General features: G+C 33.5%; 2 protein-coding genes across 4 annotated transcripts; one reads left to right on the plus strand and one right to left on the minus strand.

The window, feature by feature from the left end:
* Nucleotides 1-294: 294 nt before the first annotated feature.
* On the minus strand, nucleotides 295-3,121 carry LOC128201117 (uncharacterized). The gene is made up of 2 exons (XM_052896876.1): nucleotides 2,952-3,121; nucleotides 295-2,427 (listed from the first exon to the last, which is right to left on the minus strand). Exon 2 carries the CDS (start codon nucleotides 2,420-2,422, stop codon nucleotides 659-661), a length of 1,764 nt encoding a protein of 587 aa, XP_052752836.1. The 5' UTR covers nucleotides 2,423-2,427; nucleotides 2,952-3,121; the 3' UTR covers nucleotides 295-658.
* Nucleotides 3,122-6,461: 3,340 nt separating this feature from the next.
* On the plus strand, nucleotides 6,462-120,067 carry LOC113522160 (growth hormone secretagogue receptor type 1-like). Of its 3 annotated transcripts, none has more exons than XM_052896881.1 (4): nucleotides 6,462-6,631; nucleotides 61,807-62,345; nucleotides 78,641-78,821; nucleotides 113,753-120,067. In XM_052896881.1, the coding sequence occupies exons 2-4, from the start codon at nucleotides 61,901-61,903 to the stop codon at nucleotides 114,792-114,794; spliced, it is 1,668 nt and encodes a 555-aa protein (XP_052752841.1). In that variant the 5' UTR covers nucleotides 6,462-6,631; nucleotides 61,807-61,900; the 3' UTR covers nucleotides 114,795-120,067. The 3 variants fall into 3 exon arrangements, with proteins under 3 accessions (XP_052752841.1, XP_052752839.1, XP_052752840.1); XM_052896879.1 differs by lacking the exon at nucleotides 113,753-120,067 and adding an exon at nucleotides 104,926-106,193; XM_052896880.1 differs by lacking the exons at nucleotides 6,462-6,631; nucleotides 113,753-120,067 and adding exons at nucleotides 17,870-18,406; nucleotides 104,926-106,193.
* Nucleotides 120,068-144,179: the final 24,112 nt, after the last annotated feature.

Below are 144,179 nucleotides of genomic sequence, written 5' to 3' on the forward strand. Positions count from 1 at the left end.
ATAAATACAATGCTTGCAACCGTTTTGTCGGTCTCTTCTGAGACTCACTGATTATCGACTCACTATTGCGAATATACGTGTGGTCGCGGTCAGTGTTTACACCGGACGCCGAAGTTCGGGAGATGAGTAACTGGACGAGTTGGGTGTTTGATGGATTCATTTGACCTTTACCATTATATGTATTGTTTACCGTGGTCAGTGGTGTATAATTCTCTTCCAAGGAACAGGGGGGAGAATTTTAAACAGATATATCTTATAAAAGATACTGTTTCGATGTTGGTGACTTAGGAGTAGAGATGGGCAATCCACCTGGGTGGGTTTAAAGTCTGGTGGGTAAAAACCGGGTGTTTTGGGTTTATTGGGTTTAAACCCCATAAACACCCAAATTTTTGGGTGTTTATGATTTTGTACTTCATCATCGTCATCTCAGCCGCAAGACGTCCACTATACTGGACATAGACAATATTATTATGCAGCCTACAGAATAAAAAACTTTTAATTTGATTTTGAGTTTATTAAGAAAGAGATGAAAGTAAAATGTAAAACTACAGTCAATCACTGTCAGATTCAGAGTTATTACAAGCGATGAATTGTATAGGTTCGATAGGCTCTATTTCGTCTAAACTGTTATGTTCATTTACTTGCTCAATGAAAGCTTCTAAGGTATTTTCTTCATTAAACTGAATGTCCTCGCATTCAGCTTTATGTTTAAGATTCCAGTTATAACAAATGAATGAAATTTTTCAGTTCTTTCAGTTGTAAGTCGATTTCTTTTGTTATTATGTATGTAGCCTTGGATACTAAAGGAACGCTCAGTGGCTGCCGAAGTACAGGGAGCTGATAGAATACGAATCGCTACTTTGCTTAACTCAGTGGAACCACAAATACCTTTCCACCATATTAGGGGCTCAATGCTATCTAATGAGCTCCATACAAATCCTCTGGCCCAAAAGTTTTCTTTAGCTTTATAACACGCCAAATCTGCCATTACATTTGACAAACTTAAGCGTTGGCTTAAATTGTAGATAAACTCCATACCCTTAAGTTCTTCCTCTTGAGTAAGTTCGACTCCTAGAGTCCTGGGGTCTAGAATATATGCTGCAAAATGTATTGGCCTCATTGCCATATTGCATCTTGAAGATACTGATGTTAGAATCTGCTGTTTGCTTTCTTCGCTCAATGTCGAAATCTCATTTAATGCAAAACGTATCTTAGCTTGTACATCTCTAAATGTAATGTATGTGCGATGCAAACGATTCTGGTCGCTCTCTAAGTAAAATATGCTTTCAGTGACTGGTTCCAAAATACTTATACATTCCCCTGTCTTCGTCCAGAAATCATCACTTAGAATTAAATCTTTAATATCTCTTGAAATTACCACATCTTCTCTAACTGTTAATATTTGCAAAGCTATCTTATTTGCTTTCAAACTTTTTAACGAAGTAACATGACTTCCCCATCTTGTAGCACAAGGCAATTTTAGTGTTTGTGTAGAATCTTCACCCTGCCTTGATTTTATCAACAAGGAACTTAATCGTTGACTCCTTTTAACAGTTTTTATTATATTTATGGCTTGCATAATAAACACAGTTACTTCTTGTATCTTTACAATATCTTGGCACAACAAGTTAAGGATATGTGCACAGCAACCGAGAGGAACAACATGTGGATATTTGAGTTTTGTTAATTCGAATGCCTTTTGTATATTTCTAGCGTTATCGCCAATAAGTACAAGAAACTTATTTGCTCCATACACTTTCATTACTTTTTCAACTTCTTGGCTAAGGTATTCACTAGTGTGAGGATTACTTTCTGTATTCAAACTTTTAACGTATGCAGGTTGAGGTTTTGATATAAGAAAGTTTATTATTCCTTCATTTCTTAAATTAGACCAGCCATCGCACTGAAGGTGTAAGTAACTACAAGCATTTAGTTCCTCATTTAACTCAAAACGCATTTCTCTATATATTTTATCTAAGTATTTTGTCGCTAAAGCTTTACGTGAAGGTATTTTAAATTTTGGTTGCAATTTTTCGAAAAATTGTATCCATAAAGGATGTTGCACCATCGATAATGGCGTCCCTGTTACAAATATAGCTCTCGCTAATTCTGTTTTTATATGATCATCGGTGTCTTGAAACTCAGCATTTATTGTAGTGTTAGCAGACGACGAGGGGCTTATAAAAGAATCATTTGTCTCTATCTCTGACAGTCCAGACATTTTGGTTTTGGACGAGCTATCTTTTATAAGTTTCATAGAGTCTTTTAATGTTTCTGGAGATTTTGGACAAGTGATAAGATGTTGAAGCATTTTGGCAGCATTACTGAATTTGTAGACCTTATTACAAAGCTTGCAAGAAACAGACTTGTTTGGTAAAGTACGGTAGTGCTCCCATATGCGTAAATCTTTAGGTCTCCCCATTGAACCTAAAAAAATGAACGATGATTAGTTGGTCTGACGAAAATTCAACAATAGAGTGCCTATTTTTTTACAATGATTATTTCTTGTTATTTACAATAAATTTATTAAAAAAATAATAAAATAAATACAAAAAACCTTTGTAAAATTACATCTCCTCGGAGGATTAAACGCAGACGCTAGTTTATTATCGTATTGTTCTGTATTTTTCTCAGCAACTTCTTTAATTCGATTAGGTACTTACGCATATTATGTTAAAAATAAATATCTAGTACACATCTTAGGCTATCCACCATTATTATCCAATGACGACTCTCAGCTAACTATGCACTATCATCCAAAATAAACGTGTATGGAAAATTTTATCCCAGTCGGTTGAGGATTGAGGATAATTGCATCAACATACGAACATACCTACATACTTTTATTTACATAACGCAAGCTAAATAAAAGCTTGTAATAATACATCTAATTTTAAGTTAAAATTGTTAAGTGATCATGATATAATTGTATCATTCAAAAATCCACTTACCTTTAATTATTTCTTGTTAAGTATAAATATTATTTCAAATCTGCTCCCTTAATATGCACTTTTTTACTGCTTTTCCTACCTAACACGTTACCAGGAAGTCACGTTACCAGAGTCAGAGTAATAGTGAACACGTTTGACAGTGATTGTCGTCGCCTTATATTCAGCGTCGACGAATAGGGGAATCCCCAGTCATAATGTATTGCATGCGTGGCGGTCTTACTTCAAATCCATAAACAAAGAGATAATTACAGAACTCGATACTAGATGGCGCTGTTTTTGTTTGAAGAAAGTTTGCGGGCTAAAATACATAGAATTTCATCAATGACTTCCACAAAGAACAACATTTCTGTTTTTTCTAAGTCCGTATCTCTTCCGTATATTTCATAAGATATAAGCTTGGGCTACATTGTTATGCAACGTGATTTTGTCGCTGTCTTGCTAGCAGGGTTGACAGATATACGATTTAAATCGTACTCATACTATTATTTGTCTATTTTTTAATGTACGATCGTAAAGATTATGATCGTAATTCGCACAAAAACATACGACTTTTTGGTTACCTGGCAACATTTTTATTATGAAACGAACATGCTCACATCATCAGTCACATGCAACAATTTATTGGGGATTTCCCCTTCACATCTGGCAGTCCTGCTTGCTAGAATATAGGTAAGTCAGCCACAGTTACTGACGATCGATATTTAAAGGGTATTGTTTTTGTGCTAAATATTTCATAAAAACGTTATTTAATACTTTGTGGATTATTAATTTAGTTGATAATCACTGGAAGTAAAATGGATGCTAATTTGAGAGATCAAGATCTTCGTATAAAACAGTTAATAAAAGAAAATCTACGTAAGTACTCTTTTTATACCTAGGTAGGTAAGGTATAATAAACACAAAAGGTACTTAGATCGCGTGTGTTCGAAGCATTTATTCTAATAAATTTAATTTAAAATTGTAGAAAGAAAAAAATGTCTGCCAAGCCGTAGCCGAAGCCGATCTCCAAATATATTTGGCGATAGTGAGACCCAGTGTCCAGATGATTTACCCAGCGTCGTCGCAACAAAGAAAAAAACGAGGATAAAGTAAAAGAAAATTTACTGAAAGAAGAAACAAACTGTTCTAAATGCTTAATTTATGGAGAAGAGGATAAAAGAAATGAGTATTTCGGACTGTTAGTGGCTCAAGAATTTAAATATATACGGCCATGTGTGCGAACGAGGTGTTATGAAGAAATTTTAAAGTATCTACGGGAAGCAAAAGGCCAACATGTTGATCAACTGCAACATGAAAACACTGAAAATTAATTACTTTCATTTTATTATATATAGATTTTTAAAATTTCCTGAAATATTATTAGTTAACGTTTTATTTAATATTGTAGAATTGATCACTACAATTTATAAAAATAATTTATTGGTATTACTTACATATTTTCAAAAAAATACGTAAAAACCTATTTTTTTGGGTGATTATGGGAGTTTATGGGTGTTTATTGGGTTTTTACCAAAGCACCGGGTTTAAACCCGGTGCTTTGCCCATCTGTACTTAGGAGAGATCCATATGATTTGAACACTACGAATCTTTCATCGACCGACTCCCCAGGATTCACCAGTACCTTACTCAGATCGGCTATCTGAGTGAGGTACTGGTGAATCCTGGGGAGTCGGTCGATGAAAGATTCGTAGTCTCCAAGTATTACTCATCTCCTGGAAAGAGATTTAGGGTCCTAGAAGGTGGTGACTACTGCCCTTACCACCTTCGAGGACCCTAGGATTCTTTTTTACAAGTAATATTTTTTGGGATAAAGTCTTGCATTATGTGTATAAATTTAATTCTAAACTTTCGTGTTGTAGACACTTATTTTAAATACTAACAATCCTTTTTCCGGGAAGATAATGTCAGGTCTATCCTGGCGAATTCAGTAGTAATTAATCTCGTTGGTTTCCTGTGGGGACCGTAGGGAGGTCGATCTGACGGGGTAAGTTGCTAGCGATGGGAACTAGTGTTCTTATTACTGACAATATACCAGAGGGAGACTTTGTACAAAAGTCATTTGCTTGGGTACCTCTGTCCCATTCGTGTTTCAACCGTGAAGCACTTGTATTTGCATAGCTGTGTTTCGGTTTGAAGGGTGGGATATGGCGTGAATTTACTGGGTACAGAGGAATAACACCTGAGTCCTCGGGAATTGCAACGCATGGGGGGTATCATAGGCGAAACAGTATACTCTGTTGTCCATGGTACTGCTCATGTCTATAGGCGACGGTTACCACTTTCAATCAGGTGGACCGTCAGGTTGTTTGCCATTCTAAGCTGCATTAAAAAAAACCCTGACAGACCGACCTCCACGCGGTCCCCTCTGTGAATCATTTTGATTCTTGCGGAAACCGTCACGGTGAACTAGCTGACCTACTTTCATTCTCATTTATTATTCCCCAATGGAGCCCCGCCGGCGTATACCGATAACGCAGGCGGGGTAACCATTACATTATTACCCATTAAAAAAAACCGTCTTATCACAAAAAAAAAGTTATACTTGCTATAGGCAGCTGTTTAATAAATGTTCCAACATTTTACTACAAAAGTAAGTCTAAATTTTGCACGCCAAATTGTGGCGAAATTGTATGAATAAGTTGACCCGCTTTTTTTCTTCAGGGCATTTGTGTGGAGACATTCTGTCTATATAATCTAAAACTTGACCAATTAATCGAATCGATCGATTAAAGTAAATGATCGATATAGAATCGATCATTTAATTTAATTAATTAATTTAATTTCAAACTGTTTATAAATATTTCTCTCCATCCAAAGGCTGCCTGGAAGAAATCGCTTTTAGCGATAAGGTCACCCATGTGTGGTCCCGGCATAGAATAGGCCACCCCTTCTTTTCCGTTTATCTTATCTTACCTTATCTTATCTTTATATAGCTTTTCCGATAAAAAAAAAAAATTTCAACTTGGTCTATAACTGACCGAGTTATAAGGTAATAAAAATTAAAAAATACTATCGAATTGGGAACCTTCTCATTTTTTTAAAGTCGTTTGTAAATTACGTATACCAAGTAAATGTAAAATGGAATAAATAAAAATAATTGTCTTATCAAGTAACCAATACTTTAAAACAAGTTTTGGAACTTATTAGCGGGTGGCCGATATGTCCTTGGCCGTTATTTTCTTTTTTAGAATTAGGAACCCAACCTTGAAGTATGACTCTTCAATTTGTAACACACTATCGTGTATTCTGCTTGTGTGTAGTATTTCCAAGAAACAAATAATAATTAGTTTTACATCGTGGAAAGAACACAAATATTTTCTTCACCATTGACCTGCTTTTTCGCTAAGTAAAGGAAACTTTTTCGTTAGACACGTCACCGTATCTGAACACGTCATAGACAACAGAATTCACATTTCGAACGGCTTTCCCGCCCTCGCAAATGCGTGATCCAACTGAAAATTTATGGGCGAGGAATTTTTTTTTTAGAGCATCAGTCAGTAGACGCGCGAACAGCGCTTTGTTTGGACGTGTTTTCTGTATTGGATGCGTCCAAAGTTTCTCGCGCATGTTATCGCGAAGTGTAAAATAAATTTACGATTGTGTTTTTTTGTGTATATATATTTTTTATTATGTGCTAATGTGATTTGTTACAAAAGGTGCTGACCGAATTGTTTCGCATTGTAAGTATTTTCAATATTTATGTATACAAATTTTTATACATAACAATATGAAAGAAACAAGTTTCTTACGGTATTTGTAATATATATTTAGGAAGAGCTTTTATAATTTTAATGAATAAATAACTAATAACGGATTGAAAGAAAACATTATAAATGACGATAAAATCAGAAGATGGACAAAATAAAACAATTATGATAAATAATTATTTGATGTGTAAAAATTAATATATATATATATATATATATATATATATATATATATATATATATATATATATATATATATATATATATATATATATATATATATATATATATATATATACATAGGTATTAGTTACGAATTAATAACAATAATAAATAATTATTTATTTTGTTTATAATTTATTTATATATAATATTTAATGATAACGCTACTATAAATATTCATTTATACAGATGTATTTATGAATATTTTATATCACTTTATTACTTTATACGAAGTATTAAATAATAAGTTGTCCAACAGTAAAAATTATATACAAAACTATGTCATTATTAATACATATTATCTTTGGCTTATTGCTATTTTATTCTAACAGTTTAAGTATTATTATTTTTTTTCTCAAATACTGAATTTTTATCATAAAGAGGGCCGACATGATAGTAAAACATGTTGATTGCAAAAAAGAAATGTTAAAATCGGTTCAGAACTGGATCGAAAGTATCGCTTTTACAGAATTGTGACACATTTCTTTTAAATAAACAAATTTTAAATAAAGAGAATAGAATACTACGTACAAATATCGTAATTATATAAAAAGAATGTATCATTGATAAAATTCCGTAGAATTATAAATACTAAATGAAATTAATACTAAATCAATAAAGAATAAAGTGAATGGTGAAAAAGTATATTTATAAAAAATAACTATTATAAAAATAATACAATGATATTAATGAAATTGTGACGTAATAAAATATAATAATCAAAAAATTGCGGCATATAATTACAGTAAATGCTTGGTCATCAAGCTAGGGTTATGAGAAACCAGGCAACGACCACTTGAGGTCACGACCTAGATTAGATCCTAGAATTTAGAAAAGTTTGTTTCCTAATTTTATTAATCTCATTCTTTTTTTTAAATTTAAATAATATATATATATATATATATATATATATATATATATATATATATATATATATATATATATAAGTGACATGGATTATAAATACTTGTAGGTATACGAGTATACGCGAATGTTACAAAGTGATTCGGGAGCTAATAATAACAAATGCCTGAGTAGTTATTCCGACGCATTCTCTATTTTTACAAAGGAATTCGGCTGACTGATTAATTATCTGTATAGTGAACAGTCATAAATATATAAATCGACTAGCTATGACCGCGGCTTCGCTCGCACGACCGGAACAGCATTTGACCGGGATAAAAAGTAGCTTTTTTTCTTAATATTAAGGATTTTTTTTTTATTTTTGCAAGAGACTACAGCATGGGGTTCTTCAAAAAAGGGGTAAAGAGGTTTCTTTAGGGTTAACAACGCGCGCGTAATACCTCTGGTACCGTCGGCGTTCATAGGCTACGGCACAGATAATATAATACTATATGGCTACGGTAACCGCTTACCATCAGGTAGGCCATATACTTGTTTGCCACGTCAGTGATATAAAAAAAAACATTTATAATAACATTGTTTTTTGATTATCGTATTAATAAGAAAATAATTCTGTCCAATAATTTATGTTGTGCATGTAAATCACACATCCCAAAACACCTGGTCCCATTATTCCGCCCCAAATCTTTCAGCAGGCCATTTCAGCTTATAACATCGGCAATAAAACAGGTCTTTGGCTATAAAAATCTGACCCCTCGTGTGTCTTCATTAAGAAAAACCTACACAAGAAATGTTTAATGCTAAGCTACTGTGACCACGCATTGTGTATAATAAATGAAAATTAATAAATTTTATTTCAGATGTATAAGTATAATTTATATTTAATTGCCAGTTATTGAAATAATATAATTTAAAAGTATGAGTATATTTAGTATTATAGAAAGTTTAAGATAAAATAAATAAATAAAATAAAAAAATTAAACATTAATATAATAATAACATAATTAATATATAATAATAATATATATACATTTATTTATTGTCAAGTATAATCTAGTAAGTATATATTTTATAAAATATATTTTTTATTAGTTTTTTTTTTCCAGCGGCAAACAAATCTCGGTTACGCGATTTTCGTTTCCATAATCGTTAAGGCGCCAACAGGTAATAAACACACGAGCACACTTTCACATTTATACTTATGCAGTATCTAAAATTATATAAATAACTTTGTATAGATTGAGAAAATACATTACCTATATGCAAAATAAGTTCTTTTGCATACATAGTCAAAAGAATATAAAAAATACCACTATAAAAACCATAACTCACCCACGCGTCATGCACGATTCGAGTAAATTGTTTCTTAAAAGGATATTCCTTCTACAGAAAAGAAGTGGTTTAGTAATAAATCTAATAATAGTTAGCCAATAGAAAAGGATTATATCAATACTAAATTTAAGTCACTTAAAATTGTTTTTAACCTATTCCAAAGAAGGAAAACGTTCTTGAGTTCGTAATATGATAAGTGTATATGTGTGTATGTTGCACGATATTTTCATTCTGATATTGAATCAACAAACAAGTGATGGATGTGAAAAAGTTATTATCCGAGTATCAAATTTCCCTACTTTTGAAAATTGTTTCCTTGTTTGCCATTGTCAGTTGCATAAAAAAGTTTAGGGTTGTCATATTTTTTTAAAAATCTTTCTAAAGACGATACAGGCTGAATTGAGATGAAATCGAAATTAATTATATACTTTTAAGAGAGTTTTCTACTAGTTAAACTGAATATGTATTTTTTAAGAAACATGTATCAAAAAACGATTGTGAATTTTTTTTATACACCTTAGAATGACAAACAAGCTAACGGCCCACCTGATGTAAAATGGTAACCGTTGCCTATAGATATGAGCAGTACCATGGATATAACAGAGTATACTGTTTCGCCCGTGATACCCCCATGCGTTGCCATTCCTGAGGACTCAGGTGTTATTCCTCTGTACCCTGTAAATTCACGCTATAACCCACCCTTCAAACCGAAACACAGCCATGCAAACATAACTGCTTCACGGTAGAAACACGAATGGGACAGAGGTACCCAGGCAATCGACTTTTGTACAAAGTCTCCCTCTGCTAAACCTCCCATATTAACTCAACAGCTGGACGTGCCGTGTAATATTATTATTATTAATTCAACCCTTAACTGTCCACTGCTGAATATAAGATTTCCCCCTAAGGGAAGTTTTGCCAGTAGTTGCCGCGCTTGACAGACAGGTTGGCCACCGCATTTAGGTTTTAGAGATGTTTTAAGAGGGAAGCTGTTGTCCATCTCTCGCCCTCCCTTAGGGGACTTTTACGACACCCACGGGAAAGGAAGGGGTAGCCTATTCTATGCTGGGACCACACGGCGATACGTGTAAGTATGCGAGCGATTTTTGTCGTTTATTAAAATCAGCAATGATTGGGAATAAGTGTGTTCAGACATTTTTTGTTTCAGTTAAATCTTTTTATATTATTTTTGTTTAATATTTTTGTGTAATATTCCTTTTTATATGTTATTGTACTGATGCTTTCCTGGGTGAGCGTATTGGAAGACTGTAAGGCTCACCCAGTGGATGTAATAAATAAATATAAAATAATAACTTTTTTAAGTAAAAAATGTAAGTAACAAACTTTCTATACTGACACGGCATCGAGCTGCATTAGTATAGATAACTCCAAATTTCTTGTCTTGTTTTCGGTACACGATTCTTTAGGAAATATGACTGCTAGTAAAAGTTTACAGCTTATATTGAAGATTATAGTGAATCAATCACTATGAAATGTCTTATACACTATATTATATGAGATGGAGAAGGACGTAGACTAATATTTTTCGTGGACATGTTCCTTTTACGTGAACGATGTCACAGTTAAAAAAAAAGTTAATCTATAATAATAGTATTGGGTACATATTTAACATTATATGCATGAGATTATATAATTTTGTTTTATTGATATGTATATTATGTGTATGTATATATATATATATATATATATATATATATATATATATATATATATATATATATATATATGTGTGTGTGTGTGTGTGTGTGTGTGTGTGTGTGTGTGTGTGTGTGTGTGTGTGTGTGTGTGTGTGTGTGTGAGAGAGAGAGAGAGAGAGAGAGAGAGAATGTGTATGTATGTGTATAATATAATTTTTATATATTTTTTTTTCAAAAGATGCATACCTACTTGTATAACAATTAGTCCTTTTGAAAAGATTGCTTTGAACGATGTATACAATTGTATCATTGTGTTTGTAAATTGTCTTGTTTATTTTTTATATTGTATAATGCAAATAAAGTATACTCATTCAATAAAATAATCTACACAAATAGAGACATAAGTACAATAAGACTTTAAAATAACTTCGTCCAGAAGTGGTATGCCAATATTTATACCGGTATCCGTATTAGTATCTAAATAACACATTAATATTATAACTGCGGTTTATCAAAGCATTAGACAATCTTGTATTCAATAAGCAATAAATTGTCCGCATTTAGACCGCACTCATGGCCACCCTCGCCGGATGAGGCGACTGCACTACCCATAAATCCTGTCAATTGAACGCAAAATTGATACTAATTTGGTTGGGATCAGAACGTAACATGGTTTGATTCTATTTTTTGATATGATTTTTTAAATGTCCGGTAGGGATGGTCGATATGGTCAAAATATCGATACTGCGAATGGAATTAAAAAGAAAAAAGGCAGAGTCTGATTACGCATAATCTAAACTAGTTGCGATAGAGCTCTACTATGAGATTTTACATTAAAATCATTACTAAAACTATAAACTAACGTATCATTCTGGCTTCGCATGGGAGCAATTTAGAAACAATGCAGTTTCAGTGTGTACTGATTAAATATATTACTATTGTATTTATCTAAATAGTTTTCCAAACTTCACATAATTTGCATATTTTTTTTTTCAAATATTAAAATGGTTATAGAGAACTATCTGTATAATATGGAATATCATCGCTGTTTTTATTCATAGTCTTAATAAAAAGGAATCAAGAAATAAAATCTGTTGCTTAGTTTAAAAGATCTAAGCGTACAGACGGTGGAAAGCGACGTTGTTTTATACTATGTAGAGATGTGAAAGTGAGTTTTTTTTTATGGATGATAATTAAATGACAGCCCCGTTTGTGCTGACGGTATACGCTGGCGTGGCACCAGTGAGGGATGATAGGTGAGAATGAAAAGGCAGGTCAGTTAACCCATCCTGATAAATATATCTGTAGGGGGAAAGGGATTGTTAGTAATAGGGTCTAATTGAACCATTGCTAGCAATACACCCAATCAGGTCGACCTCCACGCGGAAACTTTCCGCTGTTTCCCTGAACACTTTCCCCCTGGAAACCATCTTGGTTAATTCTAGTGGAATTCGTCACGATGGGCTAATTGACCTACCTTTTCATCCTTGTCACTTGTCTTGTCATCCCTCACTGGAGCCCCGCCAGCGTATCCCGATAGCGCAGGCGGGGTTACCATTCCATTATTACTCATTAAAAAAAATATAGGTATACCTGTAATTAGAAAGTGAGTTTGTTTGTTTACATGTTTATGTGTTACCTCTTAGTGCCTTAACGGCTCAACATATCGTCATGTTGTACCACATTACAGGTATTATTTGGAATGGAGTCTTCTCGGGATAAATAGTAGCTTATGTAATGACATAAGTCAATCAATGTTTCTGCAATATATCCGGTCACGCGAATGAAGTTGCTAGTAGTAAATAGTCTAGGTAATAATAAACATTTAAATATGACTACATTAAGTAAACGTTCTTTTACCATTAGTCAATGTACTAAATAATTGTTACACTATGATTACTATGTTTCGCTTCTAAAATATCAATATTGCTATATTTCGAAGACATACAGTATATATGTATTTTAAGTTCTTGATATCGATAATTCGATATTATTGACAAATATCGCCCATCCTTAACGTCCAGCGAATATTAGAACATTCGAAATATAAAATTGGCGGGATTAAGCTCGCGTATTTCGATTAGAGTCAATTGTTCTGATCTTTAAATAATAGGGATTTGTAAAATTGCGAAATCATTGGGAATTCAGTTATTTGATTTATATACTTATAGTTACAGACAGACAGAAAGTTATTAAAAAAAATATATGTTACGTGTTCAGAAAATAACTGAAATTAAAAAAAAAATCCGAATAATAATTTATTAATTTAGATTAGATAAATATATATAATGGCCTGTTTAATTTTTTTTATCACTACCGACGCTATTATTTTATTTGTATATTATAATATATATAATTTTAGTATATAATTAATATATATGAATATATGTAATTAAAAATGTATAATTTTGTATGTAATAATTAACTAAAAAAAAGAATGCTTGCTTAAATTGATGCTGCAAATGTGGATTATATGATTGCTAGTAGGTCGGTGAGTTCTCAATAAATGCATTATTATTTTTATTAAGAGGTTGAACGAGAACGCGATACAACACTAAAAAGGATGGTGGGAGAGAAAAAAAAATCTATCTTCTGTGTTACACATTAGTACCAACTTAATAATTGAAAATTGTTGGCTGGTGTTGCCAACACTATACAACCGCGATTTATAAGAGTGATCGACAAAGAACATATTCACATTTCTAGCAAATAGTTTACGTCCGGATATCATAAATAAACAAATAAGTTTCAGTATTTACCACCGAATCACAGATATTTGCATTTTATTTAGAAATGTACCAAGTAGCAAGCAAAGCAGGCTATAAAGTGAGGCGGAATGGAAGATCTTACTGTTTCAATCTAATAAGATAGGAAAGGCTTTACGATAATGGTCCCGTCAAATCTTGTAAATTGTTATAAAAGCTTGCTACGTATTCAAATTTTGGAAGGTCAAATAAACAGTAGGTAGACCTTAGATAAATAATAAATATTAGTAATATAAATGAGAATAATATGTTTATAAATAATAAATATTGTGTAATATAAATGAGAAAAATAATTATTTTTGCATTTTAAAATTAAATGCATGTGTGTAATAAATATGATACAAATTCACTCCATGTGTCGCCATCGATAGCGAGTTCACCCTCATACCTTACAGTTTAAACGGTCGCGTACAAAGCGGTTTCAGAGATGTTTTCTCCCACGAAAATAATGGAATGATTATTTTTGCATGGGGTTTTTAAAATATAAATACTGGTATTACAGGCGTTATCTGTACCACTTACCATCAGGTGGGCCGTATGCTTGTTTGCCACCTCAGTGGTATAAAAAAAACATTTTACACCCAAGTAAGCTTTACAAGAATTTATAGAAAAAGTATATTAACTCCAAGTTACTTAAAACTACACACACCACGAGTTGAAATCAATATTTCATCACGGTCGATATGTTTAGGAAACCCGAACAAAGTCGTGGGCACAACTAGTATTAATGTTATAAAATAAAAACCAAATATCCGAAACTTGTGTGAATGTATAAAATAATGTTTGAAAGTGGATAAAGTGTGTAAGGCACTCGTATGTACGTACTCACGTACTAAAATACCTTACATATTTAATCCACTTACTATTACAGATTGGCAATACAATCGCAAAAATGAGACAAGAAAATGGGTACACTAGTGTGCATGTAAGTTATATTACATGCATGTGACAGCTCTCAATTTATATATAATTGTTAAAATAGCAAAAGTTCACGTATTTGTTACAATGTTCATTTTATTTCATAGATGTTTAGGACTTTATTTGGATTAAATTAGATGTTTTTTTTCTACAAATTTTCGTAAAAAATAATTGTGATGGTTCTTTAACATTGCATTTAAACACGTTAATATTTAATCTGTAATTACGTGAAAAATATGAATGGAAAAACCACAGGGAGACTATAGACAAATGAGTCAGTAGCATGGACATAACTCTGTATCGTGTTTCAACCATGATACCAGCTGTGTTTGCATGGCTGTGTTTTGGTTTGTTAACCTATAGGGGATACCCGTTAATTTACTGCCATACAGAGGAATTCGAATAAACCGAAACACAGAATGGCAAACACAACTGCTATCATGGGTAGAAACACGAATGTCCAGAGATACTCATGTTTATATCGACTTTTTACCACTTTCCATCTGATTATTTAAACACATAATATTTAATTTGTAATTCTGAAAAATATGCAATAATTTATTTTTTTTTTTTTTTTTTTCGATATTTTTGTTATATTTAAGCATCAATTACATTCATCTAAAAATAATTCAATTTTATGCTGTAAAAATAATCAGACTTGTTTTGTATTTATGTTCCCGCTAAAACAGGTTTTTTTTCTTTTTAATTTACCAATTTATATACTTTATAATCTAAGCGTACACGATTCTCTCTGATTGTCCCATAAAAGAGTTGTCGTGAAGATATTTAGATTGGACTTTTACTATCCAATAATGAACAAACTTTTTGTAACAGCGATGTTCTTAAATTATCTCGGCGTACTAGCAAAGTGGAGGGATTCGATTAATCCGGGAACGCTTTTGAGTAGAGTGACCATGAATAATGGAATAAATGGGATTTTCCTGATTATATCATGGCTTAGAAATATATGCTTTTGTTTTTATATGAATTTTTTATATTTTTTTTTTATAAAATTAGTAGATTACTAGTCATTACGATTGGTGTAGGTAATGCGTACATAACACGTTTAAATGCAAGAACGTATTTAATTTTTATAACTTTATAACGAATTAGTGACCTAACTGTCAACAGCTTCGGATTTTTTATAGATATTGCTGTAACTCGTAGGCCTGCCTTGTATAATACGATAAGTATACACTAATACAGGGTATGATTTATTTGTGTACCAAATTTGACTCAAATCCTTTCAAACTTTTGAGCATTTTCGATTGACTTCGTAAATAAGGAAATTCTCAAAACCGTTGTATGTTTTTTTTTAATGTTTGGTACCTTATAACTTCGTCAGTTGTAAACCGATTTGGAATATTCTTTTATATCTAAAGTATATACTTATACATTAGTTCTATAGAAATTTTATTTAAAATTGGTCCAATGGTTTAGTTTTTGACTTGAAATAACTGGTTTCGTCGTAATTGAAGTCATAACTGTAATGGATTGTTTGTTTCTGACTGATAAACTTAAAAACAACTTAACTGATTTTAAATATCCTTTCACCTATAGAAAGTTACATTACTAACAAGTAACATGAAAACTTTATTCAGCACTGCGAAGCAGGGCCGAATCGGTAGTAGGAGATATAATAGTCCCATTTTTATGAGCAACAACGCATGAGAGGTGTTCGTAAAAATCTGTGACATCTATTGCTTTGTTTGTGTTAAGGACGCTCAACATTGTTTATCAAATGTGCTTCTCGACTTGTTGTCCTTTTTAATAAAAAAAAAAAAAAACGTATATAGGCAACATGCCAAATTCTCGATAGTCGACACCGTAGATTTATTTTCACCACGATTGTAAACAAACTAACTATCGACATGATAAGAGGGAAAAAGTTTTAAATTTAATATTTTGAACCCCTACTTTCCATTGCTCAGTCATTACATTTCTTCTGTCAGAACTCTATTTTGGTTTCGTACCGAAAATAAGGCGTATTTTCTATAGCAGTATAAATAACTATTGTTTCCATATTTTAATTATTTATTTTTTTGTATTAAAAAAAAAAAAAAACTAATAGCTAAAAAATTTCATTATAAGAAACTTCAGTAAAGACAAAAAGCTAATTACAGGTTTTTACAAATAAGAACAAGATTTAACTAAATGCGTATAAGAAATAAACAAAGATAATTTATTTACTGACGTAAATAGACATTACAAAAGGTGACAATGAAAACAAATTCTGGTCACTAAAAACATAAAATTGTAATAATACGTACTAATACTTATAATCAAATAAACTTAAAGTAACAGGTAAACAAACATTGTAAATAGACAGTTACGCAGAATAAAAAATTTAACTCCCACGTTCAAAGATGACATGTCCAATTATATTAATTATTATTATAAATACTCAGATTGAAATAGCTTCATACCTCTCTTGCCTCTGCATTTATTAAGCCAAACAAACTCGACAAATAATACACACAAAAATACATAAAACTGCAATGAAATACTCGTACATACAACATTTTTATGTACATTACCGTTTTGAGTGTTATGTAACTTAGAATGGTAAGCAAGCCGACGGTTCGCCTGATGGCAAATGGTAACCGTCGCTTATAGAGATATAATAGTACATAATAGTACCATGGACTTAACAGAGTATACTGTTATACCCTTCATGCGTTGCCATACCCGTGGAGTAATAATACATGCGTACAATGCGCGATCAAATGTGAATTTGAGTATCCTGTATGTTTCATGATTTATCAATAGCCTATATAGATTGATACACGCTTTGGCGTGTTTTTATTTTCTATTTTTCAACTAATTCCAAAATAGGAGTAGATTCGAAAAATTTTTTTGTATTATGTTTGCTACCTTATAACTCCTTTATTTATAAACTGATCTGATACATTCTTTTTTTTATCTCAATCTGAAAGGATATGAGTGTACCATCAGATTAGTCTCATCGAAATTTTATCAAAATCGGTTCAGTAGTTTTTTTTTAAATCAACATAACATGTTTTTGTTATTATTCAAGTAGATGCGTTTTTTGTGGAACAAATCCTAAATTATTTGTCCCGAAATTTCCTACATTATGTATGGATACATTGCTCGTGAGCTATGGACGTGCTTTATCGGCGCCCATAGGAAATACGCAATTAATTTATCTAACTTTTTTATTTAACTTTTCTATTAACTTTTAAGTTCTTGTAAGTTCTAAGAGTCAGCCATTAGTTTACTGTTACCACTAAATAGGTAATTACGATACACAGTATAGGATTTAGTTTTTTTATATATTAAGCTTTATTAATATTATAAATACGAAATGAGTTTGTGTATTTGTTTGTTATCTTTGAAAGTTTACGGATTAATCAATCACGATAAAATTTGGCAAACATGTACTATATGGGATGGAGAAGGGGAAATATCATTTTTTCAATATATCCCGATAAATGCAAACGAAATCGTGGGCTAGTACAGTGTTATATTATCTATGTCGTAGGTAAAAACTAGTAGTATTTAATAAAAATAAAAAAAAAAACAGACAAAAAAGAGCAGTTAGTTAGTTATAAAATCGATTAGGTTCGAGTCGGAATCGCAAACCTCGTGTTCCATACAGATAAACTGTAAACAAGTTTTGTTTATTTTCTTTACATGATAATTTATTTGTGTAAGCCATCATTTATTCACCACATAAGGGGGGGATTCATTCAATCCTATTTAGCATTCTTATCAATGGTGCTTTTGCCACTTACAACAACTCCGTGACTATCACATCTTGATACGATACGACATCTACTTTTTCCTTAATCTGTTTCATGCAATTATGCTTTGGTCTCTCTCTCTCTCCCCCATTTCTTTCTATCTTACCTTTTATTATAATATTCATAAGTGAAAAGAGCATATTCCTTTTTAAAAGGCCGGCAGCACACCCGCGATGCCTCTGGTGTTGCGGGTGATCATGGACGGCGGTGGTCACTTACCATCAGGTGAGTCGCATGCTCGTTTGCCCCCTGTGTTGTAAAAACAAAAAGTTTGTCGTGTCGTAGCAAGTTTGCCAACATATTTTTCTTCTGAATTCAATACACTTTTATAAATTGCGTCTTTTCTTTAACCTTAAGGAATTGTTGACGCCGTCAATTTATAATTAATTTACCCGCTCCCATTATTCTTTCATTGCATGCACCAGTGTTACCGTAACTGTCTATGACGCAACTTCGTCGGACGGTTGTGTCGTATTCCCGCTGATATCCGCCCACGCTGGGTGGAAACCGCCCTTCGTGACCGCGTTTGAGAAGTCGCTCTATCGTAGCTGGTCGCTTTTTATTTTCTTAACCTATCCATGCTGGATAAACCGTTATATACCGCTGATACAGTCCACATCCGCTAATCTAAAGACGGAGACAACCTTTAGCCGAGAAGAAGCGCTGCAAGGCTCTGGACGCAAGGATTGCTGGCAGCAGAGACAGAGGTATGGTACCGGTGGATGTAGCTTATGACGTCACAGCTAAAGGTCAGCCCTCGTCCCTCTTAACGTGCGTCTTTGATATTCTGAACCAGACCGCAGTACGTTCATTAGGAACCTAATATTGGTTCCCCGCGCGTACAGGAACTTTTCATTACTAATTAAAATTTTCCAGCTTCTCTTCCAGATACTGCTACTCTTATATGTAGAAAATATAAGATTTTTGTATTTAATGGATAAACTTAATAGTTTACCGATTAAAAAAATTCTTTCACCTATAAAAAGCTACATCAAATAGTTATGTAGGCAGTATATTATTTAAAAAACAGTTAGAAGCTGGAAGGGTCAGAGAGGTTAGCAATGTAGGTACCATCTTATTAAACTGTTTTACGCTTTATATTTCCACTTCGACGGTCCACAATCGTGACTAGACATCGTATCATTTTTGTTTATAGTTCTCCATTCTCGTAAATATTTGTTGTAGCAAGTCAGAACTACATGTCACATAGCCGCCCTTTCCGATGAGTTTGCTCTAGTTGTGAATTATTGCCATACTATTTCTCCAAACGTTTCAACGTTCAGACAAATTGGTTTTATCTTCAATGTTTTCGGAGGTGTCAATGGATTTTGGAATTTTGTAGGTCTAGTAATTTGACTGTTCAAATCTGTTTAATGCTTGATTTTGTGTGAAACTCATCTTTTTTTTGGCGGTAGGGTAGTTCAGTGAGAAGGATCGTGAAATCGACCATTGTGCTGCACTGATACGCCGAAGAAGGGTAAGACGGAGAAGGAGACGGGGTTCCAATACCGTCCCACTGACTCTCACTTCGCCAGGGCCAGGGGCGACAGTCGCGGGGGCGGCTGTCTACCTATCACCAACTAGGCCCTGAGAGCGGCGCGCGTGTGTTCCCGCGCGCCCTCTTCTGATGTAGGGCGAGTTTAACATCTTCCTGCCCTAGCAACGAAAGGAGGCTTGCTTAGGAGCAGGCCGTCGCCGTCGAAGTTACGGACGACTTCAAGCGGGTTTCTCGCGGCTCCGGCAATAGGCAGACGGGGAACACCGGGGGGGTTTTAGCTGGTAAGAGTCCGGCAGTACCCAGATATTTCCCCCGAGGTATGTGGGTCTGCATAAAGCATTTCCCTTCGACAAAAAAAAAAGGTATCAGTGAGGGACAATAGATGTAGGAATTATACCATGTTTAGTTTCATCTTTTTATATATTTTTTTTTCATTTCATGTGAAATATATGTTGTAAAACTGTAAAGAGGTTTTGTATTGGCGATAATAGGTGAAGTTCAAGTCAGGTCACTTTGGGTTATCGTGTTGATTTAATCAGGAATTAAGTATTATGGTTTTCAGTAAAAACAGCTTGAAGATCGAGCTAATGGAATGTTGCTTTTTTGCGGAGCTAAATCTAACTGGTTAGTATTCGTATTACAGAGATAGGGTTGTTTTTAAGGGATTCTCGCTAGCGGGACCTCAGTAAGGGATGATAGGTGAGGAAGAAAAGGTAGGTCGATTAGCCCATCGTGATAGATACACCTGGAATTTAGCACGATAGTGTCAAGGAGGGGGTGGGGGGGCACGTAGAGATCGATTTGACAGGACCTAATACAAACATATTGCGAGCGAAATTTCATCACTAGAATTATAATAAAGATAATAATAATATATAAAGGATAGTAATAATAGTTCTTTATTCGTTTTTTTACGTGCACGGGAACATCATATTGTTAGAATAGCTGCTGAATTCAAGCAGCTTTTTAATCGAAGTGCTCATTGTGTTCGCAGCTCGTAAACTTATCGTACCGTAGCTATCTCTGAACGAAGGTTAACAGATATTAGCTTGTTCTACATTCTACATAAATGCATTATTAATCATCGCTCTTGCAATACAAACATAGTATCTAGTGCATTTATATTATATTGGTATGCATACACTTGTTTGAAGTTTTTCTAAGCGATTTTCAATAACAGTAGATTCTGAATTCTCCTGTATTTTTGTATGTATTTTACCCCGTCTCTTTCTGAAGCTTTTTTTTTAAAATAAATGTTTATTAAATTAAATGGGTTTACTCTGGTGATATCTACTGTTTTCATTTGCAGAGCAAATTCTAAGAATATTAATTAATGCCTGTTTTTGGAAGATGCTAAAAAAGTTCTTTGCAGTTGTGCGTTTTCTTTAAACATTTTTTTATTTGAGTAGCAAAATTTGAAATTTTATTAATTAAGTAGCTTTTACTTACTGACTTGTGACTGAGATATGTTCATTATCTAAGATAAAAGTATCCTATGTCCTTTTCCATCTTAAATTTTACCTGTATACCAAATTTCATAGTGATTTGTTAAGATGTTAAGGCACCAGTAAACATAGTCACGTAGACAGGGGACAAAGATTGCTCTTAGCAATAAGGCCGCCTTACTGTACTTATACAACTGTATCGTTTTTTTTTTTTTTTCTGAATGTGTTTGCTGTTGGCCGTGTGTGGCCTTTACAGCTTCACCGGACGCGAATGCAGGGGCGAGTGCTGATGGCACTCCAAGCCCGCGAGAGGGGAGCGACAGAGGTGTCGACTCTTTTTTATGGACTGCTACTGTATCGTTATATTCATTAATTGTCTTGCTTATTTCCTATATTGTATAATGCAAATAATCTTTCTCACAGTCAAAGATACATAACCTGCTAGCTATAGTTGTAGCTATTCCGTACTGTTACAGAGCTCTTTGTGCTGGATATTCCCATTATGTAGTGGTCACGGTAATGTAAAACAGGAAAAGAGTCTCGAGACAGCCCCAGGGGTCCAATTAACTCAACTGACAGACATGCAACAATTTTATTATGAGAGCTTTTTTTTTATAACACAGAGGGCAAACGAGCATGCGGCTTACCTGATGGTAAGCGACTACCGCTACCGTATATTACATATACCGTGTATTTACCATATTTCTTGCAAATAAATGTTAATAAATAATTAATTGACGCATGATCACCCGCAAAACCAGAGGTTAGGCAGGTGTGCTGCCAGTTTTTAAAAAAGGAATATGCTTTTTTCTTGAAGGTTATGCTGTCGTATCGGTTCGGAAATACTGCTGCTGGAAGTTGATTTCAAAGAGTGCTTGTTGTTATTATTGTTGCTTCGAGATTAATAATAGATGCACAGTGCTTATAAGGATTAATATAAGTGTAAACTTATTTAGTGGAGTAGACACTAGAGAGAGATATTGTACAAAGTCTATATGGATATACTGAATTGAATATTGATACGTTTAAACTAGGTTTATCTCGTGATTTTCTTCACGTAAGTCAGTATATAATGTATCCCATGTACTAAGTTAGGATATAACTTACCCGTGTAGTAAATTTTATTAAAATCTGTTTAGTAGTTTTTGCTTAAAAGAGTGTCAAACATCCTTCTATCTCGTCATCTCTGTAAACTTGCATTTATATTTTTTAAAGCCAAATATGAACACAATATGACCGGTATCAGTACAGTACGGTGGTACAGGCGGAAAGGGATTGTTAGTAGTAGATTTTTACAGCTCCATTTTTAGCAGTATAATCTATTAGGACCTCTACGCGGTTTCCCTGGAAACTATTGTTGTTAGGTCTTGTCAAATACTTTACAATCTGCCGACTGAGCTGCCTTAATCCTCATCTGTCACTTATCATCTCTCACTGGTGCCGCGCCAGCGTATACCGATAGCGTAGGCGGGGTTATCATTCCATTTTCATACATTAAAAAAAGCCAGTCAAGTGCGAGTCGGACTCGCGCAACAAGAGTTTTCTGTACAAAATTATCAAGTTTAATTTTTTTTGTGAAATAACTAAAACTTTACAGCTTTCGTATTTTTTCCTTCATTTGTACTATATGACATTGCTTTTTGCCAAATTTCATGATTATTAGTCAACGGGAAGTACCCTATAGGTTTTGATCCCTTACAAACATGAACGACCTACCATGAACGACGACTGAACATAAACGACCGAATATTTTGATTACGTCGATTTAGAAGTTTGATTTTCTCACTGCTTTAAGAGATTGCAGACCTGAGCATAAGATAGTAATTTCAACTTGTACCTCCAAGCGTTCCTAAGAAAAAAGGTCTCGACAGACGGAAGGACTGACAACGAAGTGATCTTATAAGGGTTCCATTTCTTCCTTTGGAGGTACGGAACTCTAAAAATAAAAAAAGTACGGTGGAACACTATCGCTGCATAGCGTTTAGTTCATTTCCTTTATTCGTAAAGATAACTTGCATATTAAGAGTACCGTAATGCGTTTTTTTTTCGTTCATTATGCACAAACAATATTGATAAGGCTTTATATCTTTGCGTTTGCCGTCGTCAGTGTTGCTTCTGTGGCCTTTAAGGACTATAAAATACATAAACGCAATTCACACTGAGAGCTAAGCGAATTTTTTTTTATTGATTAGTGAAAATAAGCGAACGGGATATTAGTTTAGAGAATGAAAACAGTTCCAGGGAGAACCGCGACCTGAGTAGCTCACATAATGATGAATTAGCTATGTTTACGCAATATGTGAGCTAAATTATATAAATTTACTCTAAAAAGTAAGGATAAACCAAATATAAAACGGGATATTAGAGAGTTACGAATGTCTTCATTTATTTCTGCGTAAAGAACTTAACTCTTAGTTAAGGATATGGTTAGTTTAGCTAATGTTGTTGGGTTACCTAGTTCATGTTGTATCAGCCATTAACTGGCCACTGCTGAATATAGCTTCCCCCATAAGGGGGGTTTTGCCAGTAGCTGTCACGCTTGGTAGGCGCGTTGGCAATCGCTGTTTGGCTTTTAGTGATGTTTAAAGAGGGATGCTGCTGCCCATACCTCAACTATAGGCTTCCTTAGTCGTCTCTTAAGATATCCACGGAAAAGGAAGGGGTGGTCTATTCTATGCCGGGATCTACACGGCTAAGTATAGTTGACTTATTTTGGTTAGTTTAACTACAAAGTAATTTTTTTTTATGCAACTTAGAATGGCAAACAATCTAACGGACCATCTGATGGAAAGTGGTAACCGTCGCCTATAGACATGAGCAGTATCATAAACATAACAGAGTATACTGTTTCGCCCATGATACCCTGCATGCGTGGCCATTCCTGAGGATTCAGGTGTTATTCCTCTGTACCCTGTAAATTCACTGCCAAGTATCATAACAAAAGAAATTAGATTAATTTAGCTAAGTTTTCAGTGTGGATTGTACTTTATAATTTGCGAAGAACGTGTGGGCGTAACGAATACAATGCTAGTAGCAGAACTAGAGTTGTTAACCTTTTCTGAGAAAAATAATTTCTGATTTTGTTCTACAAAAAAAAAAAAAAAAAAAGCGACGACCTTTAATCGTGGTGAAATCAGTTATTCGGATTTAAATCAAAACTGTTAATCTAAATTTCTGTGGAATCAATCTGAAAATACTCGTATATTCTTTAAGACAAAAAAACAATTCAATTCCGGCTTATAAACGGAGTTATGGGGCAATAACATAAAAAAAATACAACCGAATTGAGAATCACCTCTTTTTTAAAGTGTGTTGAAAACGGTATTTTAAATATAATATATGAGAAGGAGTGTGCCGTTTGGTCCTGGCATATAATAGTTTACCCCTTATTTTCCTGTGGGTTTCGCCAATGATACTCCCCATACGTTGCCATTCCAGAGGACTCGGGTGTTATTCCTCTGTACCCTGTAAATTCACTGCCATATCCTTATCCTTCAAATCGAAACAGCCATGCAAACACAACTACTTTATGGTAGAAATACGAATGGGAAAGAGGTACCCAAGCAAACGATTATTGTACAAAGTCTCCCTTTGGTATAATAGTATCCTATTACGAATAATTCTTTCCTCCCCGGACAAAGACATATGCCTCCGTATTTTATAATTTCATTCCTTATTTTAGTTTTCAAATTTAGTAAAGTTAGACAGTAACTGTTAAGGAAATTTCCTAAAGACTTTATGTATTCAAATAGAAACCAATAATTTTATAGAAAAACAGCCTGAAGACTATTTCACGTAATAAAAACACAAGTTTTATTGGCGGATTCCTTTCGGAAATGGGCTGTTTATCGGAAATCCGTTACGATTTACCTTGGTCAATAATGTAAGACCAAGTACGATTGTTTTCTTCTTCAATGGTATATCGACACCATTAATCTATGGAGATTAAACTGATTAGTTTGCTTTTGAATACATACATAGGTAAATTTAAATGTTATCAAAGGTTATGGCTGCCATATTTAATTACGTTAAAGTAATTTAGTATGGACTATATTACAGTATGATGTGCTTCAAAAAGTGTACTCGTATATTAAGGTTTCTTCAGGGTTGGCGCACGTGTCCTAGTGTTGCAGGCGTCCATAGGCTACAATGACCGTTTACAAACTGACGGGCTGTATGCTTGCTTTGTGGTATAAAAAAATATATAGAAGTAGGTTTTCAATTAGACGACATTTTTTGTATGTTTCGTGATATCTTTGCATGTACGGATCTTCAATTACGAGTACTTTTGATTATTCTGTGTGTATTAATGATTTTTTGCCGCGTTGATCGTATATCTATGTTTGAATAATTAAATAATAAACAAATAAAAATATATCCTATTAATTGATATTATAAAGGCGAATTTTTGTAAGGATTGATGGATGTTTTTACACAAAAACTATTGAACGGTTTTGAATTAAATTTAGTACTTTATGTGTTTAATTTACGTGGGCGAAGCCATGGGATACGGCTAGATATAAATAATTTAATAGAGGTAACAGATGAGTCAGGAAGACTGTTTGCTATTTCAAATCTTACACAAAATCCTCCTTTCTTTAACATTTTGACTAAAAATCTTTAATATAGATGGCGCTTAATGCGACAAGCAACTTAGATAATATTTACACGTAAATATAGAACGTTCAATGCAATCGATACTCTGTTAGCACAGTCTTTTTCAGTTGCTTGAAGCGGATCGTTTACAATTTAAGTGCACTCTTTGCGGTGAAGATCGTGTCTCTTGAACATGTGATGTTTTAGCAGGACTAGCAATAAAGGGGGAAAATAGTATGAAAGTAAGCTATAATGTCTTTTTCTTAATATCCTCTATAGAAACGTTGTTTGGAAGAGATTGCTTAGACCTAAGATCGCCTCATGTGTCTCATTATTTATTTCGTGTATCATTTATTTTTGTAACTTTGTTTGTTGGTTCAGTAAATATTAAAAATGTCATCATCATCTGATGATGATATTTTGTGATGATAGTAGACAGTTAAAGGCTGATATGATTATCAACCATGTCCATCCCTCGCCCTCCCTTAGTCGCCTCTTATGACACCCACGGGAAAGAAAGGGGTGATCTTTTCTATGTGTAGATCACACAGAATATATAAAATATATGTTACTCATAAAAATCAATTACTGTTCGTTAGTCTTTTTTTTATACAACTTAGAATGGCAAACAAGCTGACGGCCCACCTGATGGAAAGTGGTAACCGTCGCCTATAGACATGAGCAGTATCATGGACATAACAGAGTATACTGTTTCGCCCATAATACCCCCCATGCGTTGCCATTCCTGAGGACTCAGGTATTATTCCTCTGTACCCAGTAAATTCACGCCATATCCCACCCTTCAAACCGAAACACAGTTATGCAAACACAGCTGCTTCATGGTTGCAATACGAATGGGACAGAGGTACCCAAGCAATCGACTTTTGTACAAAGTCTCCCTCTGGTGATACAGACTAGTCTCAACAACAGTCTAGTAGTCTCAATAAAACCTAAAAACCGTTTGACCAATTTGAATATTTTTTTTTTCTTATTTTGTTCGTTATAATACGGAGGTAGTTTAAAAGAACAGAGAAAGTTGCAAAACCTCCATAAGTTTAGCAAAAAATAAAAAAAATAGAATAGGTAATTTTGTATTGGAATCGCTACGCATTGTAGGTAATACAAAGTTCATCGGGCCATTGATTGTAAATAAATATTGTTTAAATATTGATCAAATGATTTTTTAAACAACATACGAGTACAATAGCAAAGACGCTGACAACTTACCTGATGGAATGTGGTACTATTATATCATATCATTACTTCTTTATATAACCCATAGATATAAATAATAACATGGAAATTACAGAATATACTGCAAAGCATATGGTACTTTGTGATTTCTATGTTGCTCTCTCATGCGTACCTTATAATTTCACTGCTTTATCCAACTATTCAAACCAAAACAAAAGTAAAAAAACAGTTGTTTTAACGGTATTCTGGAGTGAGTAATTTAAGACTTCCACCAAATGAAAAGGTAAATTTAATCCTGTCAAAAATAAATATGGTTAACATAGAAATAAACCTAATTTGATCGGAAAACGAAAAATGAAAGCGAATTAGCTTGTCCGTTATAAAATCACTTAAAAAAAAAACTTCGCCCATGACAAAAATAAATACGGAGCAATACGGGAATAAATCTAAGTAAATGGAAAAAGAAAAAAAAAATGCAAACAAATTGATAATCTCCTTTTTACATTCGTGCAAAAATAACAAAAAAAAACTTCAGTCACGACAGAATTAAATATGGCCACCTCGGAAATGAACCCAATAGACTGTAGAAAGAAAAAAAGAAAGCTTGCGATTTGATAATCTGTTGTTTATTATAATCATTAATTATCATAATTAATTATGTTCTCTCTAAATGCTGTTTTCTCTCTAAATTGGGTTGGCTGGAAGAGATCTCTTTTAGAGATAAACCCACCCTTGCTAACAAGTTGTTAGACTAATCGCTGTATCTTTTGTTCAAGTGTAATAAAGAACACAACAAAAATCGTTTAAAAGAATGATTATATGTTAAATTAAAACTAGTGGACAGTTAAGATTCTTAAGATGCTTGTGTGACATACACATTAGCGTATTGGTCGCTTAATAAAGGAGAAATGTAATATTAGAAGCAAAAGACGTAGGGAAAGACCGAGAAATAACTACTTGGGACAGATAAAGGAAACGCTAGGTGTCTTTTTTTAATGGGTGATAATAGAATGGTAACCCCACCTACGCTATCGGTATACATTGGCGGGGCATCAGTGCGAGATGATATGTGAGAGGATAAAGCAGGTCAGTTAGCCCATCGTGACGAATTCAACAACAATTATTCATGATGGTTTCCAGGGGGGAACCACGTGGAGGCCGACCTGATATTACTAGCAATGGGCCTGTTAAATTTCATCGCTAACAATCTCTTTCCCCCAACATTAGGTGTCATGTCGCAAAAGGAGGTCAAAGATATGGACTGGAATAAACTGGCTGGCAGAGAATATATGAACTAGTTGTCCCGACAAGAGGAAACTCCTAAATGAAAAGAGAGAGAGAAAGTTTTTTTGATGGGTGATAATGGAATGGTGAACTCCGCCTGCGCTATCAGTATACACTGGCAGGGCACCGTGAGGGATGATATTGATGAATTCAAGAATTAATCAAATGATTTCCGCGTGGAGGTCGGCCTGTTGGGTTGTATTGTAAGTAATGAGGCTGTTACCCACTACTTTACGTTATGTTATCCAAAACTAATCTCCTTTCCCCCAGAGAGAGAGTATTATTAGATACGTCTTAGTTGAAAGCTTTTGCGTACTGGAGTGGGTACTAAGCCCAGTCTTAAATACTTTTATAACGTTTTGTTAAATTTATACTTAAACTTGAAAAACATTATTCTCTTTTCTTTTAGAGTCAGGTAAAAAAAAAAACTGGTATACTAACATAACTTTTCTTATATTTCCGCATTTTAGAGTTCATTAATTATACGCGACAGATGATCTTCGGGGACTTGCAATACTACTCTCATTACGGGGCGCTTCGTTACGGCGAAAATTCATTACATTTCGCTTATTTGTAAATTTCCAGATTTGAAACTAACTTAGTGAATTTAAATTATTTTATTATTGTATCAGCTGTAACTGTCCACTGCTGAACATAGGGATTCCCCATAAGGGGAGCTTTTCCAGTAGTTGCAACGCTTAGTAGGCGGGTTGCCAACCGCAGTTAGGCTTTGGCGATGTTTTAAGAGAGACGCTGCTGCCTATCCCTCGATCATTAAGTTCGTCGAGATAATTCTAGTAAATTACCATAGTTCACCTAAATGATATAATAATATTGACAGTCCCTTCCCCTCGCCACTGCAAATCATCTTGGTTCACCATCAATTATGATGGTGAACGATCGATGCGTTAATTGGTGTGACAGTTTTTATGCATCTTAGAATGACAAACAAGCTGACAGCTAACTGTTAGAAAATGGTAAAGTGGTCCTAAGGAATAACAACGCATGAAAGATATCATGGTAAAAATTTAGCTATCCACCTAGTTCAGAAACTCTAGACGCTGTGACGCAAAGCGCCGTATGAGGTCCAAACAATTCTTGGAAACTACAAACATAGTTCATAAGATTCTAAATATTCTAGCAGTTCCTTCAAAAAAAAGATTAAAATCATTCTTTCTTTCCAATTTTGTTTAAATATAAAAAAAATATTAGAATACTGTCATCATTGTGTTCTCTTGTATTTGATATTTATATGTTATATTTAATATATGTATATATGTATGTACGTGTGTATATATGTGTATATGTGTGTGTATGTGTATATAGATATGTATATATATTTTTATTTATGTAGGTTTATATTTATATGTATGTATTAATATTGTATCTTTCAAATATATATATATATATATACATAATATGTGGGCATAGGTTTTAAAAATAATACTCTACAATATTGTTTTCCAATAATTTTAAAATGCAAAATCCATAAGAGACGGGAATTAATGCGATCATTTAGGTAAACTATGGTAATTTACCTAAAGTAGACTACGTGTCTAAAGGTGACTACGGTAGATATAGCCTATTAAAACGTCGAGATATATTAATTATATTCAAAACGCTGCAAATTATGTTCATTTAGTAATCTATGTCGATGATACCATAATCTCTGCCATGGATATATAGGACTTAGAAGTAAAAATCAATAAAGTTATAGTCTATGAATGGTTTATTGCTAACAACATACATACATATCTGTCACGCCTGTCTCCCACTAGGGTAGGCAGAAACAATGGAACGCCAAATGCTTCGATTCAAACCAACCTCTTTCGCTTCTTCCACATTCATCAATCTTTCCATACACGCTCGCCGGTTACGGGTACTTTTAATTTGGCCCTTCTTCAGCACGTCGTCTATTTGGTCGACATATGTCCGTCTAGGGCGGCCCCTACCGACATCTCCATTCATTCTCGCTCAATAAATCTCTTTCGTAATTCTTCTTTCATCCATCCTCTCCAAATGACCAAATCAACGCAACATTCCTTTTTCGATTTTTGTCACTACATCGTCTTGAAAGACGATGGATGATTAGAGAGAAGTGTGGATTGAAATCCACACTTCTCTCTAATCTAAAGTTCTAAATTTCTAAATAAATCTAAAGTTTTAAAGATTTAAGCATACATAGGGACGGACAGACAGCGACATCGAATTTGTTTTATACTATGTAGTGATAAAACATGCTGCGGGAAAGTCGTAAAGTTAATAATGCAAAATGTATTTTATTAAACATCGTATCCATTCTACTGGCATCCGTGTCGCGTACGGCTCGCTTCTAACAGCGTCACAAATGACAATTTGTCGCCACTCGGTAATTAATTTTAAATATCCTCGCCGACGTCACAGTATTATTATTATACACTAATAGATACTGGGCTGACGTACAACATAATTATTCTGACAGAAGTGTGTAGGAAGATAGTAGAATTATTAGGAGTTTTATTATTTTATTAGGAGAATTATTTACTCTTTATTGTCTCTTTAAGTTATATATATATATATATATATATATATATATATATATATATATATATATATATATATATATATATATATATATATATATATATATATATATATATATATATATATATATATATATATCGCTCATGATACCTCCCATGCGTTGCCATTCCTGAGGACTCATGTGTTATTCCTCTATACCCTGTAAATTCATGCCATATCCCACCTTTCAAATCGAAACACAGCTATGCAAACACACTGCTTTACGGTAGAAGCACGAATGGGACATATATTATTTATATAATATATATTTATATATTACACATACGAAGTCTATAGGGCGGCTTTATCGCTAAAGCAATCTCTTCCAGACAACCTTTGGGTAGAAGAGAAATAAAAAAGGCGGTAGCTATTTGGAGCAATAAGTATATCTAATGAGAAAACGCTCATGTTAATAAAAACATTGTCTTATTGTTTTGGGGAAATTTATATACATTTAATTTAATATTTTTATTATTATATATATAAACATATAGATGTAGATATATCATTATAATTATACCCATTGTTTAGTGTTTTGACCGTGAAAATATAAATTTAATGGAGCATAGATTGAATGGTGATATGCTTCTACGTGTAGTAGGCAGGAGTAATTGTGTAATTAATTCTGACTTACTTTGCGAATATAAAGCGATTCATTTCATACACTGTCGCAATTAAAATGTTATATTCATTTACGTGATTATCATGTTTTATTAGACGTTAACAAGTGTGATTATGTTGTGTTGTTTTTTTATGCAACTTTAAGTGGTAAGCAAGTATGGCTTGACTTGACGGTCCACCTGATAGAAAGTGGTAACCGTCGTCTACAGACATGAACAGTACTATGGACATAACGAGGTATTCGTACTGTGTTGTTGGACTTTCAACTTTATTTACTGTAATGAAAGTTTATTTTATCTAAACCATCATCATATTATCATAGTAGCCTTTAACTGTCCACTGCTGAACATATGACTCCCTCTTCGAGGACTTTGCCAGTAGTTGCCACACTTGGCAAGCGGATTAGCAACCGCAGTTAGGGTTTTGAGATGTTTTAAGAGGGACGCTGCTGCTCATTGCTCGCTCTCCCTTAATCGCCTCTTATGACACCTATGAGAAAGGAAGAGGTGGCCTATTCTATGCCGGGACCACTCGGCCAGAATCATATGCTTTTTTAACTTTCAACCAAATTTAAAAAAGAAGGGAGTTCTCAATACTGTGATTTTTTTTATATGTTATATACTTTTAGATTGATTCTGTAGAAATTGTATCAAAATCGGTTTAATAGGTTCTTAAATCATAACTAGTTTTGACACATTTGAACACGATTTTTTTTGTGGTTCACAATCTTAAATTATTATACCTACTATATATTATATTATTAGGTGTGATCAAGTTATATGATATTGCTCGATTTTGAACCCTATACACTGTTATGAAAGTTCATTTTACCAGATTCTCGTACTTTTTTAATTTTTATGAATATTATACCTCAAAGAGAGGCATGATTAAAAATTTAAAACCTTTATTTGTGCGTTAATTACATTCGCCGCGAAATGTACATAGATTCCTACGTTTGAAAAATATAATATTCAATTGCATAGCAGATTTTGTTTGCGAATTTTAGATGTTTTTATGGAAGTTGAAATATTGTTATTTTCTTCGTCTATCTTCTTTGTCTTCTTTGTTCGCTTTTGTATAGAAATCGTTCCTGAAATTAGTGTTTTAAATGAACAAGTGTGTGAGTGTATTTTATTTGCATTACACAATATAGGGAATAAATAAAACAATTAATGAATATAATGATACAGCTTTTTTTATATTATTTTAAGGGCTTTTATCTTCTTCAGGTATATCAGTCCTATCGTACCCTGAACAGATTATTCAAACAAAACTATATCTACTTTCCCTAGACGCGGAAAGAGAAGAATTAATGTATAAGTACAGTAAGGCGGTCTTATTGCTGAGAGCAATTTTTTCAAGACAACCTTAAGGTAATGGATTAATTGTTGTCCAACAGGTACATATAATAATATTGTATAGATAGATAGATACTCTTTATTGTTTCCTCTATAAGATTAAAATAGTAAACTTATTATAAATACAAACAATTACAATAAAATATTACACTAAGAAAACAACGAACGGCCTTATCGCTAACGATCTCTTCCAGGCAACCTTTGGATGGAGAAGATTAATTATAAATAGTTTGTTTGGAGGCACGAAACTCTGTTAGTTTTTTAAATACATATAAAGATATGTATACACACAATAATATAAATACATAAATGTATATTTTAAGTTACTAATACATACTTAAATAAATCCATATATTAATAATAATTATTGTATAATAAAGAAAATAAAACATTTTGTGAATAGGACAAATTTGTAACGCGTTAAATGGAATTATTGTTAAAACAACATGATACCCGTCGTGATTCATAATGAATATTCATTATTGAATAATAAATAGCCCTGGAAATATAAGGCTCAGATTGAGTGAAGTTTTTTCTGTCGATTTTTTAATTAGTCAATAAGCTTGTATACAAATATATGCCTATAGATAAATACATTAAATTCTAATATATTATACGAAAATATATGTGCTGTATATATGTGAATTAGACATTATATATATATATATATATATATATATATATATATATATATATATATGGCGACTGACTGATGCAAACTGCTTATATGTATTACATAATTTTTCAACTGCGGGATAATATCTCCCAGGTTACTGGAAGAAATGCTTCCTGCTAGAGACAGAGGTGTGGTCTTCCGCTTGATTGTTGGGAGTTCTTTTCTCTCTCTGGTAGAAATAATTTTTTGTATGTATTGAGGGCGCTGGCTACGCGATTAGTACAAAGGGAAAAGTCATTACGCAGAAAGTCTTACAATTGGCTCTGATAAAACATTGTATAAATGGTACAGTTAAGTGCATAGCTGTGTCGCCGGCTACACGCATGAGTAAACGTAAATATAGGGATTTTGTTCTCGTATCGAGTTGATTTAGAAAGAAAGAAAGAAGGAAAAATATTTATTTGGCTCATAATATTAATAACAATTACAAATTAAAACAAAAACAATTATAAACTTAAAGAAAAAGGAAATATAAAATAAGCTTACACCTAATTAGAAATTATGTGACTAAACACTTAGCTGAGTGGTGACCAAAATGGTCACCACTCAGCTAAGTGTTTAGCCATTCATACGTAACACCTAAACGCTGATTTTCTATGGAACAATGAGAGTAGTAGATGGCGCTACTGAGTAGACATATTATATGAATATAGTATATACATCTATTTATTAGTATAACAATAACAATTATGTAATATTTTTATGTCGTGATGTATATAATAATTATATATATAATATGGTTCTATTTAATTATATATATAATACTTAATTATATATTATCTACTAGATTCGCAGAAGAAGGAGATTCTTAAATCATCTGTATAAAATAGAATAGAAAATTTTTTGTTTAAACTCATTTTCGGGACATTTATAGTCCTGCTATGACCGTGACGTGGTAAAATTCACTTTAGTAACAATTATGAATTTTAAATATGATAATTTTCTATTTTTTTTTTGATGGGTGAAAATGGTATGGTAATCCCGTCTGCGCTAACGGGATACGCTGGCGGAGCACTAGTGAAGGGTGACAGATGAGAATGAAAACAGGCCAGTTAGCCCATCATGATGAATTCACCAGGAATTAACCATGATAGTTTCCAGAGAGAATCGCGAGGAGGTCGACCTGGTTGGGTATATTGCTAGCAATGGGATTCTCAGTCTCCATTACTAACAATCCCTTTCCTCCGATAATTTTCTATTGGATATTTATGTACCTAAGTATATCCTTTCAGATAAAAAATAATAATCCAAATCGTTTTAAAAGTCACGGAGTTATGTAGCAAAAACAAAAAAAAAAGAATACATTGGAATTGAGACCTTCCTACCTTATAAAATCTGTTGAAAATTGCACAATTTATAATTCCCAGTCGACATTTCACTCAAAACTTGAACTCTAAAGTGTAGTGAGAAGTGTTATGCCTTTGTCTCGCATGTTCTGTATGAAGTAGACAGTAATCTCAAAGCTTTCACACAAACAAAGCGTCTTCGCTAATGCATCTCACTATCTTATAAAGTCGTAGGGAATGTGCCTTGAAATTTACTAAAAGTGCTGGAAATCAGAGTAAAGACTACGTTAATGCTACATTAGTACCATGAATATCACAGAATACTAACCATCGTGAGTCATACTGTATTGTAATTATAGCGGTTTTACTCATGTTTTAAATTGAAGGATGCCCGACTAGTTTCGAACTCAATAGGAGCTCTTATTCATGAGCGCGGTTCACGGCTGCGAGTAGCTACTTGTACAATACCATCATTGTATGCAGTATGACTCATGGTAGTGTTTATGCCATCACCATCATATTATAATTATAGTCACATACAAAATATAAAAATTTTGAGAATTATTCAGAGGGAGACTTTGTACAAAAGTCGTTTGCTTGGGTACCTCTGTCCCATTCGTGTTTCTACCGTGAAGCAGTTGTGTTTGCGTGGCTGTGTTTCGGTGAAGGGTGGGATATGGCGTGAATTTACTGGGTACAGAGGAATAACACCTGAGTCCTCAGGAATGGCAACGCATGGGGGGTATCATGGGCGAAACTGTATACTCTGTTATGTCCATGGCACTGCTCTTGTCTATAGGCGACGGTTACCACTTTCCATCAGGTGGGCCGTCAGCTTGTTTGCCATTCTAAGTAGTATAAAAAATACCATCATTGTATGCAGTATGACCCATGGTATTGTTCATGCCATCACCATCGTACTATCATTATAGTTACATACAAAAAATAAAAATTTTGAGAATTATTCATCTTTTTGAGACAACAAAGCACGTTAGTATTAAAAAAGAAACGTAGGGTTTATGTTCCTATGAATAATGTGATATAAATATTTAACAATAGCAAAATATTTACGGTGACATAGATTCATCGTAATTATAAATAAAACTAGTTAAAAGTGTATCGAATATGTTATACAATGGGTTCCGTAGTTGTTTTAAATCTTTACATGATTCTCACAAACCTGTAACTTATTAAAAAGAATGTAAATTATTATAAACTAGACAAATTCATAATTCCTGTAATAGTGGTGCAATAAGCTACAGAAATAAAATAAATAAATAAATATAAGAATCAAATAATTTTGTAATAAACTTACTCTTAATATTATAGAAATTCAGAACAGTTAAGAAAGAGGTGAAGGGGAAGGATGGAGGGTATATTACCAATCATTCGACACTTTATAAACTCAATGTTGTCATAATGGTAATAAAAAAAGTACACTTTCCAATTGTGTTCGACCAAACTATTATATTATTGGATGACATCACTTTAAAAAAAAAGTATACTCCCATATAAATTAATGACTATTTAAAAAAAAACTTTCGCAGTTTGGGTGCCGAACTAGGCTCCGAGTAGCGATCTAATAATTTGCCTGAAGATGCCTTGTCTATAGCTGAAACACGTGTCGTAAAACGTGCGTGAACAAAATGGTAGTCAGCGATTAATGCCTAATATAGAAAGTTGTAGAACGTCTGGTAGTTAATGGTGGTCGATCTTCGAGTGTTGACAGTCGCACGCATACTAATGGTAGCGGAATTAAACAAAATATTTCTAATCAAATAACCAGAATTAAAAAAAAAAACATCATTATGGTCGGACATTACTATTACCACATAAGTTGCGATTCTTTAATATATTATGGATATATGGTTAAATAGACGGATAGACAGAACATAATGCATATGTGGATCCCTAATACACTACTACGTAACCGAGTTAACATGTAAACCCGTGGCCCGTCGAACTCCATCGGGGAATTGCCGACATTTTGACACATGTTTTGGCAATGTTGGCAGCGCTAGGGCTGTCATGTTTCAAATGATTTTATTTGGTTTCATAACATTATTATTGAAAACATCTAGTTGCATATTCATCAATGTCGTACCCTTAGATTATATAGATACAGTGTCCCCATACATATGCTTCGAGTAAAGCGGGTCAACTTTTTCATACAAATTTGCGTGATAAATAGTTATGAATGATTCCTTCCTTTATAACTTCTATATTTATTTTTTCTTATAAATTTTGCACTTTTTTAATGCGCAAAAAAACATTTTATTTATTAAATAATTAAATATAGATACATCAAAATACGTTGCGTGCGTAAGTATATAGAATATTAATAAAAAAAAAACGAGTCAGCTAAATTGGGATACCTATAATTAGGAAATTTAATATGTTGACATGATATATAGATACTTACAAAACTCTTTGATATTAGATTAATACTACTAGGTAGTAATCGATGTAAATTAATTAATGTAATAATATAAAATACTACATAGCTCTTTTTTATTTTGATGTAAATGTTATATGATTAAATAATAAGACCGAGTTGTACAAAAAAAAAAAAAAAACAAAAACTACTTCAATTTGGGCAAAAAGAGTTATATTGATTTAAGAACTAAACTACTGAAGCGATTTTAGTACACATTCTGTGTGACTAATCTGTAAGTATATCCTTTCAAATAAAAAAAGAACTTTCCAAATCGGTTTAAAACTGATGCAGTTATGGGGTAACAAACATAAAAAAAAAGAACATATTATGCAACCGAATCGAAAACCATCTTTTAGAAGTCGGTTAAAAATAAAAGCGCGCTGTAAGATCAAAGAGCGCGCCAAATTAACACAGAGTAGGTAGACACCGGCCGATCCCTCGCACGTTGTTTGCAATGCTAACGACTGTAATCCCAGAGGGGGTAGTCATCGGCTGTAGTCGACTGCGCTAATTAAACTCTTTCAACAAATATCTATTTGTGACGTAAATGGGACTTTTGTATGTACAAACTCATCTCATCGAAATCCATTTAGTACTCGCTGACAGTTTGACTGATGTTTTGGCAATGTTGCCAACATAACAAATTGAGAAGACACAGAGTCCACTATAGTTCTCAATACCCAGTTTTGTTTAAAAGGAAATAATATAATACTTTTTGTAATCGATAAGGTTATTTCCATGTTAATTCCATTTATATCTGTAGTTTTGCTAAGATAAACTACTAATACCAACAAATCGATTATAGGCCTGCACACCATAATAGTGGTGATAGTCTTAAATGCGGAACGTTTAACTGCCGTCCGGGGATTGGAAGTTCGAAATCCCAACCCTAAGCTTTGAATTATTCAAATCCAAGTTTGGATCATTTAAAAAATGACTGTAACTTAGTTTGAGGCGCGAAAAGTTTAGTTGTAGTAGTTCTGTAATAGGGTTGTTGCCTCTCCAATGATAATAATATTTTTATGAAAGTTGATTAAAAACAAGACTTTAAACACAGATCTTTAATCTATGACTTCAATAGTTGTGAAGATATACAACGATTTTAAATGAGAGGAGAAAAAGTTGCGAAAAAATGTAATTAGTATAATATTTTAGTGAAATTTTAGACATGAATTTGTTCTGATCGATTATTGTTATTTGAAAGTATTAAAATTTTTAGAATGCCTGCTGTACCAAAAATAAAATATATTAATTTACGACTTGTGTTTGAATGAAGCCACTGTACATACGGACACACGAATGTTTTTATGTACGTTCATGACACGTGGCACGTGACATGTCATCAGCTAGACAGCCCGGCGACAAAAAGTTGAGCGACAACGATATATTTAGAGAAGTGCGTCAAAGATATGGTAATCTTTTTGTCTGTGGTATTATTAAAACTGTTGTATGCTAAATACTTTGCTAAATTCTTTCATTACTTAGGGTGCGTTTATAATTGGAGCTAGTTATGCAGAAAACAGCCTCTTTAACGGGGAAGTTCATAAGAGATTGTTTTTTTTTCTGCATAACTAACTCCAATTTACCGTAGTGTGTTACAGCATAAATTTGTCGTCTCGACAGGAGAGTAACATGTATGGAGCAGACGTATGGAGAAGCTTTTAAGAGACTTTCGTATTATGTGTTTCGAAATTTTCATAGTGTGTCATGAAATATCATGAAATGAAATGTCAATGAAAGTTATATAGAATGTTAAAAATGGGTAAAAATTTTGTCACCATGTCAAAATGTTCACCTACATTTTTTAAACCAAAACATGACATTTTTTATACTACTGAGGTGGCAATAAAGCAAACGGGCCACCTGATGGTAAGTGGTTACCGTAGCCTATGAACGCCTGCAATACCAGAGGTATTACGCGCGCGTTGCCGACCCTGAATAAACTTCTTTACCCCCATTTTGAAGAATCCCATGCTGTAGTCTCTTGGGAAAATCTCAGCAGGGAATTCATTCCATAATCTGAGTGTTCGTAGGAGAAAACATTTACGCGACCATTTAGGCTGTAGGGTATGAAAGTGAACTCCCTGTCAATAGCGAGCCGTACGATGGTAGAAAGCGGGCGTGGGCATCATATTGAACAATTCCTCTGAGTATATTTTTTTTTATACAACTTAGAATGGTAAACAGCTGACGGCCCACCTGATGGAAAGTGGTAACTGTTGCCTATAGACATGAGCAGTACCACGGACATAACAGAGTATACTGTTTCGTAAATAATACCCCCCATGCGCTGCCATTTCTGAGGACTTAGGTGTTATTCCTCTGTACCCAGTAAATTCACGCCATATCCCACCCTTCAAACCGAAACACAGCCATGCAAACACAACTGCTTCACGGTTGAAATACGAATGGGACAAGGTACCCAAGCAATTGACTTCTGTACAAAGTTTCCCTCTGGTTACAGGGCAAAATAAATATAGAACTTATAAAGGAATCACTCACAATTATTTATAACGCAAAATTGTATAAAAAAATTGACCCGCTTTTCTGGAAGCATTTATATGGAGACACTCTATCTATATAATCTAAGGATGCGTAGATGGCAATGCCAGTATAACTATTAAAAAAAATAGCATTTAAACCTTCGGTCCTTAACACAAATTAAGTGAATCTTATTCTAACATTTATGTAGGTAATTGTACGTTGAAGGATAAAGTTGTATTATCGTCACGTAATGTGTTTGACAAGTCAGATTCGTTATATAAATGTTTGCCGACCTTTCAAACAATGTGCATTTTATTATCTACTAGCTGTTGCCTGCGACTTCGTCCGCGTTTCCGTCGTTTTTCGTAAAATAAGTAGCCTATGTCCTTTCTCAAGGTTCAGTGGTTTTGATGTAACAGACACATTCTCCTTTACTGCTCTGCTCCTATTGATCGTAGCGTGATGAAAAGTATACTATAACCTGCCCAGGACTATGAAGAATAATTGTACCAAGTTTCGTTAAAATCCGTCTAGTAGTTTTTGTTTCTATAACGAACATACAGACAGACAGACAAAATTTTTACCGATTGCATTTTTGGTATCAGTATCGATCACTAATCACCGCCTGATAGTTATTTTGGAAATATATTTCATGTACAGAATTGACCTCTCTACAGATTTATTATAAGTATAAGATAGATTTATTTATTTATATTTGTACAAAGTTGTAGCACTTATATTTAATACATGAGTTAAAACAACTTATACTATAAGTTATACGCTTATACTTATACTTATACACTTCCATAGAAAACAGGATAATACTAAATCCGAATTAATGTTAGGTATTTATATAAGATCTCTTATTATCGATCTAATATATCTAAGTAGCAAACAGAAACAAGAATATAGTTGAAATGAAACATAAATTTCATTTCATCCACACTAACCAAACTAATTTCAAGTTTATTTAAATTTAGTTTGTTACAAAGCGCTGAGGATTTGCTTCTACCCGCCATATTAGTAGAAAAACTGTATCATATCACGGTCGTAATTATAAACTATAATTTTATATTTGCTATAGGAAAGATGTTTATTATAAAATTTTAACTCTTACTCTGAGATTTTTTTAAATAAATAAATAAATGATAACTCTTACTCTGAGGGTTTTTTTAATGGGTGATAATGGAATGGTAACCCCATACGTGCTATCGGTATACACCGGCGGGGCACCAGTGAAGGATGATAGATGAGGATGAAGTAGGTCAGTTAGCCTATCGTGACGAATTCAATAAGAATTGTTCACGATGGTTTCCAGGGGGAACCACGTGGAGGCCGACCTAATAGAGCATATTGCTAACAATGGGGCTGTCAAACTCCATTGCTAACAGTCCCTTTCCCCCCTTACTCTGATGGTTATACAATCATCGTCAGAGCATATTGGAATCTTTGATTGCATATAGATAGATACATGTAAACAAAATAAACTATTTACGAACGCTTTGTTAAAAAAAAACATATTTTATTTCCGTGTGAATGATTTTGTATTGGAAAGTAAAATAAGTAAATGCTTGTTATAGAGGACTTTATGCCCAAAGCACACGTAATATTTTTTTTTACAACACAGGGGGCAAACGAGCATGCGGCTCACCTGATAGTATATGACTACCGCCGCCCATGGTCACCCACGACACCAGCGGCCTTTTAAAAAGAAATATACTCTTTTCTTGAAGGTTATGTTGTCGTATCGGTTTGGAAATACTGCTGCTGGAAGTTGATTCCAAAGAATGGTTATGCGTGGAAGAAAGTGCTTTGAAAAACGCACGGTGGAAGACCGCCACTCGTCCAGATGATTGGGATGAAACTTTAGTTTGTGGCGGGTTGTATGGTGGTGAAAATGAGCAGCAGGTATCAATCCGAACAATTCTTCAGAACACCTTCCACCACCTTCAGGGTCGGAAACGCGCGCGTAATACCCCTGGTTTTGCAGCCGTTCATAAGCTACGGTAATCGTTTACCATCAGGTAGGCCCTATGCATGTTTGCCATCACAGTGGTATAAAAAAAAACTTCACTATGAACAGAATGCGTCGCATCGTTGCCGCTTTAGGCAATTGTCCGTCTTGAGAAAACCGGACCCTGTATGTGAATATAAAATTAAAAAATGCACACAGTGTAAAATATTTTAAAAGATTTAATTTTACAAAAAATTAAAATATTTTTTTTGTTAATTGAAAGAAAAAGTAACAAGCCGGCAACTCCATTTACTGGCTTGTTACTCTTTTCAACGGACGGACTGACAGCTTGTATTTATATATTCATATCGCAATTGAGAAGTGACTATGTAGAGCTCGCTTGTTTTAAAGCTATTTCGGTCGGGACGTCCTCTGCGGCTGGAAAGATATTATTCGTGGAAAGACGTATTGTATAAAATAATTTTTAACCGATTTAAAAAATGAAGGAGGTTCGTATATATTTTATTATGATACCAGAGGTATACTTTGTACAAAAGTCGATTGCTTGGGTACCTCCGCCTCATTCGTGTTTCTACCGTGAAGCAGTTGTGTTTGCATGGCTGTGTTTCGGTTTGAAGGGTGGGATATGGCGTGAATTTACAGGGTACAGAGGAATAACACCTGAGTCCTCAGGAATGGCAACGCATGGGGGTATCATGGACGAAACAGTATGTGTGTACTGTTATGTCCATGGTACTGCAGGCGACGGTTACCACTTTCCATCAGGTGCGCCGTCAGCTTGTTTGCCATTCTAAGTTGTATAAAAAAAAAACAAAACTTCGAATTGTAAATAAAGTGACAGTTTATGTGATAGAAAGTGGTAACCAGTGATATGGACTTCATATAAAATATCGTGTCACGTCGCCACCGGTGCCATGGTGTTTTATGATGGGCTGGGTCGTTGAGTTCTCTATAATATAGTCGAGTATTTATATGGCTGGCTCATACGTCAAACTCGTGAACGGGTGCTGTTTGTGGGAGCTGGTCTGCTCATGTTTGCTTGTTTATTTTCCATTTAATAATCCATACACCGGCCGTGTGGTCCCGGTGTAGCACACATAATTATTTTTTCCTTCTCACCTATCGTCCCATACTGGTACCCCATTAATGTATATCGTTAGCGCAGGCGGGGTTACTATTCCATTATCATCCATTAAAAAAAATATACTTATCACACATTTATATGTATAGGTAGTGTGGGCGACAAAGAAAACCGGGAATGGAAAATGGAAATATATGTATATTGGTCAAAGGAACTTAGAAGACAAGGGCCGTGAAGAGAAGCCAAAAGGAAGTAATAGAGATGCGTGTCAGTTTTTAATTTGGTAAATAATAATATAAAAAAAACTATAATATATGTAGGCTGTACTCCGCAGATAGGTAGATAAGTGTATGTGTATGTATAGTTATATATGTTTATATGTGTATATATATGTATGTATATATATGTGTATATGTATCTATGTGTAAGTATATGTGTATGTTTACAGGGTTTATGTATTTTATGTAATTTATAATGTGTAGTTTGTATTATTCTTTGTGTATACATATCTTATGTGTTTATACAATATATGCAGATTGTATGACTGCCTATTTTTATTTTTAAAATGAAACAATTTACATGAAAAGGTTTTGCTGGAAGAAATCTCTTATTAGAGATAAGCTCGCCTTTGTACATTATGTTTATAATGAATTGTGATTAACAGTATGTTTTGTGTACAATAAAGAATAAAGAAAGAATAAAGAATAAGTTTAAGGTTTTATAAATAAGCAAATTGCATCCGTGCAAAGCCGGGGCTGGTCGCTAGTCTTCAATATTAATAAGATTTACTTACCTTGTTCTAGAGAACTAATTGTTCAGAACTAAATGGGAAGGTCATAATAGCTACTGTCTCCTATATTCTGTGCTATATTTAGAACGTCAAACACATTTTGTTGCACCCTTTGACGTCATCAACAGGAGTCACACAACCACACACAATATACTAAACCTAGGGTTGTCACTCACAAAGTTTGGAAATAAATGTTATACATATATACACATTATATTACATATCTGAGTTGGGGCTTGGAAGCCGGTACGGGCCAACGCCGTTGGGACTCTGTGGACTTCGAAAGGGAACCCGAGTTCTCCAGCCGGTCCAGCAGTACCCATACGCTTCCCCCGGGGCGTACGATTCTGCATGATGCATTTTCCCAATATAAAAAAAGGGTTGCCACCTAAAAATTTTGGAAATAAATATTGGCATGGAATAATCATGACATTTCAAGAGTTTGTATAATAATTTGTATTTTATTATAAATATGGAAGTGAGTTTGTTATACTTAGTAACATTTGGTGAAAAATGTAGTTTTATAATTTTATGTGTAACATCTTGTACATAAGATTCTAAAAAAAATAATAAAGAAGTAATTGAAAATAAAAAAAATTAATAATACATATTCATCAAATTACATTGTTAGAACACAGCTCTAAAGTTATCAAAACATAATCTAAGAGACATAAAAAAAAAACAAGTCGCTTCATAAAACGACAATGGGCTGAACATTTATAGTAATGGCGACCTAGTATTGTAAACTTTTAGTGTATTTTATGATTTAAATTATCCATGGAGCTGTTCATATTAATACGTAACCGTTATTATCTTCAGAATAGGTGGTAACTTTTGGTTAACTTTGGAATCAACTTTCAGCAGCAATATTTACCAACCGATACGACATCATAACCTTCAAGAAAAGAGCATATTCCTTTTTAAAAGGCCGGCAGCACGCAGGCAACGCCATTTGTGTTATGGGTGATCATGGGCAGCGGTAGTCACTTATCATAGGGTGAGCCGCATGCTCGTTTGCCCCCTGTGTTGTGAAAAAAACTTATTTATATTTTAAGTTGTATATGAAAAAAAATATTGAAAAAAACAGAACTGTTGACAACCCTACTGAACCTCAACGTAACTATAATAACAACATGAACGGGTTATAAGAAAGTAAGCACACAATGTTACACCCATTAACGTCAAAGATAAGCCATGCAAGGTTCCCGTGTGACATAAATCTAGCACCATTCACCGCGTCGAAAGCTCACATGCTCGGCCAAGGAATAATTTATTAACTAGGTATTAGCTTAGAAAGTACTCGAATATTTTACTAAAGTCTAAGAGCTAAGAAAATTTTCTCATTGTGAATATATAAAAGAAAATTTGATATATACAACGTGGATGAGTCTATTATTATGGATATTAGGTACAAATATGTAATTTAATTAAAATTGTTACCTGTTATCAAGCTGGATATCCTATGTTAGAAACGATAATAATTTACATACATACATACATATCTGTCACGCCTGTCTCCCATTAGGGTAGGCAGAAACAATGGGACGCCAAATGCTTCGATTCAAACAAACCTCTTTCGCTTCTTCCACATTTATCAATCTTTTCATACACGCTCGCCTGTTACGGGTACTTTTAATTTGGGCCTTCTTCACCACGTCGCCTATTTGGTCTTCATACGTCGTCTACGACATACGAATGGAGACGTCCGTCTAGGGCGGCCCCTATCGACGTCTCCATTCATTCTTGCAATAATTTAAATTTAGATTATATAAATAGAGTATCAAATCTCAAAAATATGTCAACTTTTTGTCAGCTTTTTTTTATACCACTGAAGTGGTAAACAAGCATACGGCCCACCTGATGGTAAGCGATTACCGTAGCTAATTATCAAATTACACTTAATTATTACAGTCTAATAATATAACTGTCGACTGCATTATACTACAAAACAAAGATAGAACCCAAAAACAATAATGAAAATAGGAGAACAATATTCTTTATAACTTCATGTCTATATTATTATATTAAGTTCAATTATTCGCCCACAGAACCACTTGCAGTCACGAATACATAAAAGATATGCCCCAAATGTACCACTTTGTAATTTAATGCTTGAAGGCACAGTATTTCTAACTTAACAGTCACATTTCGGCCTATTATTTCACATAGATCTTAGATACGAATGCTTTATGGTTCTAGTTCTATTAAAGTTCTAAGAATTATTATTTAAAATTAATTATTAAATTATTATAAGAATATAAAGATTCTTAGTTTTGATTAAGTGATTAAATAAGGTCTTTTATATTGTACCTAAAAAGTAGTCTTTGGATCAAATATATCAAAACTTTGACAAAAAACAAATTATAGGTCGTTAAATAATAAACAATATATCTTAGAAGACATGAATGCGATAAATCTAGACAAAATGTAGGCAGTACGCCAAAAATAACTGCAATTTGCAATAAAATTATGAGTAACCAAGAGGTATATTAATATATAAAGTTTAAATTGAACATTTTAATGTTCGAATGCGTATTTATTTTATTATAAAACTGTTTAATTTTCAAACGCAAAATAATATTTGTTTTTTAGATAATAGATATAAATTTTTATTTTTAATAAAATTGAGAAGGCATTCTCACCTGTCCTAATATATATTGATGAGCTACCAGTGAGGATTAATAAATGGATCAAGACAGAAATCCTTGTGAAAATTCGTCAGAAATTAAATCATGACAGTTTCGAGGTGTAACCGCATAAAGGTCGATCTGATGTCATATTACATTACTAGAAAAGGTTCTGTTAAATTATTATATAATATTGAATAAATTTAATATTAAATTAAATAAATTTAATAATTATTAACCCAATTTAATATTAAATAAAAATTACTATCAATCCCTCCCTATCCATTTGATTAGTACATACAAACATACATGCATACATGCATATTCGTCATGCTTGTTTCCTATTGGGGTATGCAGGAACAATGGAAAACGAAATGTTCCGATTCGAATAGACTTATTTCATTCATCAATCCTTCATATTCATTAATCTATAGTGATGTTTTAAGAGGGACGCTGCTGCCCATCCCTCGCCCTCCCTTAGTCGCCTCTTAGGACACCTACAGGAAAGGAATAGGTGGTCTATCCTATGCTGGGACTTACACGGCGTTACTTGTTTATAAACTTTTATAATTAATAAAAAGTCTATGCCATACAGAGACAACCATAAACATGTTTTCTTGTTAAATATTTTTCCGACACTTTTAAAAGTTCCAATGTAATTAAATCAGACATAAATAATCTGAAAACCGACATTTTTCAAACATAGCGTAAAGTTTACCGACACCTACAACTTTTCCATTGTATTATTTGTTACTGCGGCACTGGAAAGCTTGTACAGATACCACTTACCTTTTTTTTCTTAAAAAAAAAGGTTTTCAATACGGTTGTATTTTGTTTTTATGTTTGTTATCCCATAATTCTGACAGAGTTATGAGATGGTGGTAACAGAGATGGTGGTAACCTGGTTACCATTCCATTATCACCCATTAAAAAAACAAAAAGCCATTAAGTGTTGACATACAGAAAAATTTAGAAATATAACAGTAATATGAGTTTATCTAAAATTCTTTATTTTTATTTATTTATTCTTTATTGACTACGTTACAAAAAAAAATGTCTGGTACAAAAGCCGGATTTCATACTGTATAGCATTCTCTCGCAGTTAACCTTTGGCGAAACAGAAATTTTATTATGCGGTGAAAAAATTGAAATCTGTTGCAGATGAACAATTACATGTACGTAACGATATTGACTTACAAATCACAACACATACAATGGAGAACTACTGCACATTATGATTATATACATATATATATATATATATATTTTAATGGGTGATAATGGAATGGTAACCCCGCCTGCGCTATCGGTATACACTGGCGGGGCACCAGTTTTTTTTTATGGGTGAAAATGGAATGGTAACCCCGCCTGCGCTAACGGGATACGCTGGCGGAGCACCAGCGAAGGGTGATAGATGAGAATGAAAACAGGCCAGTTACCCCATCATGATGAATTCATCAGGAATTAACCATGATAGTTTCCAGGGGAAACCGCGGGGAGGTCGACCTGGTTGGGTATATTGCTAGCAATGGGATTCTCAGTCTCCATTACTAACAATCCCTTTCCCCCCCGGGGCACCAGTAAGTGGTGTTAGGTGTGGATGAAAGCAGGTCCGTTAACCCATCGTGACGAATTCCACTAGAATTAACTAAGATAGTTTCCAGAGGGAACCGCGTGGACGTCGATCTGATACACCCTGTATTGCTAGTAATGGGGTAATTAGACCTCATTACTAACAATCCCTTTCCCCTTCTTTGTACAGTGTCTCATGAGTACATCTATCTGTAAAGAATCTGTTTGATGTTTAATTTTCCAAACACCTGATTATAATCAGCACCTTCTTCAAAAGTTCATACAAATTTAAACGTAATTGAGGATGTAAGAGATCAAAACAAGATCTTTATCTTGGACACGATATTTCTAAGTCGCGAGTCAGCTCCAGAATGGCATATCGTTGAATGTATTTCATTCAAAAATATTACACCTAGTTCACATTTCTTGCGATCATATCAGAGCAGCCGTGGTTAATTGGTGTGAGCAGTAGTTTCAAATAATCTGAAAATCTAATACTTACTGCTGGGAGTTAAATAGAAATTTCGTAGCGTTTCGTGTTTTAATAAAATTCTAATAATAATGAGTTAATTTTATTATTAATCTTTAAACTGGTAAAATTGAACGAGTATTTATTATAACAAATCGTGGAAGAGAACAAGTTGAAAATATTAGTCGATATCTGATTTATTTATTTTGGTTTACCAACAATTACCAAAGTCGAATAAAGATAAACAACATGCCTGTTTAAAATGTTAAGAACTTGGAGTAGTTAGGAAATATAATCACACAGGAGGTTAGGTGCACATTGGATATAAAAACTAGAATAACATATTATAAAAACATATATTAACATCAAAAATATAAAAGTAATCCGAAACAAATTTCTAATACTTTTGTCTATACAAAGTATATGTATATATAGGCCTCTCCCATAGACTGTTTTAGACTTTCATTCCCATCGGTTGTAGGTTCTTTGAGAGCTATGTCAGTGCATTGTCACTTCAGCTTACTTCTCCTTCGGGCTATGTCTATGTACGCTAAATTATTATAATATTATAAGAGAGTCGAATCTATTATATAGTCGAACTACTGGTTACATCGGTTTGACTATATACTAGCTTGGCCTCTCTCCAGCGCTTTGATGTCGCCGAAATATTCATTATCTAGCGAACCAAAAATGGGATGTGTCGTAAGATTTTTTTACCTATCATACCTACAATAACAAAATGGATTGCCGAGTGACTGTAAACAGTTTTCACTGTTTTTGTCACGAATTGTCAGATTTGCCACGTTTTGCTACTATCAACTATAAAAATATCGTCACAGTCGTAGAATACTGACGGATCTGACGAATATTACATATAAAGATCCGTCAGTATTCTACGACTATGACGATATGTTTGTGTATTTGTTACTATCATCAGATATATTAATTAGAGAGAGATTTTACACAAAAGTACCTCTGTCCTCGTATTTCTGTGGCTAAGTACCGTATGGCAGTTTACAATTGCTCGGGATTTACCATTAGTTGCCAGGCTTGGTAGGCAGGTAGGCAACTACAGTTTAGCTTTTGATGATTTTTTTTAACACAAGAAGGATGCAAACGATGATAATGATGTTCTAAGGTTTCACCAGAGGGAGACTTTGTACAAAAGTCGATTGCTTGGGTACCTCTGTCCCATTCTTGTTTGCCATTCTAAGTTGTATATAAAAAAAAATTGTATCTGTATCATAGAAAAAGCCACGGGATATAGCTAGATATGAATATGTATTGTTACACGATGTTGGCATAATACAAGTACCATTTATTCTTCTTCCATTTTTTATTATACTGGAATTGGCAAAGCTTGGAGAGTAACGCAACCTCGTGTGGTAATGTGTTTGTTATTATTTTTTATAAGACCTTAGGTCTCGCCTTAGATTGTATATCTCTAAATAGATGTCACAATGGAAATGATTTGCTAAAAACAGGACAACTTTTTCTATTATTGTGTGCTTGAACAATAATCTGGGATACTAGGGTTATAGTTATAACTTAGTAAATCGAAGAAATATTTATAATACAAAATTTTTTATATATTTGAGATAATTAAATAGATAACACTATCTATTGATAATTCACAATGATATTGGCAGAGTTTCCTGCCTCCAGGCAAACTGTTCTCCATCCAAAAGTTGCCTGGAAGAGATCGCTCTAAGCGATAAGGTTGTCCATTGTTTTCTCAGTGTAATATTTTCTTGTAATTGTTTGTATTTATAATAAATTTACTATTGTAATTTTATAGAGAAAACGATAAAGAGTATCTATCTATATATGATAACTAGCTGACCCCGTAAACGTTGTTTTACCACTTATTGCAAAATATAAAAATCGCAATTAAAATATAGGGGTTGATCGTAAAAAGATGAAAATTTAAAGTTGTATGTATTTTTCATTGCTAAATTATAATAAAATAAAAATAAAAAAATTGTCAAAAAAAAAGAAGATTTTGGGGTGGGTCACCCTTATCATTGACGGGTATGAAAAATAGATGTTGACCGATTCTCAGACCTACCCAATATGCACACAAAATTTCATAAAAATCAGTAAAGCCGTTTCGGAGGAGTTTGGTAACAAACACCGTGACACGAGAATTTTATATATAAGATGTAAAAAATATAGTTACTTCAGTGGGAATGCGGTTAATATGCATACGGTACGGTTTCAATTAAGATCTCTCAACATTTCTTCGGAAAACCGCTAGATTCGTCATATGCCGCGGGCTTGGGATTTGGTTTTTGTTTATTGAAAATTTTGCTTTATTTTCCGCTTTATCTAAAATGTTTGAATATTTTATTAATAGATGTTTTGATGTTTGTTACAAAATCACGTCTAATCGTCTAAACAGATGAATGTCATTTGTTACACTGATAGACCTTGTCACTTTGGTATTTTTTTTTATCATAACTCACATAACATAGTCGTGGAATATTGCTACACTGGTAGTTTATAATCAAAACTTGTTTATTTAAAGAATAATACAAATATATACATATACAGATATCACCATGATCAGTTTTTCGAACGAATTGGCAACCGCAGTCAGGCTTTAGAGATGTTTTAAGAGGTATGCTGCTGCACATCCCTTGCCTCTTGTTAGTAGCCTCTTATGACACCGACGTGAAAGGAGGAGGTAGCCTATTCTATGCCGGGACTATACGGTAAATATATATGTATGTATGTGTGTATATATATATATACACATACATAGGTATATTACACTTATGAAGTACAAAGGATGGTCTTATTGCTAAAGTAATTTCTTCCAGACAACCTTTGGGTTGAGCAGAAAAGCAAATTTATAATAATTCTGTTTAAGGCAGTAGTAGGCTATAGTCAAAGATTACTGATTAATAACATATAGCTATATTGTTTATGGATTAACAAAAATACTATACCAATATCCTCCTACTCCAAGCTATAATGGATTTCAGATATGTTAAATTTATGGGTCGCGTTTGTTTTGCATTTTGGTTTGAAATTTAGGCCTCAAAATGCAATTTCCGTTACAAAAGGTATTGTGTTATTGGCTATTATTACTGTTTGGGATCATTTGTAAACTAACCTCTTTAATAAAATTAAAAAATGTAATAAATAGAACTTTCTATGTGTCAATTTCTTTTGTTCCATAGTTCATGTCGTAAAGAGAGAAAGAAATATTTTTATTTGGTTAAACTTAAATTTAACCGTATTTGAATAATCATTTTTCATGATTGTACCATCCAATCGAAATGATATTTCAGCCAAAAAAAAACGAGCAAGAAACTCAGCTGTTCCTTTTTTCTTCTATGATCCAAAAATAAAATACAGTGCTTTTTATATATGCCTTTTATTGAAATATTCCTGTATCAAAAACTTATATTAGACGACTTTTTATAAAATCATTTTTGTCTATTTTAAAAAGTAATTTTGTTTTATACTATTTATAGAACGTAGATAACGGTTACTAATTTCGGGCCATCTCACAAATTCAGGGGCGTCAGTTTGTTTGTCGTTTCTGATCGCATAAAAAGCTCTACGACCCATTAAGTTGAGTAATACTGGTTTGCGTTAAATGTTGATATAAACAACACTATTAGGAATATTTATGTACTACTGAGCAGCTAAATCGACTAATGTAATAACAATAATCGTCAATTTAATCGGTCTTCTCGCGTTTTGTTGTTGTGATCTATAGTTGTTAAAGTTATTAATGTTCCTCTTTTGGCTTGTCATTGCTTTTATCTATGAGTATTATGAAATAAAAACTTTTTAAACGACGTCTAAACAAGAGGTTGTTAATTAATTTCAACATATTTTTTTTTATTTTTTTTACGACTATTTTACGCAAATACGTTGCCAGTTTCTAGTTTTTTTTTTTTTTTTTTGCAATTAATATGGTTTACTTATGCATTAGACCCATAATCATTTTGTAGCGGCCTTTTTTTGTAGAGCAAATACTTTTTTTGCAAAGTAAAATCTACATGTGAACAAATTATTCCTAAATTCATTTAACAGTGTTTTAAAATTCAATTTATATTTTGAAAATTTGTTACCTGTGTCGTCGTTATAACGTAGGATATTTTAACTTCAGCTTGTGTGGCATTTATTTATTTATTTAAATCACTTTTATTTACAGAACTAGACTTGTAAAATTCGAACGTTTGTATTAAACAGTATAAATAATGTAGTTTGTACATAATAACAGTTTTGTGGCAGTAAATAAGCTGTGATAGCATTATGCTGAGTGTTGACCACGTTGGCAACTAGTTGTTACAAATTATTGTCCTTTTTTTGTTATTTTTTTTTACAACACAGGGGGCAAACGAGCATGCGGCTCAGCTGATGGTAAGTGACGACAGCCGCCCATGATCACTTACTCACACACCACCAGCGGCATTGCAGGTATGCTGCCGGCTTTTTAAAAAGGAATATACTCTTTTCTTGAAGGTTATGTTGTCGTATCGGTTCGGAAATACTGCTACTGGAAGTTGATTCCAAAGAGTGGTTGTGCGTGGGAGAAAGTGCCTTGAAAAACGCACGGTGGAAGACCGCCACTCGTCCAGATGATTGGGATGAAACTTTAGTTTGTGGCGGGTTGTATGGTAGTGAAAATCAGCAGCAGGTATCAATCCGAACACTCCCCATGATAAATTCGGTAGAAGATGCACAGATATGCCAATTGGTTGTCAATAAAGCTTTCTATTAAATAAATGAAATTTAATAATATCATTTGCGATTGTACTAAACATTCAAACATAAGGGCACATATAATATAATACTATACATAAGGATGACTTTATTCATTTGGTAAAGAATTCAATTCAATTCAAGCGAGATTAATAAAGACTTGTTGATCGCACCCACTCTGGGTGCGACCAATTCCTTCATGTTTGTCTGTCCATAAAACGCAAAATGTTATTATGCAATTTAAGTCCGACTTTATGAAACTGCATATGTAAATATGGGATATAAAAATCACAAAAAAATATAAAAAATTAAGAGATATATTTTGACGGACTGTTTTAAATTTTGAATGAACAAACAATCATTAAAAAGTATCAAAAAGGTAAAAGCTTAGAATTCTCGGATGCAATGAGAAAGATTTCATTAGCATCTTGCTAGTGGTGCTAAATAGTACCAAGTCCAGCCATAAGTTCTGTTACAAATAAAAATGCATTTTTTTTATGAAGTAATGTAATAATACTAAAATTTATACGTATAGATTTATTAAAGCTTTAGCAAAAAATAAAAAAAATCTATTCGAAATGGCCATCTTTGGCTTTTAGATGGGCCTTTAATCTGTCTGACTATGAATCGTTTACGCATTGTTCCCAAGGGAAAACTCGTCACTTCGGCTTCGACAGAGGAAGTGTTGTTGTATCTATCGATAATACGATATACGAACATACGGCTAATATCAAGTGTTTGAAGTGTCTGGAATATGACCGGCGGCTCCATACCCACTTTGTGCAAGGCGATCACTGCAATCCTATTTTCTCTAACACCCCATTCCATATTGTAATTTGATAATGAACACAGAAAAGTATGTGAAACGGCGCGAAATCGAAAGAAGTTTTTAAAATAATAAACGTGTTCCAAATTCAAAATAAATAAAAACTTGACAAAAGAAAAGAAAAGTTTTTATGTAACAGTATTTATGGCCAGACTAGTTGTATAAATGGATGTAGTTTTTTTTTATATTAAATATAGTAAGATAAATTATAACATAAAAATATAATTTCACAGGTGTTACAATTTAATACAATCGCGTAAGGTATATATCAGCTTTATTATTAAAATATTTTTCACGCGAGGAGCGAGACGAAGCTATCGAGCGAAGTGATTAGTGAGATGGATGCAAAAAATCCAATTATTTACTTAGCAAGATGTTGTTAGGTAAATGTTTGGCCGTAAAATATAATTATTATTATAACAGTTTTCCGGTGAAACTTTACAGATTTAATGGTAAAAGTTTGTTTCGTCATACTTTTTTTACAGTTTTTTATTTATAAGGTATTGTTATATAAAAAATAGGTATCAAGACCCGCTTAATGGTAAATGCTTATAATGTACTGACTTTTAGCCGCGACTTCATCCGTGTGATCGGGATATGTCTACTGACCGGAATAAAAAGTAGCCTATACTCTTCTTCATTCCTTATATGTATACCCAGTTTCATAGTGATTGGTTAAGCCGTTAAGGCGCTATAAGGCAACAAACAAACAAACTCAGCTTCACATTTACAATACTAGCTTTTATCTGCGACTTTATCTATGTGACTGGGATATGTACTTCTCCATTCCTTACAGTACGTGTATACCAAATTTCATAGTGATTGGTTAAGGAGTTATGAGGTAACAAACAAACAAGTAAACTCACTTCTATATTTATAATATTAGTATTAAAAATTGATCTTTTTTAAGTGAGTTTCAGAAGGAGGAGATTTTCATTTTATCTGTTTTTGTTAATGCTATGTTACGTGATTACGTACAAGTTTAATTAGGGTCTAAAATGAGAGTAAATCCTCCCTCTCTCTCTCTCTCTCTCTCTGTATCTAGTCTAATTATTCCCTTTCTATTTGGAGTCGACTCTACTTGAGGTGTGAACCTTGATAACAACTTTGATTGCTTTAGCAACAAGACCGTCTTTTGTTCTTCATATGTGTAATGTATATATATATATATATATATACACATACATATATATATTTTTGTATTAATATTCTTTAAGTGGTTCAATAAAGGGTAAACAAATAAATAATCCGGGGAAACTCAATAGATAACAAAAAGTTTTGTTGTGTGTGTGTGTGTTAAAAGTGTTATATCGTATTGGGATGTATGTTGAAAAGAAAGTAAAAGATGTAAGTGGTGTGTTGAGAAGCTACGAACACCTAGATGCGAAGGAGCACGCTAAATTAGTTTTATATTAAATCAAGTAGAGTCCAACTGTTACTTGCGCAAGTGTAAATTGGATTTTCTCGGTTACTCACTCTTTATTAAGAAATTAAATGTGTAAAATTAAACGTTGCAAGTTGCAAATATAAGTATTAAATTAATTTTATCCTTTATTTTTTTTATTGGATAAAAATAGAAATAGTGTGATAAAGAGAAGTGTGTACTAAAATACGATGTAGTGATAAAAGTCGAAAAGATAATTGCTTTGAAAGATTTTCAATAAGCATAATGTAGTACAAAAGGTGTACGTTGAAGTAGCGAAATTAAACAAAGTAATTCTAATCATTATTATTTGAGCCATTAATCGACCACTGCAGGCCATAGGCCTCCCCCATGGACTGCCATAAAGAACGGTCCTGAGCCACTTGCATCCACAGACTCCCTACAATGCATGTTTTTTTACAACACAGGGGGCAAAACATCAAGTGGCTTACCTGATGGTAAGTGACTATCGCCGTCTATGATCACCCGCAATACCAGAGGCATTGCAGGTGTCCTGTCGGTCTTTTAAAAAGGATAGGACTCTTTCGTCATTCCATTTAGTGGGGGGTCGTAATTCTAATCAGCTAATTAGTAATTAATAACTTTATTAATATAAAACTATATTCCCACTACTCAGAATAATGTTTTTTTTTTATACCACGAAGGTGACAACCAAGTGTACAGACTGTTTGATAGTAAACGGTCATTGTAGCCTAAGGACGCTTGCAATACTAGGAGAGTCACATATGCATTGTCGACCTCGAAGAAATATTAATACATTCTTTTTAAAGAACCCCATACTGTAGTCTCTATTGGAAACCTCGGCAAGAAGCTTATTCCATAGCTACGATTTTATAAAAATGCCACTAAACCTATAATGTATGTATTTATTTTATTTATTTATTTATTAAATACAAGTCAGGGGTGTTCTTCTCTAGAAATCTGTCCGATTCTAGAATAAGGGCATACGGGTATGCGACCCCGACCTCCCGAGCCGCTGCAGTGTCCCAGTCCTTTCCGCAACTGCAGTGTCCCCCCCTTTCCTTTCCCACATAAGTCCCTTATTCCCCTCATTTACCAATTTCCTTTACGCTTTTCCAACGTTCCCTTCCTTTTTTCCTCAATCCTTTCCTCCACACCGTAGGTGGCGGAAACCACCAACAAATGCATTCTCAAAGAGGGTTGACGTCAGGCAGGTGGCCGGTCGTAAAACTATAAACCAAATATTTTTGTAATATGGATAAAATCATATTACGCCGACCCCAAATGATTGGGATAAGGGTAGGAAGATGATGATTTATTAAATACAAGAAATTTAAAATGTGAATATATTGGATTCGGCACTAGGCGAACCTGTATCGCATGGGTCCGAGTCAAGAGATTACCAAGACACGGTGTTTCACAAATATAAATTATAAATTAGTGAGCCAATTTTACGAAAACAACAATTTAGAATGACGTCGTTCACTATAATAAAAGTGTTTCGTGAAGACATGCACGTAAAACAGATAATTATACTTTCGATATTACATAAATAAATACATACAATTAAATATACAAAAGATACTAGTATTATTTTTGAATTTGTATTATTTTATCTTAGCGGGTTTTTTTTTTTGATGGGTGAAAATGGTATAGTAAACCCGCTTGCGCTAACAGAATACGCTGGCGGAGCACCAGTGACGGGTGATTGATGAGAATGTAAACAGGCCCGTTAGCCCATTATGATGAATTCCTTAGGAATTAACCATGATAGTTTCCAGGGGGAACCGCGTGGAGGTCGACCTGGTTGGGTATATTGCTAGCAATGGGATTCTCCGTCTCCATTACTAACAATCCCTTTCCTCCCTATCTTAGCGGGTTAGACTCAACACTTTATTTGCATGTTTGTTTTAATTAAAATATGAGGGTATAAGAATTTAGATCCCGAATGCTTGCTTAATTGAAACAGTAATAGTTTTGGTTTACGACTACTACAAGGATTGCGCCACGCCGAACTAGGATTATCTTTTTGGAGTTATTTGAAAAGTAGTTCCCATTTGTAAGCAATTGTATTTTTTTTTGTTTTATATTCTTTTTTTGTAAACTTAAACTATGACTAATTGATTTAATAATTAAAGATTGTGTTTCACAAAAAAAAACCCGATTTCATACATACATACATACATACATATCTGTCAAACTGATTTTAGTTGTGTCAAAACTAGTAAATTTAATTTAAAAACTAATGTATTCAACCGATTTTAATAAAATCACTATGGGCTTAATCTTTTTTTTTTATACAACTTAGAATGGCAAACAAGCTGACGGCCCACCTGATGGAAAGTGGTAACCGTCGCCTATAGACATGAGCAGTACCATGGATATAACAGAGTATACTGTTTTGCCCATGATACCCTCCATGCGTTGCCATTCCTGAGAAATATGTAATAATAATATATTCTTTAAGATAAAGAAATCAAAAAAATTCAAACTTTCAAATTTTCAAATCTCTCAAACCGAATTGAGAACCTCATTTTTTTGAAGTCGGCTTATCTTAGCCAAATCTATTGGGTATATACCGTTAACTCCCGTATTGTACTGACACCAATTTATTGGATCAATAAAATTTCATGATGATTGGTGCAGATGTTAAGGCGCCAAGAAGTAATAAACAAACATATTTTCATACATAAATTCGACCGCGTGGAGGTCGACCTGATAGGGTATTTAGCTAGCAATGGGGTTGGTGGTATACGCTGGCATGGCACCATCATGGCCTACCGTGACGAATAAACGCTTGGCAGGCAGTTAGTAATCGTAGTTAGGCTTTGGTGATGTTTTGAGAGGGGCGCTGCTGCTCATCCCTCCACCATAATCTCTCTTAGTCGCCTCTTACGACACCCTCGGGAAAGTAAGTCACACAGCAAAGGAATTAAATCTTAATGTATATAATTCGAGAAATTTAAATCATTATTTTAAAAAGAGAGGGACTGGCTGAAAACCATCGCTGTGCAGCTGTTCACATTGCTCTGGGACACTCGCAGCATCAGCTGAGCCGGTTCCTTTTGCCGGGTGTAGGACACTTTTTGTATATGTTATTTGTATTTTGTATTGTAATTGTATGGCAATAAATTTTTCTATTCTATTCTATTCTTAAAAAAAATGCTATTTTTTATTTACAATGACCTCAAAAAATATACAATATTACAATCGTTTATTTAAAGAAAGATAGGTAGATAGATACTTTTAAATACTATTTATTGTTTACTTCAAAAGATTACAAGAGTAAACTAATTATAAATAGAAATAATTACACAGCTATTTTATTATCAAGTAATGGTCTATATTATCCTGACGCAATTCCGCATAAAAGATTTTGCCTGCGTCATATCGCTAGTAAAATGTAAGGAACCGGACAAAAAAATTTCAAATCTTTGCTCTCCAGCTGAATTCTCCGTATCATGGTAACTCGATTGCAATCAGTTAAAACAACACGGTCCCGTGGGTTAGTTGTGAAATATTTACTTTATTTCTTTTTTTATTTATATTTTGTTTATTCCGGTAATAAATAAAGGAGATATTTATTCAGTTAGACGATTTCTTTTTATTATTTTTTTTTCTGTGTGGAATATTTATTTTTTTATTTAAACTTTATTGACTAATGAAATGTGGTACAAAAGGCGGATTAAATGCTAAACGCATCCTCTACCAATCAACCTTTAGGATATACTTACGTACAGGATATATCTTAGAGCAGTTATCTACACCTAATTATGTATTTATAGTTACTTAATTCTCTCATCACTGCCATATTGCCTTACTTTTTACTATTCAGTGGTTGGTATTTATGTGTATTTAAATAATAACAATAAACTCTTTATTGCGCACAGTAGAGATGTATACGAGTACAAGGAGTATTTATACAGAATGTGCATATACAAAAGGCGGCCTTATCGCTAAAAGCAATCTCTTACAGCAATCTGGCATAAAGAATGGATAAGTACAGAGAGAAAGGTAGATGGCGCAAGTCAGACAAAGTAAATACGTAAAAGGAATCAAACAAAATGCAAAATACTTTAAATATTAAAATAAGATTACAATATATAAACAGACATATATAATATAAATAATAATATATAATTAAAGTGAAATACGTTCTATTTACGTGTGGAAATTTTACTATTTTGTATGTTATTTATATGCATATACTAAGTGTAATAAGAAATTGTTTATTTCCCAAAAAAAATATTGTTTATTTGTTTCTTCATTTTGGGTGTCTTATCGTTTTAATCAATCATTATGAAAGTTGATATGTAGCAACCCGCCTGTCAAGCGTAGCAACTACTGGCAAAACTCCCCTTACGGGGAAGGCTTATGTCCAGCAGTGGACAGTTAACGGCTAAATTAATAATAATAATAGAGCTGGCTAGAAGAGGATACATAAATTAGTTGTTCTGTCAAGAGGAAACTCTTAAATAAGTGATTTCTCTTAAGGACATATATTATCAGTATCTTATAATTGCTTGTGTATTTATATTATTGATTTTTTTACTTTTTTCAATATTTCAATTTTTTATTTCTTTTTATATCAATACCCGCATTTATAACATTGTGATTTGTTAATCTTTGTCGGGTGCCCACGATACAGGTTCGTCTAGTGTGGGGCCCATTGTATTTTGTATTTGTAATTTTGTGTTTTTTGTCAAATAATAAATAAAAATAAGAAGAAGAAGTATAAATATCAATGTACGTGTCAATTCACTTTTTCAGATATTGACCGGGTCACAGTGACCCGGTCAATACCTTCGCCAGAAAGGTAATTTAGTTGCAGTGTTCTTGCAACAGGCACCGTGGGGAGTTGATTATTAATTATATACTACCCTAGTTTAATAGGCTATTAAATGGCGTCGGAAGCTAGGGGCATTGGCAGAAAACATTTGCAGTGGGAATTCTTGGGTCTTCTATATATGTAGCATTTATTTCTTTATTTTACATTTAATTGCAGTATTTATAAAATAATAAATACAGTTAATTTTAATGAGAAGTGATTCAAATGGCTGCCATATTGCCTTAGTATTATAGAATGGGTATATATATATATATATATATATATATATATATATATATATATATATATATATATATATATATATATATATATCTGTACATACATGGTAGGTATCCATTAGAAACAGTCCTGAGCTACCTGCATTCACTGACTGACTTTTATTTTTTAATCATCAAATAATACTTAACCAATTCTGAAAAATCCTTCACCTAGCTGCATTTTTTCTTCAACAAACTCATGTAAAACCGGGCCGTTTTGCTAGTATGAGATAAACAGAATGACTTATTTATTTAATCGCGCTGATGAGAAAAGTTTGTATGTATGTCTATTGCTTCGTAAACATGATAGAGTCTCATCACGGACATGGATGAGAAAACTTAGTATGGGCTTTATTTTATTACATACGTACAAATGTACCAGAGGGAGACTTTGTACAAAAGTCGTTTGCTTGGGCACCTCTGTCCTATTCATATTTTTACCGTGAAGCAGTTGTGTTTGCATGGCTGTGTTTCGGTTTGAAGGTTTGGGATATGGCAGTGAATTTACAGGATACAGAGGAATAACACCTGAGTCCTCAAGAATGGCAACGTATGGGAGGCATCATGGGCGAACCAGTATACTCTGTTATACCCATGGTACTGCTCATGTCTATAGGCGACGGTTACAACTCCTTAGGTGGTACCTTTTCCTTCAGGTGGGCCGTCAGCTTGTATGCTCTAAGTTTAATTAAAAAACTCACATTTGCTTTAATTTGCTTTGGAAATAATTAGTCGAATCGGTAATTAGATCCATAAAGAATAAAATACTATATATATATATATATATATATATATATATATATATATATATATATATATATATATATATATATATATATATATATATAGTAAATACCTAATTGGCAAGTTAGAATCGATACAGATTATTGTATTTAAAGATCACGACTTGTTGTGGCATTAAAACAAATTAGATTTAGCTAAAACCAACACAGAAATGAGGTCGGAGTTAAACTTGCAAGATTAAGCGAGTGGGTAGAAGGTATGTAAGTTTGGATACTTAATTTGCTTAACTTCGCGCCGCAGGTTAATCACAAGTTTCCCTTTTAACTTAATTATGTTTTTCTTCACATAGCGCGAGTTGCAAGGTGCAAATTAATGCGATAGCTATGGGGAGAAGGGACTGACCAGAGGGAGACTTTGTACAAAAGTCGATTGCTTGAGTACCTCTGTCCCATTTGTGTTTCTACCGTGAAGCAGTTGTGTTTGCATGGCTGTGTTTCGGTTTGAAGGGTGGGATATGGCGTGAATTTACAGGGTACAGAGGAATAACACTTGAGTCCTTAGGAATGGCAACGCATGGGGGGTATCATGAGCGAAACAGTATACCATACTCTGTTATGTGCATGGTACTGTCCATATCTATAGGCGACGGTTACCACTTTCCATCAGGTGGGCCGTCAGCTTGTTTGCCATTCTAAGTTGTATAAAAAAAACTGTTTCCAGGGGGAACCACTTCGAGGTCGAATTGATAGGGTGTATTGCTAGTAATGGGGCAGTTAGACCAAATTACTAACAATCCCTTTCCCCCATGTTAAACTAAGTAAGAGATTTAAGATAACAGTGAAAGTAATATGTTTTTATTTGTTACAGATCATCCATCGAATTGTGAAGAATGAGATAGAGCGGCGCACCGTCGGATCACGGACGAAAAATGTGAAATAATGTACACACCAACATCATTCACATGATTTCTATAAACAATTTCACACAAGTCCAGAGTACATTACAATACGCTCACCTCACTTACAAAAATGACACGCAAAATGCCACACTGCCGAAAATCGAGATGTCCGATTATGATTACCAATCGAACGGTACGTACGAGTACTCGAATAATACCGATGGAGCGATCGGTGTGTCGGGCATTAATTTCACGGAATACACTGAAATACCGTATTATATAAAGGCAACGTCAATGACCTTTTGTATAGCTATAATGTGTTTAGGTGTTATAGGAAATGTGATGGTGCCAATTGTAATACTGAAGACCAAGGACATGAGGAACTCTACTAATATATTTCTAGTGAATTTGAGTATTGCGGATTTAATGGTGTTGCTAGTTTGTACGCCGACCGTGTTGGTTGAAGTGAATTCGAAGCCGGAAACTTGGGTCCTGGGAAGGGAGTTATGTAAGTATACATTTTAATCTATTTTGTTTTTTCTTTATACCACTGAGGTGGCAAACAAGCATACGGCCTACGGTAAGCGGTTACCGTAGCCTATGAACGCCTGCAATACCAAAGGTATTACGCGCTCGTTGCCGACCCTGAAGAAACCTCTTTACCCTATAATTACTATTGTTTCATCATTATTATCATATTAGTCTTTAGTTGTCCATAACGGGGACTAACCTCCCCATTACTAACAATCCTTTCCACCCGGTTTAAAGATTGAGATGTGGCAGTGAATTTACAGGGTACAGAGGAATAACACCGAGTCCTCAGGAATGGCAACGCATAGGGGTTATAATGGGCGAAACAGTATAATCTGTTATGGCCACGGTACTGCTCATGTCTATAGGTGACGGTTACCACTTTCCATCAGGTGAACCGTCAGCTTGTTTGCAATTCTAAGTTATATATAAAAACAAAAACTACTTGCATGTATAATATGCGACTTCACTTCGACTTTCTCATATTCAGAATTCAATAATCGTGTTATAAGATCGGAAATGTCGAAAAAAATAATACGAAAAAACACACAAACAAATTGGATTGAAGCTCGTGAAAGCGTTTAGTGTGACAGCAAAAGATTATGGAATGTTTATATATATAATCTTGTAGCATTAACTTCGTTAAATACACATTTAGGCCAAGCAAAAAACTTTGTAACTGTCATTGATGATTTTTTAAGGAATGGGAGGCGAAGTGCTTTAGTGTCCGTTTATTTTATTGCTTCGCAAAATGAGAGTACCTACTTGTGGATTTAAAATGAATATCTTCACGGTAATCCCAGCTGACGTAGAGGTATTTGAGACGACTGTTGCCGTTTTGGTATACGAGTACGTCTCTTGACTCGCCCGCATTCCGCCGAGCATAATAGAATTCTACGTAACAGGATTGCAGTGCAAAATTAACAGTTTTTGTTTTAGGATAAAGTTCAAATTCTATATTTTTAAATCGGAGAACTAATTTCTAGGTAACGAACATGATTTTTTATTTACTATACTAAACTAAAATTAATCTTTTTTTAGTGGGTGATAATGGTATAGTAACTCCGCCTGCGCTCTTGGGTGGGGGGAAGGGATTTTTTTCCAATGTATGATAATGGAATGGTTTGGGGGAAAGGAATTGTTAGCAATGGAGTTTGATATGCCTATTGCCAGTAATATGCCCTTTTAGGTCGACTACCACGTGGTTCCCCCTGGAAACCATCGTGAACAATTCTTGTTGAATTCGTCACGATGAGCTAACTGACCTACTTCATCCTCCCCTATCATCCTTCACTGGTGCCCCGCCGGTGTATACCGATGGCGCGGGTGGGGTTACCATTCCATTATCATCCATTAAAAAAAATGGAATGGTTTTGATTTCATCACCATGGGCTAACTGATCTATCTCCATCTTCAACTATCAATACTTATTAGTATATCGATACATATGACCTTACTTGCGTATATCGATAGCGTGGCAGGGTTGATTCCATTTTTTTCCCATTAAAAAAATAGCACTAAAAAAACGTGAATAGAGCTTGTGTTACAATAAAATACGACTATAGATCCTAAACACAGATAATATAATACAAGTAGTTACAAGTAATACCACAGAATATATATATTAAATATTTTAAATACTTTGAAATATTTGGAACAGAGTTTATTAAAGAATTAGTGATAAAAGTTCAAAATAAAGTTCCAAAGAAGATTATGTTCCAATTTCAGTTGGCATTGTAATTACCTGTCAAGAAAGACTTAGAATAACAAAAAAGTTCTCATATAAAATGAAATATCTTTATTTAACTTTAAGATCTTTGGGAATATCAGATATTCATTAAAGGTGTATAAAACTGAGTCTCTTTAAAATAAGTTCAAATATTATTAAAGCTCTTTTCGTGTGATTTGGCAATGAAATGACAGGGTACAGAGGCATAACACTTTAGTCCTCAGGAATGGCAATGCATGATTGTTCATGTTTGTAGGCGACGGTTATCACTTTTCATCGGGTGGGCCGTCAGTTTATTGCTTCTAAGTTGCATAAATAAAAGAAAACTGTTGAGATTTCGTCAGATCGATGCACCATCCCAAGTTTGTTTTAATGTATTAGTTTTCAATCGAGAAATAAGATATGTTTTTACAAGAAAACATTGATGATACCATTATGTAATAATAATAATAATATAAAATTGCTTACTGTGTGGTCCCGGCATAGAATAGGCCACTCCTTCCTTTTCCGTTGGTGTTCTAAATGGTGATTAAGGAAAAGCTAGGGATGGCCAGCAACGTCCCTCTTAAAACATTTCCAAAGTTTAGACTCTTGAAATGTGTTGTTTGTTAATTGGCAACTGCAGTTAGCTGTGGTTGCCAATTGGCCTGTTAAGTGTGGTAACTACTAGAAAAAAGGAAGCTTATGTTCAGAAGTTAAAGGCCGAAATGGTGAATATTATAAAATATTAGTAATTGTATAAAAAGTTAAAGAAAAATTAGAAAATATGAAAAGTACGAAACTCAACTCAACTACATTTACATATATTATATTATTATATATTATTATAGGCAATCGTGGCAACTACTGGTAAAACTTTTCTTATGGGGAAAGCTTATGTCCAGCAGTGGGCAGTTAACGGCTGAAATAATAATAATAATAATATATTACTAATTTTACTTTAAGTTTTTAGCTTTCACACGTGAAAGTTCGTACCCGTTTGCTTTAAAGATGCACCTTACACGATGAACTTTAAACATATCCAGATTTTAAATAAATTTTCAACTAGATTTTTACCAACTTTGTCGATAAATCTATATACATATACATATCTATCTACATTTATACCAGAGGGAGACTTTGCACAAAAGTCGATTGCTTGGGTACCACTGTCCCATTCGTGTTTCTACCGTGGAGCAGTTGTATTTGCATGGCTGTGTTTCGGTTTGAAGGGTGGGATATGGCGTGAATTTACTGGGTACAGAGGAATAACACCTAAGTCCTCAGAAATGGCAACACATGGGGGGTATATATTATACGAAACAGTATACTCTGTTATGTCCATGGTACTGCTCATGTCTATAGGCGACGGTTTCCACTTACCATCAGGTGAGCCGTCAGCTTGTTTGCCATTCTAAGTTGTATAAAAAAAAAAAACATAATATAATGTTGTTTCAAACTTTACTTTCATAACAGAAACGATAAAATTATATGTGAAATGAAGTGAAGACGTCATCTGTTGACGCACTATGTCTCACCTGAAGATTTACGACACCTTTTTTTATTCCTAGAATGCTGTAAGAGGTAACTAGGGCATAAAACATAATACAAGTGAGCCAAAAAAAATGTCTATATATGTATAATCCTATACTGAATAGGCATGGGTAATGTGGATTCTGATCCAATATATATATGTATATTGGGTTCCTCCCGTGTTTAAAAACTTAAATAGTTTTTTTAGTCGAACTCAAATGCAATGCATTTGAGTTCGTCATTGCATTCAGTGGGTGGTTGCCACTCAAGAACCTTTCTTCCCTATCGGTTGTCGGTTCTTCAAGCTATGTGACCAGCCCATTGCCACTTCAGCTTACTTATCCTTCTTAATACTTGAACTACATCTTTGCTTGATATTTTTCTTACATTCATAAATAAACGGTTTTTTCCTCAACATTGTCTCGCTCGTGCTACTTTCAAAATTCCTCTGATATTATCGTCAATACAATACTGCAACTTACGGACAATACTTAACGAAGTCGAATCGAAAAAATCTGGCTTCTGTTTGTTTGTATTTATATCAATTACTGTGGCAAAGAGTGTCATCGCTACTGGTGCTATTGAATAAGGCGGGGTTCCACTTTTAGCGGAGCATTATCAACAATTGAGTACAGATTTTGATTAAAAATATTCTTTGTGTATAAAATATCAATTAGTCTGTCCCATTCGTGTTTCTACTGTGAAGCAGTTGTGTTTGCATGGCTGTGTTTCGGTTTCAAGGGTAGAATATGGCGTGAATTTACAGGGTACAGAGGAATAACACCTGAGTCCTCAGGAATGGCAACGCATGGGGGGTATCATGGGCGAAACAGTACACTCTGTTGTCCATAGTACTGCTCATGCCTATAGGCGACGGTTATCACTTACCATCAGGTGGGCCGTCAGTTTGTTTGCCATTCTAAGTTGTATAAAAAAAAACAATGAATGAGTATACTTGATTTGCATTATATAATATAGTGAATAAGCGAGACAATTAACGAACACAACGATATAATTGTATAAGTACAGTAAGGCAATGTGTCTATAGTGACGGTTACCACTTTCCATCAGGTATCATAGAATTATTTAATGATTCGTATATGAATACAGAGATCAAAGATTAATAGACAATACTTAAAGCTTTTAAAAATATACGTGGATTAATTTTTAAACTTAATATTATTTTAACATAGTAAAAGTGGAAGGATATAGGTACTGGGAAATATCTAGCTGACATTTTATGAGTAGATAAAATAGATAAATTGTGTTAAAGGATACAAGTCTTCGCAGCTACCGTGTATTTATGAATCATAAAATTGGACAAAGTAAACGAAGTATTAAGTATAAAATCTGGTGGGTTTCTATCTATCCCATAAAAGATCTAATATGAACGTATATGGGATTTAGGGATTTAACGTCTATGAATTGAAAGATGTCTAAAGCTATCGATACCCGCTGATCTTTAAATTTTATTAGATACACTAAATGTATGGTACACTTGATTCGTCTCTTAAATACTTTATTTGAAAACAAAGATTAATTTTATAGCTAATAAAAATTATTACAATCAATGACATCAGTGGGACCGCTTTTGCCAAAACGGTCGTCGCCCTATCGTTACTTAAATTAATATTTTTACTTGATTGCTTTTATTATCATGTGTGCATTTTATTTGCCTGCTTTTCAACAAATTATTCCTTTAAATAATTTTCTGCAGCTACTGCTGTTGTAAAATTGCAATGAAAGGTACCACCATAAACATTTTATGGAGTTACAAAATTTTCGATGGAACTGATAAATTTTACAACGCTGATATTATCAATTTTTGTTTTATATATTGTCCTGTATAGAAGTCAATAAACTTTGATTCGCTCTGCTTATTATAAAATTAATCGCTATCACATACACCATACCCCAATGCTGACCATTCGCAGCATATGCCGGCATTGTGTTAAATGACCTACACTAACAAATACTAGGTTACAGTTGCGCTCACCACAGACCTTATTGCTTTATGTAATGGTTCATTTTTGTTTAAACACAATTCCGCAATACTGGGTTTTTATACCACAATGCGCCCTAATTAAGTGTAATAAAGTGTACGTCGCGGATTGTTGTGCCGTAGGGTTGATACTTTATGGACTATTGTGAGCTAAAAAAACAAAGCTATAAATAGGTACGGATTTGGAGCAGGATGACTTTCATTTGTTTACAATAATAATTTACGATCTCCTATTAAATACAACATGTGCGTAGTATTTGGGATAAATAAATAGTACCTAGTGTAACGTGATACGCGAATTCAAATAAATCTTAAAAATTACTTGAATAAAAATATTTCTTTCTTTCTCTCGATCGTAATAATAAATAGTCTTTAACCTTCTTTAAGGAACGACTTATCAACCACAAAATAATAATTTTCAAATTCAATTGATAGTTCCAGAGATTAGCATGTTCAAACGAGCAAACAGACTATTCCGCTTCTTTACATTAGTACAGATATACTCGTATAGTACTACTCGACTTGTGCATAAATAAAATTATGCATTATTTTGCATTACGCATTATTTTTTTTTTAATGGGTGATAATGGAATGGTAGACCCGCCTGCGCTATCGGTATACGCTGGCGGGGCACCAGTGAAGGATGATAGGTAACAATGAAAGCAGGTCTTTTAGCCCATCGTGACCCCATTAGAATTAACCACGATGGTTTCCAGGGGGAACCGCGTGGAGGTCGACCTGACAGGGTGTATTGCTAGCAATAAGTCAGTTAGACCCCATTACCAACAATCCCTTTCCCCCCTTACGCATTACGTTGTTGCCAACCCTATTGCGGGTGATTTAGGAAGACCAAGAATTAAAATACACTTTCCGCGAATCGTGTTAAGACCATCATACTTTATGATCTTTTTATTTCCCACTTACATTTGTATTTTCGGTTGAAACGTGATAATAATGACGACCATTTTTGTAATGACTTGGTGTTACTGGCCGTTCTTTTGGTGGCATTCAATGGGACACCATTCCCAATTGCCGGCTCCATCAACATTTTTCTTACTTCATACCATTGTCATTAAAATCTCGATGACCGTCATCTAATTGGAGACATTCAAAATACTGACTTAAGGGACTTCGAAAAAGGATTTTATTTGTTTAAATTTTAATGTATTATGGAATTATGTACATTTGGCGGACTTAACACCGGACGGTGTTTTCTACCAGTCAACCATTGGGCAAACCAAGAAATAAGTAGGCGGTGCATTATTGAATTGAGGAAATATAAAAAGTAATATTTAAAAGTAGCTTTTAGTATTAATTCTGTGTTGTACACATGTACTGCATTAAAAATTAATAAATAAATAAACGTAAAGAGATTTTATTGACATTTAGAAGGTAAATAAATTTAAGAGTTGACAACCCTAAGGCTTATCTAGTGTTAAATATAAAAAAATATTACAATTTCATATTCCCTAAAAATGCGCGCCATTTTAGAATGGAATAAATTTTATTATACAAGACTTCAAAACTCAACTTCAACCATTTTTTAATAATATTACTTTATGATTCTATCACCGAATTCGGAATACAATTCCAGTTGAGAAGAATTTATAAGAAACGCAGCTGTTATTTTTCAATGAAAATTTGAATTTTATAAGTTATAAACTTGCTTGAATACAATCTACCAAATAGTACAAGATCAATGTTTAATAAAGTTGTCGTCGAAGCAGTTCTGGGGCGACACTCCATCTAGATACGATTAATCTGTCGTCAGACATGATTTAATAACTAACTCAAAATGTTATTCGAACTAACAATTCCCATAAACATACCACAGAACACAATAACCGATGAAGCCAACAGCGGCAAGATATTTGGGCCACATTATTCTCTGTCTACAGCGCAAGGCAGATATTAAATTTCGAGAATGGCACTGAAATTGGCTAAGCAATAGAAACACGAGTTAGTTATAGATTATGATGTTAGATAGATAGATAGATACTCTTTATTGTTTCCTCCAAAAGATTACAATAGTAAACTTATTATAAATATAAATAATTACAAGAAATAATCACAATGAAAAAACAATGGGCGACCTTATCGCTAAGAGCGATCTCTTCCAGGCAACCTTTGGATGGAGAGGAGTAATTATAAACAATTTGGGCATATAAACATACGCGTTTATTATTTACGGTTCCTATCTTACAAATAAAAAAAAATTGTACCTAGATGTTTGTACATGAGAGATATTTATGAAAAAATAATATGAACAAAATCAAAAATAGTAAGAATTAGGTTAAAAAAAGATTTTTTTTAAATACATTTACAATTAACGATTGCTTGGGTACCTCTGTCCCATTCGTGTTTCAACCGTGAAGCAGCTGTGTTTGCATGGCTGTGTTACGGTTTGAAGTGTGGGATATGGCGTGAATTTACTGGGTACAGAGGAATAACACCTGAGTCCTCAGGAATGGTAACGAATGGGGGTATCACGGGCGAAACAGTATACTCTGTTATGTCCATGGTACTCATGTCTATAGGCGACGGTTACCACTTTCCATCAGGTGGGCCGTCAGCTTGTTTGCCATTTTAAGTTGTATAAAAAAAATACAATCGAATTGAGAATCGTCCTCTCTGAAGTCAGTAAAAAACAATAATCAGACAGATTTAGACTAAATTGAAATCAAAGTGGAATAAATAAAAATAAATAAAAAGTACATGACAATTGAGTTTGTTTTTATTTGCTTTTCACTTGTAAATGTTTCCTTTTACACGAATGCCACGGTTCCCAACAAAAGCTTTATAAAATGAAATACCTATTTTCTCTTTAATGTAAAACAATAAAATTAATCTTTCATTTTATTCGATGAGAAGGAATATTGCTTTTGTATTTAACGTGAGTTTTCTTTGAGGTACATTTAATTAAACAGAACGTCGACTTTCGATTACCGCAACTAACTTAATTGTCTTATTTTCAAGATTACTTTTTTAACCAAGTTCTAAATGGAGAAAGATGGGGGGAAAGGGATTGTTAATAATGGAGACTAAAAATCCCATTGCTAGCAATATACCCAACCAGATCGACCTCCTCGCCGTTCCCCTGGAAACTATCATGGTTAATTACTGATGAATTCATCATGATGGGCTAACTGGCCTGTTTTCATTCTCATCGATCACCCTTCTCTGGTGCTCCGCCAGCATATCCCGTTAGCGCAGGCGGTGTTACCATTTCATTTTCATCCACCAAAAAAAAAAATGTAGAAAGATTTAAATTTAATTGTGTTTTATTTGTATTTACATATGTTAGAATAGAATAGAATAGAATAAATATTTATTGTGAGCTATACATTATAATTTTTCGTAAGATGTTATTAACGTCTTAAAGGAAAACACAGCCTACCCATACAACGGGCATACAATACAATTATGTTAACTATTATATATATGTATATATTATTGCACTAAAATATACAGTAATAATAATTAATTAGTAAAAATGTAAACAAAGGCGGTCGTATGATTCCAGCATAGAATAGGCCATCCCTTCTTTTCCTGTGGGTGTCGTAAGAGGCGACTAAGGAGGGCGAGGGATGACCAGCACCGTCTTAAAACATCACTTAAAGCCTAATTGTGATTGCTAACCAGCTTGCCAAGTGTGGCAACTACTGGCAAAACTCCCCTTATGGGGAAGTCTTATGTCCAGCAATTACTGGCTGAAATGATGAAGTAAAGGCGAACTTAATGTTATAGGCATTTTCTACCAGTCAACCTTCAGGATGTGCAGAGATACCAGAGCTATAGACGAAGATAGATAGAAGGATATAGGCTATTATTCATTTTGGTCAGTAAAAAATACCTGGGGATGCCGACAAAGTCGCAGGCACAAGTTAGTAAATTGTAAAAAAAAATCAAACGAATTAAGCAATTGGTACTGCTCATGTCTATAGGCGACGGTTACATCAGGTGGGCCGTCAACTATATTTGCCATTCTAAGTTGTAATGACAAAAAACCCTTTTTAAATAACTTAAAAAAGTATATAATAATCCTTTTAATTAAATGAAATAAATTCGTACGTTTGGACGGTCACAACACGGCTTCGATAAATTAGTAAATTTTCCTGTAGTTTCCGTCCCATTTCGATGGCACTATGTCGTTGCCCCATAGACGTTAGTTTTTGCACTGTCAGCAAACATCCTTCGGGACCCATATCGCAGTTTCCGTACTAATAATAACTTTTTGCTGTTACATTTAGAGGCGATTCTCATTTGAAATATTTGTGTTGTTCTTATTTATTGCTTTAAGTTTTTTTTTTGTTATAATAGTACGTCATGTGACCACACGAACACAAAGGCAATGCGTACAAATATATACTTAATTGAAAGAAATAAAGAAAGAAACTTTATTCTACAGAAATATGCGACTACACCCACACAGGGGTTTAAAAAACAAAAAAATATTAAGAATTATAACAACGAAACTACACACAATATTTATATATATAAAAAAAAAGAATATAAAATTTAAAAAAGAAAAAAACAACATTATGTGTAATAAGTGTATGTATGCTATTTGTGCTTAAGCATTTACTATAATTTTAGGTTTATTATTTAATAGTCGATTCGTTAATTTAATTATTTTTTTTTATTATCATTTGACATATTACAGAGCGCCATCTATTCCTAAACTCAATTTGTTTAATGTGGATACTAGGTAGTGTATATATATATATATATATATATATATATATATATATATATATATATATATATATATATATATATATATATATATATATATATATGTATATATATATATATATATATATATATATATCTATATATTTCAGCCCTTATATATATATACACTCTCTTTTGTTCAGACGGGTACAAAATAAACATAAGCAACATTGTTTACCGAAAAACTTGGCAAAACATTTAAATCACTTAATTTACTATCAAAGTAAAACAAACCAAATTTCTTTGTCTTGTAAGAATAATTTATTTTTGAACATCTTATTCAAAGATTTTTCCTACTAAAAGAAATATAATTGACAATTGTAAGACAAGAGAAAGGGCCGTTTATCTACGCGCAATAAATCAGTGGAAGCCATTTTGGGTGACGACTTGTGTAATGCAAATTGACGGTAGCTAGGTGTTGAATGACTGGCTTTGGGACACGCCTTGTTAAAGCCAAGAATATATATTGGAATTTAGAAGTAAATCTTGTTCTCCTAAAATAGCGTATTCAATCGTAACGAAGTTATTAACTAGAAATCTTGTTATTAATTTTATTTTAAAACGAATAAAACGCACAGATAAATTTATTCTTTAACACGCCATCTATCCATTTATTCTTTAAGTCTTTTTATCCAAAGGTTTTCTGGAAAAAATTGCTTAGCCATAAGACTGCCTTTTGTACATACACAATTCTTATTGAAAATGCTTCAACAAGTCCTGTAATATGGGGGGAAGGGGTTGTTAGTAATGTGAGCTATTAGTTCCATTGCTAGCAATATACTTTGTCAGGTCGACCTCCACGCGGTTCCCCCTAGAAACCATCGTGGCTAATTCTAATTGAATTTATCATGATGGGCTAACTGGCCTGTTTTCATTCTCATCGATCACCCTTCACAGGTACTCTGCCAGCGTATCCCGTTAGTGCAGGCGGGGTTACCATTCCATTTTCACTCATCAAAAAAAGAGAAAACAAAAAAGTCCTGTAATACTGGTGCAATAAAGTGTTAACTAAATAAATAAAAATAAATAAATAACAATTGTTTGATTTATTGTACCAAACAAACAAATTAAAAATATTTCCTGCTTATAAAGTTAGTTTAGAAAAACAAACCCGTACATTGACACACATTAGTATCTTTCCAAATAGACCGACATGTTTATTACATATAGATAATTTCGTCAAAAAACAACAGCGGCGAAAAACTATGCGGGCGGAATTTATTGGCTGACGAAACATCTGTCTATTAGAGCTTCAATTATTGGCTGTTTATATTCCTATTTTCCTGGTGGTAGACAAAACTGGGTCTGTATCAATGAAATGAGCTTGTCAATTTGACGACAAGAGGTCTCTCTGTATTTCATGGTTTTACTAATGTATTTTTTTATGTTACTTACAAGTAACGGCAAACAAGCTGACGGACCACCTGATAGAAAGTGATAACCGTCGCTTGTAGACATGAACAGTACAATGGACATAACAGAGTATACCGTGATAAAGTCTTATACACACAGTTTACAACTTTTTACATATTAATTTTATATATACTTAAATTTATATATTAATAAAAAAAATCCTCAGTTTTATACACAGTTAAAGTAAGAACACAGATTAGAAGGATGTCGCAAAAAACAAAGTAGCGACAGAAAACAAAGTAAAAAAAAAAACAGAGTATACAGTGTCGCTCATGATACCCCTCATGCGTAGCTATTTTTGGGGACTAAGATGTTATGTCTCTGTACTTACCCTGTAATTTCTTTTTCATTTATTATGTTTTTTTACTCATCCTATTAGGGGGTGCCAGTAATTGCCACGTTTGGCGCACACGGCAAATTTTTGTTGTCTGACTGAAAAATACTGCACTTGAAAATTAGAATCCTAGAGGCTCCACTAGGTAGTAATATAATAGTATAATAGATCTACGATATACATAAAGACGTTAAATTATATTATTATACATATTAGAGTGAACAATACCCACAGCTTATGGTGTAAATCTGTGAATGGAGAATTAATAATGTTGTTCTATATGTAAAGTGGGATGTTGGGATGCATCAATAAGGATTAAATACTCTCTGCTCGATAGATTTATTAGTTATACATAAATATCTGTGTAATGTTTCTAAACCTGAGGGTCACAGTTCTTGAGAGTGGGGGTCACTTTCAGTGATATTAATGTACATATTTTTAATCAAATAACAAGTTCTTGCTTGGCCACCTCTGTCCCGTTCGTGATTCTACTGAGAAGCAATTGTGTTTGCACGGCTGTGTTTTGGTTTGAAGGGTGGGATATGGCAGTGAATTTACAGGGTACGTAGGAATAACACCTGAGTTGTCAGGAATGGCAACTAATGGGAGGTATCATGGGCGAAATAGTTATACTCTGTTATGTCCTTGGTACTGCTTATGTCTGTAGGCGATGGTTACCATTTTCCATCAGGTAGGTTGTCAGCTTGTTTGCCATTCTAAGTAGCATAAAAAAAGTGTAAAATAATTACATTTTACCAAAGTTGTTATTTGAAGTAATTTAATTAAAAGCGAACATTCATTATATATTTTTTTTATTTAAAAGTTTTCAAATTTTGGATTTATTTATCATTGTAAATAAAAATAAATAATTTTGTATTGATAATATAAAACTTATATTAGTTTGGTTAAAGGTCAACATTTTTTACCTAACTTTTTGGTTATTTACTGGACCGCACAACACAGTTTGAGAAACGATGGATTAGAATAGATTTGTATAGATTATAAAGGCGCGCCGTTATTGTTATTATTAGTTTGGTTAAAGGTCAACATTTTTTACCTAACTTTTTGGTTATTTACTGGGTCGCACAACACTTAAGTATCAGGAATATATTTTGATTTAAGCTTTTGAGAGTATGCCAGTAATTCTTAATCTATACTACATATAAATCTGTGCATGTACTGGAGTCATTTCTTTACATCTCACATTTACAATATTATTGTTAAGGATTTCAATCTATGGATCATGTATTTGTTGTAGTTCTTACATTATTTTTAAGACATACCTACCAATGAATCGTATAAAATTATTACTAAGTACCTATTTCCGTTTTACCGAGGGGACATCTCTGTGGGCCGAATAGATTCAATTTAAGATCTGTGACACGATTTTAAATAATTGTGCGACCATAATACTATTTGTGTTTTCCGTGTTTTATTTTTTACAACACTATTATTTATTACCATTACCGTTTTATTTAGTCACTATTATGACTTCTTAAATATTATTCAAAGATTATATTGATGTGTTAATAGCAATGAAAATTTGTTTCACTGTTTACTAGATAATTCTATTTTGCGGTTTAGGATCGAGTCACATTGGTGAAAGCGCGAAATAGCGTAAAACGCATTATTGCTATTTCCCACAGATAATTTATATGCGGTAAAATTCGTCAAGTTGTCTATCTTCAGCGAATACATGCGTTTTCACACTAATATGCGCTTTTAGATTTGAAATCGAATAAGCAGCGACGTTTCGTTTTACATATATTTTCCCTATCTCTCAATTGCTCGCTACTTACTTTGTTCTGTGGTAAATACCTCCTATAACATATGGCTATAAAAAAGGCAGTTGTGTGGATATTTAATTTACCCCATACAAATAAGCAGTTGATACACATAATTTTTTCAAAAGATAAAAATGATTGATTGAATTCATAAAGAAAAACCAAGACCGAGGTCTAAAAGATCTATCTGTTGATATATTGGATTGAGATTGGAAATCAATAAAGAATTACTATTTGTTACACAAATACTAAGCACTAATAGTATTTCTTTTGGAATAAGAGAACATATATGGTTTACGCATACCTAATGTTAAAATAGGTTTAACTGCGCTTCGCTTTTGATGTGATTAAAGCCTTATAGATAAAGTACTAACATTTAAATCTTATTTTTATGCATTAAAAAAAAAAAACGTAAATATTGTATCAAAAATAATGTATAAAGTAGCAAAATATTTTCGCAATATTTAACAACATAGCAGATGCTTTCAAATTCATTGCAAATACTTATCCACTAAAAGCCTTCACCCACACAGATAAACAACAAGTTATAACCCAAACAATTTGAATATAAAGTAGTTTTTTATTTAGTTCAACCGATCTATATGTTATTTGGAAGTTCGCCGGCTGAAATGTTTGGTACAGCGTTTCAATATACTCAGTAGGTTTTGTTTTTTTTTTGTAATTTAAATTCATAGATACATATATATGTATCTGTCGCGCCTGTCTTCCATTAGAATCTATCTATCCTATTTAAGAGCTGCACTCTTGTCGGTGGAGCTCTTGCCACTTGCTACGATTATCAGCGAGTCTCTTCACCACTTGATACGACACGACACCAACTCCTTCCTTGACCTGTCTGATGTGACTATGTCTCGGTCTCCCTCTCCCCCTCCTTCCTTCCATTAGGGTAAGAAATTTAAATTAAGTAGTGAAATTTATTTGCAACATTTAAAAGGAGGTTCTTAACTCACCTATATTTTGTAGGTACGTGATATTATTGTTATTATTAGATTTTTAATCGATATTGATTATTTTTTTAGTTGTTTTTTTTTTAATAGATAGAGTGATTCAAGAGAAAGGTTTATATATGTATAATACAAGCATAATATTATAGAGAAATACAGATAATTTTAAAGGTTTCAAATGTGATGTGATGTAATGTGCACCCGTGCGAAGTCGCTAGTATATAATAAATGTTAAATACATTTAAATAATAAATAGTGTGAGACGTAAAACTTCTCAGATAAAGGGAAATACTAGTATCAGACAAAGCAAAAATGCGTCTAAAGCATATTACTAGATCCTAGAGATTCTAAATAAAAAGACCGTAGTTTATGCTTGAATTTTATTTTATTACTAAAATTTGCATTTAGGTATTCTGTCACGTTATAAAAAGATGTAGTTTTATTGGCTTGTTTATTAGTTAGTATTTTTGTATTTGGGTAATTTACATTACGTATATACGTATCAACTACATTTTTATTTTTAAACACCTTATTTTATACTAGCGGCCGGTTTCGCACGGGTGGACATTTTTACATATTAAAAAGTGGCCATTAAAGTTGCACACGCGACGGAAGCTTAAAAATGAAGTAACTTCTCCCGTTTTCCCAACATTTCCCTTCACTGCTCTGCTCCTATTGATTGTAGCGTGATGAAAAGGATACTATAACCTGCCCAGGAGTATGAAGAATAATTGTACCAAGTTTCGTTAAAATACGTCGAGTAGTTTTTGTTTCTATAACGAACATACAGATAGACAGACAAAAATTTTACTGATTGCATTTTTGGCATCAGTATCGATCACTAATCACCGCGTGATAGTTATTTTGGAAATATATTTCATGTACAGAATTGACCTCTCTACAGATTATTATAAGTATAGATAAATTGGCGTGTGGTTCCGGATAGAATGGACCACTCCTTTCTTTCTCGTGGGTGTCGTTAGAGGTGACTAAGGGAACTTAATAATCTAGGGATGGGCTGTACCATCAAGTCTAACTGTGGTTGCCAATCCGCTTGCTAAGCGTGGCAATTACTTGTAAAGCACCCCAATAGGGGAAGGCCTATGTTTAGTAGTGGACAGTCAACGGCTGATATGATCATGAAGATGATCTTATTTTATAAGTTTTGTAAGTCGTGTTCGTGGAAATATTAGTTTTATTTCTTAGTGCGTAACTATGATTATTTAAATTTTTAACTGGAGCATACATATCTTTTGTCATGTATTAAACTTCTGAGAACAGGAAGGATTTCTACACGGATACTCGGTCCCTTCGAATAACTGATATTTCTGGCCATTCGTAGCCCTATTAATCCACATCCGATAGTCGGATTTCAAAGGTAAATATTTTTAGCATGTGACGTAGATACGTTTATCACGTATGAATAATAAAATGTACATCAGACAAAAATCTAGATCGAGTTCAGTAGTTCGACGTTTGTACAACTATTGGTAAATTTTTTTTTATACAACTTAGAATGGCAAACAAGCTGACGGCCCACCTGATGGAAAGTGGTAACCGTCGCCTATAGACATGAGCAGTACCATGGACACAACAGAGTATACTGTTTCGCCCATGATACCCCACATGCGTCGCCATCCCTGAGGACTCAGGTGTTGTTCCTCTATACCCTGTAAATTCACTGCCATATGCCATATGCCCACCTTTCAAACCGAAAACAGTCAAAACTCGCTCATTACTTTATTTGCCATTTTAGATATGAACAATTTAAAATTACAAAGTGAATTACCTTCCCCCAGGTTTAGCGGTGCCTTTCGTCGAGCTCACAGTCACCCACGCATCTGTCCTCACCATCTTGGCGATCAGCTTCGAACGGTACTACGCGATCTGCGAGCCACTGAGAGCTGGTTACGTTTGCACTAAGACAAGAGCCGCCCTCATCTGTGCACTTGTATGGTTCTTCGCTGCTTTATTCACCAGGTATGTAGTTGATAATAGTGGTGGAAGTATATTTCTGGAGTGGTGATTAGTGAATTATTGGGTTGTTCAATTTGGTGTTAAGTTATTGTGATATTGTGATTGGCGTGGTAATTGGAAAATTACCACCTCAATATTGACAATCACAAATATTGTTTTATTGGAGTGGTGATTAGTAAATTATTGGGTTGCTCAATTTGGTGTTAAGTTATTGTGATATTGTGATTGGGGTGGTAATTGGAGAATTACCACCTCTATCACAAATATTGTTTTATGTACTTTTTAATCAAGAATAATATTATTAGATATTTGGGATGACAATAATTGGAATGCAAACTTATTTAGCAATAGTAAATGATTGGAGTACTAATTAGTAATTTATTGGTGAGTGAAGTGTTATTATGGTGTGGTGTGATTGGATTTTAAGTGAGTCAGTCTTGCCTTTAATTTTAGTATTACAGGACAAGGGTGGTCGTAAATTACCACTCCAATCACACATATTACTGTTTAAGACTCCAAAATAACGAGGTATTAAATGATATGGTTTTGAGTGTTTGTCAATAAATTATAATGCCTAAGTTAGTGGCGGTAGTTGGAACATTTAATGTGCAGCTGCGATTCGTTGGCAAGTATGCGTATGAGGCTACTGGGAACGGCTTATCCTGAGCCAGGGGACTACGGATATCTTAATCTGCGGGATATCGTTAAAGTAACACATAGAATCTATATAAGGTAGGGGGAAGCACAAAAGATCCCTATGGATCGACGTGCAATGGTTTAGCTGACTCCATACGCGAATATAAGATAAGAAATTAGATACATATTTGGTTGATTTAGTATCTAATTGCAGTTTTGTGTTTTGGAGTGGTAATTGATAGCTTAACGTCCTATAAACATATCACAAATTAATAGTGTAATAAATATTGAGTACGTTGAATGTTTGGAATATGTATTAATAAATTGGAATGATGAGTTGTTACATAGTGACAGTAGTAAATGATTGGAGTGATAGTAATACAAAGTATTTTGTGGCATTGGAGTGATAATTTTATTTGGGTACTAAACTTTTACTCGTATAATATAATTATGATTAATGAATTTTTAATGTTAATTAATATATTTGTGTGCGAGTTATTGGAATGACAAGTAATTGGAGATATAAATAGCTAAGGAAATCGCTTACTGTGTGAGATGGTGTTTGAGTGTTTGGTGTGAGTTAATAATACTTGTCTTAAGTTATAGGGATGTCAACTAGTTGTATACTAAATGAATAAATAAAAAATAATTAAATAAATAAAATAAACAAATAAATAAAAATAAAATAATTAATAAAGAAATATTAAATAAACAAATAAATAAAAAGTAAACAAACAAAGAAGTGGTTGTATTAGTGCAAAATATTTAGGGTACTAAATAAATACGTAATAGAGTGGTTAGGATGATTATTAAGAAAGAAAGAAATATTGAAATTTGTTCAAGAAAAAATACTAAAGTGCAGCACAGAATTATAGTATAAAATTACATATTTATTTCTAATTTTATTGACACATTTGAATACAATATTAATTAATTTATATTCTACTTAGTTATTAATGAAATAGAACAAATAGTCTGCCGCAACAATTGCGCGCTAATAAACATCCGCCAATAAAAAGTTTATGTGGTCTTTCAAGATAATTTTATGTAAATTGAGACAATGAAATTTAAAATTGAACAGGTTCATTAAAATGTACATCTTCATTGATAAGTTAATGTATATTTGTATTAAATTGTTTATTTTAATATTAAATTTAATTTATGTGATGTTGCGACGAATTTCCTAAAAAAATAAGGACAAATTGTTTGAGTTTAATAAATCATATTCATTGTTATGTATGTATGTTTAGGACCTGTTTATTAACATATAATTCATTAAAACAATTAATTTAAGGAGAAATGTGACTTGAATGGTATTTGTTTATCCTATTTTATATATATGTCTACTTAAAGGAAATATTAATATTAGCTTAATTATGTCTTTGGAGACTTATGTCCAGCAGTGGACAGTTAAAGGCTGATATGATGAATAACACTTAACAAAGTGTGTCGATGATCTATACGGGTCTTTTGGATATAATATTTTTCGGGACTGTACACACCGTTATATTTAGATTGCTTAGGTAAAAAGAGGAAAATGGAAGTATTATTTTCTATTTTAAGAATTCGTGGAAGGTTTTTGTTTTTATGTGTACTTAGTTATGGGATTTTTTAAGACTAGCGCTTGCCCGCTGTTTGTACGCGTGCATTTTGGAAGTAGGATTCGTATCAGCATAAAAATTTTAATTTAATAACTGCCGCTTTAACTAACTTGTTTGATTGAGAAAGTTCGACTACTTTCGGGATCAATTCGTGATCCTTATTCATGAGCGGCTTTTATTGATACCGAAATTCGTCGCGTTTTCTCGATATAATTACACGTTATTACATTAAAATATAAGTTAAATAGGTAGTTATATACATTAATATATATATATATATATATATATATATATATATATATATATATATATATATATATATATATATATATATATATATATATATTTAGGGATAATGTTTATATTCTTATATGTATCACATCTCCCATATTTAGAACTAACAGAATTTTTCCGAATCAGAATCGTGCCTCCCACCAAATTGTTTATAATTACTCCTCTCCATCCAAAGGTTGCTTGAAAGAGATCGCTCTTAGCGATAAGGTCGCCCATTGTTTTCTCATTGTGATTATTTCTTGTAATTATTTATATTTATAATAAGTTACTATTGTAATCTTTTGGAGAAAACAATAAAGATTATCTATCTATCTATCGTAGTAAAAACGTTAAAAACGGTAAAGAAGGGAATTAGGATTCCAATGCACTAATACGTGTGAATCTATGAATGCATTTGGTGCATTTAATCCGTTTGCACGACGCAGATTTCTGTAATTGCAGAGAGCGATGTGTGGTCACGCGTGTGGTTTCGATTTCGATTCACTCCATTGGATGTGATAGATGTGACACTAATATTTTATCTGCTTTTCCTGAACCTATTCAAAGCAGAAATGAATGGGCTATTTATAGGCCGGCGATCTACATCTACGCGCTTACCGTCACTTCCCATCGATTCAAATGGTGGTCCGTCTCTTAAGTCTAATAAAAATGAGAAAAAAGTTTTTATGTGTATTTTATGTGTAGTAATATGTTACGACGCGATATGTTGGGGGAAAAAAGTTGTTCATAATGGGATCTACACAGCTCCATTGCTAGCAATATACCCTGTCAGGTCGACTTTCACGCGGTTCGCCCCTGAAAACCGTCGCGGTTAATTCTTGCCGAATTTGTTACAATGGCTAACTGGCCTGCTTTCATCTTCACCTATCAACCTTCGCTGGTGTTTCGCCAGCGTATATCGATAGCGTAGATGGAGTTACTATTTAATTTTCACCAGTGACAGTGTTGCGAGCTCAATTATTTTTTCCATCTCAAAAAATGCCCAACCCGCCTAAAGAAGTTGTCACTTCAAAGAAAGAAGCAACGCGTTTGGAAGTATCGAATTAATTTTGTGTATGTAGATACGTTAGATTTGTTAGTTAGAGTAACTTGTTAAAAAATATTTTTTAGCTAGTTTTTTAGTACAATTATTAATATAATACATTTATGCTATACATTTATACAAGGTTTACTGAGTTTAGACCTTGATAGCACTGTGTGTGTATCTATTTATCTTTTTTTATGTACCATAATGTAAGAGGCTAAGGATCCATAGACTAAGGATGATACTGCAGTATCATCCTTAGTCTATGGATCAATGTTATATAAGTTACATCGCTTTAACATAACGTTGCAAACTTGACAAAGTTACTGAGCTTTTAGGAAAGGAATTGTCCTGTGGGAACAATCAATAAATTTGAAATGAAGGGATAAATAAGACAACGGATCAAAGTCAATTGAAGGTTTGGCTTCAATTAAAATTGCTTTAACGAGTCTCTGTTCATTACACTATGTAAACGGTTCTTGTTATAAACGAAATTTATTTGTACAAAATGATAGGTATTTGGGAACATTTATTTATACGTCTACGAATGAAATCACAATGTGTATAGGCGAAATTTTTTTTAATTTTTTTTTTTAATTTTACTTTGAAAGGGAAACATACAATATCTAAGACATATAAAATACTATACACAACCAGAACATAAATCAGTGAAGTTTCCACAATAAACCAAACCAAATAATCGAGAGCAGATGATTATTGATATTATATATGATATTGATGAACATAAAAATATATATAATTTATGGTTTGAAATTTTATTGTATATATGTAAAATACTAGCGCCAACAATCGTAATAAATTTATATTCTATCGAATTAGCAATGTATATAATATATATATATATATATATATATATATATATATATATATATATATATATATATATATATATACTGTATTGTAGAGTTAGAATTTGCATGTAAATATAGATTGTTGATGAAAATTAAATATTTATTTGTTTAATACGATTTATTTATCCGTAAGATATTCTTTACACACTTTCTACAAAAGTCGATTGCTTGGGTACCTTTGTCCCATTCGTGTTTCAACCGTGAAGCAGTTGTGTTTGCATGGCTGTGTTTCGGTTTGAAGGGTGGGATATGGCGTGAATTTACTGGGTACAGAGGAATAACACCTGAGTCTTCAGGAATGGCAACGCATGGGGGGTATCATGGGCGTAACAGTATACTCTGTTATGTCCATGGTACTGCTCATGTCTATAGGCGACGGTTACCACTTTCCATCAGGTAGGCCGTCAGCTTGTTTGCCAATCTAAGTTGTATAAAAAAAAATCCGTTTACATATTTATACTTCTTAAGGACTTATATGTTCTTTGTACTGAGTAATTTCAATAACACAATAATATATATACCTCCTTATCACGTTTTGAACCGCAACAGCATGGAAACAAGCCCACCTCACTAACAGATAAGATAGAGAGGTACATGCAAAAGACATTGCATACAAATACTTCATTTGTTTTAGAATTCTTTGATAAACGAATATATTTTTTGACTTATTTTTTTCGAGGGAAGTTTACAACTAAAATAACTTAATAATTAATTACATATAATTTATTGCATTTCGCCGTATTAGCGAGAAATCCCTATTATAGTTTCCAGCAGGATCGCGTGGAGTTAGATAGGTAGATAGATTGATAAACTTTTTATTTGAGCCATTTATGACACACGTAAATTTACAAATGAGTTTATACAATCAAATTATTTACACTTTTCAAAATACACAAAAGATGAAATATGAAAATATGGTTTCGCCATGTGTGTCGCAGTGACCCAAATAGGCTACAGCTCAGTGATGGTTTTGCTTAAAAGCAAAGCACTGATTTTCAGCTGCAGCCTGAAGTTAGGCTTAATAGTTCGACTTAATAGAATAGTAAAAAAGTGTTAGCAATGGGGGAAGGGATTTTAGTAATGAAACTACCAGTCTCATTGCTAGCAATATACTCTGTCAGATCGACCTCCACGTGGTCCCCCTTGGAAACTATAGTGCTGAATTCCAGTTGTATTCATCACGATGGGTTAACTGACCTGCCTTTGCAGGCAAGATTACAATTCCATTATTATCTCTTAAAAAAATGCTAGCTATAGAGTCGCAAGTCTTTTTTTTATACAACTTAGAATGACAAACAAGCTGACGGCCCACCTGATGGAAAGTGGTAACCGTCGCCTATAGACATGAGCAGTACCATGGACATAACAGAGTATACTGTTTCGCCCATGATACCCCCCATGAGTTGCCATTCCTGAAGAGTCAAGTGTTATTCCTCTGTACCCTCATATCCCACCCTTCAAACCGAAACACAGCCATGCAAACACAACTGCTTCACGGTTGAAACACGAATGGGACAGAGGTGTTCAAGCAAACGACTTTTGTACAAAGTCTCCCTTACTAGTAACCCCTTTCCCCAATACATTTTAACTAAATATAGTTTTATTTCTCAATAGACTATATACATTTTCAGTCTCAAGTTTGAATTTTGTGAATTAATTTGAATCATTTTATAGAGGGTTACATTAAAATAACAAATAGTTTTGTCATAACAGTAGATGTTAGTGGTAAAGTCGTTTAAAGCCGACCTCTGAATTGGTCTCATTCTGAACATTATTCATGTTCGAACAATAAATTTTTCAAAACTATTGTGAATATAAATTATTTAGTTCTATAATACAAACATTTCTCTTTAGGTACATTCTATTTATTTTATTGGTGTATTGTATTTTTAAACAAACAAAAATGGATCGAAGTAAAACTGAATGATGTTTTGCTATTCAGAGGTATATACATTTTTTACGTAAATTTGTATAAAAGTCGGTTGCAAGGGTATTTAATATTAATGAAAGATAATTTTTTTTAAGCAAAAAAGCCTGAGACCATCTGCGACCTTTCCATGATCTATCTCTCAGGGTATTTATGTCTCATTTGTTTTTGCTATTTTCAGTAATATTAAAAATTTGCCCAAAAATTAGAATAAAAACCTGTTTGTTAGAGTTTGACATTTGTTTGTGTTCTTTTTTAATAAGCGATATAATAAATTTCTAAGAATATTTGCTTCTTTTCGCCGTGTGGTCTCGGCATAGAATGGGCTACGCCTTCCTTTCCCGTAGGTGTTGTAAGAGACGACTAAAAGGACGTGGAGGGATTGAAAGCAGCGTCCCTCTGAAAACATCACCAAATTTCATCCCAACCATCTGGACGAGTGGCGGTCCTCTACCGTGCGTTTTTCAAGGCACTTTCTCCCACGCACAACCACTCTTTGGAATCAACTTCCAGCAGCAGTATTTCCGAACCGATACGACAACATAACCTTCAAGAAAAGAGCATATTCCTTTTTAAAAGGCCGGCAGCACACCTGCAATGCCGTAGGTGTTGTGGGTGACCATGGGTGGCGGTAGTCACTTACCATCAGGTGAGCCGCATGCTCGTTTGCTCCCTGTAAAAAAAAATCACCAAAGCCTACAGTTGCTGATTCATTTGTCAATCGTAGCAACTACTGCCAAAACCTGCCAATTGGGGAAGACCTATGTTCAGCAGTGGACAGTTAACTTCTGATATGATGACGTTTTGTTGATTTTATATAAATACCTATACTTTTTTTTTATCAAAAGCTTTTATCCATATGTGAGTCTAATATATATAAATTTGTTCTTAAAAATTCTAATAACATGTTTTTACTGAACATACTTTATATAATTACATATGTAGAACAACTAAAGCTTGTCTGGAAGAGATTGCTTTGCAATAAGACCGCCTTTTGTACATACACTATTCTTATTGGAAATTCTTCAACAAGTCCTGTAATGTTGGTGCAATATAGTAAAAAAATAAATAAACATATAAGTAATAATATTAAATATAAATACATTTTTGAGGGTTTAAATTTGATCTCGATTTATTTATGCAACTTTAATTTAAATAATTTAAGTTGCATATTTTTTAAACATACCATTTTATAAATATATCTTATATATAAAATTCTCGTGTCATGGTGTTTGTTACTAAACTCCTCCGAAACGGCTTTACCGATATTTACCAAATTTTGTGTGCATATTGGGTAAGTCTGAGAATCGGCCAACATCTATTTTTCATACCCGTCAATGATAAGGGTGACCCACCCCAAAATATTTTTTTTTATTTTTTTGACAAATTCTTTTATTTTTATTTTATTATAATTTAGCATTGAAAAATACATACAACTTTAAATTGTCATCGTTTTACGATCGACCCCTGTATTTTAATTGCGATTTTTATATTTCGCAATAAGTGGTAAAACAACGTTTACGGGATCAGCTAGTAATATTATATATATTTTTATGTAGTACTTTATTACAGTACTTTATTTTAATAATTGTAGCACATTATGCTTGAACCCGGAAGGTTAAACTGGGTACAATTTAAGCAACAGGTGTCGCTAACAGCAAATAATATTTTGAACCCTTGACGTGACGTAATTTTTCACCAGCTCAAAAAAAAGAGGAGGTTTCTCAATTCGACCGTATATATGTTTTACTCGACTTGAGAACACGAACGTTTAAAAGTATTTGAAATTGTATGTCTATTTAAACAAGTAGGTTTTTGAAAATGGAACTGGCTGAAAACCAGCGCTGTGCAGCTGTTCACATTGCGCTGGGACACTCACAGCATCAGCTGAGCCGGTTCCTTTTGCCTAGTATGGGACACTTTTTGTATATATTATTTATATTTTATATTGTAATTGTATGTTTACTGACAATAGATGTTTCTCTTCTATTCTATTCTTTTAAAATACCAAAACAAAATGACAGCGGAAGGCTCGCCCTCAATCATGTTATGTTATGTTCTAATACGTTCGGCATAATGCGGGCATGCGGAGCGTTGCGTTCATCACAACACATCTACGAAGACTTCTAATTATCCATTAGGAATTATAGTCGTTAGAATATTTTTTTAGATTTCAAGACGAATTAAAAATCTAGATTTATTATTACTGAAAGACGGGCTTTTTCAAACAGAAAAACCTGTGACACTGCGACCTTTCCATGATCTTTTATGCTCGCCCTTTTTTTAAATTCGTTGCTAATTTCGATCTATGGATTTTAAGATGTTTTTTTTTGCAGCGATGTTTTTTTATTTCCTCAGGATATAAAGTGTGTTTTCCAAAGGAGATATATCGTTTATGTATGAGAAGACTAAAGGTACACATTAAGTGCTGCGGCGTTTCTTCCTCATTGTGGCAAAATCTACAAACACTTTTTGGGTATAAGTCTAGATGGGCCATTTGCTTGTTTAAAAAATCTAGATACATAAAAAATAAAAATGGCATTAAAAATAGAACCTTTATACCAGAGAAAGTACTTTGTACAAAAGTCGTTTGCTTGGGTACCTATGTTCCATACGTGTTTCTACTGTGAAGCAGTTGTCTTTGCATGGCTGTGTTTTAGTTTGAAGGAGGGATGTGACAGTGAATTTATAAGGTACAAAAGTAAGAGTAAGTAAGTAAGTACTAAGTACTTACCTTAGTACTCAGGAATGGCAACGCATGGTATATCGTGGGTGAAACAGTATACTCTAATATGTTCATGTCTATAGGAGACGGTTACCATTTTCTATCAGGTGGGACGTCAGCTTGTTTGCCATTCTAAGTTGCATATATAGTAAAAACATATTTAACAAAATTCTTAATCATGAGGTAAATTCGGAATCAAGTTAATATGAGAAAAGTTTTAAATTTTTGTTGCGTATTTGGGGGGGGGGGGAGATATATAGAAATCACCCTGTTTGTATTCCATACTAATATTATAAATGTGAAAGTTTGTTTGTTACATTTTGGATTTTTGATGGACCATTGATTATTACAAGAACAGAGGGAGACTTTGTACAAAAGTCGATTGCTTGGGTACGTCTGTCCCTCTTGTATTTCAATCGTAAAGCAATTGTGTTTGCATGGCTGTATTTCGGTTTGAAGGGTGGGATATGGCGTGAATTTACAGGGTACAGATGAATAACACCTGAGTCCTCAGGAATGGCAACGCATGGGGGGTTTCATGAGCGAAACAGTATGCTCTGTTATGTCCATGGTACTGCTCATGTCTATAGGCGACGGTTACCACTTTCCATCAGGTGGGCCGTCAGCTTGTTTGCCATTCTAAGTTGTATAAAAAAAAATACAAAATTTAAAATACAAGTACATCTATTATTTGAGATGGAGAGGAACGTCACGAAGTTGACTACTTTATATTTCATGTGGACGAAGTTGCGGTTAAACAGTAGTATTTCTATACTTGTATTATTTTGTAATATCTACAATGATGCACGAACCGAATCGTAAAATTCTTAATATCCGGCTGCGAGAACTCTCCGCAAACTTATGACTATAAAATTTCAAGATCTTATTCACTCATGTCAAATAGTTAGTTGCAAGTTGGAGATTGTCGACAGTGCATTTTACGATCTATCCATAACTGTGGCTTCATAAAAATTCAATTTTAACATTTTACTACTTAAGAGGGTTCATACTGAAACATACTGGATTGTAACAAGTCGTAGTTATTTAGGTCAGTCTTTAATAACAGTTAATGAATTTTATTATTTCTACCCAAAAAAAATTATTATTTCTACCGAAGTGCAGTGACATCGGAGTTGTCTGTCAATGTTTAATAACAATTGAAATTTCAGTATTTTTTATTATTTAAAAAAATCCTTTTCTGTGGGTGTCGTAAGAGGCGACTAAGATTAACTTAATAGTCGAGGGATGGACAGTAGTATCCCTATTTAAAGAGATCATCAAAGGTTAGCTACGATTGCCAACCCGCTTGCCAAGTGTGGCAACTATTGGCAAAACTCCCCCTTTATGGAGGAGGCCTATGTTCAGGAGTGTTACGGCTGATATAATGAAGATGACGATTTAAACAGTACTCTAATAGCGAACGAAGACGTTAATTTTAGAATACATTGCATATAAATATATTACTAAAATTTTGTTTTGGCATTTTTTTTTTTGAATTTTTCAAATACTTTTTTGATATCAAATTAACAATTTTTAGTGGTCTCTGTATAAGAATATTTACCATTTGCATTTGTTAATTGATTTTTTTAATAATAAATCTAAAATATTGAAATTAATTGAATTAATAAAAAAAATATTGAATTACTACATAGATGGCACGGTGAACTTCGTATCATCTATTAAAAATATTGTAACATAGCGTTTCCCATACAAAATGATCTATATTAAATTTTTAGTTTTCCGATTTTTTTACTTCTAAACCAATTCTGTATTATAACAAACAAAAAAAGTTTAATCGGTCAAGCTGTTTTTTTAAGTTTTAGCGGGGCTAAAGAACAGCAATTAATTTTTGTATATATAGATAGAAAGACAACAAATAATTCCATACTGCGGTATGAACACTCTTAAGAGTAGCTCGCTTTCTTTTGTGTGGAATTTTATTCTTTTCCATTGAAAATTGCCCGATAGGCAAAAGGCAACCCTCTTCAAGTGGTTGGCAGTTTGATTTCAATTCGTGAGTGCTATTCCCGATCGGTTTATTTCGAGTGCAAACGTCCTCAGCTTCATTTGCTCGGACGAGATGAATAGTGCTTTTTTTTACTACATTTTAAATGAGAAAGGACACCTAAATATTTTCTTTAATGGATGATAATGGAATGGTAATACCACCTGCGCTAACGGTATACGTTAACGGGGCACCAGTGAGGGATGATAGGTAGATAATGAAAAAGCAGATCAGTTAGCCCATCGGGATGAATACATCTGGAATTCAGCACGATGATTTCCAGGGGGAACCACGTGGAGGTCGACCTGACAGGGTATATTGCCAGCAATGGGACCGATAGCCCGCACTACTAACAATCCATTCCTCTCACAGTTAAATAATTTGTAGCGTGTTGCTGGCGTTCATATGTTACAGCAATCATTTACCATCAGATGGGTTGTATAATTGCTTGCCAATTAATATTATAAATAATATAATAAATAAATAAATATCACAAAAATTTAATTTTTTATTGGAAAAAATTACATCGAAAAAAGAAGCGGTTTTAATTTATCTGTATTTTTAAGTATTTATATATGTAGTATAAATATAAATAAATACCTACACAAAGGTTGTGTATAAAAGATTGCTTTAGCAAAAAACCGCCTTTTGTACTTTATAAGTGTAATATATGTGTAACCTATATTTGTATTATTCTTTTAGTTTCATCATTTAAAGTTAATAAATAAATAAATTGCCACTTTCTTGCTATATAAGTACCCGTAACCGGCGAGCGTGTATGAAAAGATTGATAAATGTGGAAGAAGCGAAAGAGGTCTGTTTGAATCGAAACATTTTGCGTTCCGTTGTTTCTGCCTACCCTAATGGGAGACAGGCGTGACAGATATATATGTATGTATGTAAAATATTATCGTTTCTAATATAGGATACCCAGCTTGATAACAGATAACAAATTTGATTGAATTACATAATTATACGTAATACTCGTAATACACTATATATATATATATATATATATATATATATATATATATATATATATATATATATATATATATATATATATATATATATATATATATATATATATATATATATATATATATCTAGTCCCAAACGAAGTAGAACTTGTATTAGATAACCGATAAAAATACTTAAATATTTGTTTTGTAAATACATACATATAAAATACCCAGGTCAATACAAAGAGACAGTAATAAATACAAATGTTTGTAACGTACAGGACTCGAACCTGCAACCATTGGTCCGTCAGACCATTGTAAAGACTTTTACCAGAGTTGGACCAATATTTTTCATTAAATAGAATGTCATACTAACTTATTTACTTTGTGGGCCAAAATAAAATGTTTCATATTGTTTATTTTTAAAGAACAAGTCACGTACGGCCGCTATTAGGGGCGCTACGCTCCGTCCCGCGTATCCGCTCGTGTGCAAGTTATTTATTTGTGTGGGTTACGGCAGTTGGTTTAAATTTATCTCATTGGAAATACTTGCCAATGTGATTTTCAAATATATACTTTTAAAATAATGAATCTATGTTGCCTTGTGGCCCCGGCATAGATTAGGCCACTTCGTCCTTTCTCGTGGTTGCCGTAAGAAGCGACTAAGAGAACTAAATGGTCGAGGGATGAGCCGCAGCGTTGCTTTTAAAACATCAGCAAATTTTAACTGCGATTGACAACCCGCCTGCCAACCATGGCAACTACTGGCAAAACTCCCCAATAGGGAGTCTATATTTTTTTTTGTTGGGTGAAAATGGTATGGTAATACCGCCTGCGCTAACGGAATACGCCGGCGGGGCACCAGTGAAAAATGATAGGTGAGGTTGAAGTAGGTCAGTTAGCAAAAAAAAAAGTGCAAGCCCAATCGGATTCAACAAGAATTGTTCACGATGGTTTCCAGGGGAAACACGTGGAGGTCGACCTAATAAGAAATATTGCTAGCAATGGGGCTGTCAAACTCCATTGCTAACAACCCCTTTCCCCCTAGGGAGCCTATATTTAGAGGTGGAAAAATAACAGCTGACAAGACGATGATGATTTAAAATTAAAATATTAATAAAGATTTACATGGATTTCAGCGCACAACTTAAATTAGACCTCTTATATTTTAAATAATTAACGGCCACACAGCAGTCTATTGTGGAATGCTCTCGCTCGGCGGCGAACAGAAGTAGATGGAGACATATTGCGAGGACCTCAATCGCGAAGGAGAGCCTCACCGACGATCCACTGTCATCGTGAAAACCACGACCACTCTGTCGAGAGTGTACGACTGAAGAGAGTGAATTTTGTAATGGTAGACTAATTAGTATTACAGTCTGTTATTTTAGTACTCATATACATCCAGGATTCGCCGTGTGTGCCCCGGCATAGAATTGGCCGTCCCTATCTTTCCCATTGATGTCGTAAGAGGCGACTAAGGGAGGGCGAGGGATGGGTAGCAGCGTCCCTCTTAAAACATCTCTAAAGTCTAACTGCGGTTGCCAACTTGCCTGCCAAGCATGGCAACTACTGGCAAAACCTTTCAAGCGTGAGGTTTATGTTTTTTCTTTTTTTATTAGGCTATTTTTTTTAGCTGTTTAATCAAAGTATGCCTTTATATAGTTACTATATGCAGTGCTAGTACCTACATATATATATATATATATATATATATATATATATATCTTATATATAAAATTCTCGTGTCACGGTGTTTGTTACCAAACTCCTCCGAAACGGCTTTACTGATTTTTATGAAATTTTGTATGCATATCGGGTAGGTCTGAATATCAGCCAACATCTATTTTTCATACCCCTCAATGATAAGGGTGACCCACCCCAAAAAAAATTTTTTTTATTTCTTTTACAAATTTTTCCATTTTTATTTTATTATAATTTAAAAATACATACAACCTCAAATTTTCACCGTTTTATGATCAACTCCTGTTTTTTAATTGCGATTTTTATATTTCGCAATAAGTGGTAAAACAACGTTTATGGGGTCAGCTAGTTATATATATATATATATATATATATATATATATATTATATATATATATATATATATATATTTATATATATATATATATATTTATATATATATGTTTTGAGTGATAATAGTATATATATATATATATATATATATATATATATATATATATATATATATATATACTATTATCAATCAATACATATATATATATAAATATATATATGTACTGATTGATAATTTAATTCTGATGTGACATTCAGATATATTCAAATCACACAATACAATGCAGCAACAATGACACCTACAAATGTCGAATGAATAATAAATCATTAATATATACTTGGAAATCGATATTCGATTGTACACTCGTCGCCGGTCATCGGTTTTTGTGGAATTCGCTAAAAGAATCGGTGAATTTGTAAAGCAGTTGTGTTTGTGTGGCTGTGTTTCGGTTTGAAGGGTGGGATATGGCGTGGATTTACAGGGTACAGAGGAATAACATCTGAGTCCTCAGGAATGGCAACGCATGGGGGGGGGGGGGGGGGGTATCATGGGCGAAACAGTATACTCTGTTATGTCCATGGTACTGCTCATGTCTATAGGCGACGGTTATCACTTTCCATCAGGTGGGCCGTCAGCTTGTTTGCCATTCTAAGTTGTATAAAAAAAAATTAAAATCTTTTACACGTTTTCAGTGAGTAGTTGTATTCCATGCATTTGCTTATGTAAATTAGTACCTTATGTGCTATTAAGAAGAATGTCTATCTGTGTATTAAATTACATTCATGTCTGTTTAGCCGTTAAAGCAAAATTGAGTGCTTTAGTTATTAGTCTTTAATTTATATTATATAATAATTTAATTATATTTCATTGATTATTTTTTATTATTTCTAATTAAAAAATGACTGTAGCACGTGATTGTACCAACTGGTAAAAGTAATAAACTCAAATTGAGAACAGAAATCAGCTGACATGGAAGAAAAAGGGGTTTTTAGTTGTGAGGATCCGGTTTAATTTAGGATTCAGGGAAGGCAGGTTTCAATTACTAAAGTGGCTGCGACAGCGACCTCTGGTGCTCACGATTAATTACGGGGAGCCGTCATTTCTTATCTTTCAAGTCACGCTTCACTTGATTTTGATTAAATTTCGACTTTTTAATGTATATTATTCTATGATTATAAAGTTAGAGGTAAGTACATACTAATATATATAGGTACAGTATTATATACAAGCGGCAGCAAGCTTGGAAACCTTTATTTATTTATTTACTAAATTTTAATACACCCAAAAAGTGTAAATGGCGGACTTAACTCCATATGGTGTTATCTACCAGTCCACCATAGACAGGAATAAAAGAAATATAATTGACGGTACAACGTAATGAACAAACAATACATATAATACCTACATTATATATACATAAACACACATACACACACAATATAGTTATATGTTATCATTTCTCTAGTTATTTTTCTGAACTAGGCGACAAAGGAAACCAGGAATGGAAACTGGAAATATATGTATATTGGTCAAAGGAACTTAGAAGACAAGGGCCTTGAAGGGAAGCCAAAAGGAAACACTAGAAATGCGTGTCAATTTCGAATTTGGTAAATAATAATATAAAGATATAAATATTTTTTATTTATACAACTTAGAATGGCAAACAAGTTGACTGCCCACCTGATGGAAAGTGGTAACTGTCGCCTATAGACATGTTCAGTACCATGCACATAACAGAGTATACTGTTTCGCCCATGATATCCCCCGTACGTGTCCATTCCTGAGGACTCAGGTGTTATTCCTCTATACCCTATAAATTCACGCCATATCCCACCTTTCAAACCGAAACACAGCCATAAGGGGGGAAAGGGATTATTAGTAATGGAGACTAAGAATCCCATTGTTAGCAATATACCCAACCAGGTCGACCTCCTCGCGGTTCTCCCTGGAAACTATCATGGTTAATTCCTGATGAATTCATTATGATGGGCTAACTGGCCTGTTTTCATTTTCATCTATCACCCTTCACTGGTGCTCCGCTAACGTATCCCGTTAGCGCAGGCGGGGTTACCATACCATTTTCACCCATCAAAAAAAAAACACAGCCATAAAAACGCAATTGCTTTACGGTTGAAACACGAATGGGACAGAGCTACCCAAGCAAACGACTTTTGTACAAAATCTTCCTCTGGTTTGGCCTGTACTCCACACTGGTTATTAGAATTATTTTGTTTAATTCCGCTACCATTAGTGTGGCTGCCAACACTGGAAGCTTGACCACCACTATTACTACCAGAAGTTCCACAACCTTCTGTATCAGTCCTCAATCTCCAACTATCGTCCAATTAAAAGTTAAATAGTCAGAGATATGGACTTTCTCAAGTTAACACCTATTTCAATAAATCCATTTTTTCACAACAATTTCATTAAAAATATCAGAGAAATAAAAATCGATTGGTCATTGTGGTAATTTTATAAACATAATAATATGTTAAATACACACAAATATTTCATTATTGATGTAATAACAATAGAAAAAAAGACATTACAATAGCCATTCTTGCATTTTTTTTGGTGGATGAAAATGGAATGGTAACCTCGCCTGCGCTAATGGGATACGCTGGCGGAGCACCAGTGAAGGGTGATCGATGAGAATGAAAACAGGCCAGTTAGCCCATCATGATGAATTCATCAGGCATTAACCATGATAGTTTCCAGGGGGAACCACGAGGAGGTCGACCTGGTTGGGTATATTGCTAGCAATGGAATTTTTAGTTTCCAATAATAACAATCCCTTTCCCCCGTCATTCTTGCATTAGCTACAACAATGTCTATGAAAATAACAAAGTGGCTCATGCTACGGTTGAGCGTATGGAATTTGCAAGCGGTATGTTACATATTAATATTTGATAAAATACTTGCTACTTTACTATTGAAATTCCCGTCCATTGCTAACATAAAATAAGGAAAATACACTGCATTCTCGCGCATCTTTAATACTCGCCATATTGAAGTCACGTGTCGAGGCACTTTGGCGATATACGGTATTATATTGTGAACGTAAACGCATGTAAATCATTGCTAATCTCATGAATGTGATAGGAAGTTGTTTGCTTGTTTGTTTGTTGCCTCTTAATGTCTAAATGATTTAACCAATCAGTTTGAAATTTGGTATTAACGGACAAGGATATAGGTTACTTTTTTCCCGCCCAGTGAGCATAACGCAGTCGAAATTGCGGGTATAAGCTAGTATAAAAATAAAATTTGAATGAATATGCTGACGATTATAATACTAAGGGAGTAGTTATAGGCATATGTTCACTGTTGCCATTATGGTGAACATATATATGTATATTTTTTTTTTATGTAGTACTTTATTACGTTATTTTAATAATTGTAACACATTATGCCTATTTAACCCGGAAAGTTAAACTGGGTATAATTTAAGCAACATATTATTTATGTACATGTGTATATATATACAAATACAAGACATAACACTAATATGGTGAACATAATACCCATACTTCGGCGAGCATATTAGAATTTAATGTAGAGAGAACCTACCGCCATCATTCTGATTTTGGTTTTTTACCGATATTATGCAGAAAGTGATAGCAATATTGGTTTAAATTGTTATGTAACATTTTTGATATTTGCCAACTTCGTCTTATGAAATAAATTTCTCTAGGAATATTAGTGCAGCCTTTCAATAACGACATATTCTGAGACTGCACACACACACACACACACACACATTACTAAAGTAATGCCAATTTACTTACTTTGAAAAACCACATATAATATGAATTAGAGAAATAAAAGTTTAAAAGATTGTTTCAGTTGAATTCTGATGAGAAAAAGAAGCAAACTACTTGGTATAATAAATAATATCAATTATATGAAACCAATAGACAAAATCAGGAGATCAAAGGAATATTTTCATTCCTAAACTCACCAAAAATTCAGGTTTGATAATATTTATGTCAAGAAGTCCTATGTATTCTGATATCAGGAGAGATATATTCTGAAAGTTGTACCATTTCAGTTCTCGTAAAAAATGACTGTGTGTTGGGAGTAACAAAATTAGAATTATTATAATTGGTTATGCAAAAATTTGCAGATTTCATACTGCATTTCAATGTTATACGTTTCATATAATTTCAACGTTATGAATTGACGTCATTCTGTATTCAATATTGGAGATATATCGATTTTCAGTCTTAATAGAATTCAAAGTTATATTGGCATCTGCTTCGAATACTAATGTTAACTGAACACACGTAAGAAGTTCTATTATAGATTTCTCTATATACATATATACCATATTTTAATTTGTTATTCATGTTACGAAAGAAGCGAAACTTTTTTTTGCAGTTTAAATGATTTAATTAATCGCAAATATTTATTAAGACACCGACATCAATGTTTGTCAAGTATCAAAATGTTAATCCAACTTGAAGTCGTGGCTTTGAGTGTAATGATCTAGGACAGTGATTTTCAACCATTGTGCCGCGGCACTTTTGTGTGCCGCCAAATTTTAAAAGTGTGCCGCCAAATTTTGCAAATATTAAAAATTCTTGTCATAAACTATTTATGCAGTGTGTTGTAGTAAGTAAATAATTTTTATCTTTTTCTTTGTGTGCCGCCAAATTTTGAAATCGTTAAATATGTGCCGCAACAAAAAAAAAGGTTGAGAATCACTGATCTAGGATATAAAACAACTGTATAACCAATATTCTAAAACACTTTATTTATAGGAAACTTTAAAACTATCATAGACGACGTAAACAATGTAACTCACATAATTTTAGAATTAGATACACAATTCAACTAATAATATAAATATGACAATTTGTAAAGTTGTTTACATAGTTGTATGTTTGTTATTCACAGCTGAACGGATTTGAATGAAATTTTGTGTATGGGTAGGTTACTATATATCTTATAGGAATAGAATACTTTATATACTGACGTATGCCGGTAAATCTGCGGAAAATAGCTAAGACCTAATCATATAAGTAATTACGTATCGCTTATTTAAATATTGAACTTAATTCTAGTACATATCACGTATAAAAATATTCATTAGTTACTTCTAAATTTACTTATTTTGATGTTTACGTGAAAAAATAATGTTTTATTGGTTAAATATAAAGTCAGACATTACATACATACATACATATCTGTCACGCCTGTCTCCCATTAGGGTAGGCAGAAACAATGGAACGCCGTATGCTTCGATTCAATCAAATCTCTTTCGCTTGACAGACATTGTAGTAACTTATTGTTTTAGTAAAATATCTTTACATTTTCTTCGCGGAAACGGAGGAAAAACTTACTCGTGTATCTTCTGTCATTGTCCCTTGGATATTGGTTCCGGCGTTTAAATAATAGATGGCGTTTACAGCAATAAATCCACAGGAAACGTTTCGGACGCCATATTGCATTGTTAGTTTTTCCCGCTGTTAAAATGTAGTTTGGGAATGTTTGATCTCGTTGTTTATTAAAGTTGTATGTGGACATATTTGTGATATTTCCCGTTAACAGAATTTTCTTTTTATAATTTTATTATATTTAGATGGATTGTTTAATTCAGTTTGTTTTGGTCAAGTGATTATACTGTAGATTTATATAGAATTTTAACTATATCCTGCGATTTTTAATATAATATACAAATATATAAAGCAAATATTTATTAAATTTTTTTCAACTTGTCGACTTTTGTCGGTGTGGTCAACCTAGTATTGGACATGGCCACTAGCGGCTCCATTGCTAATAATACACCCTGTTAAGTCAACCTCCTTGCGCTTCCCTCCGGGAACTATCGTGATTTATTTTAAAAGAATTCATCATGATGGGCTAATTGACTTCCTTTCCTCAGTGATGTCCCATCTGCGTATGTTGATGCTGCAGGCCGGGTTACCATTCCATTATCATCCCATAAAAATAATATTCGCCATGCTCACACTTCGCTGAGCATATTAGAGTCCAACGTTGAGCCAATTGAGATACAGCGGCAACCTCAAATGCATTGCAGGGAGTCAGTGGATGCAGGTGGCTCAGGACCGTTTCTTATGGCAATCTGCAGAAGAGGTCTATGTTCAGGAGAAGACAGTTGATGGACGCTACTGTCCATCCCTCGACAATTAAGTTTCTTTAGTTGCCTCTTATGATACTCATGGGAAAGGAAGATGTGACCCATTCTCTACCGGGACCACACGCCATTTATTCATATTTTTTTTATGTCATTTTGATATTATGACAAATTATGTTCATGAACTTTTACTGTTATTGTATATTTTGATTTTTATAATTTCATTTAAAATATATTGTTGTGATGATTTTTTTTTGTGATGAATGAACTTTCGCTAAATTCCATCGAAACAAAGTTTTTTTTTTATACGCCTTAGAATGGCAAACAAGCTGACGGCACACCTGATGGAATGTGGTAACCGTCGCCTATAGACAAGAGCTGTACCATTGATATAACAGAGTATACTGTTTCGCCCATGATACCCCCCATGAGTTGCCATTCCTGAGGACTCAGGTGTTATTCTTCTGTACCCTGTAAATTCACGCTATATCCCACCCTTTAAACCGAAACACAGCCATGCAAACACCACATATACCCAGTAAATTCACGCCAAAAAAAAAGTACACAAATAACGTAAATAATATTATTTACAACGGTGTTTTCAATTTTAGTACTTAAGCTATTTATTTATAGAGTCGAAATTTATATGTACGTACGTCAAGAGACAGCTGACTGATAGCAGATATCGTAAAAGTATATTTATATAAAATTATAACCGTTTATTTTGCTCATTAGCTTAGAAAATTAGAACGCACCGTCAAGGTCATTAATTTTTTTATATAAGAATTGGAGCGTAGCACGAATTAACCCAAATATTTAATGTACTTTATATAATATATTACAGTATAAAGAAATACATAAATTTTATTATTAATCTTAAAAGTCTATGTTATAAATTAAAATTAAAATATTCTTTTACACTTATATTTTTATTCTCCATTCATATTTCTGCCTCTAAGTATCTGCGTTTCAGTTTAAAGATGGCGATAAATTTTTTTTAATGGGTACAAACGGTATGGCAATCTGTCTACGCTATTGGTATACGCTGGACACCATTGAGTGGCAAAAGATTAAAATAAAAGGAAATTTGAAAGATTGAAAGTTTGAAAAGATGAAAATGAAAAAAAAATGGCAAGCCCAATCGAATTCAACAAGAAATAACTACGATGGTTTCCAGGGCGAACCGCGTGGAGGTCGATCTAATCAGGTATATTGCTAGCAATGGCGCTTAGACACCTATAGTAACAATCTCTTTTCTCTTGATATTGATAGATGGGCATGCCTGGCATAGAATAGGCCACCCCTTCCCTTCCTGTGGGTGTCGTAAGAGGCGACTTAGAGAGGTCGAGGGATCGGCAGCAGCGTCCAAATATACATAACCAAAAGGCTAACTGCGGTTGCCAAACCGACTGCCAAGCATGGAAACTACTTGCAAATTGTAAATTGTACTTTATGCAACTGTATCTTTCTTGAATAAATTATTATATTATATTAAATCCTGGAGAAGGATGGAGAAAATTAGCTGGAGGGATCGAATTAGCAATGAGGAGGTCCTGCTTAGGGTTAAGGAAAAAAGACAAATTATTAGAACTATTGAGGACAGAAGTGGAAAAACGTTGGGACACTTGATACGACACGACGAACTTATGAGAATTATAATGATGTATAAAAAAAAAAAGCATGAAGTATAGAATAAAATATACATACAAAGGTACTAACTAGGTGAGTTTTAAAACAGATCAGTCGGATCAATATGGTTTACAGTTTCTAGAGAGAACCGCGTGAAGGTCGACCTAACAGAATATATTATTGGCAATAGGGACGTTATTCCTCGATATTCACAATTCCTTCTTCTCCCATCTCTATATTTTTGTCCCGTATTCATAACTACAATATAATTACGCACATACGATGTTTTAAAATAATGTTTAAGACATGTTTTGTTTTATACAACTTAGAATGGCGAACAAGCTGACGGCCCACCTGATGGTAAGTGGTAACCGTCGCCTATAGACATGAGCAGTACCATGGACATAACAGAGTATACTGTTTCGCCCATGATACACCCCATGCGTTGCTATTCCTGAGGACTCAGGTGTTATTCCTCTATTCCCAGGAAATTCACGCCATATCCCACCCTTCAAACCGAAACACAGTTATGCAAACACAACTGCTTCACGGTTGAAACACGAATGGGACAGAGGTACCCAAGCAATCGACTTTTATACATAGTCTCCCTCTGTTTATGACAAATAACAAAATTTATGTATAAATGTATATGTAACAAAAATAAATTTACATTAATACTATACACACTATATTATGATAAAAGTTATCAGTGGAACTGACCCTAATTATTATCAAACTATAATTAAATAAACATACATAGATACAATGTACTTTAATTGTATCTATATATGTTTATATAAATATATAGAAATGATTAAAAAGTCTTTTCATTTATACAACTTAGAATGTCAAACAAGCTGACGGCCCACCTGATGGGAAATGGTCACCGTCGCCTATAGACATGAGCAGTACCATGGACATAACAGAGTATACCGTTTCGCCCATGATACACCCCATGCGTTGCCATTCCTGAGGACTCAGGTGTTATTCCTCTGTATTCGGTAAATTCACTGCCATATCCTACTATTCAAACCGAAACACAGCCATGCAAACAACTGCTTCACGATAGAAACACGAATGGGACAAAGGTACCCAAGCAAACGAGTTTTGTACAAAGTCTTCCTCTGGAAGTATGTAAGAGGGATAAATATTGTAAGATTTAGTCGTAAAAACAAATAACTCAGTCTTCGTTGTTATGGTTATGTTGAATATTGAGGATATATCGTTATAATGGACAGAAATGTCCTGCTGATTAGCTAAAAAGGTCTTTTTAATCTGTTTCATAATTTTAATTTATTTGTATTTATTTATTATATAAGCATCGTTTATTCAAAACTAGCCACTTCAACACAACATGACTATAATAATTATAAGAGATAACATTTTATTATAGGAAAATAAAAAACAAATATTGGTATTAAAAGTGAAAGGAAAAATGAAACATTGCTTTGAGCTATAAACCCTTTGTGAAACAAGGTTCGTAAGATTTTAGCTTTCTATCTCGATGTGACAGCTAAGATGTAAACAACGCTTTATTTGTTGGTGTTTAGGTTGCAGACAGACCTTTAGCGAGTAATAAGCGAGTTTTACGACCAGTAGTATACGAGTAGCATTACAAAAAAAAAAAAATGAAATGCATGCACGTGATTTTATCACAATTTTATTAATTGTAAAAATTTAAAAATGGAATTCATATTATAAAATTCCGAGTGTGTTATTCTTTTATTAATTTATCATTCTCTATTTGAATATTTAAAATCATACATTCGATATTTAAATTAATCGACAGATTTTCCGTTATCTTTCTCGCCGCAGGTCTGCTCGCTATATAACTACAAGACACAGTAGTTACGCTTATATTGCACCGTTAATTTTTATTTCACTATTTTTCCATTGCATTCTACTGTGATTTAATTTAAATGTTTAAAATTCTTGATATGTTATTAATTGTAGCATGATATACGAGACGGTAGGTGTTATTCTGAAATGGTTAGATGTAATATAAATTTAAATTGAAGCTTGTTATTTTAGTATTAAAATATATTTGTATAGTTATTGCAAATCAAAGACTAATTAAATATTATGACAAATTTATATAAGATAATAGTTTTATACCTCAATAAGGGTTTTTTTAATGGTTGATAATGGAATGGTAACCCCGCTTGCGCTATCGGTATACACTGGCGGGGCTCCAGTGAAGGGTGACAGGTGAGGATAAAGCAGGTCAGTTAGCCCTTCAGTTAGATTGCTTACATAACAATAAATCAATAACGATGGTTTCCAGGGGGCACCACGAGGAGGTAGACCTGACAGGATAAATTGCTAGCAATGGGGCTACTAATCCACTTATTGCGTTACATGGTTTATGGTTTATAAGAGATGGGAATTAACACGATTATTTAAGTAAAGTAAATGTATTATTTATTTGATTTTAGAAACATTTTACAAGCTTACAATATAGTACATTAGAGTCAACATAATTTACATTCTCTTGAGATAATAATAATTCCATATTAACTTTTGTATTCACCTAAAGTCATTTATAACTACACTAATAGAAAAAAAAAATTCGAGTTTAGACCTAAAAACTAGTCACTTAGAACTACAATTTGTTTTTTTTAAAATGTCTCTACGATGATTTTTGTCCAAGTTACAATTTTTTTTTTATTTTTTTTTTAACACTAATGGAAAAAATTAAGGGATTTAAAAAAAATAAAAAAATTTTAGGTGATTTTCAACAGGCTGTAACTTGGAGAAAAATCATCGTAGAGACATTTAAAAAAAAAACAAAATAACTAAGATTATTATATTTAACTAACATACTAGTTAGAATTAACTAGTTTATATACACATATAACTAAGTTAATTCTAACTAACATGTTAGTTTAATTATAAACATCTTAGTTATTATTATAATAATCTTCATTTTACTTCCATTGTAACTCAGTAGACATGCTACAATTAATAGTCTGAAGAAGGCCGGGTTAATTAACTCTATATAAAATAGGGAAGGTTTATGAGGTTTCCTAATGGCTATATTGAGCTATAAACCACGTCAGGGTATCTCAAGTGGCCATTGGAATCCAGACTTAATCTATCTCCTGATACCTTCTATCTCATATAAAAATCCAGAGTTAAATATTATTTTTCATACCTTACTTTTTTACTATTAATGTAGTTTTTTTAAGTTTTACTATTTTAGATATTGTTTAAATATATTTATTTATTATAAATTTTTATGTTATACTCGATATAATCACGAATATTATACTTGTGAGCGTTAACGAAGTGTTTTTTTTTTAATTTGAATCACTTTTCGTTAACATCTTTGCTTTTAACGAATTTGATATTTTAAAAGAACAATTATTATAATATTTCTTATATTAACACTTTGAAATAGGCATGGGTAATGTTGTTTTAATACAGTATTAATTTGTAACTATATACTCATTGTGAATATCTGATATGGAAACTATAATCAATATCAATACATGAAATATTCAGAAATATTTGTTGTATCACATAATATAGCAGTATGAAATTTCATCGTTACATGATTCATTAATTGTTTGTTTGAAACATTTTTTTTTATACAACTTAGAATGGCAAACAAGCTGACGGCCCACCTGATGGAAAGTGGTAACCGTCGCCTATAGACATGAGCAGTACCATGGACAAAATTCAAAAATCATTTATTCATGTAGGACATTTTAGCCGCTTATGAACGTCAAATCGTCATTTCGCCCATGATACCCCCCATGCGTTGCCATGTCTAAGGACTCAGATGTTATTCCTCTGCATCCAGTAAATTCACGCTATATCCCACCCTTCAAACCGAAACACAACCATGCAAACACAACTGCTTCACGATTGAAACACGAATGGGGCAGAGGTACCCAAGTAATCGACTATTGTACAAAGTCTCCCTCTGGTATTATTATTGTTAAATATACTTACGCACACGACAACAACATTAGATATTCTATCTTCAGTGAAGTGTGTATCATTTTTAGGTACATAGCAATGCGACCGTGAACTAGATACAGCTTACCATACGAGTATATTATATACTACATGCAGTATATTGTTTTGATACATAATATCAAATATCTATATAATACGATTCGTATCGCCCATGCCTATTTTGAAGCTCCGACTCTAATTGCTTAACTCACAAGTATATATATATCTAGATCTTTTTCTGTCTCTAAATCAACAAAATCTTTCGTAATAATAATTTCGTTGCCTTGTAAACTACCTATTATAGTACGTAAAACTGTATTTTCTTCTCTTTCAGTCCTATCCTGGCTATCGCCGAGCATCACACAGTTCACCGCCAGGACGGAACCACCTTCTCCCAGTGCCTTACTCAAGCAGTCAGTTTCTGGCAGATCACATTCTTCATCGCAATCATTGTCCTCCTCTACTTTCTGCCTCTCATCATTCTAATCATTCTTTACAGTATTATCGCTAAAAACCTCATCACTGCCGCCTCGAAAGTGGTGATGAATAAAACGGTGGACCCCTACAATACGAGAGCAAGGAAACAAGTGATTTTAATGCTTGGAACTGTTGTCCTGTGCTTCTTTATATGTCTCATGCCTTACAGAATCCTAACACTATGGATTATAGTAACTCCAACAGAGTACACAGAAGATATAAGTCCAGAGAAGTGGTATAATATCCTTTATTTTTCAAGAGTGATGCTGTATATAAACTCCGCGATAAATCCGATCCTCTATAATTTAATGTCGTCAAAGTTTCGCATTGGATTTTGCAAAGTTTGCATTTGTTGTAAGGAAACTTCGAATACACAGAATAAGAGGGTAAAAAGGACCGCCACCAACGGATCGACGACGAGCAGCAGTTTGTCAAGAACTACTAACAGCTTGAAAAAACTGTTCACACAAAGGGGCAGTATCGATAAAAGCGAGACTGAATCTGAAAGTAAGGAAGTCGATAATTTAGAAGCCAAAGGATTTTTCGATAAGATATTCGCGAAGAAAACTTTCTTGAGGCAACAATCGGCACCTGTATGTTCAAATGTAGCGCCGAATAGAATAAACAGGATGATAAGCGAGGGCAATATGGACGTGTCGGATGTTTTGGAGGCAGATCGTAAAACGAAGCGGACTGATGTAAAAGAAGACGATGCAGCAAAATTTATAGGACATTCCGATGTTAGTGCTAAAAATATTGTATCAGATATTGAACTAGAACGGACACAGGGTTCATTGAGGCGTAGTGTTTTAATAAACAGTGCAAAAGCGAAAAGCGTAGACTGCGAGAGTAATAAAAAGTTAGGTGCGTACCAAAAAATAAAGGTCGACTGTGTGGTTGCCTTTCAAAAGTCGAAAAGTGTTGATTACGAGTTCCTGGAGAGTTTTGTGTGATTATTTATTTATGTAGATGTTTATAAGCTGTTTACTCGCAAAGTCCACTGAATATATTAGCTTTTAGAGGCCGAAGATCTAAGGACTTGTTTTCTGAAACTTATAACTTTCCTGTTGCTGACTGAATGTAATATTTCAAGACGACTAAGAAATAAACATTTTTGTAATGTCATATTTTATAATTACTTTGCGCGCGAAATTTTTCTTCGTCAAGAAAACTTTCCTACAATAAAGAATATAATAAAACAAAACAATGAATAGGAAATTATCAATTTTTTTAATTTATTTTTTGAAACAAACATTTTGGAGTGACATTTTTTATTGTAAACGATTTTCTTTGTATACTTTATAAGCATAAAGTGTGCTTTAAATTGTTCCTAGAATTGTATGTATGTACGTACTATTGTATGTATGTTTGTAGTATTGAATTATATGATATCTGTACTATAATATATGATACTGTATATCGTGAATTTAGTGCACATGCTGTATTGTTTCCAACAATTATTCCCCTTAATTCACTAAATTCCTGATAGAATCAAAAAGTCCATACGGTTTAAAAACAACACTTTCCGTTTTGTTTGTCATTGCTTATTATGTGTATAAACATAAAAAATCTTCCCATTTTTAGTTTTAAAACCAAGAATATATTAGACAGAATTGGCAAGTGCAAGTAAAATGTACACATTAGTGTTGTATTTGCATTATACAAATAAATTGAAATTTCGTCTAAAAAAACTCAAGCTGATTTCTTTAAATCCCAGAACGCAGTTGAACATCCTGCAAACATTATTAGATTCTCGCGATTACAGAAAGTATATTCACAGTAAGTAAACACACAAAAATTATTACGTAAACAATTTTCCCTTAGTTCTAAAAAAATAATATTTATTTTGAAATAAATCAAACATGTTTGTCAGACAATATATCATTTCAAATATTCTATAACATTGAAATACGATGACAGGTACATAAATAAATCAATATTTTGTTGTTTCTAGATCATAAATCAATTTTTAATATCAATAAATTATTTATATTCAAAATGTACTGTAGGAATGTTTATAAAAATATAAAATTTTCCTATATTTATTTTTTTAATAAAAACTGTATTTTTTTATGCATTTTAGAATGGCAAACAAGTTAATGGCCCATGATGGAGAATGGTAATCGTTGTGTAACATGAACATGTTTGACATAAATGAACATGAAACTGTGACGCCTACGATACCACTCATGCATTTTTAATCTTTAGGATTATAGTATTATGTCTCCTTACCCTGTAATTTAGAGGAGAGACATTGTTAGTAAAGGAGACATTAATCCCCATAGATAACAATATATCCTGTCAGGTCGACCTCCACGCGTTTCCCCTTGGAAACCACCATGATACTTTCTTCTTAAATCCGTCACAATGGTCTAATGCCCAGATTTTATTCTCACCTATCATCCCTCACTGGTGCCCTCCCTGCCAGCGTATATCGATGATAGACGGGGTTACTTATTGTTTCCTCCAAAAGATTACAATAGTAAACTTATTATAAATATAAACAATTACAAGAAATAATCACAATGAGAAAACAATGGGCGATCTTATCGCTAAAAGCGATCTCTTTCAGGCAACCTTTGGATGGAGAGGAGTAATTATAAACAGTTTGATCGCAGGCACGATGAAATTCTATTATTTTTAAAATATAGAGATGTGATACATGTAATATTTTTTTTTTGTTGTTTTATAAATTAAAGGAGTTTGCGAGTAAACATTAAATCGTATATAAATTAATATAATGGATGTAATATATTTAACTAGAGAAATTATATTAATATTATAAATCGCAATAGAATTTTGTAGTTTTATTATAAAACTAAATTTGATGTAAAATGTATTTTTATTTACAGGAAATATTTTAATAGGTAAGTTCTTAGTTAATTTTTATTTTATTTAGACTCCTAAATAGTTTTTTCTTTATAGAGGGATTTCTTATTTACTTTGTAACTTTCAAGGAAAGATTTTCAAAGAAGGAGATATCTTTTTTAAAAGGCTGACAACACAGCTTCAATGCCTCTGGTATTATGGGTGCTCGTGAGCTGCGGTTGTCACTTACCATCAGTTGAGCTGTATGGCCGTTTGCTTCTGTGTTATAAAAAAAAAAACTTTTTAGACTTTATATCACAAAATGGAGTACTGAATGTCAAAAAGAGAACAAAACTTTGTTAATTAAAAGTTTCTTATGGTTGAATGAATTTAGCACTTATTTATAAAAAAAGGAGCGCGCTATTTTTCAGTGTTGCAGGTAATTCAATTAAATATTTCCCAGTTTAAGTTGATTTTTCAAATTTGTATTATTTAAATAAAAATTAAGACATTTTTTCAAATTCTAGTAAACTTAATTATAAGCATCTTTTAAATAGTATTTTTTTACAAATCTACCTCCCAGTTCGGAACACAATTTCAGATGAGAAGAACGTATAAGAAACTCAGCTAGTTTTTTTTTTAAATAAAAATTGCGTTTACAAAAAAGGCCGGCAGCACACCTGCAATGCCGCTGGTGTTGTGGGTGATCATGGGCGGCGGTAGTCACTTACCATTAGGTGGGCCGCATGCTCGTTTGCCCCCTGTGTTGTAAAAAAAAAATGCGTATAAATAAAATGATAATCAAACTTTATATTGATAAAAAAAAATCTTATATATTCTATATAAGTAATACACATGTATTAATCAAAATTACAGCGATTTGCCATTGTAAGTAAGAATCATTGATATTTACAAGGAATACATATTTGAAGCCTATTCTTGGATATAAAACAAAGTAATCGGTGAAGATAAGAATCATTATGAATTAATATTTCTTATGGTTCATAATATAATTTTTCAATTATATATATATATATAGGGGCAAACGAGCATGCAGCTCACTTTATGGTATGTGACTGCCGCCGCTCATGATCACCCACAACACCAACGGCATTTTTTTTTATGGGTAAATATGGTATGGTTACCCCACCTGCGCTAACGGTATATGCTGGCGGAGCACCAGTGAAGGGTGATAGATGAGAATGAAAACAGGCCAGTTAGCCCATCATGATGAATTCATCAGGAATTAACCATGTTAGATTCTAGGGAGAACCACGAGGAGGTCGACCTGGTTGGGTATATTGCTAGCAATGGACACCAACGGCATTGCAGGTGTGCTCCCGGCCACATAAATATACATAAAATAATTTAAAATTTGGTTCTATATAAATAATCTATTCCAATCATAGCATAACTAGTTACTTACATTTAAGAATTAAACTAGTAAACCGATTTTTATAAAATTTTTGTGTTTAACCAATCTAAAAGTATATTCTTTCAGATAAGAAAAGAATTATTCAAAATTACGAAGATATGAGGTAACAAACATGAAAATTGTTTTTTGAAGTTGGTTGAACAAAATATTCAGAATATATGGAATTATAAAAAGGTCAACTTATTTTTTTCTTGTAAAAAGGTAAAGAAATTTTGAAATCAATTTTACATATTACATCGACATAAATAAAAATATTTTTTTTTTTATTGGAAAAATATATCCCTTTTTTAAACGTCTGAAATGAAAAAAGGAAATAATTTCATACGACCCATTTACTTTTATAAGGGACATATAGATTTATCTCCTTCAAGTATATTTCTTTAGTACCCTCTAGGGAAATTAAAACAAAATGGCGACATCAGACAGTTTATCTGTAGCATTTCTTTCTGTTATTAAAAGAATCAGCCATAGTTGGCCATAGTGATAACGAAATTATACGTAATTGCCATTATAGATAAAAAATCTTTAATTGACAAATAGAAATACTGTAATATATTTTATTAAAAAAACATCTGATTAAAACTTTAGAAATTTAATATAAAACCTTAGATTTTATAAATAAAGCATCGAGTCTCAAAATGGGTCAACTTTTTGTCAATTAATTCGACAATTAGCTGACTCGCTTTTTTTACTAATGTTCTATGTGCTTACGCACACAATTTTGTCGTATCTTATATTTAATTCTTTAATAAATTAAATGAGTTTTTACGCATTGAAAAGATGTAAAAATTATAAGACAAAATAAACATAGTATTTATAAAGGAATCACTTATAACTATTTATCACGCAAAATTGTATGAAAAAGTTGAGCCGCTTTTCTCGAAGCAATTGTATGGATACACTATCTATATAATCTAAGCATAGAACTAAGCCGTATACAATGAGTTTAAATTAGTTATTAAAATTGCATTCAGTCGCCAATGCTAGTACTTTATATTATTCTCAATTTCGCGTATAATATAGTATATTTTATATATGTGTAAGTATATTTGTTACTTATATATATTTATTCGTTTATATATGTAATTTTAGTATGTATGTATATCAATAATTACTAGTACCGCATTCGAGTATTCTGACACTTCCCTATGGTTGACTGGGAGAGAATGCTTTTATCATTAAGTCCGCCATGTACACATATTTGTACTAATGAATAAATAAATAAATAAATGATATCGCGTGGTAATATAACGTGCATAAATAAATTGAATTAAATACCGCTTTTTCGTGATTTTAAAACGTATTCAATCGAACATTTTAATTTAGAATTTGTTCCAAATCCGTCAAGTGTATAAGCCAAAAATGAAACATTTTTTTTATACAACTTAGAATGGCAAACAAGCTGACGGCCCACCTGATGGAAAGTGGTAACCGTCGCCTATAGACATGAGCAGTACCACGGACATAACAGAGTATACTGTTTCGCTCATGATACCCCCCATGCGTTGCCATTCCTGAGGACTCGGGAAACTCTTAAGACGAAGACAAAATAATACCTGTTTTGGACAAAATAACTCCATTATACAAATGTTTTGTCTTTTTAAAGCCGACCTAAATATACCCATTCAATCCATCGCGTGACAAAGTATTAGTATTCACTGATACACGAACGTTCCTACTGAATGTCACGGATGTTATTTCTCAACTGTCAGTTATTACGCGAAATAAATATTAAACGTATAAAAACTTCAGAATATGGACAAAACTTTAATGTATTATCACAATTACTTACTACTCAAAATAAAACAAAAAAGCGCATCTGGCAACCCTGCATAAAATCTTAAAACATTAGGTAGCGTTAAAACACCCCCAGGAGTTATAACGGAATATTAGATATTTTTTTCTGAAATTTCATGCAATGTGTAATGATTCCCTTAGAATCGTCATGGTTAATTCCTAAAGAACTTCCGACGTCTAATTCACCCGATTTCAATTTCATCGTATCATCCTTCATTGGTGAATTACTATTGTCATTAGGCATCATTCCATTCTCATCTACAAAAAATCTAGAGGACTCGTACAAACTTACATTGAATTATTTACTTTACACATTTATTCACTCGTTTATTTGCCCATTTCTTTACTTATTTATTACAACGATGTTATTACAATATGCAGTACCTACTTTATATACCTAGTTGAGGTCTTTCACTCTCATGACTGTTAACGTCACAACAGTAGCATGCACCGTGGATGGATGCATACACGAAGGGTTCACTGCGCCAGATCACGGCATCACGAGAGCTGGTGACTGGCGCGAAGGTTTAAGTAGGTACTCTACAGAAATTGATAATCTGTATTAGTGTTCCTTTAAGGTTAGCACTGAATTTACAAGTTATTATTTTTCTCCTCGTACATTTAAATAAAAAAAAAACTGCAAAATAAAAAAAAAACACGAAAACTTAATTTCTTACCCTTTAATGACATTTGTAATCAAACTTACTGTTCCGCACCTCTTAAGATTTCCTTCATGTTTCAAAGCTATTTTCACTTAAAAAAATAAAATTTCAGACAAATTATTACATTGAAGACTAGGCAGTATGGTTTCCGACCTTAGCCTGTTCCATAACGGAACAAACGTACTAAAAAAAATCAAACTTATTGAAATATTATTATAAATTTTGTAAAAAATGTAAATTACTCCATTTCTCTATCTCTTTTACCTTATTGATTATTTTTTTTGATCAATTTAAATTCGAGTCAGTTTTAAGGCTAACTTTTGTACGGGATTGTGAATCTTCAGTTCTTTACATATTATTGCATAATTACTAGATACTTTATGGGGTGAAGGGACAATAGAGTATATTGTCAGGTCAGGTTGATCTTCCCGCAGTCCCTCCTGAAAACCATCGTCTTAATTTCCAGGTGTATTCATGGGTGAGGATCGAAAGGCAGGTCAATTAGCCCAACGTGATGACAACACCTGGAATTTAGCACGATGGTTTCCAAGGGGGACCACGTGGAGGTCGACTTGACAGGGTATATTGCTAGCAATGGGACTGGCAATCCGCATTATTAACAATCCATTCCCCCCCTAATGTGGTAATTACCACCTATTTTGGTCTGTTTTTATTATATGTAACTTATTGTATTATATGTAGCTATGAAATATAGGTTCGAATCCTACCAAACTGAGTAGTCAGTAATTCCTTTTCAATCTGTCCATTAAGATTTCCAAGGGCAGAGCAAGGATTTCAAAAGATTTTGAAATATTCGATCTACCTATAATAAACTTTCAGCTTTAATTTTATATCTTCAAAATTTACTTTTCAATATTTTCAAATAGATCTGATAGTACATTTATCACTTTTAAGAGCGCCCGTTAAATTACCAAGTCTGTTATTCTAAATTTAAACTCACTGCAAAGATTAAAATGAAATTCCTCAGTGAGCAATTGAATTTGGAACAATTTGTATAAATCACGACATGCGACACTAACTTCAAGGCAAAATGACAGTCGAATTACTAAAGATACAGGTACCAAATCAAACTATATATAAAATTGACAAAAAATAAAGTTAGTATAATCCTATTAACATTATAAACGTGAAAGATAGATGAATGGATGTTTGTTACTCTTTCACACAAAAACTACTGAAGAGATTTTAATAAAATTTAGTACATAGTTATTTTATATCCTAATTTAGCATATAAGATACTTTATGCACTTACTGAATCACGCAGGCAAAGCCTTGGGATACAGCTAATACAAATATCTATGTATTACGGGTCATAACAAAACTGTTAATATAAAAAATATACTTTATATAAAGCCCATCGTTACATCCTCGATTTAGTAGAAAATAATCAATATATTTTTTTTAATACCAAAAACTTGGTAAACGAGCATACAGCCCGTCTGATGGTAAACGGTCACTATAATAGTAAGAAGAAGTAAGATTAGACTTTTATTAATAGAATAGACTTATTGTAATTAATCACGTGGGAATCAATTAAGAATACTTATATGCCACCAGGTGTCACTACTTTTGTTTATTCCCGAGATATGATGTATGATGTAAAAAATGACCAAATAAATAATGTGTTATACACTAAGGTAAAATTGAGAATAATTAAAAAAAAATCGCGATAAAATCACGTGACCAGTGTTAGTTACAATATCTATGTGGATTTGAGTATAGACCTATGAATGGAAGTTATAGATTTTTATCTTAATATTATCCGCAACTTCGTGTACATGATCGGGGTATGTTTTCTATTAGGAAGGGTATGCCCTTCTGGATCTCGTATAGTGCTTGTACACCAAACTCTAGTGTTTGATTAAGCCATTAAAGCACTAAAAGGTAACAGGCAAAAAACAATACTCACTTTCATATCTGTAATATAAATGAAGATTTTAATTGTGTTTTCTTTTCCGCAGCCCCATCCTTGCTGTGGCTACCTTCACCCATGAAGAATACGAAGACGGCACGCAAGTACCGGTCTGCCTAACGCAAGCCGACACCTTCTGGTCTGCGCTCTTCTTCATCCTCACCATAGCAGTCTTCTTCATTGTACCTCTAGGAGTTCTTCTAGTCCTCTACAGTGTCATTGCAAAAAATCTCATGGAGAACCCCGTCATAATAGCGCAGAACACGAAAAACACTAGCAACACCGGCAATGTAATTCGATATCGAAAACAGGTCATCCTAATGTTAGGTACTGTAGTATTATCATTCTTTGTATGTCTGTTACCATTTAAAGCGTTAACTTTATGGATCATTGTATTCCCACCGGAGACAATAATGTCATTAGGTATAGATGGTTATTATATACTTTTGTATTTTTGTAGAGTAATGCTATATTTAAATTCGGCGATAAATCCAATATTATACAATTTGATGTCATCAAAATTTAGAGAGGGTTTCATAAAATTGTTAAAAATAAATAAGCTAATGAGATGCGGTAGGAATTTAAGAGTGAACATGCAAAGGAGAGATACATTTAATACAACCACTTCAACCGGTTTTTCAAGTAGTCAAAACACATCTGATTCTTTTTGGAGGAGATACAGTAATCGAGCGTCCTCACAAAAAAATATAGTTAGTCGCGAAAGTAAGAGAATAAAAGAGATGGCAGACACTAATGTGCAACAAATGAAAGTTGGCGAAATAGTTAACGTACAGAACACAAGACGTAATAGTATGAAAATAATAGCAGCCATGAACGACGATATACAAGTAGAAATACATGACCATCACGAGAAAAATATAGATGAAGCAATAACTTCCACTGCCACTGAGAACAATAAGCAAATACAAATATTAAACTTAGATGTTAAGACTAATAACGTATATTCTATAACACTAGATGTAAGCGATGGGAGTGAAGGTAAAAATAGATTTGTATGTGTACCAGCACTGGATAACGAGAACAAGAATATATTTGTATACGACTTTAAGAGCAAGGAAAGTTTTGTGTAATGATATTTACAGTCACAATATGGTAAATTATTTTGATTGATCCTTATGTTATAATTGACCCAGTATCTGCGGTAGAATTAGCATTTCATACTGGTACATGGTCTAAAATTTATAATGCTACATAAATTTGATAAATTTGATAAAATAATTTCCAAATAATCTGAAATATTTATTGTTATGACAATGTTATAGATAATGATTTGGTGTTTAAATTAATATATAAAAATACAAGAGAACAGAATGTTAAAGATGAGTAAGATGACATAGAAGTGTTAAAATATGTAATGTCCGTTCACCGCATAACCATACCATAAGGGACCTTGTAGAAGACACAACGTAATTTTTTCCACACTATTGGAAAAAATTAAGGGATCAGAAAAAAATGACAATTTTTTTGAGGTTTTTCAAGTTGCTGTATTTTCTTTAAAAATAGTCGTTTATTTATTCAAGATTTCAAAATCCTTCTTAATTTCCTTGTGTGATCAGCGGTTGCCGAGATATTGGTGGTTAAAGACAAAAAGATCCTTTTTCATTCAAAGTTCGATATCTCAGCGAGGAGTGGTCGTATCAAACTATGCAAAGAAGCAAACTTTAAAAATATGGCATTTTTTTCTGATCCCTTAATTTTTTCCACTAGTGTATTTTACTGTAAAAATGGTTGCCGTAGAAATTATTTGTACTGTATATGCACTGAATGTGAATTAATTGACATTAATATGACATTATAACAGAAGAAATGAAAAATTATTAAACACTTATTAAATACTAAGGATAACAAAGAAACTATACTATCAAAGAATTTTTAGTAAAGTCTAAAATCATAGTTTAAAGCCCTTCAAGTGAATTTGGATTTCTTTGAAATATTTATTTTGGTTACTTTTTAACTTAATCTTCAGTAAGAGTTAAATAAATAAAATAACTATTTAAAATATTAAATGTTGATGGCGTAAACCGTATATTTTCTTTGTTGTCTTTATCTACTAATATTAGATAAAGACAACAAAGAAAAAAATAAGTATTTTATTTTTTCATTCCTTTATTTATTCATTGTACAAGTATTCCTAATTCTACCGATTGAGAATATTAAAAAGCATTACGGTTTATATACAGAATAACAAATAAGAAGAAAGAAATATTGGCGTGAATTTACAGGGTACAGAGGAATAACACCTGAGTCCTCAGGAATGGCAACGCATGGGGGGTAACATGGGCGAAACAGTATACTCTGTTATGTCCATGGTACTGCTCATGTCTATAGGCGACGGTTGCCACTTTCCATCAGGTGGGCCGTTAGCTTGTTTGCCATTCTAAGTTGTATAAAAAAAAAAAAACAGACACTATATTATTGTTTAATGGTTCTAGCATTTTGCCTGTTATCCTGCTACTTCGTATGCCTGGATTTCAAAAAAATAAATCCATAAAATAGATTACTGCTAGATAGTGTATCAAGATAAAACACACACCAGATTTTAAATTGCACCTTAAGTAATACGATTGTGGAAACCGCATCCAATTTCGTGCAATAGTTTTTGCGTTATACCGGAACAAACATATAGACAGATTAGATTTTCTACAAATTGTTTTGGCTATTGCTCTTATTACGACCCTTCATTATAATTTTTCTCAAATATCTCCCATGTACAGACATCATATTGTTAGAATTTTATTATATTAGTAACATTACAAATTGAGTACCTATAATCATATTGTTTCGAAAAAAAATTCATATATATAACCCAATAAAATATGTTCATTGAAATATTAATGTGGATTTATTTAAATGAACATAACACTATTTGCTATTTTGTATTCTAGCGAAAGTACATATTGCATCTAACGCTGGGAGTTCAGCGAAATAATTTCCCAAGTACAAACAAGTTTGCTTTTCAAGTCGACGACGGTGAAACGAGTTCTGGACAAACTTCGCTAACTTCTGATTACAGCTGCTACGTTTATTAATCAGATGCCTACGATTTAGCTTCGTACGAATAAGATTTGCATTTTATTAAATTGTCTTTGGTTTATTTTTTTTTATTCTTATTCTTATTATTGATTGACCCACCTTATCTTTGCACGATTGTTTTTTTTAATAAAATGTACCCCATATTATTTGCTGTTAATGTATTATAGCTTTCAAGAGAGGAAATTATTTTAAAATCAGTTGAGTACTTTTTGAGTTCATCCATTAATAACAAACATACAAAAAATAAAATCTTTTATCTTTACAATATATAACAGTTCAAATATATTTTGAAAAAAATATGCTTATGGCTAAACCGATGTGTATATTGTTGTTAAATTTTACCTATTGCTTATTGAATAAAAAGTAACAGATAATCAATATGGGAACACACAGCCTAGACAAATAATCCGCAGATATTCAAATCCAAATATTTATTTATTTATTTATTACATCAACTGGATAAGCTTTACAGTCTCCCAATACGCTCACCCAGGAAAGCATCAGTACAACAACATATATATAAAAAAAGAACAATACATCTCAGTAAAAAGAATAATATAAAAAAAAATTATCTAGAAATAATATTAGAGCCTAAATCATTGAATACAAACACTCTGTGGTCATCCGACGAAACGCCAGCAAGTTGGAGGCAATTACGTCCAATTGCGGATACCGGCTCAAAATATCATTGTGTTATATGGATTCAAATATTCGCGAAACCAGTTGTCGAAATGTATTTTTTTTTATAGTAATTAAAAAAAAAGCAAAAGCAATAATCGAATTACATAAATTGCTTAGCTAACTAATTTTTACACCGTACTAGCTACTTTAATTACTTGTTTTTTTTTTTGGAGGGAAACTGCACATACGCTATTTTTATTTACGACAAGATGGCGGGAAATTATTACATTATTTCTTTCATGTGTAAAAATGAATACCGCTACGGGAATAATATTAGATATTGGATCAATTTAATTACTAGCTACTTTAATTATTTGTTTTTTTTTTGGAGGGAATTTGCACATACGCCATTTTTATTTACGACAAGATGGCGGGAAGTTATTAAATTATTTCTTTCATGTGTAAAAACGAATACCGCTACGGGAATAATATTAGATATTGGATCAATTTAATTGATTCATTGAATTAATTGCATTTTATTTTCTCCTTTAAAAGGGACAGTTTCCAAAACTAAATAGTAGAAGTTTGCCACTATGATAAATACCTAAAAGTCGTGACTGTTAATAACTTAGCGCGCGATACAAAACACAGAAAGTTATATTTTATGTAAACTTTTGACAAAGCTTGATAAATTGTCATTTGTAAGGAGTCAACACATTGCTATTTTATGCGCCCCAGTTCATAGTTATTGTCAAGAACAGAGAAGTATTAAATATTTAGTATTATTTTATTAAGTTACCTGTTATTTTTTTCTTTTTTACCACAGATTTGGTATTACTAATAATAAATGAATAAATATATATAATGACGCAGTACATTTATATAAATAGTAAATTATTTAAAAATGTATTGATTAATTATTATATTTAGTTCAGTTACATTCGATCAATGTTTAGATTTATCTTAAAACAAAACTGAAAATTTGTTTCACTGTTGTCTACAACAAAAGTGTTACTCGTATGCCAGTATTATTTAAAAACTTTAATCTTGCTTTAAACCTATTTCAATTATTGTAATAATTCTATTTGTATTTGTTTCTTATAATGCTGTATCTTTTTGGAAAAATAACAAAATACAATACAGATCATAGAAAAATAGGTTTATGGAAGGTTATATAGATTTTTATAAATACATATAATACGGTTGTAGATTTTAATATAAATATAAATAGTATTTATATACACGGTGCGATTAGTCTACTGCCAAGTTATATAAAAGTTTAATAGTTTAACAACATTCATAACAATTTAATATATACTTATACATAATATACTTATAAATATAATTAAAAATGTATTTCGTTGAACATATTTCAGCTATATGAAAGATATAAAATATTTTTTTTATATCTAATAAAAGAAACGGGCGACACGTAAGACATCGAAACTATAGTGTGTTTATTCTTACTCTAAGGATGACCATATGTTTGACTTGAACTCTAGGCATGGATAATATTGGTACCGCTTCGATATATATATATATATATTGAGTACGTCTGAATATTGAAGTCGGATAAAAACCAGACGCCTAATTTAAACCAGACCATTTAAACCAGACGCCTAATTTAAACCAGACCATTTAAACCAGATGCCTAATTTTGAATATAATGGACAACCAATATTTAATATATTTCTTTGGCGCCAACATACAGATATTGTCACATATTCACAACACTATTTAACTCTGCAATTAATATCAGTATTTATATATATATATATATATATTTACAAGTATCCTTTCCAAATATCGGGACACTTATTAAAAATATAGGTACCAACTTAAAACCCTGACATCGAGTCAGTAATGCGAGTTATGTAATTTTAATTTATATTGTACATTTCTGAAAAAAAAAAGAATCGATAATTTGATTGATAAGTTAATAATAATAATATTACCAGAGGGAGACTTTGTACAAAAGTCGATTGCTTGGGTACCTCTGTCCCATTCGTGTTTCAACCGTGAAGCAGTTGTGTTTGCATGGCTGTGTTTCGGTTTGAAGGGTGGGATATGGCGTGAATTTATTGGGTACAGAGGAATAACACCTGAGTCCTCGGGAATGGCAACGCATGGGGGGTATCGTGGGCGAAACAGTATACTCTGTTATGTCCATGGTACAGCTCATGTCTATAGGCGACGGTTACCACTTGCCATCAGGTGGGCCGTCAGCTTGTTTACCATTCTAAGTTGTATAAAAAAAAATTGAAATGATTATAAAATATACCAATTCAAAAAACAGAGATGGATTCATGAAAGCAAATAAGTTTACTCACTGTTGTGTTACTGCAAATAAACCTTTTGATTGATTGAATCGATAAATCAAATGTGATTGAATCGATCAATCAAAGGGTCGTGATTGAACGAATATGTGTTGAAATATGAGAATAGTTTTTTTATTTTTTATATTAAATCGATGTAGTACGTACGTGGGACGTGAAATCTAGAATGGCTAGGAATACTATATCGCGAACAAAGCTTGATCGCCTACGCACTTTGAGAAATGAGCTCGTATCTAATGTTATTATTAAATTGTATCAACATTGAAGTTTTATTATTTTATATTTGAAACCAATGTTATTGTACAGACATCATTGTGTTGCCATTTAATGAAATACATGTTTTTAAAAACTTATCTGTTTTTTTTTTTATTTATTTTTCTTTACCTAAATAATACGAGATAGTTACTGAAGAAGATATTATTGATTCAACAGAGTATTGAATGATACAATAAGACTAGAAATAGACATGTTTCTAAATGTAGAATAGATAAAATGTGATATAATATAATAAATATAATTATCCGGTAGTAAACATATCCCTAGCCACCGGCATCCACTGACTCCCTGCAATGTATTTCAGGTCGTCACTCCATCTACTCTCTAGGGGGGTGTTTTCCAGGTGGCTCAGGACCGTTCTTTATGGCAGTCTATGAAGAGGGGCTTATGTCCAGCAGTAGATGAATAATGGCTGAAATGCTGATGATAAAACACACGCCGGTAACACGCGAACGAAGTCGCGGGAAAAAGCTTGTCATTTATAAAAAGAAGTACATGCTAAGGGCATAAAATGTAATATTTATTATTCTGATTTACACATTTCAAAAACGATAATCACAACGGTGAAAATACAATTTTGTGTACACGTAAGTATATTTTGACATTATCGCTAATTGAATTCCAAAATTATAATAATTAAGACATTAAACCAACATTTTAATACGTATGTTATATCAATTAATGTGTACACAATTATTATAAATTACACGAGTACTGGACAGAAATTAAATGCTTATATTTCAATTATTACTCGATTATTTTTGGATACCATACTCGTATTGTGGCAAAACCAGTTATTGATACCTGCTGCTGATTTTCACCATCGTACAACCCGCCATAAACTAAAAATTCATCCCAACCATCTGGTCGAGTGGCGGTCCTCCATTAAGCGTTTTTCAAGGCACTTTTTTCCATGCACAAACACTCTTTGGAGTCAACTTCCAGCAGCAGTATTTCTGAACCGATACGATAACATAACCTTCAAGAAAAGAGCATATTCTTTTTTAAATGGCCGGCAGTACACTTGCAATGCCGTTAGTGTTGTGGGTGACCATGGGCGGCGGTAGTCATTTAGCACCAGGTGAGTTGCATGCTCGTTTGCCTCCTGTGTTGTTAAAAAAAAGTTATTTTGGCTTAAAAACTATACCACTGAACCGATTTTAATAAAATTTTCTTTGGGACCAGTCTGTAAGTATATCCTTTCAGATAAAGAAAAAAAATTTTAATCGGTTCACGATTGACGGAGTTATGAGCAGTGGCGTAACTATACCATTTGGGGCCTGTGGCAAATTCTTTTGATGGGGCCCTATCAATAAAAAAAAATACTTTTCACGTAAAATAAAATACTCAGGTACAATGTAATAAAAAATTCTGAGTTCGCGGCCTCTTGAGCCGGGGCCCTTTTGGGTCGGGGGCCCGTGGCATTCTGCCAGCCCTGCCACCCTATTGTTACGCCACTGGTTGAGATAAATATAAAAAATAGATCAGAATTGAGAACCTCCTTCTTCTTGAAGTCGGTTGAAAATAAATACTACTAAATAATACCTATGTATTATAGCCTATTTACATTATAAATAGTTTTTATTATTTCTACACAATTTAATATAAAAAAATATATAAAATAAAAAAAAAAATAATAAAAAGGATAAATAATAAAAAAAGTTATGACAAGTGAAATAAAGTCATTCATAAAAACTAAAATCTTTTACAAACCTATTTAAATTGTTACAATGTTTTGTCACTTTCTTTTAAACTGAGAATTGAGCACAAAAGAAAGAGACAAAATAGTGCAATAGCTAAAACAAATTATTGAGAGGTTTAATATTTTTATGTATAAGAAGAAGGTAAGTAAATTTTATGTCTTTAAAGGTACAAATTTCTTTCCATAAAAAGAGAAATGTTCTTTCTTACTAAAAACAAGTTGAAAATTTTCAAATGTCAAAATCAGAGGTCATATTTTACAGGTTTTCAGGTCACTAATCTGATAAAGACCTTTAATTTCATAGTGATTTATGAATGGTCTTTGTTTCCGTTCCTTTCAGCTAGCGGACTCCATTACGATATGGTAAAATTGAACTATGAATAGGAACACAAGTTACGATTTAATTCTTTGTAATTATACTAGTTTTTACACGCAACTTTTGCCGTGTCACCCAAACATTTAGATTGAACAGGATAAAAAGTCGTCTATTTTTTTTTTATCCCGAATACTATGTGACCACTAAATGTTAAGGCACCAAGAGTCAATAGTCAAACAAACAAGTCTTTGACATAATATTATAAGGAGGAAATATATGAATTATTGTTTTGAATGGAATAAATTAAAAGTAAATTAATCAATTAATTAAAAAATATTTAAAAGATTTTAAGAATTCTTTCACTTATAGAAAGCTACATTGTCAACTGTATACAATAACGTGGGCAATAAGTTTTTTTAAATCTCGCGAAACAGAGGCGGATCGCTAGTTAAAAATAAAATAAAATTAAGTTGTTTGTGGTCCACAGAGAACATTTTTTATTTTTTATTTACATATTATGTATTTTGTTAAAAGCTTCCTGAGCGCACGTTATATTTTAATGTAATAACTGCAGGTTTATATCTTATTTATATAACTTTTTATTTTCGCTTTAATAATTTTAAGAATAGATACACATAATAATAAGTATATATATATATATATACACACACACATTATTGCATTTCTTTATTGCAATAAAACAAGAAGTTAATAACAATGTTAACAAAGTCTCATTAGAAGAGATTTCATCCAGTCAACCCAATACAGTAAGAAAGCATTTCGTTAGCGGGCAGCTGAAGTGCTACAACTATTAACGCATAAACAAATATACATATAAATACATATAATACCTACCTACTTATATAATAAATGCTAAAATAAATGAATATACTACTTACATTAGAAATTTCGTTTAATGATTTTAAAATTTGATAGTTCAATTAGAAAAATACACTTTTATGTGTTAAATATAATTTAAACATCCTCATTAATTTATATTAAATTTAACGGTAGTCGGCTATTTTGAAGCATCTCATTTGTGGTGAAATTTGCAATAACAATTATATTTCTGGGTTGATATTGTTTACGAGATCGAGTTCTGATATTCGGAATGCTTTTGGTAGGCAATTTATATGAACGGTTATGGGGTGATTATGAGGTGGACTCATTCGAGACGTGGTATAATTTATATAACATGAAATTTTGTTCAATTTAGGGCGTGTACTTAAAATATTTTGATTGTTAATGGATTTTTTAAAAGATAGAAGGCAAAAGAGGGAGAGGAAGACTGCGTAATAACTACATAAGACAGATAAAGGAACATTTTTTTTTCTAATGGATGATAATGGAATGGTAACCCCGCCTGCGCTATCGGTATACACTGGCGGAGCACCAGTGAAGGATGACAGGTGAGGATGAAGGCAGGTTAGTTAGCACATAGTGACTAATTGAACAAGAATCAACCACTATGTTTACTTATACCTTACCACTTATATTTCCAGGGGGAACCGCGTGGAGGTCGACCTGACAGGGTATACTGTTAGCAATGGAGCTGTTAAATCTCATTACTAACAATCCTTTTCCCCCCTAAAAGAAAACATTAGGTGTTGTGTGTTTTACAGCATAACACCTAGTGTTTCCTTTATTCCACGGTAAAGGAAGGGGTGGCCTATTCTACGCCGGGACCACACGACAAACGATTTCATTAAATTATTTTAAAACATTCTTTTAATAGTAGTAGTTACAGTCACAAAGTAAATAAAACTGGTACACTCGTGAGCATATTACTGACAACTTACTAATGTCCAGACATTTGTAACGAGTTTGAAGCCAATAATACTGGACACATTTCGATGCGGTTTGAATAAAACATGCGAGCGCACGCCGGATAATGCGCTGCTCGATATCGCGCCAATGCATATATGAATAATGACGCGCCGGGTCACGGGGGTGTTAGTTCGATTCTCGATTTGAATTTTTTATTGTAATGGACCATTTTATAAAGTGTTAAGTCACACTACATTGATTTTTTTTTCTTTTTTTTTTATACACAACTTAGAATGGCATGGAAATATAAATTGATACACTATTTCTATTTGCATTTGCAGTTCAAAACAAGATGTTATAGAAATATTTGGTGATTTTTTTTTATTTATTTTTTTATTCAACTTAGAATGGCAAATAAGCTGACGGTCCACCAATGGGAAGTGATAACCGTCGCCTATAGACATGAGCAGTACCATGGACATAACAGAGTATACTGTTTCGCCCATGATACCCCCCATGCGTTGTCATTCCCGAGGACTCAGGTGTTATTCCTCTGTACCCTGTAAATTCACTGCCATATCCTACCCTTCAAACCGAAACACCGAAACCGAAACCGAACAGCTATGCAAACACAAGTGCTTAACGGTAGAAACACGAATAGGACAGAGTTGGCCAAGCAAACGACTTTTGTACAAAGTCTGCCTCTGTAATATAGACAGTTTTTATTATAAAAGATATGTCTAATATAAACTGTTTTTGGATAATCTTAAGTACATTAAATTATTTACTTAAGTACATTGGAACTGAATCTGACATACAATAACAACTACTGATTACAAATGACAAATCTAGAAATAGGTTCGTTAGCTAGTTTCTTGATATTTATTTTTAACCGACTTCAAAAAGAAGCAGGTTCTCAATTCGTTTGTATCTTTTTTTACGTTTGTTACCTTATAAATAAATAATAAAACTACTTCCTTAGTCACTGTGTTTTTTTTTTCGGTGATAATGGAATGGTAACCCCACCCGCGTTATCGGTATACACCGGCGGGGCACCAGTAAAGGATGATAGGTGAATGAAGTAGGTCAGTTAGCCTATCGTGACGAATTCAACAAGAATTGTTCACGATGGTTTTCAGGGGGAAACACGTGGAGGTCGACCTAATAGGGCATATTGCTAGCAATGGGGCTGTCAAACTCCATTGCTATCGTGGTTAAGTCCTGATGTCCTGATGTCCTGTTTTCATTCTCATCTATCCCCCTTCACTGGTGCTCCGCCAGCGTATCCCGTTAGCGCAGGCGGGGTTATCATTCCATTAAAAAAAAACCCCTGAACCGAGGGTCTCGTGCGTCGCGAGTCAAAGTGAACATTTAAATTAGTGAACTTGTACTATTGGCTGTGTATAAAAGAAAATTTTTTTTTTTATTTATTTGACTCTTTATTGCACCATAAATAAAAATATACAATGACAAGTGAATAATTCAAGTGAAATACAGTAACATAAATACACATTGAAATATACACATAAAGGTACAAAAGGCGGTCTTATCGCTAGGGCAATCTCTTAAAGACAACCTTTGGTTAAAGGAGAACAGATAGAAATGGGCAGATGGCGCAAGAGTGAATTAATAATTTTTCGTGTATAAAATACAAAAACCTGTAATACAATATTAAATAAATAACTTCGTTGTGTGGGAAAAAGTTTTTTTTTTTTTTATATATTAAACAAGTGTCCCACACAAACATTACGAAGTGTGTAACGCCAATATCATGTAATCGATCTAAGGTCTTTAGTCAATAGGTATTGTTTGAAGGCATAGACAAAACATAATCTCGTCTGACATCAATATCTACGGCCCGGCTGTTAAACTTCAACAATTAATCATAGGGTAACGACACGACGGCGGGAATCTTGCAAGCTGTCGCCTACTGCTACGTTATTGTATTTTTTTTTAGCTTTTCATAACTTCAATATTTGTAACATAGGACGTAGTTATTGCCTCACTTAGCTATCATTCCATCATCATCATATGTATCATCCCTTAACTGTTCACTGCTGAACATAAGCCTTCTCCATAATGGGAGTTTTGCCAGTAGTTGCCATGTTTGGCAGACGGGTTGGCAACAACATTGTTGAATAATATTTTGTTTACGATTATAAATCGAATTTTTTTTTAACCATTCGGTATATTCAATTGAAGAAAGAAAGAAAGAAGGAATAAATATTTTGAATCGAGTAACTTACATTTAAGCGTTTTTACATAGTATTTTTTTTTTGATTACCGTCAATTCTGAACTCAGTTTTAGTCAAGAAGAACGGTCAAGAAATTAGATATAAGAGCTCTCTCTCTCTTCGTCCTCTTCATTACTGAAGGTCGTGTCCTTGAAAGGTGTCAGTTGCCTCTCTTATGATGTTATTCCATTTTGCACGGTCTTCAGCTTCTCGCAGGGCAGCTGCAATTGACAGTCCCGTAACGGCGGTTACTCGGTCCGACCATAGATTAGGCGATCGTCCGCGTGGTCTTTTTCCCTCTATCTTGCTTACAACCATTAGTTTGTCCAGATTGTCGGACTGTCGTCGAGCAACGCAACGAGTAACACAACAAAAAGATATAAAATAGCTGTTGCTTTTTTCAATTTTATTTTTTAACTATATAAATAATGAATTTGTGTGAATACAAACTATTAAACAGTGTCAGATCATAAAATTTATAAAAAATATATAGTACACAATTAAAGCAAATCAATAAAATAAATCAATTGCAGTGACCAGAGCAGATCAGTTGCTACAGATAGCACCCGTTCACGAGTATGACGGATGAGTGAAAAATCATTGCGTTCAACAATATTTTAGGAAACTTACTAATCCGGTCTACCACACCACCAGTCTGGACATTTTAGTGAGCGTGACTTACTCTAGGCCCCCAACCACGTCGAAATAACTGCATACTCCATAACTATTACAGTATTTTTACATTACATAGTAAAAATGCATACTTTAGATAGATAGATAGATAGATAGATACTCTTTATTGTTTCCTCCAAAAGATTACAATAGTAAACTTATTATAAATATAAACAATTACAAGAAATAATCACAATGAGAAAACAATGGGCGACCTTATCGCTAAGAGCGATCTCTTCCAGGCAACCTTTGGATGGAGAGGAGTAATTATAAACAATTTGGTAGGAGGCACGATGAAAAATTTTGTTGGTTCTAGATATGGGAGATGTTAATTACGTTACGTTAATTAGTAATAAAACCGTAAACTAAACTTAAAACAATAAATAATAATAAATAAACTGCAGGTACAAGGGTGCGACTGATTTACAGCCACCCTCCGCTATGACAAGCGAACACGATTTCGCCAGCCCCTGTACTTCCTCCCACTGAAATATGACTGAGTGGGTATGACAATCTCTACTAATACTATAAATATGGATACGAGTTCGTTTGTTTGTTACCACGTGGCGTTTAACTGTCACTTTTATTATTCCTATTTCAATTACTCAAATATTGCAATTTATTCTATTAACATAATAAATGCAAAAGTTTGTTACGATAGATGAATGTATAGAGTAACAAAGGTCCATCTATGGACTTTTGTTACTCTTTCTTGCAAAAACTACTCAACAGATTTGAATGAAATTTGGTACATGGATAGATTACAATTCGAAACGAGGATATCCGCAAAAGAACCAAAGTAACCGACATAGCCCGAAGGATAAGCAAGCTGAAGCGGCAATGGGCTGTGACCAGCCCATAGCACGAAGAATCGACAATCGATGGAGAAGAAAGGTTCTTGAGTGACGACCTCGTACGGCCAAACGCAGGAGTATACGACGACGATCGATCGATATCGGACGACCCCTCACTAGATGGAGTGACGACCTCAAATGCATTGTGAAGAGTCAGTGGATGCAGGTGGCTTCGGACTGTTCTTTAAGGCGGTCTATGGAGGAGGCCTATGTCCAGCAGTGGACAGATAATGGCTAAAATAATGAGAATGAAAGGTATTACCTAACTTAACATATACGATGCATTACGTATTGTATTAAGTAGGCGGAACCGCGGGCAATAGTCGTTTTATGAATTCGCTAATATAACCTTTAATTTCTTATATATAAAAATCTCATGTCATGGTGTTTGTGATTAAATGCTTTCGAAACGGTTTGACCGATTTTTATGAGAATAGGTCGTAACGTATATTTCATACCGCTAGGTCCATAGAGAATTTTTTTTTCTGGGTAACCAGAAAAAAATATGTATTTATGATATTATATGACAGAACAACGTTTGCCAGGTCAGCTAGTTTATATAATATAATGTTAAAGCTCTTATACCCTCCCAACTCTTGGTCTGTATTCTATATTAAAACTATGAAACTAAATGAAACTCATTTAGTAATTTTTCATCACTTACGCACATCATTTTCAACCGATTTCAAAAAAGAGGAACTTGATGAAAATGAAGTTTGTTATCTCCTATCTCATCCGTTATATATAAATCGATTTGAAATTTTTTTATCGGAAAAGATTTAGTTTCAAATTAGTTCCATAGAAATGTTATCAAAAATCTCATTAGTAATTTATTTTTTAAATTATTTAGTTTTGTCACTATTGAAGACGTTATTTTTTTTGTGGATCAAAATCTTTTATAATACTTTTAATTTTACCGACTATTTTTTTTTTATTTCACCATGATCCTAATAACATGTAAAAGCGTGCACGTGATTCCACAGTGATCCAGCGGAAACTGTGTTGCTTTCCAAGCAGGAGGTGAACGGTATTCATTACACAGGCGTATCATTGCCAAATCTTTTATAGGTCCGCATTTTAAAACTTCTAGTTACTTGTGCCAAAGCTAATGGATTAAAAATAACGCTGATATCAATATGTTAGCTTACTATTATATTTCTAATATAGCAGAATTCGTTGTGATTTTATTTCCGTGCAAAAGTCATGGAATTTTTAGTTTCCATTGTTGTTGTTATATTAGCCGTTAATTAACCACTGCTGAAGATAGCCTCCCCTCGTGTACAGCGCAGTTTCAGAGATGTTTCCTCCCACGAACACTCACGTTATGGAATGAGCTCCCTGCCGAGGTTTCCCCAAGAGACTACAGCATGGGCTTTTTCAAAAGGGTGGTAAAGAGGTTTCTTCAGGGTCGGCAACGCGCGCGTAATGCTTCTGGTATTGCAGGTGTTCATATGCTACGGTAACCATTTACCATCAGGTGGGCTGTATACTTGTTTGCCACCACAGGGGTATAAAAAAAACCTTGCATATTTTGATTTATTTATTGCCTATTTAATACTGTCAATGAACTGATTACTTGAATAGCAAAGTGATATTATGATATTGGGCTTACTTCATAATAATGGATCTTCATCCATTCAAATCCATTTTATATTTAGTCGATTTTCTTTTATCCTAAACAGGCGGAAGTTTGTTGTACACGTACTGTAAGCGATAGAGAGGAACATAAGCTATTTTTAATCATTATCATTGAACATTTCTGAGTAACTCGAACAAAGTTGTGGGCAAAAGTTAGTCCGCAAATAAAATAAGACCCCGGAGTACAAAGTCCTATTCACTTCGGTGGAAACATGCGAAAAACATACCCACTGGAAGTAAGGGAATATGTAATCGCAATTTCTCAATTTCTCACCTGCACTGTAACACGTTGACCTCGTATACGAAATGTATTTTTACCAGGAGCGCGATGCTACGTCGAAATTTCATTGAGGCCTAAACATTATTCTATAAAAAACTCGTTTTAACTTGGTAAGGAAAAATAATAATCGCCTAATGGCCGCCCGGAGATAGGTCGAGTTTTGCGCAGCAAAGGAGACAAAGGGAATAAACAAAATTCGAATTTGTATCAAAACGGGTTTTAGTTTGAAAGTTGCAACAACTTTTATATTCTGCGCGCAGTGTTCGGGCTGAGGTTTTGTGCCGCTTTTAATGTAAAATAACTGTACTGTGTGAGGTTTTATTTATACAACTTAAAATGGCAAACAAGCTGATAGTCCACCTGATGGATAGTAGTAAATGTCGCGTATAGTCATGAACAGTACTATGGACATAGTAGCGTATACAGTATATCCTATGATATCCTTCATGCATTGGCGTTCTTGAGGACAAGGTTTTAATTTGCGTATCTGTGGCCCCGGCATAGAATGGGCCACTCCTTGTTTTCCTGTGGGTATCGTAAAAGGCGATTTAGGGTACTTAAAAGTTGAGGGATGGGGAGCAGCGTCCTTCTTAAAACATCACCAAAAGCCTAACTGCTGTTGCTAATCCGCTTGCCAAACGTGACAACTACTGGAAAAACTCCCCCTTATGGGGAGGCCTATATTCAGCAGTAGACAGTTAATGGCTGATACGAATGAATGAATGAAAATTTGTATTACGCTGTAATTTCATTGCCATATCCCATTCTTCAAATCGATCAAATTTTTTTTTTATCTAAAAGGATATAATTTTATTATTATTATTCAAATTTTACACAAATTCTCATCTCCCCTCTTAAGGAGAGGAGATTGCAACTAAACCCCGGCAGAAGCACAGTCGGCCGGGGTTCAGGGCCCCAGGGAGAGAAACCGGCGTACAATGCGGGCAGTATCTAAGAGCTCCGCTTTCTGCATCTTTCCCGGGAGTGAGCCGCCTCGGAATCCCAACCGTCTGAGATGTTGTTCCAGACTGGTTGGGATAAGACCGTTCACCGACAAAACGATTGGAATGATTTCGGTGGACGTCACCACCTTTTCGGTCACCTCGTGAGTCAGGTCTAGATTTTATTATTTTTTTTATTTATTATTATTTATTATTATTATATATACCTTTTTTGTTGGATTAAATGAATAGTGATAAACAATCTGATATTTCACCCATCGATCATATTAGATAGCTGTGGTATTAATGATCGATGAATATGTCATATGGAAGATAGTAGAGGGATATAGCGTAAACAAACAATGCTATGGTTAGTATATGGTTTATAAGGGATGGGATTTAACGTCATCATTTTATTTATTATTTATTTATGTAAATACAAATACAAATTCAATTCATCTTTATTCAAACAGACTTGTTGCTTTGTTCAATAAGTGTTTCTTAATAACAGTTTCAAATTACACTATTTAAAGGTGCATCTAAAATATATTTCGGTATCTAATATATAAAATTCTCGTGTCACGGTGTTTGTTACCAAACTCCTCCGAACGGCTTTACTGATTTTTATGAAAATTTTGTGTGCATATTGGATAGGTCTGAGAATCGGCCAACATCTATTTTTCATATCCTTCAATGATAGGTAAAATTATTTTTTTTATATTTTTGACATTTTATTTTATTTTTATTTTATTTTAACTAAGCTTTGAAAAATACATACAGCTTCAAATTTTTACCCTTTTACGATCAACCCCTGTTTTTTAATAGCGATTTTTATATTCCGCAATAGGGTTGCAAGATGGCAATCGAAAATAATAATTGTACTACGATATATGTATAGATTCATGTATAGTTCTAGAAATAATGTATATGGTAAAACAACGTTTGCCGAGTCAGCTAGTTTTATTATAAAATTTTAATTTAATAAAAGACCTATTATTAAATTTTTCTTAACTATATTTCAGTATAGTAAGTTTGATTTTGTAAACAATAGTAGATCTTGTTCCACGAAAAAAATACGGCGATTTCAATTGTTTCAAATCCATTGTTTTGTTTTAAAAATGAATTTACTAAATCGATTTTAATAAATAAATCTGTGGGATTAATCTGTAGGTATATACTTGCAAATAAAAATGATTTTTCCACATCGAACTATTGTAACAAACATAAAAATACAACTGAATCGAGTAAGCGGTTTAATATAATGACATCATCAACATCATATTAGCTTTTAACTGTTTTTTTTTATAACACTGAGGTGGCAAACAAGCATACGGCCCAACTGATGGTAAGCGATATCTTAGGCACAATATTTTTCAGAGACAACCGCGTGGATGTTAACCTGACCTTGCTAGTAATATATCCTATATTGCTAGTACGGGACTATTTTTTTTATGGGTGAAAATAGAATGATAACCCCGCCCGCGCTATCGGTATACATCGCCGAGGTACCAGTGGAAGATGATAGTTGAGAATTAATGCAGGTCAGTTGGCTCACCATGATAAATTTGACAAGAATTAACCATGATGGTTTCCAGGGGGAACCGCGTGAAGGTCGAGCTGAGAGGGTATATTGCTAATAATGGGGCTATCAGACCTCATTAATAACAATCCCTTTCCCCCCAGCAACGGGACTATTGGAGCACACTACTAAAAGTCCCTTTTCCCGCTGTCCAACTGGTCAGGAAAGTATAATGTTCTGAGTACCATTGTCTTATCGTATGTACCCCTATTGCGTTATCAAATAGATGACAAACTAACACAAAATTGGGGGGGAGAAGGGATTATTAGTAATGGGGATTAGTAGCCTCATTGCTAGCAATATACCCTGTCAGGTCGACCTCCTCGTGGTTCCCCCTGGAAACCATCGCGATTGATTTATTGTCAAATTTGTCACGGTGGGCTAACTGACCTGCTTCATCCTCACCTATCACCCCTCACTGGTGTCCCGACAGCGTATACCGATAGCGCAGGCGGGGCTACCATTTCATTATAATTCATAAAAAAAAAAAACTAACAAAAAATTGTATTATAAATAAAGTAAAAAATTGCATAACAAAATAAACACTTCATTAGTATAAGTTATTGTAACACATAATAAAAACGACACTGATGGTTCTATAATATTTATGTATGCTATTATCATACTTTACACTACAGTAATGGCGGAATAGAACAATAAAAAATAATTTATTGCATTTAAAAGTGACAGATGCAAATAATTTTGAATGTAATGTATGCCTGTTCTCATTATGTATATTTGGATTTATAATGTTTGTGATGCATACTACATGCCGGCCTTTGATGATAGAAGATAATGGCATGCGAAACATTCTGGGTTATTATGTAACCTGATGGAGTTAAAGTAAGTAAGAATAAAAAGAATTCTGTAGAACAAGCTACGATCTACATAGTAAATTTACTATTGTAATCTGTTAGAAGAAATGAGAGTATATCTATGTATCTGTCTGCAATAAAATTAATAAAAATATTTTAAGAAACCTTTTGCCACTAAAATTTAATGTTTTACGTAATAAAAAGTAGGTTAAAAATACAAGACTTTGTACAAAAGTCGTTTGCTTGGGCACCTCTGTCCCATGTACAATACACATGTTATGTACATGTGTATTGTACATGGGACAGAGGTGCCATGAACATAACAGAGTATATATACTGTGCTGTTCATATCTACGAGTATAGATGACGATTACTACCTTCTATCAAGTGGACCATCAGGTTGTTTGATATTCTAAGCTGCTTAAAAAAAAAAGAAAGAAAAATAATACAGTTATATATATTAAAAAGAGACTGAAAGCCTTTGCATACGAGTATGCGTCTAAAAAAATTTAGAGTGACAAAGGAATTCTATTATGTAGCAAGTCTGTAAAGAAAAGGGCGTATACAGGTTTTTGTATAGATCATATTATACATTTGTATTCTAGATAGAGCGTTGAGTCAAAAAACGTTTAAAAACACTCGACCGTCTGTTGGCTGGTATGTAATTTTTTTAACAAAACAGAACGTGCGATCTTTCAGTATAATATATTGGTACACTTAAATTCAGGCAAGTGTGATCTATTTATGATACAAAACTGACATAAGATTCAAAGATTGACAAGAATAAATCTCTTTTATATAATAAGTCCACCTTTATATTCATTCTTATATTAATAATAGTAAATTTATTTTGATTGTAAACGTGAAAGTTTGTAAAGATGAATGGGATATTTTTTATCCTTTCACTCAAAAACTAACTTAATTTTAGAATGAAATTTGGTATTTTGGTTGGACATCTTAACACATAAAATACTTTATGTATTAATTCACGTAAATGAAGTAGCGAAGCTGCTAGTGGCTATATATATGAAATATATATAACGAATTCACTGTGTGACCTTTGGCCCACAGTGCTAGGCGACACGCTGTGATGCAAAGCGCTGTACGCCCCCTGAAGCAGACTTCCGGATGAAGTCGAAACAATTGTCGGAAACGGCCAAACATGATGAGATCATTAATTTCCCGTTACATATGTATATAGATATCGAATAAAAAATGAACATTAGCTTAAAAAATAATATTGTTATTAACAAACAAAACAGGATTAAAAAATGTTGGATCGTTTTTGGCTGACGGTTTGTAGAGACACACTCTATCTAGATATCGTTAATCTTAGCTTAAAACAAAGACACAGTGATAGTATTGACAAAACTAAACAACCCAAGGGAAATGAGTCGAAATATGAAAGCATACCTGCTTGTATGAAGGATTCTTTATTTATTTCTACCTTTCACCTTTAGGAAATATAAATTGGACATATACAAATTCGTTCGATTTGTAAACGGAAATTCTTTACCGTTAAATGCCTCCTTTTTGCCCCATTTTTCAAATATTACTATCGGGTTCCATTTTCCTTATTGCCACTGAATCCTATGCTCACGTACTGCTATGAATAAATCTATATCCACTTTAACTGGCTTCGAAAAGGGAGAATTTATTTATTTCAAATTTTTATAAAAGTTTCACTTTTCTACACTTTCCAGTGATGATTAAGAATTTTTTCGAATTTAAAAAAATTAAGATTCAATGGAGATAAAAAAGCAATTATTTCTGACATTTAAGGATAAAAATATAAAAAAAAAAATAAGAAAGTGGAGTAAGTAAGAAAAAAAAGGGGAAAATACATTAATCATTACGTATTATTTTATCTTTTTGATTTTATTATTTTATCATTATCTTTTTGAAACTCACGAACGTAACCTTCGTTCCAATAATACTCTCCAATTATCTTTCCCCTCTCATCGTACTGGTTACGCTTCAAACTCTTTTCTCCTACATTCTTCACGACTCTGGAACGCGCTTCCTGATGCCATTAAGAGACTACCGACTAAACCGTCTTTCAAAAAAACCGTTCACGCTCACTTTTTATTTTTATCCGAGCAATAAGTGCTTTATATTATTCCCAAATTCGTGTATAATATAGTATATATCATATATGTGTAAGTATATTTGTTATTCATATATATTTATTCGTTTATATATGTAATTTTAGTATGTATGTATATCAATAATTACTAGTACCGCATTCGAGTATTCTGACACTTCCCTATGGTTGACTGGGAGAGAATGCTTTTAGCATTAAGTCCGCCATGTACACATATTTGTACTAATGAATAAATAAAATAAATAAATAAATATGTACATCCAGTCCATTATAGAAAAAATCGTCTTTATATGTGATGTATCGTATGTATATGACGTACACGTCTTAACACGTAGTACAGAATATGTAAATAGTATATATTTACATACTTGTATATACAAACTAACGAATGAGGAAGTCCTGAAAAGAGTGAACGAGAAAAGAACGTTAATTAAAATAATAGAGAATAGAAGAGGCAAAATGCTGGGCCACCTTATACGACACGACGATTTTTTTAAGAGCGTAGTAGAAGGAAAAATAGAGGGCAAAAGAGGAAGAGGAAGACCGAAGAATAACTACATGGGACAGATAAAAGAGACATTAGGTGTCATGTCGTATAGGGAGGTCATGGATATGGCCTGGGATAGAGCTGGCTGGAAGAAGATGCATGAATTAGTTGCACCGACAAGAGGAAACTCTTCATTGAAAAGAGAGATATACATTATATACTAATTTCACTATTATTATACCAGCCGTTAACTGTCCACTGCTGAACATAGGCCTCCCCCAAAAAGGAATAATTTGCCAGTAGTTACCACGCTTGGCATTTGAAAGAACAACCGTGGTTAGGCTTTGGTAATATGAGTATTTAAGGAGGGACGCTGCTGCCCACCTTACGAAGTTACATTTAAGTTACTTATTGCACTAGAGGTCAATCGATTACTCGTAAATACAATGCATCTTGCAATAAATTCATAATAATTAAAGTGCAAAAGCTGAGAGTTCGCAATTATTGCTATAATTATAAGACTTCTCCATATATTTAACTTTGAAGTACGCAATAATTGGAAGTGTACAAAATTAATTAAGAATATTTAATTAACAGCTGCACAAGTGGTGCCGCTTGAAATCATTTCATTATATAAGCAATAAACTTGAATAGCACTCAAAAACGTTTACGCGCCAACCGCGCCGTTGGTGAGCAACTTATATAGCTATCTCACTCTAACTAAACTCTAACTCTAATTTTTGTAATGTGTGAAAATGAAATGGTAACTCCGCCTACGCTATCGGTATACGCTGACGGGGCACCAGTGATAGATGATAAATGTGGATGATGGCAGGTTAGTCGGCCCATCGTGAAGTATTCGACAAGAATTAACCCCTCTGGAAACGAAGCTGGAACCGCATGGAGGTCCACTATTAATCCTGGAAACCATCGTTTACAGGGGAACCGCATGAAGGTCGATTTAATGGGGTAAATTGTTAACAATAGAGCTATTAAAACTCATTGCTAACAATTCTTCCCCCCCCCCCCCTCATGACTGCATATTTTTTTTATGGGTGAAAATGGTATGGTAACCCCGCCTGCGCTAACGGTATACGCTTGCGGAGCACCAGTGAAGAGTAATAGATGAGAATGAAAACATGGCCTGTTTTCAGCCCATCATGATGAATTCGTCAGGAATTAACCATGATAGTTTCCAGGGAGAATCGCGAGGAGGTCAAGCTGGTTGGGTATATTGCTAGCAACGGGATTCTCAGTCTCCATTACTAACAATCCCTTTCCCTCCATGACTGCATGTTAATAACGCGCGTGTGTATGTGTATGCGCTCTTTTTAAGTAACAACTAGAAAGTGATAATTCTCAACTCGTCTTGTTTTTTTTTTCATACATTATATATGGCTGAATCAATATGATTTTGGTATCATTTTTGCAATAACTTATATAATTAATTCTCATTTAATTCGCATAACAATTTTGTCGTTACTGGCTTTTTTGTGGTCTAAATTATAAAAATTGTCATTTCCTGCAACCGTTATTAAAATAATATATAATAAAGAAAAAAATTTAAAATGTTTAAAAATGTTAAAATTTTTCAAAAACCTCCCCTTTTTTTGATGTCGCTTGGAAATATGAAATTATATTTTTTACTGATAGATTCAGATTCATTTTGTTCTGTGAGTAACATTTTACAATAAGCGCCCTCTTAAAAGGAAATTACAGTGTCTACCAACTTAATTGTAAAATGAGCATAATTTAGTAACACTTAAGATCTCTTTTACATCACACAAGGGGCCTACAACCTTGGCTTTGGCGCGAAAATCATTGTGTTGGCCTTTTGTGAAGCACGACAGACTGAAAATGGAGTTTTATTTACGTAGTTTACGTTATAATGAGGGCGGGAAATGGACTCTGTTTTATGGCGAGGTGTAAGCCGTTAGCCAGTTAATTTGAGTGTTAAAAGTAATGTTCTACCTTTAGACAGTATATATATTAAGCATAATTTCATTGTTTCCTCTAAATACGAGACAAAGGAATTCAATTATTCTGTCATACCTATTTCAATTTTAGAATTATTTTTTTATTTAAATTTCTGTACTCTTTAGTAACGGCAATTTTTCATCCTCTATTTAACCTCTTATGAGGGTTTTTTTTTATTGATGGGTGAAAATGGTATGGTAACCTCGCCTACGCTAACGGGATACGCTGGTAAAGCACCAGTGAAGGGTGACAAATGAGAATGAAAACAGGCCAGTTAGCCCATCATGATGAATTCATCAGGAATTAATCATGATAATTTCCAGGGGGAACCGGGAGGAGGTTGGCCTGGTTGGGTATATTGTTAGCAATGGGATTCTTAGTCTCCATTACTAACAATCCCTTTTACCCCCTTGGAGAACTTTCGTGTGAACACATGCGAAAGATTAAAGAAAATTCTGTGTAAAATTCACACTTTTAAATCTTTCATAGATTAAGAATACCTGCGGTCTTTTTATAGACTGTACCACTAATAAAATAATAATTTACTTTTTCTATGACTTGTATTTTTGGTTAAAGTTCTATCAAATAGAAATGAGTAGAGGGAGACTTGTACAAAAGTAGATTGCTGAGGTACCTCTGTCCCATTCGTGTTTCAACCGTAAAGCAGTTGTGTTTGCATGGCTGTGTTTCGGTTTGAAGGGTGGGATATGGCGTGAATTACAGGATTTACAGGGTACAGAGGAATAACACCTGAGTCCTCAGAAATGGCAACGCATGGGAGGTATCATGGGCGAAACAGTATACTCTGTTATGTCCATGTCTATAGGCAACGGTAACTATTTTCCATCAGGTGGGGCGTCAGCTTGTTTGCCATTCTAAGTTGTATAAAAAAAAAACAAATAGAAATGAGCAGATATTATTTCGACTTCATTTTCATGAATTTCATTCAATAAAAATTGAGTAGGTATGACTTCAACTTCATTTCCACTTATTAGTGGCATTCAACAGTTTCAATCCATACTTCAATTTTTAACACATTTTTTTTTATAGTTTTAACAAAGAAAAGTTTACTGGTAAAAAAGCTAAAGATGTACATAAAAGCCAGTGGTTTATGTTATCATGCAGATTATAGCTTCAACTAAAACGTAGTCCACACTTTATAACTGGCCGTAAAAATGTACTGATCCTTAATTTTTTTTTAATATTAAACTGGTTCATAGATAGATACTCTTTATTGTTTGCTCCAAAAGATTACAATAGTAAATTTATTATAAATATAAACAATTACAAGAAATAATCACAATGAGAAAACAATAGGCGACCTTATCGCTAAGAGCGAACTCTTCCAGGCAACCTTTGGATGGAGAGGAGTAATTATAAACAATTTGGTGGGAGGCACGATGAAAAATCCTGTTAGTTCTAAATATGGGAGATGTGATACATATAATAATATAAATATTATCCTTACTCATCATTATATATATATATATACGAGGTTTGTCCGGAAAGTACGTATAAAAGTTTTTTAAAAATTTTATTTTACAATTATTCAGGTAAATCAATTTTATCCCCTTCAAAGTACTCCCCCTGTGACATAATGCACTTGTGCCAACGCCGTTTCCACTGTGAGAAGGCTCCTTGAAAGTCCTCTGGTTGTAGGTTTCTCAGCTGCCCCGTCGTAGCTTTTTTTATCTCATTTATGTCCCCCAAATGCCGCCCCCGAAGTACCAATTTGGTTTTTGGGAACAAGAAGAAGTCACACGGGGCCAAATCCGGCGAATAGGGGGGTGTTCGGTCACCGTAATGGAATTTTTACTCAAAAACTCACGGACAACAAGAGAGGTGTGGGCAGGGGCATTGTCGTGGTGAAGAATCCAACGCCCCTCTCGCGCCAATTCTGGACGAACTCGTGCCACACGAGCTTTGAGGCGTCTGAGCACATCGACGTAGAATTTTCCATCAACTGTCTGGCCTGGAGGGACGAATTCTTGATGGACAATCCCCCGAACATCGAAAAAAACAATCAACATTGTCTTGACATTTGAGCGGGATTTTCTTGATTTTTTTGTTCGTGGTTCCCCGGATGTCTTCCACTCTTTGCTTTGGGATTTTAATTCGACATCAAATTCGTAGAACCAAGACTCATCTCCAGTGATGACTCGGTTCAAAAAGTCACCATTCTCTTCGGCTTCCAACCAGTCCTCACAGCAAGCAACTCTTCGTGATTTTTGATCCGGGGACAAAAGCTTGGGAACGATCTTGGCGCAAATTTTTTTCATTTGAAGTTCGTTTCTTAGAATTTCGTGGACCACGGTTTTGCCCAAATTAAGCTCTTCAGCCACCTGTCTGACCGTTAAACGACGGTCCCCATTAACACAAGTTCGAATTCTTTCCACGTTTTCGTCGGAATGTGAAGTGGAAGGACGTCCTGAACGTGGGTCATCTTGAACGCTTTCTCGGCCCTCTCTGAATCTTTTTAGCCACTTGTGGACGGTTGGTTCCTTCACAGCATCATCCCCATAAACTGTTCTGAGATCGGCAAAAATTTCACGGCCATTCTTGCCGAGTTTCGAGAGAAACTTGATTACGACGCGCTGCTCTTCAACGGAAGCGGGCTCCATGCCGACGGGGTTTCGTTAAGAGGTAACTTCACAGATGGCGTGACAAGCCAGTTCGCACCGCACGGCGGTCAGACCAGAACTGAAGCATTGTTAGGGACATAAGGAAGGGGTCCTGCGCTTACCTGGCCTCCCCACTCCTCTTTCTCGCATTCCAGAACACTTTTATACGAACTTTCCGGACAGACCTCGTATATATACACAAATACATGAAAATATATAAATACTGTTCATAATCTATTCTCAAATATGGATTTGGCACCGCTCAGGGAATTCTGTCCCGAACTATAATAGAATATATAAACCAGCGACTTTGTCCGCATAAGCGGCGATATGTTCACTGACCAGAATAAAAGTAGGCTATCTTTCTACATCCTATATACTGAAAGAACAAGAGAGGGAGACTTGGTACAAAAGTCTTTTCCTTGGGTATCTCTGTCCCATTCGTATTTCTGTTGGGAAGCAATTGTGTTCGCATGGCTGTGGTGTGGAATATGGCAATAAAATTAAACGGTATGGAGGCATAAAACCTCAAAAATCAGTCTTCATGAAAGACAACGCATGACAGGTATCATGGGCGACACACTATACTCTGTAGTGGTACTGTTCACATTTATAGGCAACGGTTACTACTCTCCATTAGGTGCACCGTCAGTTTGTTTACTATTCTAAGTTACATAAAAAAAGACAAACGCTACTGTCTCAGCAAGTATCAAAGTAAAAGAAAACTTATGATTTTGACTTCACCCTGTATATCCCTCAAGGTCAATGACCGATCGATAGGCCCTTAATATTACGCCATAAATATACAAGCCGAGTAATACCTTTCTTCGATCACCATAAAGACCCTTCAGTTTGGAAAGACACAATCAACTTTAACTGTATCGTAAATGGTTTTCAATCAACACTAGATGAATGGATCGCATCTTATGTCCATTTTCAGGGGTTTTCGGGGGTTTATCGTGATTGACGTGGAAAGAAACGTTAAGGGAGTATTGTGCGGACGGGAGATAGCATATGGGTACTTGAGTTGTGAGCCCTTTGTTGTTTTAATAGTAAATATGAGGACTACAAGATAGAATGGCCGATAAACCGCAGATATGTCGCTCGAGAAGGGTATAAACCACAGATATAAATTGATATAGATGGCGCATACATTTACTTTGATAATGGTTATTCAAATAAGATTTTCTGTTCTATTTTATTACAGTGACCTTAGCGATGGAAGATTGATCACTGAAAGGGAAAGTCATAAATTGTCTACTAGGTTGTTGACCCAACGCACCGTATGTTTGTGCTCTCACGGATATTAATGTTGTCGGAATAAAACAAAGTGATACTAAATAAGTACCCTGTAATAAACAGAACATCAAAATAATTTATTGAATTAATTATTTTCACCAAATCTGTCTATACTAATTTTTTTTTTTGGTAGATGAAAATGGAATGGCCTGCGCTAACGGGACACGCTGGCGGAGCACCAGTGAAGGGTGATCGATGAGAATGAAAACAGGCCAGTTAGCCCATCATGATGAATTCCTTAGGAGTTAACCATGATAAAATTCGGTAAAAATTCTATGTATCTAGTCTATAATATGATGTGCGGTGCCTGTACGGTGTGCAATAAAGGACTAAAATCTATAGCAAAAATATTCACTACTTTTAGATTTACAAAAAAGTTCATTACACCATACATTTTTTTTTTACAACACAGGGGGCAAACGAGCATGCGGCTCACCTGATGGTAAGTGACTACCGCCGCCCATGATCACCTACAACACCAGTGGCATTGCAGGTGTGCTGAGCTAAAAATATGGATTTTATGTTAAAAGAAAAATAAATGTTACAATTTTAAAATCTTAGAGAATATTAGTGCAGTACTTTACACACACCAGAGGGAGACTTTGTACAAAAGTCGTTTGCTTGGGTACCTCTGTCCTATTCGTATTTCTACCGTGAAACAGTTGTGTTTGCATGGCTGTGTTTCGGTTTGAAGGGTGGGTTATGGCAGTAAATTTACAGGGTACAGGGGAATAACATCTGAGTCCTCAGGAATAGCAACGTATGGGAGGTATCATGGGCGAAACTGTATACTCTGTTATGTTCATGGTACTGCCCATAGACATACCTATAGACATAGGAGCCGGTTACCACTTTTCATCAGGTGGAGCTTGTTTGCCATTCTAAGTTGCATAAAAGAGAACACGCCAAAATACCAGCTTTACTAAAATGCATTGAACAATTTAAAAGTTACACAAACAAATATTGCACCCGTACAAAGCGGGGGCGGGTCGCTGGTATCTAATAAATACCAAGAAACATCCAAGAGGTACGTACTTCGTATATTTCTGAAGCTATTTTAACAATTTAAGATTTAGTTCTATTAAAAAAATTGTGATAAAATTTTTATTTACGCAATAAAAACGCGGGAGTAAACGTATCACAAATAGGTGTACCGATTTCTTTTCTGCTTTTTATGAAACATAGAATAGCGAAAGAGCATACAACCTACCTAAGGGAAAGTGGTAACCATTGCCTATAAACATGAATAGCCCCACAGAAAAGAATAAACAAATGTTTCGCATTAAATAAGTATTGAATAAACAAAAGGAATTATTACAATCGGTTCAGATTTGACAAAGGTATTGCTTAATATACACACAAAAAAATATATCATATATATATATATATATATATATATATATCATATATATAAGTTTACTCCCACCTATCAGGCTATTTCTCTGCTCAATTCTCTGATTGCTCAGCAGCCAGATATTGATATATTTAATGATAAAATAGATATATTTTTAAAATGTTGTACAAAATTTGTAAGTTTGTAAAATAAACCTACGGCTCACTACACGTTTTGGGAGACTGAAAGTGTGGTGAGTAATTTTTAAATAAATAAATAGCTGAATTGAACACTTTTCTTTTTTCATGTCGTTTAAAAACAGAGCATTCTTTTATAATCCTACTAAGAGCGAAAAATTAATATTCTTTATTCAAAGTAATCTAGTGCTGTACAATTACGTTATCTATTTACATCCAGGTCTATGGTAAACTTATACGTATAAGGGATTAATATCCTTAGTAAAAGCATAACCATAAACAATGGCCTTGTATCTTTTTATTAACAATTGTCTTGATAACTGTATACAAATTTTTATATGAAAATATTGTTTGTATTCTTCATCATATCATCGATTTTAGACCGTTTATGGTCCACATTGCCAGACTACACTCGCTCCCATGAAATTCCATAACATAACGTCCTAGTATAATGGGCACAGATAAAAGTTCTTAGTATATTATTACCATACTATACATACATACATACATATTAATATGCTGACTAAACGGCTTTTTTTTTTAAACGGTTTTATTTAGCTCGACCTGTACGGTATTTATTTATTTGGGTCAAAATTAGAAATTGGAATTTAAGCACCTTCCCGTTGTCAGATTGGTCTGAAATTTGGTACACACATTTAATTTAGATGACAATACAATATAATAAAATCAATAACATTATAAATCTAAGATGGCCGCCGATACAAAATGGCGGATTACATATTTTTCCTTAACCCCCGCAATATGGGTATCAAATGAAAGGGCTACACTAGTAAAACACGATGATTATGTCAAAATTTAAAATTCAAGATGGACGCCGTCCCAATATGGCGGACTAGGTACATATTTTTCCACAACCACCACAATATGGGTATCAAATTATAGGACTACACTGAGACACCCAGACACTAGACACTCAGACGCTAGACCCTCAGACACTAGACACTCAGACACCCAGACCCTAGACACACAGACACTAGACACTCGGATACAAGACACTCAGACACTAGACACTCGGACATTAGACACTCAGACACTAGACACTCGACACTCGACACTCGACACTCGACACTCAGACACTAAACACCAGACACTAGACACTCAGACACTCGACACTCAGACACTAGACACTAGACACTCGACACTAGACACTCGACACTCAGACACTAGACACTCAGACATTCAGACACCCAGACACTAGACACTCAGACACTAGACACTTGGATACAAGACACTCAGACACTAGACTCTCAGACACTTGACACTCAGACACCCAGACGTTAGACACTCAGATACTAGACACTCGACACTCGACACTCGACACTTGACACTCGACACTCGACACTCGACACTCG

Source organism: Galleria mellonella, unplaced genomic scaffold (genome assembly GCF_026898425.1).
Source record: "Galleria mellonella isolate WM207_F2 unplaced genomic scaffold, CSIRO_AGI_GalMel_v1 utg35, whole genome shotgun sequence".
NCBI classification, from domain to species: Eukaryota; Metazoa; Arthropoda; class Insecta; order Lepidoptera; family Pyralidae; genus Galleria; species Galleria mellonella.

Bases quoted from the DNA above. Each gene is read 5' to 3' on its own strand.
- LOC113522160 (XM_052896879.1), top strand. From the start codon at position 61,901: ATGATTTCTATAAACAATTTCACACAAGTCCAGAGTACATTACAATAC. The intron at 62,346-78,640 runs GTAAGTATACAT...ACCTTCCCCCAG, and splicing joins GGTCCTGGGAAGGGAGTTAT to GTTTAGCGGTGCCTTTCGTC. The intron at 78,822-104,925 runs GTATGTAGTTGA...CTTCTCTTTCAG, and splicing joins TTCGCTGCTTTATTCACCAG to TCCTATCCTGGCTATCGCCG.
- LOC128201117 (XM_052896876.1), bottom strand. From the start codon at position 2,422: ATGGGGAGACCTAAAGATTTACGCATATGGGAGCACTACCGTACTTTA.